Source organism: Pristis pectinata, chromosome 5 (genome assembly GCF_009764475.1).
Source record: "Pristis pectinata isolate sPriPec2 chromosome 5, sPriPec2.1.pri, whole genome shotgun sequence".
NCBI lineage: Eukaryota > Metazoa > Chordata > Chondrichthyes > Rhinopristiformes > Pristidae > Pristis > Pristis pectinata.
In genome coordinates this window covers 27,363,071-27,507,249 of record NC_067409.1, presented here as the reverse complement: position 1 = coordinate 27,507,249, position 144,179 = coordinate 27,363,071, and the positions used below count along the sequence as shown (strand labels likewise).

The 144,179-nt window shown below is 41.6% G+C and overlaps 2 protein-coding genes across 3 annotated transcripts; one reads left to right on the top strand and one right to left on the bottom strand.

Annotated features, from left to right (window-relative positions):
- Positions 1-40,404: 40,404 nt before the first annotated feature.
- Positions 40,405-65,466, bottom strand: map3k8 (mitogen-activated protein kinase kinase kinase 8). 2 transcript variants are annotated; one of them, XM_052015586.1, is made up of 8 exons: positions 65,388-65,465; positions 59,403-60,006; positions 58,252-58,422; positions 56,046-56,307; positions 55,832-55,938; positions 49,403-49,555; positions 45,939-46,185; positions 40,405-42,232 (listed from the first exon to the last, which is right to left on the bottom strand). In XM_052015586.1, exons 1-8 carry the CDS (start codon positions 65,408-65,410, stop codon positions 42,105-42,107), a joined length of 1,695 nt encoding a protein of 564 aa, XP_051871546.1. In that variant the 5' UTR covers positions 65,411-65,465; the 3' UTR covers positions 40,405-42,104. The 2 variants fall into 2 exon arrangements, with proteins under 2 accessions (XP_051871546.1, XP_051871547.1); XM_052015587.1 differs by lacking the exon at positions 49,403-49,555 and having other exon boundaries at positions 65,388-65,466.
- A 22,943-nt stretch (positions 65,467-88,409) lies between these two features.
- Positions 88,410-135,019, top strand: mtpap (mitochondrial poly(A) polymerase). The gene is made up of 9 exons (XM_052015585.1): positions 88,410-88,574; positions 102,180-102,352; positions 104,438-104,671; positions 105,388-105,612; positions 117,233-117,444; positions 119,450-119,676; positions 125,857-125,946; positions 127,684-127,757; positions 130,617-135,019. The coding sequence occupies exons 1-9, from the start codon at positions 88,439-88,441 to the stop codon at positions 130,980-130,982; spliced, it is 1,737 nt and encodes a 578-aa protein (XP_051871545.1). The 5' UTR covers positions 88,410-88,438; the 3' UTR covers positions 130,983-135,019.
- The last annotated feature ends 9,160 nt before the right edge of the window (positions 135,020-144,179 follow it).

Below are 144,179 nucleotides of genomic sequence, written 5' to 3'. Positions count from 1 at the left end.
GACACTATTTTCAAAACCCTCAAAACTCTTATTAGGCTGAATCTGGAGTATTGCATTCAGTTCAGATCTTCTCATTATAGGAAGGATATGAAGGCTTTGGAGACAGTGCAGAAGAAGTTTGCCAGGATGCTGCCTGGATTAGAGGGTATACGCTAAAAGGAGAGGTTGGACAAGCTTGGATTGTTTTCTCTGGAGGTGTGGAGACCGAGGGGAGACCTGATAGCAGTTTATAAGGTTATGAGAGGTATAGATAGACAGCTGGTATCTTTTTCGCTGAGTTGAAATATCTAATACTAGAGGGCATGCATTTAAGGTGAAAGGGAGTAAGTTCAAAGGAGATGTGCTGGGGAAGTTTTTTACACAGAGAGTGGTGGGTGCCTGGAATGTGCTGCCTGGGGTGGTGGTGGAGGCAGATACAATAGGAGAGGGTGCAGAGGAGATTTACCACCATGTTGCCTGGATTGGAGAGCATGTCTTATGAGGATAGGTTGAGTAGGCTAGGCCTTTTCTCTTTGGAGAGAAGGAGGATGAGAGGTGACTTGATAGAGGTGTACAAGATGATAAGGGGCATAGTCTAAACCTGGAGGACATAGGTTTAAGATGAGAGGTGAGAAATTTAAAAGGAATCTGAGGGGCAAGACTTTCACACAGAGGATGGTGGGTATATGGAGTGAGCTGCCAGAAGAGATGGTAGACGAAAGTATAATTTCAATGTTTAAAAAGATAACATTTGGACAGGTACATGGATAGGAAAGGTTTAAAAGGCATATGGTCCCAATGCAGACAAATGGGATTTGCTTAGATAGGCAATTGGTTAACATGGACGAGTTGGGCCGAAGGTCCTGTTTCTGTGCCGAATAACTCCATGAATCTATGAATTTCTATGGTCATTAGTATACCGCTGCTTGTGGAAGCTTAATATATGCAGATTAGCTGCCATGTTCTCTAGATTATAACAGGGTATTTCTGCACACGTACAGTACTGCACCAGGGCAGAGCGTATACTTTTGGACTAATTGACATAAATGGAATTGAATTCCGGATGTCCACACACTACTACAGTCAACATTTGTCACAAGTAACGAAAAGCAAAGTTCTACCCAATTGCTGGCCCAATCTAACTGCTTCATAACCTTGGATACCTTGATCCGTCTATCCTTGTTTTTTTCCTTAAAATAGAGAAGACTCTTAGCTCATTTGGTCTTACCCAATATTACCTGACAACTTTGGGAATCACTCTCTTTGCACTTTCTCATGTGCCTCTGTAACCCCTTTCATCATATGCCAGTCAGAAGTGTTCACTGTCCTAGTGTTGTCTCAGCCTTTTTGAACTGTGTCAAAGCAGTCTGTAAAGGTCAGCTGTGGTGACTCACAGGCAGTGGGATGATGATGCCGTCACTGCCTCATGAGCTGCCTAAGAACGAGGCCAAGCAGTAGGTGGGCGGGAGCACCCAGCTGCAGTCTGTTCAGTCTACCCATCTTCTAAACATTGGTATCTTGGCAGCAGAGTTCATCTGGCTGAGATCGTTTCAATCTGTTTGCATACACTTCAAGTATGATTCATTAGACACTCATTCATCCTATTTTGTGATTCACGCATGCTGAGAGCTTGACATACCAGGTCAGAGGAGGCTACAGGTGGAGCTGACAGCTAACACAGTCACTAAAAGCAGACTCCTAAGGTACCAACGTAGCTGGCGGATCTCCATCAGTACTCTTAGCTGGTGAAAAAGCCCCTTTATACAACGCCCTGAGGAGACCTCTGAGTCTTACTTCATTCGTCAGTGAAACTATTGATAGATCTGAATACAAAACACTGCAGAAGTGAGTAAAAGGTTAGCAGACTTGCCTAAAATAAGAACTCACAGCAGCTGTTTGGTCCCCATGGAAACTTTCAGCTTGAGTGAGCTGATGGAGCTTATTGCTGACCTTTAACCCCATTCAGAAGTATAATAGAAATGTGCACGAGGAGGTTTGATTTTTAGTTCGGCAATATGAAGCCCGACTTTAATGTCCACTTGTAAGTGCCCTTGAGGAGGTGGTGATGAGCTGTCTTCTTGAATCACTGCAGTCCTTCTCGTGAAGGTATTCCCACAATTTAGTTAGTAGGGACTTCCAGGATTTAGACCCGGTGATGATGAAGGGCTGTCAATACGTTTCCAAGGCAGGATAATGTGCAACTTGGAGAGGAAACTGTAGTTGATGGTATTCCCATGTGCCTGATTCCCTTACCCTTCTTGGTAGTCAAGGTCACAAATTTGGGATGTACTGTCAGTACCCTGGATGAGTCTCAACCTGAAACATCGACTGTTTATCTCCCTCCACAGATGCTGCCTGACCTGCTGAGTTCCTCCAGCATTTTGCATGTGTTGCTGGATGAGTAACTGGTGTGCATTTTGTACACTGTGGCCACTGTGTGCTGGTGGTGGAGGCAATCAACATTTGGGGTGGCTGATGGGATGTCAGTCACCCAGGCTGCTTTGTCCTGGAAGGTATTGTACTTGTTGAGAGATTTTGGAGTGGCACTTATCCAGGCATGTAGAAAGAATTCAATGATGGTCCTGATTTATGCCTGGGTGGCATCTTCACTAGGTTTGCGAGTAACTGTAAGCTGAACAAAATGTTGGGCTATGAGTTACTGATTGTGGAGGTGTACATTTGGTATTGGTATTGATTTATTATTGTCAATTGTACCAAGGTACAGTGAAAAACTTGACTTGCATACCGTTCGTACTGTGCAAGATGGCATCGGAGCATGGCAACTCGCTGCAAGCTGCTCTCTGCAGATCTACTCATTACTTTTACTATAATCATTCTACACTTTTAAATTTAAATTTTATGTCATTAACTATTACTAATAATGTTCTTTTAAATCTTCTTACAGGGCTGGCAATCCTCCTGGCCCCAGGTGGAAACAACCAGCGAGGCCTGGGATGGGCCCGTCCATGTGGAAGCCTTAGCAGGGTGAAGAGCCGACCCCACGGAGGCCCCGTCACTGAGACCTGACTCCCGATCCCACTGGAGCTCCCGACGCTGACACCCGAGAACCCAGAGTGAGGACCTGATGCCAAGGCCCGACCTGCGGAGGCTGAGTCCCAAGGCCTGACCCGACACAAGGCCCGACCTGTGGAGGCTATGTCCTGAGGCCTGACCCGACTTAAGGTCCGATTTGTGGAGGCTGAGTCCTGAGGCCCGATGGTCTACAGTGCCTCATGGATGACCAGTTTTGAACTGCCAGGTCTACTCAGAGTGATTTGCATTTAGAACAAATGTAGTGGCACACACATCATGGAAGGTGTCCTTGGAGTGAAGATGACACTTTATCTCCACAATAACATCTGTCATTGCTATCACAGACAGATACATCTGCCACGTGTAGATTGGTGAGAATGAGGTCAAGTATGATTACTCCTTGAAGACACACGAGACTGCAGATGCTGGAATCTGGAGCAAAAAGAAACTGTGGGAGGAACTCAATGGGTCAAGCAGCATCTGTGGAGGGAAAGGAAATGTCGACATTTCGAGTCGAAACCTTGCATCAGAACTGAGAGTGGAGAGGGAAGAAACCCAGCGTAAAAAGGAGAAGGGGAGGGGTGAGACAGAGGCCTGTAGGTGATAGGTGCACCGAGGGGGAGGGGGAGGTGGGAAGGGTGAATGATGATGGGGAGATGGAGCCAGGCAAAGAGAGGAGGAGGGGGAGGGGTGGAGTTAGGAGACGACGGCAGGTGGGTGATAGGTGGAAGCAGACAAGGGAATAAAGGCAGATGGAGCCGGGTGGTGGACAGGGGAGGGTAAAGGGTAAAGCTAGAAGTAGTAAGCAGGGACATAGAGGTTCCAAGTGCTGGAATGTGATAAGGAAGGTGATAATGGGAACCATTAGGGGAAAGATGAAGGGCAGATGGAAACCGATGAGTGGGGGATGAAAAGGGGTGATGGTGTCTGGGTGAAGGGGGGGAATAAAAATGGGAGGGTCAGAGGTGGATCAGAAGAAGAGAAAGAGGGTTCACAGGTGATAAGAGTTACCTGAAATTGAAAAATTCAACGTTCATACCTTTGGGTTGTAGATTACCCAGATGGAATATGAAGTGTTTTTCTTCCACTGTTCCTTGTGTGGATTCACTCACTGCCTGCCAACTAACTTTACTTCCCTTTGTAGACCGCAGGTCTAATTTTCATTCTATTTTCAGACAGGAACTGAGCAGTAGTGTATTAAAATTAGAATGTAGAACTTGGCTCCCCATACCTACCCACTGTCTGTCTTGATTGTTCAGTGCCTCATGAGGTAAATAGGGTGCTGACGCAATTTCCACATATTCTCTCTCCACTGCCAAGATACCTGTCAACACATAATCCATAAGCACCTTGATGACAATATTAAATTGGGTCCCACCCACTAAAATACACAGAGCTCTCTCAAGTGTCATTGGGCAGGTGTCCCATTCACTCTGCCCATCACATACCTGATCAGCACCACTTATCTATCCAGAACTGTGACTATTGTGCACTGCAATTGAATCCAGCTTCTTTTGTGTTCTTAAATGGATTTTACAGCACAGAGGAAGGGCAATTGATCTCCACCAGCAGTTATTGTTCAATTATCAAGTAAATTCCCACTTTCCTTTATTTGACCCTATCTGCCTAGCTAACCCCCCAGAGAAAGGGGCAGACTGATTCAGGCCTGTGAGAGGTTGTTGGGATTGAGATAATTGCGTCATGGAGTCATACAGTGAGGTACAGGCTCTCCAGCCCATTGCGTCGGCACAGATCTTCAGGGACCCATCTACACTAATCCGGTTTTTCCCCTGCTTCCCCATCAACTGTCCCCCCAACCCCACCCTCCCAATTTTCCTGTCACTCAACTATTTTAGGAGTAATTCAGAGTAGCCAATTAACCTACCAACCAGCACGTCTTTGGGATATGGGAGGAGACTGGAGCACTTGGGTAAACCATGCGGTCACAGGGAGAACATACAAGCTCCACACAGGCAGCACTGGAGGTCAGGATGCAATCCAGGTTGCTAGAGCTGTGAGACAGCTGCTTTAACCGATTCACCAATGTATCACCCCCACCAAATGCTCCACCACTGTGCCGCCCAAGGCTTGTATCCAGGGAGATGAGACTTGCTACTTGCCCCATCAGTTTGATAGCACCTGCTTTGCCCAGTTGCTGGCACACACACAGTCATCGTGGGACGAGGCAGATGAGGTTGCATGGCCTTTTGAGAGGAAACCTTTTTCTTATTCTTTCACTGGACGAGTCAAGCCTGTCAAGTCAGCATAATTACCTGTGCATAACTGTCTCTTGAACTGAATGGCTTGCAGGGCCATTTCAGAGACCAGTTTTAGAGTTAACCACGTTCCCCTGGCTTTGGTATCACACTGGGTACAACTCCCTTCTCTGGAGGACATTAGTGAACCAGAAGGGCTTTTACACATTGAAACAGTGTTGGGGAGGGTGGGCTGCAGATTCACATTACCCCACCAATAATCATTAAGAATGTGGGCGTATTGCATATCTGCGTAACATATATCAGTTTAAAGTGGCTACTAAATACATTCTGATTTAAATTCCTGCAATCAGCAAGTTGCTAAATCACCACTGCTAAAACCAGGTTTTTATTGCAGATTTATCATCTGCCGGCAGAGGTTGTGGGGGCAGATACATTAGGGACATTTAAGAGACTCTTGTATAGCCACATGAATGATGGAGAAATGGAGGGCTATGTGGGAGGGAAGGGTTGGATAGGTGCCAGAACAGGATAAAATGTTGGCACAACATCGTGGGCCTGTACTGTGTGTTGTAATGTTCTATGTTCTATGTTCTATCTCTGTTGTTTCATTGCATGCCCATAGTTCCTTTGGCTATCCACTCCATCTGTGGTGTAATAATGTTGTAAGACTCTTGAATGGACCTCTTGTACAATAAAGATGAACTCTTGACCTCACAATCTACCTCATCATGACCGATGCACCTTATGGTCTGCCTCCATTGCACTTTCTCTGTAACTGTAGCTATAACACAATGTTTTGCATTCTGATATTACTTTTCCTTTGTACTACCTCGACGTATTTATGTTTTGATATGATCTGTATGGATGGCTTTCAAAGCTGAGTTTTCACTGTATCTCAGAACATGTGACAATAATAAACCAATTCCAGTTCTAACGCTTGGTTGTAAAGCTCCTTCTCTATCAGCGCATGGAGAAGTGCACACTGGCTGCAGCAAAAAGGGTAGTAACGACAGAGCAGTTCAAATGGATTGTTGAGTAAACTAAGGGGTGGCATTGATAGTTACCATGGAGATCTACACATTCCACTCTTCTGACCATGCACTGGGGGGCCTGGCTAACTCAGGGGCTGCAATAGGAACTGACAGAAGGTGTTGATGGACAGTGGAGCAGGCTCAGAGGGTTGGGTGGCCTACTCCTGCTCCTATTTTTTTATGTTAGATTCAGCAAAACAACACAAAACATCCTCAGTTTATGCCAAATATCATTGCACTTTGTACAGTGGATTGAGCCTCCAGAACAGAGGAATTTCTCCGGTTAATTCTTTAGGACTTTTTAGTTAACTGCCGCACTGACAAGACACAGATGCCTGCCACTCGAAGTTACAGGCAGAAAGCAAAGCAGACGGAGTGTAGCAGTGGTGGTACTAACAGCAGCTAAGTCTCATGTGCCTGGAGCTGTCTCGTAAATGATGTAAATACTAGACAAAATAAACTTTATTAATCAGGAAGAATGATTCTGGTAATTGGAAGTTGGAGATACTGGGGCCTCCTTCAGGTGAGCACTTCAGTTAATAATCAGGAGAATCTAGCACTCTCTGTAAGCCACTAGAGGATTACTGTGGTAACATAATGTGAACTCTAGGTAATTCATATACATCTAGTTTGAGTTTTGTTTTCCCTCTGAGGTGAGGAATTAAGGTGGGGGATTAATTAAAATATATGAAGATTTAATTCCTCACTGAGTTGTGTTAGCTGATCTGTAATAAAGTGCTATATTAGACTTCACCATGAAAAGGGAGTTTCCCATTATTCTGGATATCCTTCACTGAATCACAGAAATTTATGGCACAAAGGAGGGAGTTTGGCCGATTGAGGTAATGGTAATTAAAAATAGACTATTTAGGTTAATCACACTTCCCAGTTCTTGCAATTTGCTGCAGTTCAAGTGGTCATCCATGTATTTCCTTAAATGTGATTAAACTTTCCGCCTTCATTAACCACACACTCAGCCAGTGAGTTCCAGGCACCTACCATTCATTGGATAAAAATATTTCTTGCAGGAAATGAATTCAGGAAATTCACTTGACTTATTCATTTTAAAATAATTTTTAAATAATTATGTAAAAAAATAGGACAGGTCAAGTTAAGGTCCTAAAATGGTTAAGGCTAATACTGATGGCATTAGACAGGAACTTGCAAAGAATGGAACAAACAGTCTGCTGGAGGAACTCAGCAGGTCAGCTAACATCTGTAGAGGGGGAATGGCACTGTCAATGTTTCAGGTTGAAACTCTGCACCAGGACAATTCCTTCCCACCCCCCCCCCCCCCCCCCCCCCCCCCCCCCCCATAGATGCTGCCTGATCCATTGAGTTCCTCCAGCAGATTGATTGTTCCTCCAGATTCCAGCATTTGCAGTCTCTTGTGTCTCTGCATGCAAAGATAGATTGGGAAAGGCTGTTGGCAGGTCGAGGGACATCTGACAAGTGGGAAGTTTTTAGAAGTGAGAAAGGGAGAGTTCACTGCCGACATAAGAATAAAGGACAAGATTGGCAGGATTAGGAAACCCTGGATGATGAGGGATATTGAGGGTCTGGTCAGGAAAAAGGAGGCTTATGTCAGGTATAAGCAACTGGGATCAAGCAAATTCCTTAAGGAGTATAAGGAATGTAGGAATACACTTAAGAAGAAATCTGGAGGGCTAAAAGGGGACCTGAGATATCCTTGGAAGAAAAAGCAAAGCAGAATCCTAAATGATTCTATAAGTGTATTCACAGCAACAGGGTAACTAGGGAGAGAATAGGTCCCATTGAGGATCAGTTTGGCCGCCAATATGTGGAGCCATAGGAGATGCGTGGGTCTTGAATGAATACTACTCATCTGTATTTACCAGGGCGAAGGTCAAGGAAGCTAATGAGTTCAGGGAAGAGAACAGTGATGTCCTGGAACATAACAACAAAACAAAAGAGGTGTTGGCAGGGCCTGACCAAGTATATTCTAGGACAATCTAGGAAGCAAGGAGAAAAGGTGCTGGGGCTCCAGCAGAGATTTTTGTATTTTCATTAGCCATAGATAAGGTACCAAAAGATTAGAGAGTGGCTAATGTTGTGCCTTAATTTAAGAAGGTCTGCGAGAACAAGTCAGGGAACTACAAGCCGGTGAACCTAACATCAGTGGTGGGAAAGTTACTGGAGGGGATTCTGAATGACAGGATCTGTCTGCATTTGGAAAGGCAGAGACTGATCAGGGATAGTCGGCATGGCTTTGTGTGTGGGAAATCATTTTTCGCTAATTTGTTCAAGTTTTTTGAAGAGGTGACCAAGACGGTTGATGAGGATAGTTTGGTAGACCTTGTCTGCATGGACTTTAACAAGGCCTTTGACAAGGTCCCACATGGTAGGCTGCTCTGGAAGGTTAGATCACATGGGATCCAGGGCCGACCCCTGTGACACACCACCGATCACATGGGATCTACGGTGAGCTAACCAATTGGTTTCAAAATTGGCTTTGTGTAAGGAAGCAGAGGTGGTAGTGGAGGGTTGTTTTTCAGATTGGAGTCCTGTGACCAGCGGTGTGCTGCAGGGATCGGTGCTGGGTCCTCTGTTGTTTGTCATATATATTCATGATTTGGATGACAATGGAGGTGGCATGCTTAGTAAGTTTGGAGATGACACCAAAATCGGTGGGAGAATGGACAGTGAAGAAGGTTGTCTAAGGTTACAACAGGATCTGGATCAACTGGGAAAGTGGACAAAGGAATGGCAGATGGAATTTAACTCAGACAAATGTGAAGTGATGCATTTTGGGAAGTTAAACAGGGCAGGACATACCCAGTGAATGACAGGGCCCTGCAGAGTGTTGTAGAACAGAGAGACCTAGGGGTACAAGTAGATTTGCTTGCGGAAATGGTAGAGACAGGTAAAATTATATTTGGACAGGTGCATGGATAGGAAAGATTTAGAGGGATATGGCCCAAATGCAGGCAAATGGGACTAGCTCAGGAAGACGCCCTTGGTTGGCAAGGACAAGTTGGGCTGAACGCCCTTTTCCCATGCTAAATAACTTTATGATTCCATGACAATTCTCTGAAAGTGGCAACATGGTTAGACAAGGTGGTGAAGAAGGCCTAAAGCACATTTGCAGTCATCGGTTGGTGTGTTGAGTACAAGAGTTGGGACATAATGTTACAGCTGTACAAGACGTTGGTTGGACCAAGGTGCTGGAGTATTGTGTACAGTTCAGAATCAGAATCAGAATTAGAATCAGATTTATTAGCACTGACATATGACGATAAATTTGTTGTTTTGCGGCAGCAGTACAGTGCAAGACATAAAAGTACCATAAATTACAAAAATAAATAAATAGTGCAAGAAAGAATGAATAACAAGGTAGTGTTCATAGGTTCTGCTCCCCATACTATGTGATTAAGCTAGAGGGGGTGCAGAAAAGATTCACAAGGATGTTGCTGGGACTGGAAGGCTTGAGTTATGAGGAGAGACTGGATAGGTTGGGACCGTTTTCCCTGGAGTGAAGGACGCTGAGGGGTGATTTTATAGAGGTTTATAAAATCATGAGGGACAAACATAAGGTGGATGGTCACAGTTTTGTTCCCAGGGTCGGAGAGTCTAAAACTAGAGGGCATAGGTTTAAAGTGAAAGGGGAAATATCTAAAGGTGACCTGAGAGACAAATTTTTCCATACAGAGGGCAGTGGGTATATGGAATGAGCTGTCAGAAGAAGTGATAGAAGCAGGTGCAATTACAGTGTTTAAAAGACATCGGAGAAGTAGATGGATAGGAAAGTTTGAGAGGGATATGAGTTGCTCAGTTAGACACCTTGGTCAGCATGGATAAGTTGAACTGAAGTGCCTGTTTCCACACTGTATGAATCGATGGTGCTTTGGCACTATGATGTTTTTGTGATTCTTTTCATCAACAGAACACTTCCTCTGTAGTATCCTGTGCTGTGTTATTGGGACCATCTCAAATGCAAGTTATCAAAAAATTACCTCCATGAGCAGATGCCCTCTGCTGGATGTCTGTAAATACAAAATATTGGCTTAAAGTTTACAGGAGTAATTTCATGAGATTTCACTATCAACTCACAGCTTCAATTAATGAGTGCGGAGATATGGGTTAGAAATTCGACTTGGTTGTAGTGCAAAAGGGAGACTCTCACATCATCCATCAGTTTTCATCCACTCAGCATTTAGTTCCATTCCCTTCAGACTGAGGTCCACTCCAGGAATTTGAATTTATTGTACAGGCTGACAATTCAGCATTGCCTTGAAAGAATACTGCAGTGTTGGACTTGTCTTTCAGGTGAGATGTTAAACCAAGGTCCCATTTAATCTTTCAAGTGGATATAAAGATCCCATGACATTATTTGGAGAACAGAGGAGCTCTTTTTGGTATTCCAGGCAATATTCATCCCTCAACCAACAACTAAAAGCAAATAATTTGATCAGTATCATCTTGTCATCAGCGAAAGTTTCTGTATAAACTTGCCATCGAGTTTCCCTGCATTGCAAGAGTAACAATATTACAAAAGTATTTCATTGGTTATATAGGACGATGACATTTCCAGTCTGTAACAGGAGTTTTATGTGTGCAAGTTCATTTCATTCCAGACAAAGTTTCAGAATAGCTGGAGAGGCCACAGGTTAGCACCACTGACCATGTAACACTCCCACAGTACTATGCTGAAAGTGTACTCAGGTCCTGGAGTGAAGCATGAATCCACATCTTCCTGTCTCAGAATCAATCTTCTACCTTAGATTAGTGAACATCTTTTTCACCACTAAATGCAGGTGTGCTGCCAGAATACAGTAAGACAATTCGAAGAGTAATTTTGTCATCAAACCAAAATATTGGAGAAGAAAGGGGTAGATGCATCAGGATTTCAACCAATCAGCAATAAGAATTACTGGCATTAGATAGAGTAGGGCAGGATGCAGGAGTAATGATGGAAATGGCAAGCTTTAAACGTTTTTAATGGTTTTAAATAGAACACTTGTCCTGATGTGTTTGGGACTGGAGCACTGCTCAGAGATTGTAGTTTTAATAAAAGGAGAAATCCTCACTCATCCGGGACACGCCATTTTCATCCAACCACCATCGAGCAGGAGGTACAGCAGCTGTCACGTTCAAGAACAGCAACTTCCCTTCAACCATTTGGTTCTTGAACCAACCTGCACAACCCTAATCATTACCTCAGTATAGCAAGACTATGATCACTTTGACCACTTTGCATTATAATGGACTTTTTTTTGTTCTAATTGTGTTCTTTCTTGTGGAATTTTTGTGTTCTTTATCTATAATTTATGTTTTTCTTTTGAATGTTGTGTTTCTAGTGCTCCGTGCCTGTGCTGCTGCAAGTAAGACTTTCATTGCACCAGTGCATACATGTACTTGTACATGTGACATTAAACTGGACTTGACTTATTTTCAGCTCCCAAATGAATGTTGTGAACAAGTTGTGTAAAGTCTTTCAAAACCACTCCCACCAGTTGGCTATAGTACAATGTGCTTAGGATGTGTTATGTGTTTTCTTTCTCTCCGTTTTTGATTAAGTTTTGAATGTGTGTTCTTGCACAGCCATTTTCAAAGAGTCATAGAGAGATACAGCATAGAAACAGGCCCTTCGGCCCATTAAGAGCATACTGACCAGCAACCAGCCATTTTACACTAATTCTATATTAATCCTTTTTTTTAATCTCCCCACGTTCCCCTCAACTCTATCCAGACACTACCACTCACTTACATATTAGAGGTAATTTACAATGGACAATTAACCTACCAACCCACATGTCTTTGGGATGTGAGATGAAACTGAAGCACGTGGAGGAAACCCGGTGGTCACAGGCAGCTAGTCATTCATCTAATTCTTTGCCTGCTCACCTTTTCTCTGGTGTGAATTACCTGCCTGGCTTTCTTTTTGTGGAAGGCATATAATGGCCACTTACGCCATGTGTAAGTGGGACCCCTGTTGAATCACATCCTAGTGAAAGTCAGCATTCTTGGGAGGGAAAAAACAGAGAGAGCTGAAGAGTATTGTTGTGCTTTTTAATGGCACAGAGTCACAGAGTCATACGACATGGAAACAGGCCATTCGGCCCACCACATCCATGCTGACCAGTGAGTGCCCATCCATATTAATCCCATCTTCCAGCACTTGACCTGTCGCCTTCAATGCCTGGGCGATTCAAGAGCTCAAGTAATGTGGAGAATTTTTATCAACCAGTCAGACTGGGCAATACCAACTATAAGAGGAGAGCAGCAAACATCTTTAATGGCTCCCAGAAGGAATTCCCTCAATAACAATAGGCCTTGTAATGCATATGCCCTATGGTTCTTAAACTAGACTGAAATAAAATGCAGTGTGTGCAGACAACATAAGAGAAGATAAGAATTCTTTATTAGTCACATGTACATTGAAACACACAGTGAAATGCATCTTTTATGTAGAGTATTCTGGGGACAGCTCACAAGTGTCGCCACGCTTCCGCGCCAACATAACATGCCCGCAACTTCCTAACCCGTACGCCTTTGGAACGTGGGAGGAAACCGGAGCACCTGGAGGAAACCCACGCAGACACGGGGAGAATGTACAAACTCCTTACAGACAGCGACAGGAATTGAGCCCGGGTCACTGGTGCTGTGATAGCGTTATGCTAACCGCAGAGATATTGTCAATTCATGATTCTTCTCAGACAGTGCACATGCACACAATGATGCAAGATCAAATATGCCATTAGTGGTTTCACACTTATCTATGCATAACACACCGCTATTCCCTTTTAAAAGAAAAGAAAGAGTGAAACATTTGCATATTTACAAGATGAACTGAGAAAATACGTTTCAAATTCCCTCCAAGATCCTTAGCCATGCCAGTGCTGCTTCAGTTGATCCTGAAGCTCCTGGTGCTGCAGCATCCATTTCTAGACATCAGTACTTCTCACCTCCCTTCACTCAATCTTTCTTCAACACCTGGGGCGGTGGTGGAGGCAGGTTCATTGGTCAAGTTCAAGAGATTACTAGATAGGCATATGGAGGAATTTAAAATAGAGGGATATGTGGGAGGAAGGGGTTAGATAGTCTTAGGCGAGGTTTAAAGGTCGGCACAACATGTTGGGCTGAATTGTGCTGTACTGTTCTATGTTCTATGTTCTATGATAGTACGACTCACTTCAGGAGTATATTCAAGCTCACAGTCTTCGTCACTATTGACTTAGGCATGTGGTGGTGAGACCAAGTGGTCCACGTAAACTTTTCTGAATCTCTCACTTGTATTTCCGAGAATCATCTTGTAAGAGTATATCTCCACCATCGCTCCAATATCCCATCTCCGAATTATTTGTTGGTGTCAGCGCATGAACCTTATCAAGTAATCTGAATTTCTTCCTTTGTAGTTTGTGTATGATAGTTGCTATGTTTTAACTACCTTGCACCTTCCCTTCCAGACTTAGAGCACTACAGACCCTCTGAGAGAATAAAATTTATATCATCTGTCTTTGATTATTCAACAAGATGAAACATCCTCTCCACATCCACCCTGTCATTTAAAAGACTTAGATAAGCACATGAAAGTAAGAAAAATGGAGGGTTATGGGCTGTGTAGGAGGGAAGGGTTAGTTTGATCAGGGAGTAGGTGTTTATATAGGTCGGCAGAACATCGTGGGCCGAAGGGCCCACACTGTGCTGTACTGTTCTATGTTCTATGATCCATATCCCGTTGTATCCTTTGGCAATATTCTACACCCTCCACAACGCCACCAATATTTGTGTCATCTGCAAACTTACAAACCCACCAATCTAACAGTCAGCTGCGAAATTGATTTTCATTTTGATTTTCAGTGTCAGCTTTCACTTTAATTTTAAAATTGCTGCATTTTCCATAGTTAACACAGGTGGGATATACATTGTCCATATTTCACTTTTCATACAGCACATCAGCTTTAGTATTGTACACACGCTCCTTGGTGGCTTTCTGTTAAGATGTCGTCTTACATGGAAACACAGAAACTCAGAGCAGGAGTAGGCTATTCAGCCCTTCAGTCCTGCTCCACCATTCAACGTGATCATGGCTGATCATCCTGTTCCTGCCTTCTCTCCATGTCCTTTGATCTCTTCAAGATTAGGAAATACAGCTTGAATATATTTGGCCTCCACTATCCTCTGTGAAGAGACAGTGCTGAGACAGTAATCCATGGTTCTGAATTTTCCAGTCATCGGGAACATCCTCCCTGTATCTCGTCTGCCTAGTGTTGTTAGAACTTTATAGGATTCCATGAGGTCCTCTCTTATTCTTCTAAATTCCTGTGAACATTCATAACTTACTTGCCTAAGTGTAGTGGTTAGTGTAACGTTATCACAGTGCCAGCGACCCGGGTTCAATTCCCACCGCTGTCTGTAAGGAGTTTGTACGTTCTCCCGGTGTCTGCATGGGTTTCCTCCGGGTGCACCGGTTTCCTCCCACATTCCAAAGACGTACGGGTTAGGAAGTTGTGGGCATGCTATGTTGGCACAGGAAGTATGGCGACACTTGCAGGCTGCCCCCAGAACACTCTACGCAAAAGATGCATTTCACTGTGTGCTTCAATGAACATGTGACTAATAAAGATATATCTAAATAGACTCTATCTCCTTCTTGTGGATGAAGCAGTTCACTGCCATAAACTTTAAAGTGATTCTGCAATCTCTCTATCACTTTGTCGAATGAAAAATCTATTGTTTGTGTGAGGCTGGGAGGTCTGCTAATGTGACATATACATCTGAGCCAATCTCCTTAGCAAGATTGCTTTCTTACATTCTAGCATGGCTTAGTTTGAACTGACATACCTTCGCCTTAGTGCACAATATTGTTTGGCCTGATGAACAACTTTAAAGAATGCTAAGACTCCTGACATAGCCGAATTAGGTCTGTGCTGTGATATTTCACCATTCCCACGCTACAAGGCTTGTACCTGATGATCCACACATATTCACTGTGCATGAGTCTGAATTCAAGTCTCTCTGCTTCATGTCTGCGCCTTGAAGTCACTGTGATTAATTAGTTTTCAGACCACACCCTACCACTATAAATATACAGGCACTAGATGTATTTAATGACCTAGTTACTTTTGGCAGTTTCAATTTTTTTTCCATCCCTTCCTCATTCTTAGTGTAATATGTTCCTTTGGGTTTCCAGTCAATGATGAAGTAATATGCAGGACTGCAGAACAATGCTCAGGCAATCCTTGAGAGCTCTAAGTGATATGTCTGATTTTACTTAAAGTGCTTCTAAGACTGCATGCATGTACACATCAAAGTAACGCAATCAAATACATCATTAGTACGTTATATACAGGTATATCACCCTTGGTTATATATTATCCAGATCTCTTGGAATTTTATTGCATAGCCTCTTAGATCAAACAACAGACTTTTGTTCCAAGGAGTCACTTCCTCTTCAATTCTGCCAGAATACATTGTGTGCCGAAACAAAAGACATCCTCCTCCATTTTTGAATTCACATTACTAAAAGTGATTGGATGAGAAGTACCGGCCTTGCATTGGGTGTAGAATTGAATTGCAAGTACAATGAAAGACTGCGGAAGTTTTGCGTTCTCCTTACAAAACGTAATGGAAATATTCAACAACTGTCTTCAATATGTCGAGATACTTTGAGAATAGATGGAATAGATTCCACTGGCAGATTGTTGACCAAATGACAGTAATGAGTGATGATAATTAACAAAATTGACAAAAGGGGGCTAAAGTGCATTTACTTAAATGCAAGAAGCATCAGGAATAAGGGAGATGAACTGAGAGCTTCGATAAGTACATGGGACTACGATATTGTGGCTATTACAGAGACATGGCTGACATCAGGACAGGAATAGATATTGAATATTCCTGGTTTTCAGTGTTTTAAAAGGGATGGGGGGGGAGAAGAGGAGGAGGGGTAGTGATACTGGTCTGGGACACCGTTATAGCTGCAGAAAGGGTAGATAATGTAGAAGGATCCTCTCTAGAGTCAATATGGGTGGAAGTTAGGAACAAGAAAGGAGCAGTTACTCTACTGGGAGTATTCTATAGGCCCCCCAGTAGCAGTAAGGATACTGAGGAACAGATTGGGAGGCAGATTTTGGAAAGATGCAAAAATAACAGGGTATTATAGTGGGAGAATTCAGCTTCCCAAATATTGATTGGCACCTGCTTAGTGCCAAAGGTTTAGATGGGGCGGAGTTTGTTAAGTGTGTCCAGGGCGGATTCCTGTCACAGTATGTTGACAGGCTGACCAGAGGGAATGCCATATTAGATCTAGTTTTAGGTAATGAACCGGGTCAGGTGTCAGACCTATCGGTGGGTGAGCATTTGGGGGACAGTGACCATTGCTCCATAACCTTTAGAATTGTCATGGACGGGGATAGGGGCAAAGAGGACGGAAAGATATTTAATTGGGGAAAGGCGAATTATGAGGCTATAAGGCGAGAACTTGGAAGTGTAAATTGGGATGACGTTTTTGTAGGGAAATGTACTATGGAGATGTGGTCGATGTTCAGGGATCTCTTGCAGGATGTTAGGGATAAATTTGTCCTGGTGAGGCAGAGAAGAAATGACAGGGTGAAGGAACCATGGGTGACAAGAGAGATGGAACAAATAGTTAGGAAGAAGAAGGCAGCATGCATAAGGTGTAAGCAGCAAGGATCAGACGGGGCTCGTGAGGAATATAGAGTAGCAAGGAAGGAACTTAAGAAGGGGCTGAGGAGAGCAAGAAGGGGACATGAAAAGGCTTTGGTGAGTAGAGTTAAGGAGAATCCCAAGGCTTTTTTCTCGTACGTGAAGAGCAGAAGGATGGCTAGAGTAAAGGTAGGCCCAATTAAAGACAAAGGTGGGAGGATGTGCCTGGAAGCTGTGGAAGTGGGTGAGGTTCTCAATGAATACTTCTCTTCAGTATTCATCAAGGAGAGGGGTCTTGATGACGCTGACGACAGTGTTGGTAAGGGTAATGTTCTAGAGTATGTAGATATCAAGAGAGAGGCTGTGTTGGAGCTGTTAGAAAATATTAGGACAGTTAAGTCCCCGGGGCCTGACGGAATATCCCCCAGGCTGCTTTGGGAGGTGAGGAAAGAGATTGCTGAACTGTTGGTTAGGATCTTTGAGTCCTAGTTGTCCACAGGGTCGGTACCAGAGGATTGGAGAGTGGCGAATGTTGTCCCTTTATTCAAAAAAGGTAGTAGGGATAGTCCAGGGAATTACAGACCAGTGACCCTTACATCTGTGGTGGGTAAGCTGTTAAAAAGGATTCTAAGAGATAGGATATATGAGCATTTAGAGAATCATGGATTGATTAGGGACAGCCAGCATGGCTTTGTGAAGGGAAGATCTCGCCTTACAAGCCTGATAGGGTTCTTTGAGGAGGTGACCAGGAAGATTGATGAGGGTAGTGCAGTAGATGTGGTCTACATGGATTTTAGTAAGGCGTTTGACAAGGTTCCGCATTGTAGGCTTCTTCAGAAGATCAGAGGCCAAGGGATCCAGGGAGGCTTGGCCGTGTGGATTCAGAATTGGCTTGCCTGTAGAAAGCAGAGGGTTGTGGTGGAGGTAGTGCATTCAGATTGGAGGGCTGTGACTAGTGGTGTCCCACAGGGATCGGTTCTGGAACCTCTACTTTTTGTGATACTTATTAATGACTTAGATAAGGGGGTGGAAGGCCGGGTTAGAAAGTTTGCAGATGACACAAAGATCGGTGGTGTTGTGGATAGTGTGGAGGGCTGTCGAAGCTTACAGAGGGATAGTGATAGGATGCAGAGCTGGGCTGACAAGTGGCAGATGGAGTTCAATCTGGAGAAGTGTGAGGTGGTACACTTTGGAAGGCCAAACTCCAAGGTGGAGTACAAGGTAAATGGCAGGATTCTGGGCAGTGTAGAGGAGCGGAGGGATCTGGGGGTTCATATCCACAGATCACTGAAAGTTGCCTCACAGGTTGATAGGGTAGTTAAGAAAGCTTATGGGATGTTAGCTTTCATAAGTCATGGGATCGAGTTTAAGAGCTGTGAAGTAATGATGCAGCTTTAAACTCTGGTTAGACCACACTTAGGGACTGTGTCCAGTTCTAGGCGCCTCATTATAGGAAGGATGTGGAGGCGTTGGAAAGGGTGCAGAGGAGATTTACCAGGATGCTGCCTGGATTAGAGAGTATGCATTATGAAGAGAGACTAAAGGAGCTAGGGCTTTACTCATTGGAGAGAAGGAGGATGAGGGGAGACATGATAGAGGTATACAAAATATTAAGAGGAATAGATAGAGTGGACAGCCAGCGCCTCTTCCCAGGGCACCAATGCTCAATACAAGAGGGCATGGCTTTAACGTGATGGGTGGGAAGTTCAAGGGAGATGTCAGAGGGAGGTTTTTCACCCAGAGAGTGGTTGGTGCATGGAATGCGTTGCCTGGGGTGGTGGTGGAGGCTGATACGTTGGTGAAGTTCAAGAGATTGTTAGATAAGCATATGGAGGAATTTAAGATAGAGGGATATGTGGGAGGAAGGCGTTAGATAGTCTCAGGTGTGGTTTGAAGGGCGGCACAACATGGTGGGCCGAGGGGCCTGTATTTTGCTGTATTGTTCTAAAAGAATCAAAGGAAGGTGAGGAGAATCTTTTTTTATGCAGTAACCTGTTATATTCTGCAAAGCATTGAGTGAGTGAGTGATACATGCAGGGGTCAATAGTAGCTTTCACACAGTAATAGAATAACTAAGAATAACTAATTACTAAGGACCCTCACCATCTGGGACATGCCCTCTTCTCGTTACTAACATCAGGGAGGAGGTACAGGAGCCTTAAGACCCACACTCAATTCTTCACCCACACCCAACAGCTTCTTCCCCTCCGCCATCAGATTTCTGAACGGTCCATGAACCCATAAACACTACCTCATTATTCCTTTTTTGCACTATTTATTTATTTTGTAATTTATGGTAACTTTATGTCATTGCACTGTACTGCTGCCGCAAAACAACAAATTTCACGTCATAAGGCAGTGATAATAAATCTGATTCTGATTCTGATTCTAAGTAGTTGAAGGGAAAAGACCAGGTGGATGGGATCATTTAGGTCGACCTCTCATTAAATTACCATGCACGCGACAAAACTTTGTTTTTTGTGACATATGCTGTAAAGTGTGACCCGTGACTGTCAACATCTAGACAAGGTGATAAGCCAAGTATAAAGGTAAACAAAGTTCTGTGATCTAAATCTACACCATGCTTGGAATCTGGGACACAGTACAGGCATTATGGCAGCAGGACTATTGCTCATTGGCACTGCACACGTTGTGGTGCGCAGGTAACATTTTGCCCTAATGCTGAGTTAGCTAGCTAATGGTAAGATAAAATAAGATATCTTTATTAGTCACATGTATTGCAGCTTTACAAGGATTATACAATGCCTGGGAGTGCAAGCATCAGGAATTGGCCATAGGAGGCGTTACAATCTTCCCTTAAAACTGTGCTCCTGCTAAAGGTGATTTACGGCTGGGAGAAATAGATAAGATGTAGCTAGAAGCACAGGAGCTGTACTTCCTGGGAGTATTGGGCAGATGGGTGGTAGTGAGGGAGTTCCTTTGTGAAGGATATTTATGACAAGGAATAGTAAAAAGAGTCAATCCTTTTTACCCTAAAGGTAGGTGTACAAATAATTTACAGGCCTCCTGAAGGTTATCAAGATGCCATTCATTACACTTGACAAATTTACACAATGATACTTAATAGAGAGCATCACTGTTGGTCTGGGAGAAAGTGAGGAAGGGACACTTTTTCTCAAATGCACAACAGTGCCAATATTTTTACTGCTCTCTCTCTCTCTCTCTCTCTCTCTCTCTCTCTCTCTCTCTCTCTCCCTCTCTCTCTCTCTCTCTCTCTCTCTCTCTCTCTCTCTCTCTCTCTCTCTCTCCCTCTGTATTATCTCCCTCCACCTGGTGCACAGGCTACTGTGTGTACCATCTACAAAATGCACTGTAGTTATTCACCTAAGCTTACTTCAGCAGCATCCTTCAAATCTCCGCCATCAAAGAGAAGGGTTTCAGATGTGTGGGTTTTCCTCCACGTTGCGCACCATTCTGATCTGGAAATATATAATCAGTCCTTCATCAATGCTGGATCTAAGCCTTGGAATTCCCTTCCAAACAACACAGTGGAAGTACCTTCACCAGAGGAACTGCAATGATTCAAGAAAGGAGTTCACCTTTACCCTCTCAAGGGCAATTAAGAATGGTAATGGATGGTGGCATTAGTAGTGAAACCTAGATCTGATAAAAATGAATATGAAAAAGAACTGCCAAGACAATGTACATGCCCTGGATAGCGAAATGTGGATCGGTACAGAAAATGAACATAAAGACAGAGCAAACCACCTGCATACTGAATGTGCAGAGACTCAGAGAAACTAGATTTCATACAAGTGACACACAGGTACTCTCAACTTCCACATTCCATCTGCACTGCATATAATAGGTAACATTAAGTGAAAATGAGAGAGCTGCAGTAAGCATAAGATCCTTGACCCCTTCCCCACCCCACCAATAGCGCCCCTTGGTAAACCATTGCAGCTTTGGATTCATGGGGAAATGAAGGAGTAACAGAGGTCTTTTCTCCCCCACTTTGGGGTGAGAACCATGCTATGTTTTTTTGGCCTGGACTTTCCCCAGTGGAGCTTACTTTCTTATTGCCCACACTTGGCATTAAGAAGGTAAACTGGCCTGCATTTATCTTAGGCGTATCTGTAAAGGTGAATGTTTGTTAAAGGCACCCACTTCCTGTTTTGTATCAGAATTTTGCATAACATTGGGTTGCATGGATGTCCAGAGCAAACCTTGCCCACAAAGCAGCTGAAAAAACTTTGAGAGTCTGAAAAGCCCCACTCCCAGCTCTGTTACCAGCCCTCAATGATGTTAAGTTTTTTTTCAGTTCCTGCCATTCAGAAAATTTCAAAAACATTCTAAGTCAAATAAAGTCAAGGATGCCTGCCACCCTAGCCATTCCCTTGTCTCTCTCTTCTACCTTCTGGGAGAAGATACAGGAGCTTGAAAGTCCAGACAACTAGACTCAAGAACAGCTTCTTCCCCACTGCTATTGGACTTCTGAACCAATCACCTCTTTCACATCCCCTTCCCAGTGGTGCTGCCACCTTCTCAGACTCTTAGTTCTAGCTCTCTCAGTTATTCCTTTATTGTCACTTTCTGCACTTCTTCAGATTCTATCATTCTGCTACCTTGCACTCGTCATTGTATTTATTGTTGTATTTATTAGTTCAAGTTTATTGTTGTCATAGGCATACATACACAGGCTATAAATACCACAAAAATTAGCTCTTTTGCAGCAGCAGCATAATATATTACGAGGACAAACATAAGTTAACATAAACTTAAATTAATATGTTACACATTATTACCATGTGTTTACGCTGTGAGTTTCATGCAAGCACAAAATTTAATTGCACCCTGGTGTATGACAATAAACTAATCTGAATCTGAGAAATAATTTTTTTAATTAAAATTTTTGGAAAAATTCTGTCACCTTAAAAACACCTTAAATAATTAAAAGCTTTACAGTGAACACAAAAATGTTTTTAAAAGTAATTTATTCTTCCTATGCAGTGAAAATGTTTCCTCTCAAATGAATAGGCTTGTAGATCCCATGATGGATCTGACCTGCTATAGAATCCACAAGCTGATTTTCTTGGGTATCTCCTGGGGATTGCCAGCAGGTGCCTGCTTGGCCTCTACTCTCCATGCTGCAGAGTGTCGTGACAGATTCATAAGTGAGATTTCCACATTCAGGTACACATGTCCTGAATTTGCTGGCTTTACTGTAAGTAAATGTCAACAGTTCCACTTGGAGCTGCTGATATTTACAACCAAGTTGCAGGCCATTTATCAAAATATGTAGGAGAACATTGCACTCAATACCTCTTTTATAGCAGAATGGTGCAAAGATTGTAGTGCAATCTGAAGTAGTGCATAAAGAAATGCTGAAGTGACAATAAAGGATTAACCGAGAGAGCTGGAATTAAGAGTCTGAGAGTGTGGCAGCACCACTGGGAAGGGGATGTAAAAGAGGTGATTGGTTCAGAAGTCCAATAGCAGTGGGGAAGAAGCTGCTCTTGAGTCTGGTTGTCCGGCCTTCCAAGCTCCCGTATCTCCTCCCAGAAGGTAGAAGAGAGACGAGAGAATGGCCATGGTGGCAGGCATCCTTGTCTTTATTTTATTTTGAATGTTTTTGAAATCTTCTGAATGACAGGAACTGAAAATAACTTGATATCATGCACACAATTAACTGCCAATGTACTTACCCACCCTGAGGAGCATGGTGAAGGAACAATGGTTCTTATCCTGTTCCTCCACCATAAACCTCACCTCCATCCTTTATGGCTGAAGTCTTAAGCTCACCAGTAACTTTAACAGATATTATGACTGAAGGTTATTGGAGGTCACTCGTGGGATAATAGTTTGCTGTTGACAGAGGGCAAAAGGCAAAGGACAAAGGCGTTCAATTTTCTCGTGTGAGGGGTGTAAAATTTCCTCATTTTATTCAAAGAAAAAAAACTTGGGTTTTTTTTTACATTGTCAGGCACAGCTGCACAAGTCAAATTTGCAAAAGCTTGAGGAACTTATCGAAACTTTGCTTTGTGCAGGAGTTTCCAGCCTTGACTGACAGAGGCCCAGCCAACAGAGGATAGGGCATCACTCCATATTTGTGCTCTTTGTACTTTTTCCTACCCAGCCTTAACATAACTGCTGTTTTCTTGTGTTGGTCAATCAGTCTGTGCTGCCACTCTCAAGAATAAGGTTCCTGAACGGCTGCCATATTAAGGAAGCTAAAAGACAAGGACGACATTTTCAGAAAGAAGTGAAGCTTTTCACTGAAGGCTAAATAGGGAAGTTCATTTGAGTAGACCAGCTGAGAAAAGGCTGCTTTATCAAACTCTTGTTGCACTTCTTCAACAATAATATAATCTGATTCCTTTTGTTTGGCTGACTCTGAAACTTCTCCTTTCCTGCATTTTGCTTTTCTACCTGGTAAAGTAATAGTTTGCAAACTTGTAACACCCTGCATATGTGATTCACATTATAGATCTCAAAATGGATGGAATCAAAGAATGCCGTTTCCAACAAAACAGTTGCTTTTTGAAAAGGCCGTAATTTGATTTTTGTGCTGATTTTCATGATTCTCTCTCTCTCTCTCTCTCTCTCTCTCTCTCTCTCTCTCTCTCTCTCTCGCTCTCTCTCTCTCTCTCTCTCTCTCTCTCTCTCTCTCTCTCTCTCTCTCTCTCTCTCTCTCTCTCTCTCTCTCTCATAAACTGCTAATTAACCCTTCTTCCACAAAATAACTTATGCAGGTACAGGGGATTTCCATGGGAAATCTGTTGTTATTAATGAGGGATAAGACACAACTGGCTGTGGGCCAGCCATTAGTGTAAAAGTACCTGAACAACAACAACTGTAAAGCAAGAACTAGAGGTTCCTCAATTGGGTGAAATCCTGAGGCAAGGCTCTTTAAAAGCATTGCTGTCAACACCTCAGTCTCTGGACAGGAGTGGTTTGTGTTTATATATTAACGGAGGCTACAGAAAATGAACACATTTTGCAAAAAGATAAGAATGAGGAAGCGTGATCAAAAGATTAGTCAGGGAGATTGGTTTTGTACATTTTCTTTGAGGAGAGAAAAGGAAAGTTGAGGGGTTTAAGGAAAGATCTCAAGAAAGTATTCAGTAAGTGTTTAAAGTCTTGGATGACATTGGTGGAGTTAAAACTAGAAAGGAGAAATAAAGGTGGGAACTTGAAAGGTGATTGTCAGACTAGAGGAAGTTAGAGAGATAGAGAAAAGTAGGTTCATGGAAAGTTAAGAACCTCCCATCCAAGGTGATGGTGGACCAGGAACTACTGTTGGTCTACGAAGAGTGAGTGATGTGGATGCCACATTTGATGTAGCACAGGTGCCTTCCATGTGCCGAAGCTTCAAAGGGTTTGAGGGTTACAACATCATGACTTAATATAGGATAATTCACGTCTAAGGTTTTCAATAGCAGATGGTCGGATTGGGGCAGAGCTGGATAACATAATGGAAATATTAGCAGGAAGTTTTTGTGATGGAAAGGATAGGGTTACCAATTTTACATGTGTAAATTGCTAAACCAGCAACTTCTAAATAATACCTTTTGCATCTTACTTGAAGGATATTAATAAATCAGTACAACCGGTTGCAAATGGCTGAACTACAAGTGCAACAGCAGCAGAAAATAATGAACCCCAGAATCAAAGAATGTTAGAAATTTACAGGATAGCTGGAGACCAATCAGCCCATCATGTCTATGCCAGCCAGAAATGGACTTTAGGTTAATTCCATTACCCAGCTCCTGTTCCAAGGCCCTGCATTTTCTGCCTCTTCAAATGCTCATTCAGGTACTTTTGAATGTGGTGAGGGTTTCAGCCTTCACCACTTCCTTCAGGCAGTGAATTCCAAACCTCAACCAGTCAGTGAGTGAAATATCTTTTTTTCTCAAATCAACTCTAATCCTTCTACCAATTGACCTAGACCCATACCTCCTGATGACTGATCTCTCTGTGAAAGGAAATACACCTCTGTTTCGACTCCTCATAATTTTATACACTTCAATTAATTCTTCCTTTAGTCGCTTGTTCCAAAGGGGAAAAAAACCTACCTTGACACTCTTCCCTCATGACAATAATTCTCCAGTCCTGGCACAATGCTTGTCAACCTTTCCTGTGCCTTATCTGTAGTTGTCACATTCCTTCTGTGCTGTGCTGAAAAGAATGATACACAGTGCCCTACCTGTAACCTAATATTTCATACAGCTCTAGCCTGACCCATTTGCTCTTGTATTTTTCTCTTCAGCCAATGAAGCTCATATGCCTTCTTGAGAACGTTATCCACCTGACCTGCTCCCATCAGGGATGTGAGGGTGTGCATTCCAAGGTCCCTTTGTTCCTCTACACTTCGTAGTACTTTACCAGTTATTGTTCATTCCCTTGCACAGTTAACCCTTCCCAAGTACGTTGCCTCACATTTCTCTGGACTGTATTCCATTTGCCACTTCAGTGCCCACTCTAACATGTCCATGACTTGCATGGGAAAGCTAAATTGGTAAGGGACCAACATGACAACTCTTTCCCAATGATGTTTCACTCAATTTTTACCAGTTTCTGTGGATGAAAGTGATTGGAAAAGTCTGAACGGCAGAGTTTTGCTGTTCAGGTTATACGTGCAGAAATTAGATATTTCTCTAGGTGTTGTGGCTTGGTGTATTCTGCTTTGAAGAAAATAGGATAAGAATGGTATTATGTCTGATAGTTCACATCAGAATAAAATGATGTCTGTTAATCCTGGGCACCAGGAAGAGTTGTGAAGAACAGTGAGCAGTTCTGGTTTAGAGCAAACTTGGGTTTGCTTATAGAGTCATAGAGAAATACAGCACGGATACAGGCCCTTCAGCCCAACCAGTCCATGCTGACCATGGTACCCACCCAGCTAGTCCCAATTTCCTGTGTTTGGCCCATATCACTCTAAACCCCACCCCTGCATGTACCTATCCAAGTCCTTCTTAAATGACACTATTGTACCTGCCTCAACCACTTCTTCCAGCAGCTCGTTCCATATACTCACCACCCTCTGCATGAAGAAGTTGTCCCTCAGGTTCCCTGTTAAATCTTTCCCCTCTCACTCTAAATCTATGCGCCCTAGTTTTGGACTCCCCTACCCTGGGGAAAAGTCTGTTACCATCCACCCTATCTATGCCCCTCATCATTTTAACCTTTTCTATAAGGTCACCCCTCATTCTCCTACGTTCCAAGGAATAAAGACATAGTCTAGCCAACTTCTCCCTATAACTTCTTTCCTATAACAGGGTGACCAAAACTGTACACAGTACTCCAAGTGCAGCCTCACCAATGACTTATACAACTGCAATATAATGTCCCAAAACCTATATTCAATGCCCTGACTAATGAAGGCCAGTGTGCTAAATGCCTCTATCAGCACCATGTCTACCTGTGATTCCACTTTCAACAAACTATGCATTTGTACTCCTAGGTCCCTCTGTTCCATTACACTCACTAACGCCCAACCATTTATAAGTCCTACTCTGGTTTGACTTTCCAAAATGTATCACCTCACACTTATCTGTATTGAAATCCATTTGCCACTCCTCGGCCCACTTCCCTAACTGATCAAAATCCCCCGTAATCTATGATAACCTTCTTCACTATCAACAACACTTCCTAATTTCGAGTCATTCACACACTTAATGATCAAGCCTTGCACATTCACATCCAAATCATTTATACAAATAACAAATAACAAGGGTCCCAACACTGACCCCTGCAGCACACCACTAGTCACCAGCCTCCATTCCGAGACACAATCTTCAACTACCATCCTCCGCTTCCAACCTCCGAGCCAATTTTGAATACAACTAACTAGCTCTCCCTAGATTCCATTGGACCTAACCTTCAGACCAGCCTGCCATGCAGGACCTTGTTGAAGGCCTTGCTAAAGTCCAAATGGACAACATCCACTGCCCTACCCTCATCTACCCTTTTGGTTACCTCTTCAAAAAACCCTAAAAGATTCGTCAAGCACGACTTCTCACGCACAAAGCCATGCTGAATTCTTCTAATCAGACTCTGTCTATCCAAATGCCGATAGATCCTGTCCCTCAGAATTCCTTCCAGTAACTTCCCCACTACTGATGTCAGGCTGACCAGCCTGTAGTTCCTGGTTTGTCCTTGCAACTATTCTTAAACAATGGAACAATATTAGCCACCTTCCAGTCTTTGGGAACTTCACCAGTGGTTAACAATGAAGCAAATATCTCCACAAGGGCCTTCGTAATTTCTTCTCTAGCCTTCTACAAACTCTGAGGATGTACTCGGTCAGACCCTGGCAAATTATCCATCTTAATATGCTGCAAGCTGCAAATACCTCCTCCCTGGTAATATGAATGCTCTTCAAAACATCCCCACTTGTTTCCCTTATCTTTTGAGCAACCATGAGTTTCTCCTCAGTAAACACTGAGGAGAAATATTCACTAAAAATCCCACCCATCTCCTGCGGCTCGAGACGTAGGTGGCCTTGCTGATCTCTGAGGGGACCTACATTCTCCCTCGCCACCCTTTTACTCTCAATATATCCATAGAACCTCTTGGGATTTTCCTTAACCTTAGCTGCGAGATCCATCTTGTATCCTCCCTTTGCCCTCCTGATTTCCCTCTTATGTGTATTCTTAATCTTTTTATAGTCATGAAGGTATTCACTCGTCCCTGACCTCCTAAACCAATATCTGCTTCCTTCTTTTACTAGACCAGAGCCTCAATATCTCTAGTCAGCCAGGGTTCCCTAAACTTGCCAGGTTTATCCTTCACCTTAACAGAAACATGCTGCCCCAAGACTTTTGATATCACACTCTTAAAAGCCTCCCACTTGCCATTCGTTCCTTTCCCTTCAACCAGTCTCACCCAATCGACCTCTGCTAGATCTTGTCTAATTTCTCCAAAGTTAGGCCTACTCCAGTTTAGGACCCTAACCTGTGGACCTGTCCTATCCTTTTCCATCACTGTCTTAAAACTATTAGAAACATGGTCACTAGAACCAAAGTGTTCCCTGACTGCTACTTCCGTTACCTGCCCTGCCTCATTCCTGAAGAGAAGGTCCAGTATTGCACCCTCCCAAGTAGGGCCCCGTATACATTGACTCAGGAAACTTTCCTGGACACATTTCACAAATTCCACCCCATCCAGGCCCTTAAAACTCTAGGTGACCCAGTCAATACCGGGGAAATTAAAATCTCCCACTAGTACAGCCCTGTTATTCTTACAACTATGAGCAATTTCTCTACACACCTGCCCCTCAAGTTCCCACTGACTATTGCGGGGGGGGGGGGGGGGTGGTGGTGGTGGTCAATAATATAGCTCCACTAGAGTGTCCCTTACCTTCTTGTTTCTAAGTTCTACCCATATGGCGTCACTGGACAATCCCTCAAGAATGTCATCTCTAAGTACTGCTGTTATGTCTTCACTTATCAAAAAGGCAACACTCCCTCTTTGCTTACTTGTACCTCTGTCACGCCCGTAGCAACTGTATCCTGGAATATTGAGCTGCCAGTCCTGCCCTTCTCTCAGCCATGTTTCTTACAGCCATGGCTGTAACATCCCAGTCCTCAGAACCAATCCACGCTCTGAGTTCATCCACCTTACCTGTTAAACCTCATGCATTGAAATAAATGCAGTTTAACTGAGTATTCCTTTCCCTGCCTTTACTGTGCCCCTGGCTATCCTGATTACTAAACTTGCTCTCACTGGCTACTGCTTTATCCCATGACTTTCTCCTGTTCAGAGTCCCACCCCCCTGCCAATCTAGTTTAAACCCTCCCATGTAGCATTACCAAATTTCCTTGCAAGGATATTGCTCCCTCTCTGGTTCGTGCAACCCATCCCTCTTTGTACAGGTCACCTCTACTCCAGAAGAGATCACAGTGGTCCAAAACCTGAATCCCTGTCCCCTGCACAAGCTCCTCAGCCACAAATTCATCTGGCCTGTCCTTCTATTTTTGACCTCGCGAGCATGTGACACCAGAAGTAATGTGGAGATCGCTACCCTCTTCACTTCTTACCTAACTCCCTATATTCATTCTGCAGAGCCTCATCCCTTGTTTTACCTATGTTGTTTGTACCAACATGTACAACGACCTCTGGCTGTTCACCTTCACCCTCGAGAATTTTCTGTAGCCGCTCAGAGACATCCTTGACCCTGGCACCCAGGAGGCAACACACCATCCCGGTGTCTCTTCTGCAGCCACAGAATCTCCTGTCTGTCCCCCTCACTATTGAGTCTCCTATCACTATAGCCATGTCTGACACCGCCCTTTACCTCTGAGCCTCAGAGCCCATCACAGTGCCAAAGACCTGACTGTTGCTGCATCTCCCTCAACAGTATCCAAAGAGGTATACTGTTTCCTCCCACATTCCAAAGACATATGGGTTAGGAAGTTGTGGGCATGCTATGTTGGCGTTGGAAGCATGGCGACACTTGCAGGCTGCCCCCAGAACACTCTAAGCAAAAGGTGCATTTCACTGTGTGTTTTGATGTACATGTGACTAGTAAAGATATCTTATCTTATCTTATTGAGGGGAATGGCCACAAGGCAACCCTTCACTGACTGCCTACTCCCCCTACTTTTCCTGGTGGCCACCCATTTATCTGAAGCCTGTACCTTGGGTGTGACTAGCTCCATAAAAGTCTCATCTATGATGCTCTCAGCCACCCAGATGATCCTGAGTCCATCCAAATCCAGCTCCCGTTCCTTGACCCAGTTTGTCAGGAGCTGCAGCTGGGTGCACTTTGCACAGGTGTAGTCATCAGGGAGACCGTGAGGAGGTTCCCTGATGACCCACATCGTGCAAGGGGAGCATTCCACTGCCCTGACTGCCATCCTTCCTACTCTGAATCAAGTACTAAGGATCAGCAGCAAAATAAAACCTTACCTGTTCTTACCTGTGCATCCTCACTGAAGCCTCTTGAGCCAAAGCCTCAGCTCCCATTCCTACACTGTCCACTCTCAGAATGGGAACTCTCTGTGTGCCATAGACAAAAGCATTGCTAGGAGAAAGCAGCTTGTTTTCTACTTTTTATTGTTAACAATGTTGAGTATGCTTAACGTGTCTCTGCACTGGTGAAGTAAGGATGTGGTCATGGCTGAAATGCATGTCGCCATGAACATACTGTAGTGGCTGAAACAATTGTGGCCGGATGAGTCAGGACTGTCGCTGTAACAAGGTTCACTCTTCATAGAAAGTTATTATTTGTGCAGCACCGAGCCCCCCTTAGTGGATAATTTGGATATAGAACAATACAGCACAATACAGGCCCTACGTCCCACCATATGATTTACAATATGATAAAGATTAATAAAATCTAACAATATCAATCAGATCATTGGGAAGAATTTTCAAACTAAGTAAATGATCTTTAGACCACTCAGTCCACTGACTGAATCCTTAACCCAATTTGCTGGTTCACTCTGCATTCATGTCTTCAGGTAAGCACCAATTCCAGTGAAAGAGGAGATTCATGTAGATCTTCCCTGCAAGTTAAGGCAAAGAGGTTTCATTTCAGGGCACACTAGCGCTTCTCATGAGGATCCAAACATTAGTTGGCCTCCAGTATCAGGTGGATGAGTCACTTAGATCGTTGTATTGCATAGTCTGGGGAAACCTAACACCTACGTGTCCATGGAGGTTCATTACATGTGAGAATAATGTAGAACTAGCTAAGGTGGATTTTGCTCTATGCAGTGCCAAGAAGTAATGTTCTCAAGTATAGTTAAAGATACTGAAATTCAGCAACTGGTATTTGAATCGATGTATGTTGACAATAAAACGCAGGTCTCAGTCAGGAAAGAACCCTTGACATGAAGCTCTTCTTTCATTGGAATCTGATTGCCTGATATCAACCACTAGTATTTCTTATCTACGTGATTTTGGATTGCTCGTTTACGGAAATTCAAGATGCTTCCACATCACAGAGTATGTGTAGGTTATCATTTCAGGAAACAAATGGATGAGTTCTCACCAACAGAAACCACTTCCTGTGTTATTTTGTAGTTCAAGAGTTCCGTGAGATAAAAGTCTTGAATGTTTTCCATCTATGCAAGAGGATCATGTGTATCTTCCTCAAGGCCTCCACTGTGCTTTCTAGAAAATTTTATAGAGCACCCTAAAGTTTCACACCTAATGATTTAATATCTGAATCACAAATTGCAAATTTGCACACAGCAAGCTTCCATTAATAGCATTTTGATTCTAGCCAGATATCCTGCCTTAATGGTGTTAAGTGAGGCATAATTGACCAGGACACTGGTAATAACTTCTCTTCTCTAAGACTGTGCCTTGGGTCCATATATCCAAAAGGGAACAGTCCCTCAAAACTAGACTGAAAGATCAGTCTAGATTTTTGTGGTGTGGTTAAATTACTGGATTAGCAGCCAGGGTTTTGAGCCATTGATCGAGTGGCATGAGTTCACTTCCCACCACAGCAGGCAGAGGCTTTAAATTCAAGTAATTAAATGAATCTCAAATTTAGTAAAATAAAACCTAGTCTCCGTAACGTTAACCAAGAAACTACTGGATTGTCATTAAAGCTTATCTGGTTAACTAAAGCCCATCAAGAAGCAAAATCTGCCATCTGTACCTGATTGGTGTACATGTGATTCCAAATCCATCAACGCAGTTGAGATTTAACTGCCTCCTCAGTTCAGGACAATTTGGGATAGATGATAGATGCTGGAATTTCTAGCAACATCAATATCTTGTGAATAAATAAATAAATACAACTCTCTGAAGCGTAGTGACATTTACAACATGCAAAATAGGTTAACCAATTTTCACACAACAAGGCTTCACAAATATAAGAAAATGAAGCAGATATAAGCCATTCAACTCCTCATGAGTGCAGGCACTACCATTCAATAAGATCATGGCTGATCTTTTACAGCAATTGCAGCTGTCTAAACTAAATCCATACTACTCAATTCCCTGAATCTCTAAAAATCTATTAATCTCTATCTTGAATATACTCAGCGACTGATCCTCTGCAGCCATCTAGAATGGAGAATTGCAAAGGGTTGCAGAAATTTCTTTACATCACAGTCCTTAATGGCCAACCCCTTATTATGAGATTGCAGCCCCTGGTTCTAGACACCTCAGCCAGTAGAAGCATCATCCTTGCATCAACCCTGTAATCATTTAATGTGTTTCAGTGAGACCACCTCTCCTTCCAGGCTCAAGAGATTATAGGTCCAGTCTGTTTAACCTCATCTCAATGACCGTCTGTCCCAGGAATCAATCCGGTGAGCCAGCGCTACACTTTCTCAATCATGAATACGTTCTTCCTTAAATCGGAATATTGACCAAACCTCAGTATTCCAGGGCCATAAGTAAATGTAGGAAAATGTTGTTGCTCTTGTACTCACATCCTCTTGTTAGAAATGCCAGCATTCCATTTGCCTTCATGATTGCTTGCTGCACTTGCATGTTAACCTTCAGTGAATTGTGCATGAAGACACTTGTGTCCATATAAACAATTCCAACATTATTCAATCTCACAATATTTAAAAGTTACTTTGTCACTCTATTTCTCTACCAAAGTGGATGAGCTCATTTTTTTTTGCAATATATTCCATCTCTCACGTCCTTGCCATTCACTTGACCTGTTTATATCACCCTGAAGCCGTTCTGTGTGCTTCCCACCGCCCTTATTGCCAGCCCAGCTTTGTATCATCCGCAAACTTGGATATGTTACACTTGATTCCACTCATCAAAACCATCAGATTGTGAACAGCTGGTGACCCAGCAATTATCCCTGTGGCGCGACACTAGTCCCAGCCTCTCAAATGGATAATGACCCATTTATTTCTGTCTCAGTTTTCTGTCGAATAACCAATCCCCAATCCATGGCAGTATAGAGCCCTGAGTATTGTGCACTCTGATTTTGTTTACTAATCTTTTACATAACAGCTTACTGATGGCTTTCAGAAATTCCAGGTATACCACATCAATTGGTTCACTGATGCCAATTCTCCTGGTTAGCTATTCTGCTAAATCTGACCACAGGCCAGCACAAAATTTATGGTCTGCTTCTGAGACCTGTGGCAGGCACCTCAAGGCCACCAACACCGTCTCTGCAAAATTCTCCCAGTGCATGAGTGTAATAGGTCCATATTAAAAATTCCAAGGGGAGGTGAGTCTGGTTTGCATGATGGACTGGGCTGCGTTCACAATTCTTTACAATTTCTTGCGGTCTTGGGCAGAGCAGTTGTCATACCAAGCCATGATGCATCTGGATAGTATGGTACATCTGTAGAAATTGGTAAGAGTTGTCGGGGACATGCCAAATTTCCTCAGCCTTCTGAGGAAGTAGAGGCGCTGGTGTGCTTTCTTGGCCATTGCGTTTTCCATGCTTCTGACGTCAGTCCAACTGGCACATAGTTCCTTGATTTCATTCTCCCTCCTTTCTAATTTCTTGCTTTCTCAAACAACAATGACATGATCATATAGTCTATTTCAAAAAAAAACAATGGTGTTGTAATATCAATGTTGCCTGGAAAACAAAGTACAATGGTGGAATATTTTATCTCTATTCAATAGAACAGACTAAGGTTTCATTAAATGTTTAAATGTTTAATCTGGAAGATGGCATTTTTAACCATCTCTCCCTCAGTTGCAGTGAAGTTCCAGCCTTGGCATTGAACACGTAGCCTCTGGTGTGGGGCTGAATCCAATCTTCTACCTCAGTGGTGATTGTGTTATTGTGTAAAGTTGACAACGATACTCAAAGGTCTAATGGTAAATTGGTTTTTGATATCCTCTGACAGTCACAAAACAAATACATCTTTGTGGTTAATGGACAGTTGCAGGCTAGAGGTACTTATCATAGGAGCTGGCAGTTCCAATGAAGCAGTACTTTCCAAGTGGTTTACTGAACTAGTTACAGTTCAGGCTACCACAACTTCCTTTTATTGAAGTGTGGAGCCAGATGCCTCTTCCGTTTACACTGACTGATTTGTGAGAAATGAATATCTTTATAACTTTTGTTTTAGCAGCAATCCTCTGAGCAGTCTGAAACTAAGAAAGGAAAGCTTCACAACAATGTGAAATTTTGCAGTAAGTGAAAATCATGAAATGTTTCAGAGTTCAATCGAGCTGAAGATAAGCACATGCTGAAATGTATGTCATAGTAGTAATTGCAGTAATTGTCCACAAAATGTAATAAAAATACCGAAGTATTTATAAAATCCATGTAAAAAGCACCTGCTCCAAAAATGACACCCCCAACAACCTGCACTCAATTCCATATCTGATACCATTGTTTGTGCATTGTCCCATTTTAGTTCCTGCCTTCCAGCCTCACTTAACCCATCATTGTTTCTGAAAGAGACCCAAGAATCTGCAGATGTTGGAATGTGGAGCAACAAACAATCTGCTGGAGGAACTCAGCGGGTCGAGCAGCATCTGTGGGAGGGAAAGTGACTGTCAACGCTTCAGGTCGAAACCCTGCACCAGGACCTTTCTGTCTGTGGTCTCCTACACTGATACAACAATGCATGCTTAAGGAACAACATCTTCTTTCTGCACATGTTGCAGCTTTCCAGACTTATTATTGAATCCTCCAACTTTAGGTATCTTGCTCGTTCTTTCTGTTGCATCAGTACTAGCCATTTCTGCCTGTCATCCTTCTGTGGTTTTGGTTCAGTTTTACTTTTTCCATTAGTATAATCTGACCTGCTGGACACGTCCCACAACCTTGCTGTCAGTAACACGTAATGCAGACAAAGAAACCACATTCACCCACTCAGGGGATCCTTCTACTCAGCCCTCCCCCAACCTTTCTGCAACTTAAATCTAATTAAAGGGTCTCGATCCAAAACATCACCCGTCCATTCCCCTCCATAGATGCTGCCTGACCTGCTAAGCTTCTCTAGCATTTTGTGTGTTGCTCCAGATTTCCAGCATCTTGTATCTCTGTTTAAAGCAAATTTGTTTTTTCCCCTTTCCCACTCTGACAAAGGGTCTCAGACCCGAAATGTTAACTCTGTTTCTTTTCCCACAGATGCTGCCTGACCAGCTGAGTGTTTCCAGCACTTAAAAAAATCCCAGCATGCCGTTCTGTGCTCCCTCAGTTGCTCTCCATCTCAGTCATTTGAAGGACGAGTGCAGGCTGGCTGTGCTGACACAGCAATTTACACTTATATAGCACCTTTTCATAGCTAAAGAGCCCAAAACTCTCCCAAGGAGCATTATCAGACAAAATCTGACACCGAGCTGTATACAGAGATGTTAAGAAAGCTGATTACAAGTTTGATTAATGATACAGATTCTGAAGAGCATCTTAAAAAAGAAAAGTGAGGTACAGAGATAGATAAGTCTAAGGAGGGAATTTCAGAGCTTAGGGCGTTGGAAGTGCAAGAAAGGCTCACCAGATCAATTTCTGTGATGAACGGATTATTTACGAGGGGAAATTGAGCCAGATTGCCCTCACTGCAGCCTTCTAGTCAAGAAAATGTCTGGTGACCATTCCCCTCAGCTTTCTGCCATTGAACTAGTTTTGGTGAGTTAACAGAATAATTTTCAGCTTGATATACAGCCCCTCACCGGTACACATGTATAGATCCCACACCATCTCTATTTTTCATCTTGGCCATAAGCTGAAAGGAATATTTATGAAGACTTTTGTTTTAGGGGCCACATAGCTGTCAATATTTGTTCACACTGAAATAAAACATTTCCCTTTGGCATTAGCGAATGTGAGATGCATCTTTGGGCACTCAGGAGGCTGAAGCTTTGAAGGGGTTTGTTAGTAAGATGACACCATGAGACCATAAGACATAGGAGCAGAATTAGGCCATTTGGCCCATCGAGTCTGCTCTGCCATTCGATCATGGCTGATTTATTTTTCCCTCTCAACCCCATTCTCCCACCTTCTCCCTGTAACCTTTGACACCCTTACTAATCAAGAAGCTATCAACCTCCGCTTTAAATATACCCCGTGACTTGGCCTCCATAGCTGTCTGTGGCAATGAATTACACAGATTCACCACCCTCTGGCTAAAGAAATTCTTCCTCATCTTTGTTCTAAAGGGACATCCTTCTATTCTGAGGCTGTGCCCTCTGGTCCTAGACTCTCCCACTACTGGAAACATCCTCTCCACATCTACTCTATCCAGGCCTTTCAATATTCGGTGGGTTTCAATGAGATCCCCCCTCATCCTTCTAAACTCCAGAGTACAGGCCCAGAGCCATCAAATGCTTTATCCCTTTCATTCCCAGAACCATTCTTGTAAACCTCCTCTGGACCCTCTCCAATGCCAGCACATCCTTCCTTAGAAATGGGGCCAAAGTGTCTAACTTCACAGTCTCAGCCACCTCAGAACCCACAAAACTGGAATGGAAGCAAATGATCCTTGATCCCCATGGACTGCCTGAGAAGAAGATAATAACACAATACCTTTGAGTGTGGCTGTGTCAAGCTGTACAGAAATCCTGGGAATGCAAATACCTGGTGTTACCACATGCTAAGATTCTGTCTGTCCCTGGTGTTTTGAAGGATGGGCCTGGCATTGTTGCTGTGAACATTTCATTCATTTGGACCATGCCATACTAACTGTGCTTGTAGAAATGTTTGTGCAGAAGAACATGTTTGACCAGCAGTCAATCGGGCAATGCTCTGCATGGAATGTCCCTGAGGCACTCCAGGGAATGATGGTGGATTCTTTTAGGTGGTTTCCTGAACTGACTGCTAGAGTCTGTTTGGCGTGCTGCCTGCTCACTGGAACTTTCAAGCAGGAATGAAGACTTTGCTTGGTTGATTGTGGGATAGTGCCTCCCCATTAGATCCTTAACACACAGTCAGAATCTCAGTGCCACTTGTGCAGCCCTTCAGGTGGCTGAGGTGGGAATTAGCCTATCATCCATCTAATTCGGGAATGTCCATTTGCTTAGAAGATCTGGAAAGTGATGCATTGGATGTTGTCAAGGTTACTTCCAATTAGCTGTGTGACACTGGGCCCTGTTCTCTGTAGACAGCTCTTAGGGATATGCACTGGGATAAACATTAGCTGCTGTGTAAAGACTGTCAGCTTAGTGAGAGTTTCACTTTGGTCTGGTTGAAATTTGCTGGTTTGCCAGTGCAAGGAACTGTCCATGATTAAATTGCAGCTGGCACATTACAGGTCCCAGGACTACACTCTGAGGGATGCACTGAAGTTTCCATGGGGAAAGACCTCAGTTTAAGATCTTCCCACCACTGCACACTGAGGGGCTGCTGTGTTTAAAAATCTCTCACAATCTCCTGCTCGTGAACTTATGTGAAAAAAAATTGTCATGATGTTATAATGTAAATCTTGCAAGCAAGTTGGAATGATATGTCTTGTACTGTGAGTGGTAACAAATAAATGTACTATATTACTTATTGGCAAATTTTATTCATGAAGTATATTTTTGGGAAAAAGTGGAGTTTGAGAGTTTGGTGCTGGCATATGGAGCCATCTCTTTCCTTCCACTTGACAAATGTTACTCTTGCTTAGTCTTTCTGGGTCTAACATATATGTTGCTCATTCTTTTTCACTTGAAACCCCAGGTCCAACCTGGAACAATCACTCAGCTTTTCTATTTGACATTGCAACTGCTGAACGCTACACAAATTCAGTATGAGCAATGTTAACCAGTTTGGAAACCCCAGAGCAGAACTATGTTGAACTGTAGCATAAGGATCAGTTACTTCACTGCACCTCTTGATTTAGGAAGTTCTGGGTGTAAGTCTCGCTCCAGATGCTTGAACACAGAAAGTTAGGCTGCACCAACACAGAACAGTACAACACAGGAACAGGCCCTTCAGCCCGCCATGTCTGTGCTGACCATGATGCCAATCTAACTACTGGACCTTTGCGGCTTACGTGTGTACAGCCCATGCATACGAACAAGCATTTGGGAAAACAGCGGTATGGATTTGCCGGCTGCTGTACACATCTTCTGCTGGGTGAGAACTTGGGGTGGACCTGTGATCCCATCTGCCTGTATGTGGTCTATATCCCTCTATTCCATGCCTGTTCATGTGTCTGTCTAAATGCCTTTTAAACATTGCTGCGCAGAAGGAGTGCTGCCTTTTGGATAAGCTGTTAAATAAACCAGTGAATGTAACAGAACATAATTTCAAAGAGGAGCAGGAAAAATCATTCCTCACTCGTCAGCACTAAATCACATGTTCATCATAAACTCTGGGAGCTTGGCTGTGGCCCTATTGGATTCTGTGTAGCCTACTTAACAACAACGCTTCAGAAGGATTTTGTTAGTTGTAGACTCTCGTGAAAGGCACTTCATAAAAGCAAGTCTCCTCCAAATAACTTCCTGCTGAACTTTGAGCTTACTATCAGGGGAAGAATTATTCAAAACAAGAGTCAATTTAAATAATTGTTTATTTGACAGTTATTTTCTGTACATTGTTTCAAAGTCAATCTGATGCCCATGGAACTGTACCCGAGCGAGCAGTCAAAACCTTTAGAAGAAATGGGGAAAGGGCAACAGTCAGGAAGGGAAAGTACATGAAGTTCATGTAAGGTCTTAAATTGTTTCCACAATCTAATCTCAGAAGGTTTACAAACTGGAAATAGCCATCAGTAAGCACTTCCAAGCACTGACTGAACTATGTTGACATTTATTGGAAATATGCCAATGTTCTCCACTAGTGTTAAAGATACAGTGACAGAAGGCTTGGAAACAGATGATGAATTCTGAGAGGTATTTGATGAGCCGTTACTTCCTATTTGACAGCTGTGAATGGCACCATACACATACAGGTATTGATCTGGCTCCATTCAAGCGACCCGAGGATCGATGCAAGTTGCCAGTAATGGTGTTGCGTTGTGGCTGCCATTGAGGACCAGCTGGTGTCCTTGCTCAGTTGTCAGGCATCACCCTTCACCTAGCAAGGGGACTGAGGGGGATAATACTCGGCCCTCATTGTTGCCAGAGTTGAGGGCAGGGAAAGTGATTGGACTGTTTCACTTCCTCTCGTGCCTGGGCTGCAGAAGATGTGGCTCCAACACTCATCGCAATTCAATCCCAAGAAAAGGTCCCAGAGCCTGCTGACTTCTCCTGAGGGATAGGCTGACTCCCCAAAACCTCTGTAAACATGCCCATCATTTTTCCCTCGCTCTGATGGTCATTGACCCCTGAGCAGGGTCTGCACTCACTAATCTCTCCACATACTACACAGTGTCAATACACTATCTTTCTCTTTTTCTTTCCTGGATCAGGAAGCTTAAACAGAGAGCATCAGGGTATGAGAGTGGGAGAGGGTCAGTGTGTGAGAGTCTGGGTGTGAGAGTGGGAGAGAGTCAGTGTGTGAGAGAGTCCGGGTGTGACAGTGGGAGAGGGTCAGTGTGTGAGAATGGGAGAGGGTCAGTGTGCGAGAATGGGAGAGGGTCAGTGTGCAAGAGAGTCCGAGTGTGAGAGGGTCAGTGTGTGTAAGTGTGAGAAGGTCAGTGTGAGAGAGTCCGGGTGTGAGAGTGGGAGAGAGTCCAGGTGTGAGAGTGGTAGAGAGTCCAGGTGTGAGAGTGGTAGAGGGTCAGTGTGTGAGAGGGTCAGTGTGTGAGAGAGTCCGGGTGTGAGAGTGGGAGAGGGTGTGTGAGAGAGTCCAGGTGTGATAAGGGGAGAGAGTCAGCGTGTGAAGGAGGTGCAACATTTGGCACTGATGACCCGCACCAAATATTTATGGTAGAGGATCATCAATTTCCTCAAGGTCACAATTTGGGTTGGAAATTAGGAATAAAACTAAATTTTAGAGCTGGCAGTAGACCAAGTCTACTTCTGGCTCTTTGATGACAGATTAACCATCTGCATTTTAGGTTGTCTTTTGGGGTCAAGGGTGATTTGCTTCCACTCCTGTTCAGTGTGTTCTGAGGTGGATAGTGAGACCAATGTGCAACCCAGACTCTGGCACAGATGAGGCAGGCAAGTGTGGCCTGACAGGGCGGCAAGTGTGTAGTTTGGGAAGTTGTGTGCTCCTTCTGATGTTTACCCTCTTCCAGTGCACAGATGCAAGGTTCCCACTGCCTTCCTGAATGCTCCTTCTCACTTTGAGCAGCCATGGGCCAAGGATTTCCAGAAAATTGGTCAGACTTTTCCAGGAAGGTTTTGAGAACTTAATGGGAATGCACTTTATAACCTTCCTGTTGCTAAACTTCTTTAATAAAATTCTTTTGGTTCTCTTCCCCAGGAATTAGGGATTTCAGGCCTGCACTGTTGTCACCTTTAACATGAGGTAAACAAGAAGAGCAGATTGGAGTGAATCTTCTTTGATCTACCCTCACTCCCCAGGCCAGGCATATTTGTTCACTTCAGGGTTATTTTGATATTGGCCGGTCTGGGGAAGTCCATATATGGCACAGAGGAGCATTCAAGGATGCAGATTTCTCAACTGCACAGTGACTGGATGTTGCATCATCAATATAAAAATATACATCAGAAATATACTGTGGCTCAAAATGATAACAAATATTAATAATGATCATGGTTTTAAAAATATTACTAACTTTAAAAGTAAACTTTCATTACCAAATGAAATTCCGGACTGGAGTCTTAGACATATTTTATTTGACTGTAAAGCAGTGATACAAAGATGTAGAACCAGAAAACTCAAACACAACCTGAATCAATTTATACATTATGGGTGCCTGCAAGATTCAAATCTACATTTTCAGTAAGACATAGTAAACTTAGTCAGACCTAGGCCAACAATTTTGATGCAAAAAGATTATGATGGATGTTTATAAAAGGTGTGTACTTTCAGCTCTTGAATTTATTCTCAGTATGTTGGAATTTCTACTGAGGCCAACATTTATTGCCTGAGAATGTGGTGGGGGTGCTTTTTTAAACCACTTGATTAGAGTGATTTGCTTAACATGGTCACCACTTCAATGTGCCTGGAGTCATGTTCAACATCAACTGGGTCATGATAATTGGCCCAGAAGTTGGATCTATTATTACACATTTTTATGTGCAGAAGTGATTTATATTCAGGATCCCATTATAATCTGTGTGTAACTGCCATTGACCTGCCTTTAAAGGATTTTCATCCAATTTTATTATTCTCTTTGGGTGCTCTAAGTGCACAAAAAGGGAGTGAAACTTGATTTATAGGCATTTGTTCTCTTAAGAACTGGCTGGTTTTTGCAATAGCTCAATAATTTCCAAGACAGTTCAATAACACCTGTTCCTTATCTCCTTTTTAATAGAATTTGATCTCACATGATCTCTTGATTAATCCAAGCCATTAGATAACTGGGCAAATATCATAAACAGTGTACTTATCTGTAGACTCACATTGATTTGAACATTACAGGCATCAGTACAGTACATAATGTTGGCTTAGTTCAGCTGCACACATTCTCAGAGCTTTTCTTTGCACTAAATTAACTTGTATTATTCAGCACACAACATCATTAAAGAAAACCAATAATAACATATTAGAAGTTACGACACACTGATATGTTACATATGTAACAGGGAGAACTATCTTGCTGTTTCACTGATTTTCATTTTAGCAGCTGATGAAATAATATGACAATAATACACAGCATATTGTTAACACATGGAGTGCTTGCACAATTCCTTAATTAGTTGCAGAACAAAGCAGAGGCTAACCCTTCCCATAGGGTATACTAGAACTATCAGCTCACAACATTTACAGAGCTACTGGGTTACTAGGAACCCACAACACACTTTGTGTGCAATTCAGTTGGCTGCATGGCATTCATTATATACATGCTCTTGTTTCCATAGGAACACGTATTTCGACAAGTCTTACTCTCATCATTTTGAGTAACTTTTCATTAGTGAAATACATTAATCAGCGATCATCACTGAAAACAAAGAGAGTGAGCAGGAGCATTGATCCATCATTCAAACCACTAGCTGCAACAGAGGAAAACTGAGTTGTTGCGGAAAATTGAGGAAAATTTGTCTTCCTCATGCTGCACTCTTGCGATACCATTCACACTAAGAACACAGCACAATGGATGTTAACTGGATAAAATACATTTGTGATAAAATATTTTTGTTTAAAAACTTTTTTTCTTAATGCTGCTGTAAGAATGATGAAAAAAAATGTGACCCCACACACCGTCACAACCTCCCCACCCACCCTGTCCACCCTCCAACTTACACCTCTGAATCTACACAACTACAGCTGGTTGCTAATTCCTCTAGCTGTTTACAACATTTTCTAAGCCTGACAGGCTAAGGAGCATCTTGGAGCTTTAAAAGAAAAAAATCAACCATATTCTGAACCCGGAGGGCCCCTGATTATGTTGAAATATCCAGCCAAGGCACCAAAGTCAATATAAAGAGAGCGGTTTCGTTTTCCCACGGTTGATTCTTCTGTGCTGCATATGGAATTATCTGGAATGAAAGTAAAGGAAAGTTAGGATAATCAAGGTGTACAGATCTCTTTTAAGCTTCAAGAAGACAAAATCTGATGTTATAGGCCTGAAAGAAAACAAGAATACATTTATTGTTTCATCATCAGGGTCTCAACTCTCAAACTTCAGCCTGGCAGTTTTTGCAATTTCTCTGGCCAGCAAGTCACAGTTGAAACAATCATCTGCTGGAGGCACTCAGCGGGTTGAGCAATATCAGTAGGAGGAAAGAACTGTCAACATTTCAAATCAAGATCCTGCATCAGGGCCCATCAGGAGGAGTCAAGCAATTGTCGATGTTTCAGGTTGAAACCCTGCATCAGGACTCCTCCTGATGGGCCCTGAAGGCAAATATGAGTTGAACCAAGTGACTCTGAAATTCCAGGGTCTGTGCTCTGCAGGGAGCAGTGTGGCGAACAGGAATCTGTCAGTAACCAGGCAAAGCCCAGGGTCATCCTTTCTGCAGCAAGGACCTATTCCTGCACTGGGATCAGGGAGCTGTAACCTCCAGAGGAATGGCAGAGCAGCATGTCCAAAACAGAGCCCTTGGCAGCTCAACTGGCATGAATAATGTGGATGTAATGAGCAGAACATGCTGGGTAGCCTGGGAAATCCCTAAAAACTCACCTCAGAACGATCCTAGACAATGGAAGCAGGAACCCACTCCTACCACTCCAGCAAAACTTTTCTTTCATGCAGGGTAGAAACCATAGTTGGCCTGATTGCAGCCTCCCAGTTACCAGCAATCTGTTTGCTCCCTGCCCTCTTTGGCCTCAGAATCTTGGTTAATGTTTGACACAACAAACACAGCATGGATTGATGGTATTCACTATGGCTGTGGGCATAGTGCTGTGCAGGCTACTGGTGCAAAACAGGTTTGGTAACATTACTTCTCAGTACAGCCCTCAAGGATAGTGTTGAGATTATATTTACAATATAACAGTGGATAGGATTGTTTACCTAATCTCTTTTCCCAGAAGATGCTATGCAGCGAAAGCTTCCATTTGTTACATTTAAATTCTGTGCTTTCTTTTTGTATACCTTATATTAGTCAAACAACTGCTTTATTCTGCTTTATTAAAGGGATATCCACATCATACCTTTGTTTCTGTAAACACACAGCAGAATGCTGACAAAAGAGCCCAATCAAGTATAAAACTTGCAAACAATGTAACCTGTGCTACTGCAAAACAATGACCAAACTCTTACTCCCAGTTTCTTATGAGAGTTGCCTTAAATCACTAGTACTATCTGTGGAGGATGTTCCTTCTGCTTGCTGTGTATGAGATCTAAATATCTACTCAGTGCATGGAAGCAAACCCAACTTCCATCTGTATATTCAAAAATATTTTTTGAAAAATCAGAGCTGGTTCAATGGTTCATGTAAAGTGCCTTGGATGAGGAAGGAGACATACAAGTTCACGAAAAGAACCAGTGATTTATATACAGATTTGCATGTTTGCTGTACAGTGAACCTATCTTATCGTCTACATAAGCAGAATGTTTAATCCCAAATCACAGCTCCAGTGACTCAGGTTCGCTTCTGACCTCCAGTGCTACCTGTATAGAGTTTACACATTCTCCCTGTGACTGCATGGATTTCCCTTGGGTACTGTGTCTTCTTCCCTCATCTGTGCTGGCTGTTGGCTACTGTAACCTGCTCCTAAATTAAGTGGCTGGTGGGAGAATCAGAGTGGGTATTAAAGGCACGTGTCAGAGAATATAATTCAGGGAAATAAATTGGGGAATGGGACTGATGGGATTGGTATTTGAACTACCAGAGAAAATCAGCTGAATGCCTCTTTGTATATCACATAGAAATTACCTCAGAGACGTATTTTCTCCCTGCAGATTAACAGTTAAATTTGGTTGCCATTATTTTGGACAGGATCAAGTGCAAAAATGAAAAGTAAAATATTTTCAGAGACACAAGAGACTGCAGATGATGAAATCTGGAGCAACAAACAATCTGCCGGAAGAACTCAGCAGGTCGAGCAGCCTCTGTGGAGGGAAAGGAATTGTCAACATTTTGGGTTGAAATGCAGGGTTTCAACTCGAAACATCAACAATTCCTTCCCTCCCACAGATGCTGCTTGACCCACTGAATTCTTCCAGCAGATTGTTTGTTGCTGCGGTTAAATAATATCATCCCAAGCACATAGAACTAATAAAACACCATGGAATGTCACTGCCAGTAGTCTCATCTATCATTCTCAGGGTACAGCATAGTCTGAACAATAGGGATAGGGAAGCAGAAAATCTGAAAGTGAGGATGGAACTGATGGTAAATGCAAAGCTGAGTGTTCAGTTTAAAACGTCTTGCATTTGATCAGTACCTTCAGAAAAAATGAAGCAAAGGAAGATATCCTACCAGCGTAAGGTGACACGTGTGGGCTGCAAATTACACTCAGCCAAGTCTTGTATTGGGACAATAGATTTAGCCACCCAGGTCACAGTGTAAGTACAACTTCCTTTTTTGTTATTTTGAACAAACCAGTTAATGCCTTCAGATGACATGCCTTTGTTTGTTATTTAAACAAGGTCTTTACATTCCCTCTTAACCCAAGCATATTATTTATTAAATATCATAAACAGTGGAAATGTTGTGCCTAAGTGTTGAAGCTAACCGTTGTCATTGAGATATTCTTCCCGTCAATGTGTTTTCTACCTCTGTTTGTATGTCTAATACTCCAATCAATCCAATAAATCATAATTTTATCCTGAAATTGAATGGAGATACTCAAAATTGTGTGTTTGGCTATAGGAATTATTCTCAATTATATCTTTCTGATTATTATCCCATCATATATTGCCTTCTCTCAAGGCCCTGGCATCTATTACTCAGATGGATCCACCCTCTGTAGGTTAGTAAGCATTCCTTATACAAGCACATGATCAAGTGTAGGCCCTTCAGTGAATTACTGAGGAATGCTGCATTGTTGGAGGTGCCAACTTTCGGATGGTACATTAAATCAAAGCCTTGTTAAACTAGTCTGCTCTCAGGTAGATGTCAAAAATCCTGTGACATTACTTGAAGGACATTTGGAAAATTAGTCTCACTCTTCCCCCACTGTCAAGATCATCTGGACTTTGTAATTGCTACTGTGGGAAATCTGAGCAGAATTAGTCACCGTGTTTCGTACTTTACCACAAAGGAGTTCCTCTACTATAAACCACTATGGAGACCCTAGAGAGCTTGAGAAATTCTCCTCAAATGGATTTTTGTATTTGTTGGTTCACAGGAACTCACACAGAGAAGGGATGCAGGTTATTTCACTGTGATAATGGGCAAGGGTTGGAGGGAATCAGAGATAATAGCACTCTCTCCTCAGTCAATGATGGATCAGCAGGATCAGAAGTAGAAGCTCTGGATCACTTTCCACCCTCCCCAACATAAAATTGGTGAGACTAATTACTGCAGTCAGATCCTGTACAAAGGATTCAACAGCTTTTCCTTTTGTCGATGGAGTACGTTAAAGTTAATGGAGCGGTGAGGTGGGGCTACAACTTTATCCTAACTCGCTCATCGTCACACTGATGGGATTGGGTGCAATGGCAGTTTCACTTCCCAGCGTAATAATGAACACTACCCAATCCTTTCGGTTTCACAACTTGTGTGGGGTTAAAATGATGCACTCAACTCATTTCCAAGCTATTTCCCACAGCCCTAAGAAAATGAAAGGACGTACCACAAATTTGCTCAGGCAATTCCAGCTCTTTTCTCCTGAAGGTACGATTTAACTCAAAGAGAGCCGAGTCGAGGCTCTGGCAGCGTGGCTGATCTTCCGGTGGTGGACTCAGTGCTTCATGCTTCAGCAGCTCCCCTGCAGACCAGCGTTCCTTTGGATTTCTCTCTAATGTGGCTTTAATGAATTGCCTCAAGGCCGAGCTGCAATCCTCTGCAATGTCTTCTAATGGTGGAGCCTGTTTGTGGATCTTCAGCAAAAGGAATAGAATTTACCAAAAATAAACTTGTAAATTTTACAAACCAGAAGAGGAAATAAGGAATGTATTTTTATACTTGATACTTTTATATTTGCAACATACATTCTCATTAACTTTCTCTCCTCTCCTCTCCTCTTGATGCTTTGATTTCATTAAAACCAAACAGCTTCCAGTACCTTAGTTGCTTCTGCAGGCTATTGAAAATAAATAAAAGCAGAAAATCCTGGAAGCATTCAGAAGGTTAGGCAGTGGAAAGAGAAATAGGTCGAAGACCCTTCATCAGAACCTTGTAAATGAGGGATCTTTTACCTTTCTTCCTTTTTCTGGTGATGCTGCCGGACCTGCTGAGCGCTTCCAGTATTTTCTGGTTTTATATCAAAAATATTTTTATTTCTAATTGTTACTCTTTGCCCCTCCATTTTGACTTAGAGGAACAAGCCATAAAACAGGAAACTTGCAGGGAATTTTCCTGCCATTTTCATGTCATTCAGGTTGTCAGTAAGTTTTAGTAGATTCGCATAAACATTTATTCCTTTATTACTTCCACTTCTGTTATTTGTTTTCATGCAGGTCCTCCGGAGCTACTGGTCAATGTTTCACTCAGAAAGCTGAGAGACAGTCACTGGACTTCTTTAGATATTTCTCTTCAAGCAACCAAGAGGAATTCTGCTTTGTCTGATGTCCTTCTCTTACCCAGTTTCTGCTCTACTCTTTGAACAATGGTAATTGGTCGTGGTCTGACTCACAGTTGCCAGGAATCAAATTCCTAAACTTGCATACACCTCATTACAAGACACAGCCTAAATGGCCATTGATTCCCCTCCCTTTTCCTGATAACTATTATACTTTGGATCCCCTTTAGGTGGGGGCCTCAGCCAGGAACCTTGTGCTTCCTATCAAAATTGTTATTCTTTGTTATTTGGCATGAATATCTGAATAGGAGTGGGATCATTGCTGGCCTTTACCCCTCTACCACCTGGCAGGGACTGCCAAAGAGGCTCATCTGGTCAAATCTGAGGCTTTCATTGTCCGCATGCTTGGACATTGTTTGCTTTCTAATTGGAGGAAGAGCTAATGTATGGCTTATTGGGAAGAACTATATTGCAGATCAATAAATATGATCTGAACATACTACTGAAAGTTCAGTTTTGAGATTACAAGCACAAATGCCCTTTTAATGGTGTGGTCATTGTTATTTCCTACAAATCAAGTTTTCTGGCACTGAAAATTAGTGACTAAAAGCACAGGGGTTCAGTCCTATATTTACTAATTTTTACTGGACACTTCTTAAATGTTAAATATAATTTATCCCTAATCTTATGTTTTTCTTTCTTTTGCTCTTTCCTTCTCTTTCTATACCTGACCTGAAACTAAGGTCACCAACTTTAATTCACTGTTCTCCTTAATCTTTTTCAATTCTCAATCCTTTAACCTGATTGGTTAGGAAATAATCAGTTTGCTCTGTTCACTCAGATCCCAGTTGTTCCATTTGCCTCAATGTATTGAAAGTATTCTTTCTCATCAAAATTACTTCGATAATGTTTCATTTAAGCTGATGGGAGTAGAGTTTGCCTTTTGATTATTAGTACTAAATTGGCTGATTCTTTAGTGACCATTTAGCCTCCAACTGCAGACAAATTTCTCTCTCATTCTTTATTCCTCACTTGGTAACATTACATTCCCTTTAGCATCAGACGGCAATATCAAAAGAGTGTAAGATTAGAAGTAGGTCATTTGGTCCCTCAAGCCTGCACAGCCATTCAACAAGATCATGGCTGATGTACATCAGCTTCATTTTCTGTGTTGTCCCCATTCATTGATTCATTTAATATCCAGCAAAATATCAATCTCTTGTTTTGAATGCAAACAATGACTGATCATCCACATATTTCTGGGATGAGGAATTCCACTGATTTACCACCCTCTGAGTGAAGAGATTTCTCCTCATTTCAGACCTAAATGGGATACCCCCTGTCTTGAGTCTGTGACCTCTAATTCAAGACTCCTTAGGCAGGGTAGACATCCTTTTTGTATCTATTATGTGCAATTCTGGTCGTCCCATTACAGAAAGGATGTGGAGACTTTGGAAAGGGTGCAGAAGAGGTTTATCAGGATGCTTTCCGGATCAGAGAGTAAGAGCTATAAGGAGGTTGGACAAACTTGGGTTATTTTCTCTGGAGCGTCAGAGGCTGAGGGGATATCTGATAGAAGTATATAAAAGTATGAGAGGCACAGATAGGGTCGACAGTCAGAATCTTTCTCCCAGTGTAAAATGTCAAATACTAGAGGACATGCATTTAAGGTGAGAGGAGAAAAGTTTAAAGGAGATGTGTAGGACAAGTTTTTTTTTACTCAGAGAGTGGTAGATGCCTGGAACGGGCTGCTGGGTTAGTGATGGAAGACTTTTAGATAAGAGGCTTTTAGATAGATATATGAACGTGCAGGGAATGGAGGGATAGGGATCATGTACAGGTAGAAGAGATTTAGTTTAGTTTGGCACCATGTTCAGTGCAGACCCTGGACTGTAGCGCCTGTTCCTGTGCTATACTGTTCCACGTTCTATCTACCTTGTTGAGCCCTCTAAGAATCTTGTACGTTTCCATGAGATACTCTTGCTCTTCTAACCTCTGGTGAATTGTTACATGGTCTACTCAATTTTTCCTGTGATAGACCTTCCATTCCTGGAACCAGCCTATTGACCCCTTCACAATAACTCCCTTCATAGCAAGTACATTTAGTTAAGGAGACCAAGGCTGTAGTCAGGACCCTAGGTGTGATCTCACTAAGGCCCTATATAACTGTGGTAGGACGTCCCTATCTTGTATTCAAGTACTCTTCCAATAAAGGCCAACATACCATTTGCCTTCCGAAATGCCCACTGCATGTTAGCTTTCAGTGGTTTGTGTACAAAGATGCTCAGGCTCTTTGACTGTTAATATTTCCCAGTCTCACCATCTCTTTGATTTACTTCACTTGTTCTGTTATTGGTTTCCTGTAATTTGTGCCTAGGCCACACACCCAATTTAAAATAGGAATCCAAGGTTTTGCTTCAATTATAGGGACCAATTTCAACACTGCAAATCAAACAATTTATTTCTTTGATCCATGTAGATTATCTTGATAAACACTGTGTTTGTTTGATTAAAAAGTTGTTTAACTTTGAAACAATCCCTACTTTTTATTCATATCTGTTGTGGTAGAAACTTACAATGTACAGATAAGATGGGTAGGCTGACCTAGGATATCTCTTCACCCAGGGTGGATTCCCAGTCTGCATGTGGATGATGGTAGAACCAAGACTGTAGATGTCTGATTTTGTTGAATGTCCTCTGCAGGTAATAACTTCTGGACTCATATAAAACTAAAATTAAAAAAATATAAATCTATGGTTAATTTTTGGCTTATAATCACTCTCAAAATGTCTTACCATTTGGCAATTGCAGAACCACTGAGGATACAAATGCTTTTACCTTCCATCCATATAACACACATCTGTGGTAAGAATGTTTAGTGACCATAGAATTAGGCACCTTAAATATGAAATCATTACTACCCAGTCTTACTTCTGGATTATCACATTGAACTGATGGCCAAAAGGCTTTCACATGGAATTCAGATAATATTAATTTATTTTTTGTCTGGCGGATGCAAAATCTTTCTACACAGATCAGATCCTGCAATCTATGTCCAGTTTTCAGCATTTAACATGAGAGTCATACTCTGTGTTTAGACATACAAGGATCTGCTCATCAATACCATTAACAGTGAGTAGAAAATGTTTCACATTCAGAGGAGTTACTCCCATCACGATTTTCCCCTTTAACTGTGAAACAAAACTTCAGAATGAGCTTCTGTTCATCTTTCCCATCTAGATCACCTCCTGTTTACTACAGCACAAAACAGAAAAGTAGAGCAGTTTCTACATACACCATGTAGATTTAATGCCATATTAATCAGTTGAAAAGGAACATAGAGTACAAGGCAGCAGCAGAATATTTATAGTCATAGTGTGCCCACTGAATCCACTGTACCAAATATATCAACAGCCTATATGAAACACTTCTACCTTTCTTCAATATGCTACACAAGTATATGATGTTTAAAAAGTATATTCACTGCAGACCGTGAAGTCAAATTATTTTATAATTATTGCAAATATTTTGTGATCAATGTTCTGTAAATCAGTAAATGGAAGCTAAATAGTATGACATAATCACAGTGTTACTGGGTTAGGAATCCATAAATCTTAAGATCCCACTGGGTCAGTCTGAGAACTTGAATTTAAAAAGACAGGTAAAGGAAGTTGTTGGAATGGCATAAAGATCGATCATAAGCACTACTGCTCAATTTTGTGACCAAATATAATATTTGCGCCTTATATATTATACCTTATTCCATGTTTTATTCTGTTCATAATGCTCACATTCTTTTGCAATCCCACCTGGAGGTTTTAGGCTAGCACATATTTGTTGGAGACACTAGACAGATTTGCCTCAGGTGTGTAATCAAAACTTGGATAAACCCTATACCACAGCTAGGTCACACCTAAATTAATTAGAGATTCGCAGAGTTATATAGCATGGAAACAGGCCCTTCAGCCCAACTTGTCCATGCTGACCAAGATGCCTATCTATGCTAATCCCATTTGCCTGCATTTGGCCCATATCCCATTAAACCCTTCCTATTCATGTACCTGTCCAAACGTTTTTTAAACATTGTAATTGTACCTATTTCTATGACTTCCTCTGACAGCTTGTTTCATATACCCACCACCCTCTGTCTGAAAAACTTGCCCTTCAGAGCCTCTTTCAATCTTTCTGCCCTCACCTTAAACCTATGCCCTCTAGTTTTAGACTCCCTTACCCTATGACTATCTACCCTACCTATGCTCCTCATTTTATAAAGCTCTGTAAACTCTATAAGAATTTTATAAGGCTCAGTATCCTTCGCTCCAGGGAAAACAGTTCCAGCCTATCCAATCGCTCCTTATAAAACTCAAACCGTCCAGTCCGGGCAAGAGTCCTGTTCACCTTTTCTGCACCCTCGGTAGCTTAATCATATCCTGCCTATAGTGTGGCGACCAGAACTGCACCCAATACTCCAAATGCGACTTGTACAATTGTAACATGACATCCCAACTCCTATCCTCAATGCCTTGGCCAATGAAGGTAAGCATAGCATACAACTTCTTCACCATTCTGTCCACCTGTGTCACTACTTTCAGGAAACTATGTACATGTATCCCAAGTTCTTGCTGTTTAATAACACTCAAGAGGGGTCTGCCATTCACTGTGTATGTTCTGCCCTGGTTTAACTTCCCAAAGTGCATCTCTTTGCACTTGTTTGAGATAAATTACATCAGACAATCCCTTGCCCACTTTCCCATTTGACAACTGTCCTGTTGTGATCTCAGTCAACCTTTTTCACTGTCCACCATACCACCAATGTTGGTGTAATCTGCAAACTTATTAATCATGCCACCTACATTATCGTCCAAATCAGGGGACTCAGCATAAATGGAAACACAAGAGACTGCAGATGCTGGAATCTGGAGCAACACATGAGATGCTAGAGGGACTCAGCGGGTCAGGCAGCTCTATGGAGGGAAACAAACAGTTGAAATGTCGATTGTCCATTTGCTCCCATAGATGCTGCCTGACCCGCTGAGTTCTCCAGCAAGTTGTGTGTTGACTCAGAATTAATCCCTGTGGCACACCACTGGTTACAGGTCTCCGATCTAAAAAAAATCCTCCACTACCACCTTCTGCCTCCTATCACCAAGCAAATGTGTATCCTATTTGCTATCTCACCCTGGATTCCATGTATTCTAATCTTCTGGACTAGTATAACATGTGGCACCTTGTCAAAGGCATTACTAAAGTCCATGGAGACAAGGTCTACCCCCTGCCCCCATCAATCCTCTTCAGTCACTTCCCCAAAAATTAAGTTTACTAACAATTAAATTATTATTAAATAACAAATAAAAATTTTAACAAGTTCTGTGATATGTGTTTCAGATAAACAAAATAATAAATCTACAAGAAGTGTTTAGCAACAATACTTCTCCATGATTCCATGCATTTCAACAGAAACTTGGGCGGGAAAGGAGTAGAGGGATATGAGCCTAATGCAGCCAAATGGGATTTGCATAGATCAGCATCATGGTTGGCAAGGACAAGTTGGGCAATAAGGGCCAATTTCTGTGCTGTATATTTCTATGATTCGATGAATACTTTGAGCAAACCTTTATATGCAACCAGTGGGTCACATCGATTTTAAAACTTGTGGACCGTACTTGCTGCCTGGACTTGCTACCCATGGTCTCTGTGCACATGCATTTACTTGCCCCAGATGTGGGGAGCCAATCTCACAGATCTTTCACACCCTTGAGTCAAGTAGCAAGGTCTGAATGACAACCAGGCCATGAGTGCAGAGGTTCCACCCCTGCTGCACCTATGGCAGAATTTAGCAGATTGCAAAGCTAAAGGTGGAGCTTAGATGTCCATCAAAACTGCCATTAAATTTAACAGATTTTTACTTTCTTTGGACAATCTTGCACTGTACTGCTGCCGCAAAACAACAAGTTTCACGACATATGTCAGTGATAATAAACCTGATTCTGATTCAATCCTAGGCATTGAAAACCTATTTAAACTTAAGTAAATAATTTCATAAAAGTCGTTAACATTTAAAATAAAATTACGCACAAATAATCACAAACATTGAAACAAAATTATTAAAAAATAACTTCCTCATTGCCTCCTACCCACAAGTGCAGTATCTCCAGTGAAATCTGTGGGCTTTCAGATAATTCAGCATGTCTGATTGGTGCAGTATCTGGGAGGCAATTCCCCAGGGTAATACTGGAAAATCCTATCAAAGTTGGGCCTTGCCGCTGGACTTCATGAGAAGTCCAGTGATAGAGCGTGTTTTTTCCTCTGCTAGCTACATAGAAATCAACATGTTATGTTTAAGAGACTTTAGAATCCATGTTTGATGGTAAAATCTGTTTTGCTGGACCTGTGTTTATCCCACTTGCACCCAATCAGGCAGCACTCATGAATAAAAACTCATTAATTTGTCAGAAGTGTGACTAAAGGCAGCTAATGAAAACAAAGATCTGTGCTTTTAAACTATTACTGTAACTTACAGGAATAAGATAAAATCTGTTTGGGTAATTCCATCCATTATCTTTTACTTGGAATGAATTCTTTACTGGTGAAAAATGGATCATTTATTCCTCAGTTATCAAAAGGAAAACCTTTTGGAAGGAATCCATCTGGAATCTAAGAAATGAGTTCTTTGCCTTTTATGCTTGGAAACAAGTTTCACTAAGGGGAAAGAGAAACAGAGTTAACAGTTCAGGTCAAGGACCATTTACCAAGACTGGGAAATAGAGAAAGCAAGTTCATTTTAAGTTGCAGAGAGATATCCATTAGTCCTCTCCGCAACTTAAACTATTTTTACTCTCAGTTCTTGCCAGGATATTTGACCTCAAATGTTAACTTTGTCACTCTGTCCATAGATATTTCCTAATTCCTGTTTCCAGCATTTTCTGTTCTTTTTTTGGATTTGCAGATTTTTGATTATCATCATTAACTGGAATTGACTTTATTTTCACCATTCATAAAAAGAAAACTTCCTATGGCTTAATAAAAATCATGGGAAGTTTTTTTTATGAATGGTGAAATACTACTATTAATACTGGTTAAACTCATTTCTATTCATGCAAATAATTTTCTATCAATATTTTTACCTTTAATATAGTTGGCAACATCTCCTTGGGATTTTGGCATTTTGACAAATTCTCGTGCAGTGTCCTTATTTATCCCCAGCTGTGACTGGATAATGACTGTAAGCAAAGAACCTGGCAGATGCTTTAGCCTCCATATCCCAGGAGCACTGAAACTCATCACTTAAACTGCTTCCTGTTCTGAGGTCAGTTAATTCAACAGACCTTGCACATTGCTTGGGCCAATCTGACACTCTGGTTCCGTTCCAGAATGAGTGCAGCCTTAGAGATTGCATCTATATCATCCCTATTTTGTACTTAGTAATCAGCCGAGATAGTTGGAACATGTCTCTGAATCTTTACAATGAGTACCCTTGGCATTCCCCTGCTGAGGGGCCCACATTCTTTTGTACATCTTCCCACGTCACTGCGTAGCTTTCTGCTGGGAAGCCACTGAAACATTCCTAGACTCCCCTCACTCCTCCCTCTGTGCTTGACCAGCCTCATTTCCACCAACACATCATACATTGAGAAATCACAGCAACTCATAAGAACACAAGAAACAAAAGCAGGCACAGACCCCAAACCAGTTCCACTATATAGCATGATCACATTGTTCTGATCTTGGCCTCAACTTCCTCATAATCTTAGAATCCTTAATAGCTCAAAAGTCTGCCTATCTGGTCCTTAACTATAGTCAGTGACCAAGCCCCCATAATTCTCTGAGATAAAGAATTCAAAAGATTCACAACCATATATCTTTGGAATTCAATATCACAAACCCATATCCTTATAAGATATCTTTATTAGTCACATGTATATTGAAACACACAGTGAAATGCACCTTTTGCATAGAGTGTTCTGGCAGCAGCCCGCAAGTGTCGCCGTGCTTCCAGCGCCAACATAGCACGTCCACAACTTCCTAACCCGTATGTCTTTGGAATCTGGGAGGAATCCGGAACACCCGAGGGAAACCCACGCAGACACGGGGAGAACGTACAAACTCCTTACAGACAGCAGCCGGAATTGAACCCAGGTCGCTGGCGCTGTAATAGCGTTGTGCTAACCGCTACACTACCGTGCTGCCCACATCTTGTGTTATATGCAATCATGCCTCCTAGTCAAGATTCTGTTTCTTCAGTTTTCTATAAATCTTTACGCGTTATCTTAGTTATATTGCAATATCCCACTTGAAAAATTTGCACATAAAATAGTTGCTGAGAATTATGTGATAAAATTGTTTGGTGCAAATGTTTGCTGAATAAAAGAATGCTTGGGTTCAAAATTTCATTGTTCTATTCTTCATTCTACCACCTTCTCTACACTTTTACATAAGGCCCCCTCTAAACACTTCCTTTTCTTAGCCATTGCCATCATATACCACAAAATGTGTGTGCTCCTGAAAATGGAACAGATCATTTGAAAAAGAAGTAGTCACCAAAGATGGGGAGGGTCTTCACAAAATATTTAGTGAAAATATACCACTATTATATAAAAAGAACACGTTATCAGAGATGCAGGCAAACCAAATCATTAAAGCAGTGTCACCAAATATATTTATTTTTAAATCAGAAACCCCTAAAAGGAATTGAAACCTCAGTTCTATGTCAAGCAAAATAACAGACCTGTTGATTCTGCTACGGTTTCTGTACAGTTAGCATAATGTATGAGAAAAACTACTGCCACTTTGTAGAGCAGTTTGCAAAGAACTCAAAAAACATAATGCGTATTAAGTTATCTGCATACTTGTCAAAATTGTGGAAGATTTGATATTCCAGAAATATGCAGATAGGACATCAAAACTGAAGCCATCCAATTTGAAACAATCCAAGAGATGTAACATGATAGAAAAAACAATGTTGGCTTACATAACTCAAGTGTTAGTATCAGAATATTCATTCTCACCTCTGTCCCTCGAATATCTCTGGGAATGTAGATTTCTTCAGTCATCTGGACACTGAGTCCAAAATCCACCAGCACTGCCTTGGTTGACATGAGAACTATGTTGCTGGCTGTGAGGAAATGGCCAAATCAGTTATCATTCCAGCATTCCTTTTATGGACCAACATCTTTAACAGATTTGTTGCTATTCACAAATAACAAAAAAATAATAACTTACGTTTAATGTCATGATGTATGACCTTTTTGGAATGCAGAAAGTCAAGTGCTTTGAGAACATGTTTGGTCAACCAGACAATTTCAAATTCCTTCATCGGCCCACAGCTTTCCAGTTTTTCCAATACGGAGCCTCCCTCTCCTGCCTCCATGAAAAGGTGTATGGTCTCATTCCAGAGTAAGGCGCCATACAATTCTGCAATGTTCTCGTGGCAGAACCGTGCTTGGATTTTAATGTCAGCAGGCTTAAAATATTCCACTGGTATCTTAGAATTGAAAAGAAAGTGCACTGTATAATTTAAAATATTAGATTTGCAAACATATTTAAATGATATAGAATACAAAGAAGCACATTTATTTCCCCTCTTTTCCTGTTTCCTTTCCTGGTCATTGATACCAGCTGGAATATTGTGTGTCATATCATTGATGTGAGAACATAGACTGTTGAAGCTGTTTCAGCAGTCAAGGAGTGCTGCACATTCCATATCTGTTGACCTGCAAACTTATGAGCAACATTATAAGATGCTAAACAGGAGACCCTTAGCCAGCCTATTACATCCTTACCCCAAGGATGCTGAAGTCAAGTAGACAAATCTCTGTCAATGCCATCAGCTAACAACACAAAACTGTGCTGAATTGGGTTCCCTTCTTGCCAAAACAGATCAGTAAACTAGCTCACAATCTACGTCATCGCAAGACCTTTCTGGGGAATCCCCTCAACAAAAATGTATTGCAGGAATTTAAGGGTACTTTTACCAAAGATAGGATTTTCTTTAAAATAATGGTTTGTAAATAAAAAACTTTCCTCCTGTTTTGATTTTTTTGGTATTTTTTTTATTTTTCCTTTGAGCTTTCCAACTGAAAGAGGACTTGTATGCCTTTTCATCACTATCGTCAATTATAACATGCAGATATTTGAGGACGGCAGGCATGGTAGTGTAGCGGTTAGCGTAACGTTATTACAGCGCCAGCAACCCGGGTTCAATTCCAGCCACTGTCTGCAAGGAGTTTGTACATTCTCCCTGTGTCTATGTAGGTTTCCTCTGGGTGCTCCGGTTTCCTCCCACATTCCAAAGACGTACAGGTTAGGAAGTTGTGGGCATGCTATTTTGGCGCCGGAAGCATGGCAACACTTGCGGGCTGCCCCCAGAACACTCAGTGCAAAAGATGCATTTCACTGTGTGTTTCGATATACATGTGACCAATAAAGATATCTTATCAATTTATTGTGGACATTTGTAAATGTATTTAATTTTTTTAGACAATACCTACCCTGATGAAAGTAGCAGTACCCTGGTATTTTAGTTGATGTCCTACATACTCATTTATCTACAAAATACTCCCTCATATTAAATAATGAAACAGTTAAATGTGAAAAAAATGTGCATTGCAATTTGACTGTAGTTGTTTCACATTCTACAGACCATTCAGGTAGTTCAGCAACATACACTAAAATTTGATTTTCAAGTAGGTTTCATAAGAATATAAGTACATAAGAATTAGGAGCAGAAGTAGACCATTAGCCCTGAGAGCCTGCTCCAAATTCATCAAGCTCATGGCTGAACTTTTATCAAAATGCTGTTTCCCTGCATTATCCCCATATCCCTTCATTCCCAGAAATCTATAAATGTCTGTTTCGAATGAACTCAATATACTGAGTCGAGAATTCCAGAGATGCACCATCGTCTGCATGAAAATATTGGTTACTGGTTGATTATTTTCACATGTACTAGGATACAGTGAAAAACCTCTGTTTTGCATGCCATCCAGACAGATATGCCGTGCATAAGTACATTGAGGTAGAATAGAATTAGCAAAAAACATATCTGGGCTAATTGTTAACTGTGGTGACAGAGCTAAAATTTAAAGCAGGCAGCAAAGAGTAAAAAGGGAAGTCACTTGGAATTATTTCTACATAAAGAACTATGGTGCAAGTTCCAGGAATGGGGCTCTAAAATGAACAATATACATGAGTTAACAGTCAACTAATTGTTTTTTTTACTAAGAGAGACTATGGGATATGATGATATATTGAACAGAGGATGTTAAGACTTAGCAAACTGGAATTGGCTTATAGTGTCAACACATTTCTATTACAAAAGACACTGGTTTGTGTAAATACTTGGTGTTAAAAAGTTACATTCTTTGAAGTTGAAAGTGTATTTCTATAAAGGAGAATTTTTGATTTAGAAAAATCTCTTGCATCTTACCAATTTGCATGCCATCCGCTTTTTTGTCTTCTGGTCCTGTGCAAGGTGGCATTTTCCAAAGGTACCTCGAGGAATGTAGCCAGGGCCGATATTTCTATGGGCAAATTTCCATGGAAACAAGGAAACATCAGTGTCCACCCGATAACGTCCATTGTTGATAGTTATATCCGTCTGTTAAGCAAAGGAATAGATAATTCAACGTGGCAGAAATAAATTCTCAGATCATTATGGTTTTACTGCTTGTGGGAGCTTGCTGTGTGCAAATTAGCTGCTGTCCTCACTTTGTCACAGTGATAGCACTTTGATTGTAAAACACTTAGGGTTGATGTGAAAAGTGCGATACAAATGCGAGCCTTTGTTTCTTCTGAGAACATCAAAAATTACAATAAGAAAAAGAGTTCAGCCTCATGTCAACAACCCATCACCTTAAATGGATAAAAATGCAATAAACAATTAATAGCACATCAGATAGTTTGAGAAATAAATTTAGTTTATGATGCAATATATTTTCTACTGCCATTTCAGTGCACCATGGAGCAATACTACACTGGTAGAAGTGCCATCTTCTGGATGAGACAAAGCATCTCACAATATTAAATAAGTATCTACACCATCAGATGAATTGCGAAAGCATAGAAGGCTGTGGATCAAGTGCTGGTAAATGAGATCAGTATTGAACTTCAATACTGGACCAATACTTGATAGAGCAAGGATAAGCTGTGCTGTATGGTTCTACCTCTCCGTCAGATGGAGGTGCAGGCCCCCATAGTGCTACCTACATTAGTGCAAGGAACTTGTCTCACTGTCCAGGAGAACATGTATTCCCCAACCCTACGTAATTTAGAAAACAGACCCTTCGAGAACAGACCATCTGGGTCGTTTACAGCACCGCCGTCTGTGGGATCTTGCCGCGATATTACAATAGCGACCACCCTTCAAAAACACATACGTGGCTGTAATGTGCCTAAGCGACATAAACGCAATTTTTCCTTTCACTGTTCAATACATTAAAAATAAAATCTACATCCGCTTCAGTGCAACCTCCAGCGTTATCAGTCCAGAAACAATCACGTAGTAAATACTTAACTGCTTATCATAAATAAATCTATAATGTTTGAATAACAGTGTTGTTGGACTTTGAAATTCCTCACCTTATTCAACATGACTCCTGCCTCGTAGTTTCTCTCCCGTTTGAGGCTGTGGGAAGTGCTTGACACCTGATTTGCGAAGTTGAGTAAATCCTCTACCGTTCCATATCGGACAGTGGCGAGCAAGTTCGGTTGCAGGCTGTTTCCGCCTCCCTGCTCTCGAACCCCCCGCTCCAGTTCATCGGAGCCCTGGGTCAGCCCCAGGAGATTCTGCTGGTACAGCGCCGTGCCCTCCTCCAGCGGGTAAAGCACCTCCAGGGCATCCATCATGTCGTCCATCCGTTCCAGCAGCAGTTCCAAGCTCGCGTTCTCGATGCTCTCGCTCAACATGGAATCCATCGCCTTCCTTCGCTCCCGGCCGTCTGTGCTGAATATCCGTGGGTGGCAGTTACCATCAGCACAGCAGGCTGCTCGGTAACACAGGACTCGCCCTGCCGCTGCTCCCGACGCCTGGAACCATCCTGTGTCTGCTCGCTGGCGAGTCAGATTGAGTGACGCGCTGGGATCCCCGGGCACATCGACAAAACGGGGCGTTGCTGCCTCGCAAGTTTCAGGACGTGGAGCTCGCGGGGGCGGAGTATAGAGCCGGCCAGGGGTTGCCCCAGACCTGAGAGGCACGAAAATATCAACACCATCAATGTCAGCAGAGCCGCCACTGACTAAACCCGCGAATTAATAGTTTATGCTATCATATCAGATAATTATTTTAAAGGAATGGTTTATATTAATCCCATTACTGTTAATTCAATTTAAACAGCCATGGTTTAGGCAAAGTAAGGAGATTGGTGTGGAACACAAACTTGATCAGATTTTGTCGTGTTGCAATACAGAGAGGCACGAGCGACTGCAGATGTTGGCATCTGGAGCAACACGCAAGATGCTGAGACGAAGGGGTCTCAACTGTACATCTCCCTTGTACAGATGCTGCCTGACCCACTGAGTTCCTCCAACTGTTCGCTCAGTATAACATCTTGACCCACGCTTAACAAAAGCGAAGCGTTGTCGCTTAAGTATTTTTAAATGGATCCCGCACACACTGACTGCAGACACTAACAGGGAACCTGTATGACAGGTAGCGAGTCTGCAAAGAATTGAGTGGAAATGATCAAACTAAACGCAGCAAATTGCCCGTTAACGAAGAAACCCCATTCGCGAGGCGCCTTGCCTAAACCAACCCGAAGCGGACACCCAAAAGAAAATGAAAATACAAATAGCTGGCGTCGCCCAGCGCACAGGCCAGTGAGGCAATGAGTATGGAAATTCCTGCACGTCCACCCCCCGCTGGAAGAAGGTCGCTTGGTCCAGCTCTGTGACTATCGTGGCGCTCCAAGCGCCGGAACTGTTGCCGTTCTCACTGACTGGGCCCACTAAAGATCAGTCAAAACAGCTGCGAGCGCGGCTTGGATCGAGCTTACGTCTGGTTCCCTTCGTTGCTACAAATAATTTAATAATATCCCATGTCTTAAATAAATATCACTCTATTCAAATAATTACTAATGTACATTTAAGCAATGCTTGAGGCGAATATCAAGTTGCCTCTGGTAGCCCTTAGTAGTAATACGTGGCTTTTAATTCTTTGGACTGCAGTGTTCACGTAATGAAGCAAAAATATAAAATGCTCGGGGGAGTTGGAGTGTCTGCACAGTAGGTAGCATTGGAGTCGTCTTAGCTACAATATACAAAGGATGATTTTGTTGTCACTTCATCTCCCCGAGAGGACGGGCACCTTAAAACTTTTTCCCACTGCCAGTAAAAATCGCCTGTATGTGTAATGCGCCGCAGCCCAGCACACGTCAACATTACGCAGAGCGTTATCTCCCCTCCCCCTACTATGTAGATCTTCTGTTTTCAAACCTCAGATAACTGGATCTGTATAATGCCGCGTCTGCACGGAATCGAGGCATCGCCGCGCTGTAATGTGACAAGTGTCGTGATATAAACGGGTTTTAATAACTCAACATGTCGGCAGCAGAAGCAGTCACGCTCGCTCTTTGTACTCGAGGATTGTGTTTATCTGGCTTTTCTTTAGCGAGTACACTCACTTTGCACCATTACTCACGTTTGATTCCTGTTTGCAATGCGGACGTGTAGGAAAGAGAGTGGACAAAAAGACGCACTTGTCTCTGTGGAATACCTTCAATGATTGAAAGCACGTCACGGAATTAATTGATATGGTCACAAAATAACTATTATGTAGCTCAGGGAACACAGGGAGATCCCACAGATAGTAAAGAGACAGCGACCTATTATATTTTTGATGTGTTTACAGTACTAGGGTGTTTACAAACCCCTTACCACCACTTCACACCCTCCCCTCCACCGTTTTTTATTACATTGGAATTTTTTAAAGAATTTTCATTAGAATTTTTAATATCTCATGCTAAAGAGCAGCATCTTCGGCAGCTCAGTACTATATTTGCCCTGAATCATGTTGTCCAAATAGTGCAATTAACAAGGTGTGACTGGAACCTCAGGGTTACGTATGTAGACTGAATGAGGAAAAAAATACAATAGCCAGTCTGTATTTGGTCACCCCCCCAAACAGTGCACGCTGAACCAAGGATAAAGCAGAGAAAATAAACTACTGTGTAACCTGGAAGAAATATTTGGCCCCAGCACAGTGGGGAGGTTAAAGGTCTGGTTCTGCTTTTTCAGTGCTTACGTGCCGGGTGCCGTGGAGGGGAAGCAGAGTGGGGGAGAATGGAGCAGAGGGTCGTGGAGGGAATTATCCCTTTGGAATGAATAAAATGGGAGCTAAATGTATTTGGCTCCATGGACTCTGTCTACACTTCTCGCTGCCTCAGTAAAGCAGCCAACATACTTAAAGACACCACCCACCACAGAGATTCTCTCTTCACCCCCTTCCATCGGGCAAAAGATACAAAAGCCTGAAAGCACGTACCACCAGGCTCAAGGACAGTTTCTATCCCGCTGTTATAAGACAATTGAACGGCCCCCTAGTATGATAAGATGGACTCTTGACCTCAAAATTTACCTCATTATGGCCTTGCACCTTACAGTCTGCCTGCACTGCACTTTCTCTGTAACTGCAACACTTTATTCTGCTTTCTCTTATTGTTTTTCCTGATACTACCTCAATGCACTGATGTAATGAAATGATCTGCATGGATGGCATGCAAGTTTCACTGTGCCTCAGTACATGTGATAATATTAAACCAATTCAATTGGAGGTACAGGAAACAGCAGGTATTTAGTCCACTGAATGTGGAAGTTGGTTGACAGAGGTGGACAGGCACCATAGTGTAGCGGTTAGCACAACACTATTACAGCGCCAGCGATCGGGGTTCGATTCCCGTCGCTGTCTGTAAAGAGTTTGTATGTTCTCCCGTGTCTGCGTGGGTTTCCTTCGGGAGCTCCGGTTTCCTCCCACATTCCAAAGACGTACGGGTAGGTTAATTTGGGTTTAAAATGGGCGGCGCGGACTCGTTGGGCCAGACGGGCCTGTTACCACGCTGTAAATAAAATTTTTTTTAAAAATTTAAAAAAAAAGATGAGAGAACGATTGAGCAACACACAAAAAACTGGAGGAACTCCACAGGTCAGGCAGCATCCAAGGAGGGAAGTGGACAGTTGACATTTCGGATGGAGACCCTTCATCTGGACTGAAGGATAGAGGGGAGCAGCCAGGTGGAGGGAAGCAGTGGAGCAAGGGCTGGCAGGCGATAGGTGGATCCAGTTTGGTGGGGGGGGATGTGATAGGCAGATGGGGGAGGTGATACGTGGAAGTGACAAAGTGCCGAAGATGATGGAATCTGGATGGAAAGGGAGGTGGAGTGTGGATTAAAGGGAAGGAGGTGGGGAGGGGAACCAGTTGGAGGAGTGTGTGGGTGATGGGCACATGTCACCTCCCAGCTTCTAACACCACTCCCACTCTCCCCTTCCCCATCTGCCCGTCACCCCTTCACCTGGACCCACCTATCTCCTGCCAGCTCTTGCTCCACCCTCTCCCTCCACCCTTTTATGCTGGCTATCTCCCCTCTTTCAGTCCTGATGAAGGGTCCCGACCCAAAACATCGACTGTACATTTCCCCCCATAGATGCTGCCTGACCCACTGAGTTCCTCCAACTTTTTGTGCGTTGCTGCAGATTTCAGCATCTGCCGTCTCTTGTACCTCTATGAGAACGACTGAGATAAGGGGAAATCATTCCTGCTGGGTCAAAATAAGCTCCTGCTTGTGGATCTTGGGAGGGAGAAGTGGGTGGTGCCCTAATGCCAAGGACTAGCTGAGAAGAAATTTCCTCCAAATAAATATTATCGTCATATTGTAGAAACAGGCCCATCAGCCCATCATGACCATGCCAACTATCAAGCAACTTTATATACTAATTCCATTTACCAGCACTTAGTCCGTAACCTTTCATGCCTTGGTGATTCAAGTGCTCATCCTGATTCAGTGAGAACACCTGCCTCCGCCACCAACTCAGCCTGTGTGTTCCAGATTGCCACTGGCCTCTGGGTGAAAATATTCTTCCTCAGATGCCCTCTAAACCTCTTACCCCTTGCTCTAAAATCTATGTTCCCTAGTTATAGACACCTCTGCTACGGGGAAGAGTTTCCTGCTGCCTATGCTCCTCATAATTTTGTATACCTCTGTCAAATTCTCCCTCAGCCTCCTCAGCTCCAAGGAAAACAAACCCACAAACCCAGCCTCTCCACATCACTGAAATGCTCCAACCCAGGCAAAATCTGTACACTCTCCAGTACAATCACATCCCCCCTATAGAGTGGTGACCAGAACTGCACATAATAGTTCAGCTGTGGCCTAACTAAAGTTTTATGAAGTTGTACCATAACCTCCCTGTTCTTACATTCTATGCCCAGATAATGAAGGCCAGTATCCAGTATGCCTTCTTCACCACTGTGCTGCCCCCTCCAGGAATCTGTGGACTGGTACATGAAGGTCTGTCTGTTCCTCATTACTCCCTCGGGCCCTACCATTCATATTGCATGTCCTACTCTTATTAGACCTCCAAAAACACATCACTTCACACTTACCAAAATCAAATTCCATCTCCCATAGCTCTATCCAACTGATCAATATTGTTCTGTAGCCTAAACTATCCTTTTCAACAATATCAATTTTCATGTCATCTGCAAACATACTAATCATACAGCCAAGTCTTTAATGTATACAAGAAACAGTAAGGCATTGATCTCTGGTCATAGGCTTTCAATCGCATAAGCAATCCTCCACCAATGCCCTCTATTACCAAGCCAGCTTTGGATCTATATTGGAAAGAAATATTAGGAAGACCAAAACCATCAGTTTTGATTCTTGTCACAAACTTATTCCATTTCTCTCCCTATCAATTTTCTGAAACTGAAACTCAGTGCCATACTAGACCTTGAGATGAGTTTTGGACTTCACATTCAAGTCAACTCTTTAACTGTGCATTTCCACCTCTACAACACAGCTATATTCGGGCCTTGCTTCAATTTGTCTGCTGCTGAAACTTACATCATTTCATCTTTACTGCAACACTTGACTGTTATAGTGCTCTCCGGGCTGGCCTCCTTCGATCTTCTCTCCATTGTTCTAAAGTCACCCGAAACTCTGCTTCCTAAGTCCTAACTCACATCATCTCCTTCAACCATGCTTGCTGTCCGAATTCCTGCATGGTCTCACTGCTCCCTATCTCTGTTCAAGGCTCCAGCCCTATAACCCTCCAAGACATCTGTGGTTCTCCAATTGTCCAACATTGGCATTCATGTCTTCAGCTACTGCGACCCTAAGCACAGGAAATCCACCCAAAACTTTCTGCCCTTCTAGTTCCATTTCCCCCTTTAAGGCACTCCTTAAAACCTACCTGTTGAACCATGCTTTTAGTCGTATGTCCCAATATCTCCTTATATGGTTCAATGTCAATTTTCTTTGTTTGATAATACTTCAGCAAAGCACTTCTGGACATTTTTGTTACATTAAAGCAGCTACATAATTGGAAGTTGTCAATCATGGGTAATCTTACCTTCTGCTGATGTCAGCCTTCATGTGCACAACACAACCCTCCAGCAACACAGGCTCATGGCAAGATCTTGGAAGGTGTGTAAATTGCTCTCCATATCTTGGGAAGCCATATCTTAGAAAAGGCAGACATTGATGATGATGAAATTCACCGTTGTCTTCAGTGCATCAGCACAGACTCTGGACGATTAAGGAAATGGGGGTTTGAAGATCAAGACCTCAAACCCAGAACAGCACTCGTCCGACGAGCAGTGGTGATCCATGCCCCCTTTTATGCTTCTGAGGCCTTGACTGCCTACACTACGTACCACAATGCACAGTTGATGTTTCACCATTACTCTCTCTACAAAGTCTTCCAAGTTCATTGGAAGGTTAAGTGAACCAATATCTGCATCCTCTCCCAGGCCAACATGCCCAGTGAGGCCTGAATTATACTCTTCTCCAATGGATGGACCATGTCATTCATATGATTGACACTGTACTCCCAAAACTTTGTTCCAAACTCTGTCACAGGGAGCGATCATCCCGCCACGTAGGCAGAGGAAAAGATTCAAGGATGTGCTCAAAGTCTTCTTGAACAATTGCACCATTCTTACTGAGTCTTCAGAACTCATTTGCCTATTACCACGAGGTCACATGGCGAAGGGTGAGATTGGAAGGAAGGTCTATCTCAGTCTTGAATGCTCCACTCCACAAACCCATAGTCATAAGGGGCCCAGAATACCAGACTTCTGCTTATAAACAGTTCAGGAAGCATCTGCGGAAATGGGAAGAGAGTTAATGTTTCAAGTCGAGGACTCTTGGTAAGAACTAGGAAAGAGGGAAAATGAGTTAAGTTTATGTTGTAGAGAACATAGAATATGGAACATAAAACATTACAGCACAGTACAGACCCTTCGGTTCACGATGTTGTGCCGACATTTTATCCTGCTCTAAGATCTATCTAACCCTTCCCTCCCACATAGCCCTCCATTTTTCTATCATTCATGTGTCTATCTAAGAGTCTCTTAAATGTCCCTAATGTATCTGCCCCCACAACCTCTGCCAGCAGTGTGTTCCATGCACCCACCACTCTCTGTGTAAAAAACTTACCCCTGAAATCCCCCTTATATCTTCCTCCAATCACTTTAAAATTATGCCCCCTCATGTTAGCCATTTTCGCCCTGGGAAAAAGTCTCTGACCGTCCACTCGATATATGTCTCTTATCATCTTGTACACCTCTATCAAGTCACCTCTCATCTTCCTTCTCTCCAAAGAGAAAAGCCCTAGCTCACTTAACCTATCCTCATAAGATATGCTCTCTAATCCAGGCAGCATCCTGGTAAATCTCCTTTGCACCTTCTCTAAAGCTTCCACATCCTTCCTATAACGAGGCGACCGGAACTGAACACAATAGTCCAAGTGTGGTCTAACCAGAGTTCTATAGAGCTGCAGCATTACCTCACGGCTCTTGAACTCAATACCCTGACTAATGAAGGCCAACACACCATATACCTTCTTAACAACCCTATCAACCTGCGCGGCAACCGTGAGGGATCTATGGACGTGGACCCCAAGATCCCTCTGTTCCTTCACACTGCTTAGAGTCCTGTCATTAACCTTGTATTCTGCCTTCAAATTCAATCTTCCAAAGTATATCACTTCACACTTTTCTGGGTTGAACTCCATCTGCCACTCCTCAGCCCAGCTCTGCATCTTATCAATGTCATGTTGTAATCTACAGCAACCTTCTACACTATCCACAATACCACCAACCTTCGTGTCATCAGCAAACTTACTAGCCCACCCTTCCACATCAGAAGGTGGGGAAAGGATGGATAGGATGAATGGAATATCCCTGATAGGGAGAGGGCATGGGTGCAGTGGGGATAAGCTGTAGAGGTCATCAGGGGATGGATTAATGAGGTCGGTCAGAGAGAAAAATGAAACAAGAGCCATATGAGTAGTTAGAGAGTGAGAGTATCAATAAAGGAACTTGAATGGATGTGAATTGCAAGGCTGTAGGACATGTACAGTAGGCCAGACTCTGCTAACATTTTCAGTTTTTATTTCAGATTTTTCTGCAGCTTTTTGATTTCCAGATTTCTGTTCCCCTTTGTGTGAAAAAGGCTCTTCTGATTTGTCTCCGTGATGGTCCAGCTCTGAGTCCAACATTATACCCATTCCTAATTTCGCCATTGGGAAAAGAGTGCCTCCGTGGAGTGGCATTCGGATCCTGGTAACTGGGACAGTACATCCTCAGCTGCTTCAAAAATAGATGGTGGAAGTGATTTCTGTTTAGCTGTTTATGAACTGTTTATGAATCAACTTTTCATGCAATCAGCCCGTTGTTCCTATTATTTTATCCATTAATTAAAGCCTGTACGCCATGTTTTACGTGATATGTCAGTTTAAGTTACAATAACCCATAACCCTGCAGTCTTGTCAGCAGCCACATACCCCACATCTGGCTGACATAATTTTTGCATTAGATTATAATCATGCGCCAATGTGATTCAATTTCCATAATGCCAAGAACTGCTGAGATTCCCTGGAAGAGGGAAAGTCTGCATTGCTCAGTGGATCACGAGGCTCATTCCTAAAGGTCAAACAATATACAGACATAAGCATTAGCTCATACATTTGAACGCTCTCTCTCTCTCATACATGACTTTTTTTTCTCTTTCTCGCAAGATGGTGTAAATGCCTGGTTCGCCCTGACTGTGCAGGGAAAGTGTTTGGTGAATCAGTCCTAAATCTGATAGGTGGATGCTTTCGAAACCAAGGCCCAGACAAGTAAATCGAAACTCATTAAAAATGTCTTTCTTTCGCTGCTGGCTTCGCCATGTAAAGCTGGTTAGCAAAATTTATATTTTGTTATCACTATTGTTTATAATCCCGAACGAATCCACGCAGCGAGCGTTAGTGTAACCCGGGATTAATTGACAAAACCGTATAGTTGTCTCCCTGGCTGGCTCTGAGTTCCAAAGTACGGGGAATATATTAAACCAGTTATTCCACCTAAAGAAGAGAAACATATGTGAGAATGAAATGGTCAGAGTTTTCTCGTGTACTTCCCCTGCATCGCAGAGAAACGGGAAGTCCCTGGTTCACTTCTGCCGAACCTGTTGCCCTTTGAACCAATTCCGAGTGGCTTTCAATAAAACATTCAAAAATGAATCATTGCTTCTGTTTCCTGTGCTTCTGAAGGATCAGTAAAGATTGCATCTGTGGGGAGGCTTTTGACGTACAGAATTCCAAAGATTTACCGCCCTCTAAGTGTTCTTTTCCTCCTCACTTCAATTCTAAATGGCCACCGGATGTAGGGAGATTAAAATTAAGCAGGGAGGGGAATCAGCAGAGGGTAGTGAGGCAGGGGTGGCTGTGTAAGTGGGCACAGACAAGATGCCGTGTCCATGTCCCTGTGTGCTTAGGGTATCTGTGTATGTGTGTCCACATATGTGCAAAGTCTGTGCATTGGACCTTGCCATTGGACGCAATCTTCTCTTAAACCCAAGTGATAGTTGTTGTGCAACAGCCATCCCATGTTAAAACAGTTCAGGCAAAGGCAACTTTTGTTCCTCAGAGCTGGAGTAGAAGCAGGAATGTAGAAGTAGAAATAACCCACTGCATTGTCCTTTCTAAAACAAAGCCCTGCCAAGGACATCACCTGTCATGTTGTATGCAAGTACAATTGTGCTGGATGGGATAGACTTAGAACAGATTCAAAACTGGGTATCCATGGGACTCTGTGGATCACCATCAGCAGCAGAAATGTATAACAACAGTCTGTAACCTCATGGCCCGGGTTATCCCTCACTGTACAGCACAGGAACAGGCACTTCGGTCCACTATGTCTGTACTGAACATGATGCCAAATAAACGGTAGAGTGGGGTCCTATGAACCGTTCAGAATCAGAATGAGGTTTATTATCACTGACATATGTCATGAAATTTGTTGTTTTGCGGCATCAGTACATACTATCAAGCGAGGGGATAAACCCTAATTTCATGATGAGGGCAGATTGGCAAACTGTGAGCAGCACCAGGTGTACCTGAAGATGAGATGCCAATTTGGTGAAGCTGCAACACAGGACTATGTGTGTGTGAAACAGCAAAAACAGCAAGCGATAGTCAGAGCTTAGGAATCGCACGACCAGCAGGTCAGATCAAAGCTCTGCACATCTACACATGAATGTGATCGGTGGCGTTTAGGGCTGGCGACCCAGAGTCATATAAGAAGACCAGCTACAACCTCCGGAAGGCCATTGCGAGTGCAAAGAGGCAATTTCGGACTAAACTGGAATCACAGATGGACACTTGACAGCTGTGGCAGGGCTTGAACAACATAACTTCCTACAAGCCGAGATCGGGTAGCATAAGTGGTAGCAACCCATCACTCCTGGATGAGCTCAATGCCTTTTATGCACACTTTGCTAGGGAGAACTATGACACACCCATACGAGTCCCCACATCTCCGGATGATGACCCTGTAGTTTCAGTCTCTGAGGTCGATGTCCGGGCATCCTTCAAGAGGGTGAATCCACAACGTACCTGGCCGAGTTCTAAAGATGTGTGTGGACAACTGGCTGGGGTATTTATAGACATATTCAACTTCTTGCTTCTGCGGTCTGAGGTTCCCACCTGCTTCAAAAAGGCATCTATTGTACCTGTGCCCAAGAAGAGCGTGGTGACCTGCCTCAATGATTACTGTCGGTAGTGCTTACATCAACCGTAATGAAGTGCTTCGACAGGTTGGTTATAGCGCGAATCAATTCCTGCCTCAGAGATGACCTGGATTCACTCCAATTTGCCTACCTCCACAACTGGTCAATAGCAGATGCGATTTCTCTGGCCCTTCACTCTGCTCTGGAGCACCTGGACAACAGGAACTCATATGTCAGGCTGCTGTTCATCGGCTACAGCTTGGCGTTCAACACGATTATCCCATTCAAACATCATCAAGATTCAAGACCTGGGCCTCTGTACCTCCCTCTGCAACTGGATCCTCGACTTCCTCATCAGCAGACCTCAGTCAGTGAGGATTGGTAACAACATCTCCTCCTCGCTGATCATCAACACAGGTGCACCTCAAGGCTGCGTGCTTAGCACCCTGCTCTGCTCTCCATACATATATGATTGTGTGGCCAAGCACAGTTCCAATGCCATCTTCAAGTTCACCGACAACACTGCTGTTGTTGGATGAACCACAGGTGGTGATGAGTCAGCTTACTGGAGTGAAATAGGACACCTGGTTGAGTGGTGCCATAACAACCTCTTGCTCAATGTCAGTAAACAATAAAGAACTGATTGTTGACTTCAGGAAGGGGAAGGAGGGCGAACATGCGCCAGTTTACATTGGGGGATCGGCAGTGGAGAGAATCAGCAGCTTTAAATTCCTGGGCGTTAACATATTGGATGACCTGTCCTGGGCCCAGCACATAGATGCAATCATAAGGAAAGCACATCAGCATCTTTACTTTCTTAGGAGGTTAAGGAGGTTCAGCTTGTCACCAAGCATTCTGACAAACTTCTACAGATGTAATGTTAAAAGTATCCTGATTGGTTGCATCATGGTCTGGCACGGCAATTTGAATGCACAGGAACGTAAGAAGCTGCAGAGATTAGTGGACTCTGCCCAATACATCACGGGCACATCCCTCCTCACCATCAGTAGTATCTCCAGAAGACGCTGCCTCAAAAAGGTAAAATATATCATCAAAGATCCCCACCAACTGGGCTATGTCATCTTTTCACAGCTACCGTCGGGCAGGAGGTACAGAAGCCTGAAGTCCCACACCACCATGTTCAAGAACAGCCACTTCCCTTCAACCATTCGGTTCTACTGGCAAAACCCTAATCACTACAGTTTTGCCACACTTTGATCACTTTGCACTTCTTTTTGTTCCAATTGTGTCCTTTCTTGTAAAAATTGTGTATAATTTATGTTTAATTTATGTTTTTCTTATGAATGCTGCTTATATGATGCTATGTGCCTGTGATACTGCTGCAAGTAAGTTTTTCATTGCACCTGTACATACATTTAAAGCCAGCCTTGGATAACTAATGAAATAAAAGAAGGCATCAAGCTAAAAGCTCATGCATACAAAGTCGCCAAGAGTAGTGGGAAACTGGAGGATTGGGAAAACTTTAACAAGCAACAAAGAACCACTAAGCAAGCAATAAGGAAAGGGAAGATAGATTATGAAAGTAAACTAGCACAAAATATAAAGATAGTAAAAGTTTTTATAATTATATAAAGCAGAAAAGGGTGGCTAAAGTGAATGTAGGACCCTTGGAAGATGAGAAGGGGGAATTAATATTGGGTAATGTAGGCAAAAGGCAGGTAACTATAGGCCAGTTAGCTTAACGTCTGTAGTCGGGAAAATGCTTGAAGAAATAGCGAGACATCTGGATAGAAGTGATTCCATCAGGCAGACAGAGCATGGATTCAGGAAGGGCAGGTCCTGTTTGACAAACTTACTGGAGTTCTTTGAGGATATAATAAGCGCAGAGGATAGAGGGGAACAGGTGGATGTTGTATACTTGGATTTCCAGAAGGCATTCAATAAGGTGCCGCATAAAAGACTTATCCATAAGATATGAATGCATGGAGTTGGGGGTAACGTATTAGCATGGATAGGGGATTGGTTAACCAACAGAAGGCAGAGAGTTGGGATAAATGGGTGTTTCTCTGGTTGGCAATCAGAGAAAGTGGTGAACGGGGTGCTGCAGTGGTTGGTGCTGGGCCCGCAACTGTTCACGATATACATTAACGATTTGGAAGAGGGGACTGAGTGTAGCGTATCTAAGTTTGCTGATGACACTAAATTGAGTGGAAAAGCAAATTGTGCAGAGAGCAAATGCGGAGAGTCTGCAGAGAGATATAGATAGGTAAGTGAGTGGGCAAGGCTCTGGCAGATGGAGTACAATGTCGTCAAATGTGAGGTCATCCACTTTGGAAGGGAAAATAGAAGATCAGATTATTATTTAAATGGTGAAAGATTGCAGCATGCTGTTGCGCACAGGGACTTGGGAGTGTTTGTGCATGAATCGCAGAAGGTTGGTTTGCAGGTGCAACAGGTTATCAAGAAGGCAAAAGGAATGTTGGCCTTCATTGCAAGAGGGATCTAATTTAAAAGCAGGGTTACGCTGCAACTGTGCAGGGTACTGGTGAGGCCGCACCTGGAGTACTGTGTGCAGTTCTGGTCTCCTTACTTGAGGAAAGATATACTGGCTTTGGAAGTGGTGCAGAGGAGGTTCACCAGGTTGATTCTGGAGACGAGGGGGTTAGCCTATGAGGAGAGATTGAGTCTCCTGGGACTATGCTTGCTGGAATTCAGAAGAATGAGAGGGGATCTTATGGAAACATATAAAATTATGAAGGGGATAGATAAGATAGAGGCAGGAAGGTTGTTTCCACTGGTAGGTGAGACTAGAACTCAGGGACATAACCTCAAGATTCAGGGAAATAGATTTAGGATGGAGATAAGGAGAAACTGCTTTTTCCAGAGAGTAGTGAATCTGTGGAATTCTCTGCCCAGGGAAGCAGTAGAGGCTACCTCATTAAATATATTTAAGACACAGTTAGATTTTTGCATATCAGATGAATTAAGGGCTATGGGGAAAAGGCAGGTAGGTGGATCTAAGTCTTCAGCCAATTCTATTCACTCCTAGTGATATCAACGAATAGCTGAGGGCAATGGATACAACAATGGGACAAGACAACATCCCAAATGCAAAACTGTTATCTATGTTGGTTGAGTGTTGGAGAATTATGGCCTTGTGGGGTGGGTTGGCGAGGGGGAAGGTGGGGGGGAGGGGGGACTTGGTGTAGTGGAGGGGATACTGAGTTTCAGTTGAAATGCTAAATCAAAATTCAGTCTGTTCAAATGCACCCATAGCAGTATTTGAAGGAGAGCAGGTTATCTAGCCAGTTATCTTCTTTTTGTTTAAGGGACTTAGCTGTGCAAATTAATTGTCATCTTAACTATAAACTAAATCCAACAGATGCAGGAATTTGAATGTTTAACCAGCACAAAGTTAACTAAGCAATGTTCAGAGTATGGTTAACTCCAGCCAGTTCCCATTCATGAAAGCAGCAAGCTCCCTTGATAACTTAATAGCCAAATATACTATAGTATCGTCCAAATCTGATGAGCTGAATGGCCTCCTACTGTGTCATAACTAATCTACACTACATACTATGAAAGATCATTAAATGATTTCAGCCAAAGATCTTTCCAAGGAAAAAAGAGCTTTTTACATGGATATATTTAGTTAACAAGCTCCTTTACCAAGTAGTTAGAAGTACAGATGGAGTTTAATCCATTTTGGGAGATCAAATGTAAGAGGAAAGTATACAGTAAATACAGGACCCTTAAGAGCAGTGATGTACAGAGGGATCTTGGGGTGCAAGTCCATAGCCTCCTGAAAGTGGTAACACAACTGCAAAGGGTGGTAAAGAAGGTGTATGGCATGCTTGCCTTCTTCAGTCAGGGCATTGAGTATAAAAGTTGCGAAGCCATGTTGCAGCTGTATAAAACTTTGGTTAGGCCACATTTGGAATATTGTGTGCCGTTCTGATCGCCACACTATAGGAATGATGTGGAGGTTTTGGAGAGGTGCAGAAGACGTTTACCTGGATTGGATTCTATTAGCTATATGGAGAGGTTGAATAAACTTGGATTGTTTTCTCTGGAGTGTTGGAGGCTGAGGGGGGACTGAGAGAAAAGAAATTTGGCATGTCCCCTTTGACACTCACCAAATTTTATCAATGTACCATAGAAATCATCCTATCTGGATGCATCACGGTATGGCAACTGCTCTGCCCAGGACCATAGGAAACTGCAGAGAGTTGTGGACACAGCCCAGAGCATCACAAAACCAGCCTCCCCTCCATGGACTTAGTCTATACCTCTCGCTGCCTTGGTGAAGTAGCCAGCATAATCAAAGACCCCACCCACCCGGGTCATTCTCTTCTCTCCTCTCCCATCAGGCAGAAGATACAGGAGCCTGAGGGTACATACCACCAGGCTCAGGGATGGCTTTATATCCCATGGTGATAAGACTATTGAGTGGTTTCATTATACGATGAGATGGACTTGTTTGACCTTGCACCTCATTGTCTACCTGCAATGCACTTCCCTGTAGCTATGGCACTTTACTCTGTATTCTGTTATTGTTTTTGCCCTGTACTACCTCAATGCACTGTGTAATGAATTGATCTTTGCGAACGGTATGCAAGACAAGTTTTTCAATGTACCTCGGTATAAGTGGCAATAATAAACCAAGACCAATACCAATAAATTATGAAAAACATGGATAGGGTCGGTAGCCAGGGACTTTTCCCCAAAATGGAAGTGTCAAATACAAGAGGTATAAGCTAAGAGGGGGAAAAATTAAAGGAGATTTGCAAGGCAAGTATTTTTACTCAGGGAGTGGGAGGTGCCTGGAATGCACTGCCAGGGGAGATGGTAGAAGCAGATATGACAGCAGCATTTAAGAGATATTTAGACAGACACATGAACACACAGAGGATCGAGGGATAGAGACCATGTGCAGGCAGGTGGGATTAGTTTAACTTGGCATCATGGTGGGCCGAATGGCCTCTTCTGTACTCTACTATGTTCTATAACCATAAAAGGATCAGAGAAAACCATGGGTTAGAAATATATTTCTTCAATTCCTGTGCAAGAAAGATTGAAATAAGGACCATTCAAATTGGGGTGAGGTGATGTCACACCTAACATATGGAAAGGCAGGTTGCCCAGATGGTCTGATCTAATGCTAACTGTTCAGATCGATGAAGTCAGAACCTCCATTACAATCACTTCACAATTAGAACCTTCTTTTGGGTTCGATTTTAGGAACGGACTAAACCCAGCTTCAGGGTTTATAATTATTAGATTCAACAGGATGGCTGATGTCAAAAATGTTATTCCTGTGCAGTTGAGGCCACTTATTGGACAAGGGAGAGGATAGTTCAATCCATAGTTAACTAAGAGCTGAAATCCTAGCTAAGATTTTCCACTTCTGAGGTTTCATTTTGACTCTGTGCTCTTGCATATTACAACCAATAGTTAAGCCATGGCCTGTCTTACATCACATCTGTTTTATTTTCCCACTCACCTAAGGTCAGAAACTCTTGCTTGCATATTTATTTTACCACATACTATAGAGCAGGAAGATTCCAGTTTGAATTTCTCATATTTCTCTTATGACATAGAAGACCATTCAATTCATCAAGTTCACTTGAAAAACTTCAGGAAAGCACTGCTTTGCCTCATGTTTTGACAGAAGGAGGATATACTGACAGCAACACAAGAGACTGCAGATGCTGGAATCTGGAGCAAGAGACAATCTGCTGGAGGAACTCAGTGGGTTGAGCAGCATTTGTGGGAGAAAAGGAATTGTCATCTCTTCTGTTTCTCGTACTTCTGCTCTCACCCCACTCCCACCAGATAGAACAGAGATAGAGTTCCCCTCGTCCTCACCTTTCCCCCTACCAGCACATCATAATCAAAGACCCCACCCACCCAGGACATTCTCTCTTCTCTCCTCTTCCATCGGGTAGAAGATACAGGAGCCTGAGGGCACGTATCACCAGACTTAAGGACAGCTTCTACCCCACTCTGATAAGACTATTGAACGGTTCCTTTATACAATGAGATGGACTCGGACCTCACGATCTACCTTGTTGTGACCTTGCACCTTATTGCACTGCACTTTCTCTGTAGCTGTGACACCTTACTCTGTACTGTTATTGTTTTTACGTCAATGCACTCTGTACTAACTCAATGTAACTGCACTGTGTAATGAATTGACCTGTACGATCAGTTTGTAAGACAAGCTTTTCACTGTACCTCGGTACAAGTGACAATAATAAACCAATACCAATACCAATACCAATCATCCTTCGTTATTTCAGTCAGCTGCAACGGGATCCCACCACCAGCCACATCTTCTCCTCCCTTTCCGCCTTCTGCAGGGACCACTCCCTCCGTGCCTCCCTGGTCCACTCATCTCTCCTCACTCCCCTCTCCCAGTCACAGGAGGTGTAATATTTGTACTTACACCTCCTTCCTCACCACGATCCAGGGACCTAAACAGCACCTCCAGGTGAGGCAAAGATTCATGTGCATCTCCCCCAACCTTGTCTGCTGCATTCAGTGCTCCTAATGTGGCCTCCTCCACACACTGGATGACTATTTTGTAGAACACCCACACTTGGTCCATAATGATATGCTCCCAGTTGCATGCCATTTCAATTCCCCTTCCCGTTCCCATACTGACCTGTCCATCCTTGGCCTTCTCCACTGTCAAGGTGAGGCCCAACTCCCCAAAAACACCTCATATTCTGCCTCGGTGGTCTGCAACCCCATGTCATGAACAGTGAGTTTTCCAGTTGTAGGTAACTTCCTCCCCTCTCCTTCTGACCCTCCTCTGCTCCTCCCATTTTTGTACCCTTTCCCTCAAACCACACCCCCTTCCCCTCCTATTTCCATCCACCCACTATGCACAGAGTTCACCCACAAGTTCCCCCACCATCTGGCTCTGGTTCCAACTGCCATTCACCTCTCCCCTAATGGGTCCATTATTGATAGCACTGGTGGCCCTTTGTGTTCCAGCTTATCTCCCTCCAGCAGCTGTCTCCAACCTTCACACTCCTCTCCTCCCACCTTGCTCCATCTGTACTCATTTTTTTTCTCTCTTTGACTGCCTCCATCTATCATTCACCTGCTACTGTCTCCCAATTCCACCCCTCCCCTACCTGGTGCTACTTGTCAGTTATCTTACACCTCTCCTCAGTCCACCAATCACCTCGGGCTCCTGTCTCACCACTTCCCATATCCTCTCTATACTGGCCATCTCACCTCTCCACTCTCAATCCTGATGCAGAGTTTCGACCCAAAACGTCAACAATTCCTTTCCTCCCACAGACGCTGCTTGATATTGAGGTCCTCCAGCTGATTGTTTGTTATACCAATGGCTAAACAGCTTGCCTTTACAATACAGGCTAACACATAAAGAATTCTACTTTGATGAGTAAGTGCTGATAGATTCAATTGAACAATCAGCATAAACCAACTAAACAGATAAAGAAGGAGAGGACAAAAGTGAAGAGTGAACTGATTATGCAAAAAAACTGGCATTCCTTTGGAAAGTGGTTGTATTGTGCTTTCACACATTTAAAATAAATTTACACAGGCACTATTGTGATGTTTATATTTATAGATGAAGCCACAGTACTACAATACTTGTAAATGCTAAATTACTTCTGAAATCATAAATAATGGGCCAGATTTTTGCTGAGATACCAGTAAGTCCAGGACCACAGTGCACTTATCATTAAATGCACATCTTAGATTTACTGACAAGTAGTAGTTGGTGTGTGTTTGAAAATGCCCGGCTGCTGCACCCCCGTGGAATCCAACGGTAGAGGGCCGTCTTGCTGAGAATCCCTAGTGTTCACTCTGGGGAATCGGGTCTTGGATACTGAGCAGTTTAATCTAGCACAGGTTGCTGGAAAACAAGTAGGGGAATGGGAGAGAGCAGAGACTTTATGGAACAAATGGCTCCCTTCTCTATCAGGATAATAATGATTCTAATAATTATAATTAAAATAACAGTAATAATGATCTCTAACTCATGGGGATTTCATGGGGACTTTAGGATTGGGGGGTAGACAAATTCCATTTTAAAGTGTTTTAGCCGATTATTAAAAAATAAATAATTCTTAATTTTTGTAGCATTCTTTAGTTCATTTTTATTAGCACTGCAGTGATTCTGAATGTCCACTGTACAGTATTAAAGTGGATTAAAAAAGCCTTAATATGTCGTGAGATACACTTTGATAAGAGTTTATAGCTGAAATGGGAAAGTGATCCATTTCTCAGTACTTGATATCACTGCCAAAACCACCCATTCCAGCCCCACACATTGACATGAAGAATCTCTGAATTTTTTGATTTTTTTTCAGAAATATAGGGAAGTTACTTCAGTTGTTCCTCATTGATTCGGGCCTGGGTTGATGGTTTTATTTTCTTAAAATTCATGCTCATTCCTAGCAAAGTTGAGGACAGGATTTTGTTAAATGTCAAAGCTGTTGGGGGAGTTTTGGGACTCGACTACCCCACTGCATCATACGAGGCCCTGCTGCCATTGAGGTCCTGTTGCTGGAGTACAGATTGCTTTGGGTCTGGATCAGTTACAATGGCCACCAATTGTAGCCAGCGGGCTTATGGCCTCAAGAATTTCTCCAGTTGGTATTTTTTTTGCCTGTGAATCTGCATCCACTGGCAATTAAATTTAAGACTGCATAAATACTCTTAGAAGTTAATTCTTGGGGAGTGGTCCTTACTGGAGAGGCTAGAATTTGTTGTCCATTCCCAACCGCCTTTGAGAAGGAGTTTACTGCTAGGAGAACAAAGATTCGTAGCCTAAGAGGTGATGGTGTTCCCACACAAATACTCTTCTATTTCTATGTGTGGGGAAAGGTTATGAGTTTGGGAGGTGATACCATGTAAGTTTTGGCAAAAGCACCATTTACACCCATCTCCTCTTCCTGTACATCCTGAATTGTGCCATTTTATTGATATGATCCCACTTTATTCTCTTTGTATCACTTTCACTTCTGTGTATTTTATTTCATATGTCACTGTTTACCAGACTTGCAATTTTTGTCATCTGTAAATTTGAAATTTTTATCCTGCAGGCCCAGGATCAAGCCATTTATGTCAACAAAGCAGAGGTCTCAGCACTCACCCCTGGGGAACACCACTGGCTATCATCTTCCATAGCTGAAAAATAATTGTTTGCCATTGCACTCTGCCTCACGCCTCTAAGCCAACGTCTATTCATCCTTTCTACGAGTCTTAATTTTGCAAACCAATCTTTTACGTGAGACTTCATCAAACTTGTTCTGAAAATCCACACAGACAACATGAACTGCATTCCTTTCATTAACAGCTGGTAACTCTTCATGCTCTTGATTTATGCCTTGTAAATAGTGGAGAGACTTTGAAGAATCAGCAGGTGAGTTACTAAATGTAGAAAGATCAGCTTCTAGCCTACTTTAGTGGCCAGAGCTTTCAGGTGTTTGGTTTCAGTTCAGTTTCTGGCAAATAATGTCTGCCGGGAGTTTGATGGTGAGGTACTTGACATTGAATTTCGAGGTGAAGTCATTTCATTTTTATAATTTACTCACTGCTATACCTGGCATCACTCAGCTTACTATGCTGGCAATCATGATACTTCCATTTATTTCCATGCAATCGGGTTTTATAACACCCTTGTAAATATATAATTATTCTAAGAACAATATAAATAGGGGATTAAAGTTATGTATTTAACTGAAGTTATTAATCAAAACATACACACTGAAAATAAATATGTATACAAAAATTACATTTGATATAGTTCTCTTTAAGTAGGTATGTACCTATGCACAATGTCGAAATTTACCTGATTTCAATGTTGAAGTGCTTCAGAATACACTTTATTTCTTTCTTTTGAATCTGGTATAAAAATGTATACGTTACTTTTATCTCTAGCTCTGGAGCAACCAACATGAGCAAAGCATTGAGTTTTGAGATTAAGGCCAACAGCTTTTCATGAGTAATGCCATGAGTGTCTTGTTAATGCTCATAGCAAAGCTAAACTGAACAGGGAACTGAAGCTGCTTGAATTGAAAGGGTAGATCAGCTGGGATAATTGGTATTAGAGGGATGACATTTTCCACAGCAGAATTACCAAGCATTATTGTAGCCTCAATTAGATGCAGTAGTAATTTTTGAACTGATAATCTTGTGCAGTTGCATAGTATTGGTGGATCCAAATTCCTGAGTAACATAATTGGACCTCCTTATTTTGTTCAAGATTATGTGATGGCACACCAGGTGGTAACAGAGAGTTTAAAAATTCAACAGGAAAATGTCCAGCTTTATCAATATCTGTCACACTGTCTAAAGATTTATATTGTACAGGTTATCCAGAAAGATTCAAAAGAGAGTCTTTATTCATGGCCTGCAATACATCATTTGTTGATATTAAAATTGCTCTTGCATCGGATCATAAGGTGATGTAAAAATTCGACCCAAGTTTTTCATCGAAATCATTCCTGTTGATACCTTGTGTTTAATTTCCCCATTTCCTAATTTGAATAAATTAGAAGCAAACTCTCTCGCAGATGGATCGCCACCTACAGCGGATGCCATCTCCCTGGCCCTACACTCAGCTCTGGAGCATCTGGACAGTAAAGACACATACATTAGACTATTGTTTATTGACTACAGCTCTGCCTTCAATACAATAATCCCAAGTAAGCTTGTCACCAAACTCCGAGACCTAGGACTCAACACCTCCCTCTGTAACTGGATCCTTGACTTTCTAACAAACAGACCGCAATCAGTGAGGATAGCCAGCAATACCTCCAGCATGATTATTCTCAACACTGGTGCCCCACAAGGCTGAATCCTCAGCCCTCTACTCTACTCCCTATACATTCATGACTGTGTGGCCAGATTCTGCTCTAACTCCATCTACAAGTTTGCAGATGATACCACCGTTGTAGGCCGTATCTCAAACAGCAATGAGTCAGAGTACAGGAAGGAGACAGAGAGCTTAGTGGAATGGTGTCATGACAACAACCTTGCCCTCAATGTCAACAAAACAAAAGAGCTGGTCATTGACTTCAGAAAAGGGGGCGGTGTACATGTACCTGTCTACATCAACGGTGCTGAGGTCAAGAGGGTTAACAGGTTCAAGTTCCTGGGAATGAACATCACCAACAGCCTGTCCTGGTCAAATCACATAGAAGTCATGGCCAAGAAAGCTCACCAGCACCTATACTTCCTCAGGAGGCTAAAGAAATTTGGTTTGTCCCCTTTAACTCTCACCAACTTTTACCGATGCACCATAGAAAGCATCCTATCTGGATGTATCACAGCTTGGTACGGCAACTGCTCTGCCCAGGACTGCAAGAAGCTGCAGAGAGTTGTGGGCACAGACCAGTGCATTATGGACACCAGCCTCCCCTCCTTGGACTCTGTCTTTACCTCTCGCTGTCTTGGTGAAGCAGCCAGCATAATCAAAAACCCCATCCACCCAGGACATTCTCTCTTCTCTCCTCTTCCATCAGGTAGAAGATACAGGAGCCTGAAGGCACGTACCACCAGACTTAAGGACAGCTTCTACCCCACTGTGATAAGACTATTGAACAGTTCCCTTATACAATGAAATGGACCTCACGATCTACTTTGTTGTGACCTCACCCCTTATTGCACTGCACTTTCTCTGTAGCTGTGACACTTTACTCTGTACTGTTATTGTTTTTACCTGTACTACATCAATGCACTCGGTACTAACTCAATGTAACTGCACTTTGTAATGAATTGACCTGTACGATCAGTTTGTAAGACAAGCTTTTCACTGTACCTCGGAACAAGTGACAATAATAAACCAATACCAATACCAAATGCATTTGCATTTTGGTTTTCAAGTGTAATCATTTCCCAAATGTATGATGCTTTAATACAGGCTTTTAATTCATCTGCTATAGCACCCTGTGGAATTACTGACAGTGTTTGCTGAAAATCTCCAGCTAACACTGAAGTAACACCTCCCATTAATCTTGCCACGTTTGATCTATTGCTTCAGTGGCTGCTTTGTGAGCCTTAGTACATTCATCCCGGAAGTTTACAATCTTCTGGAATTTTTCCTTTGCAGCTCCCTGACCAATGTTACCACAGTTGTCAAATTTGAAGGGAGTTCAAAATCTGAACGTGCAGTGCTCCTTCCTGAGAAAAGTGTTGAAGCAATGCCTGATATGCCACAACCATATTTTGTCTTTGAACTTTAGCCAAAAGTAGATTACTATGGAAAGTTTTTCCTGATCCATCAGAAGCATCCAATAAAAAGTGCTTGTAAACTTTTGTAATAGTATCTAAGGCATTTCTTTCTCTCGAATATATTTGTCCAACTAGTTTAACTCGTAACTGGTCTCCCACAGAAACTCGGTGCACAAATTCTCAGTTTCTCCTTGTGGTTCAAGTAAACCAAAGGTACTTAGGTCAGGTATACCCAAAATAGATCTGAAAAAAATCTCATAAATTTTCAATGGGGAAAATTAAAATTAGGCCCTCTTTAGGCTATGGAGGGCCTCCTATGGGTTCTTTTGAAAAAAAACAAGAGTTTAGTGCACAGCCTTATGTTAAATCTAACTTACATGCAACATTTCAGATTTCTAGGTTGTTTTTAATTACTGAGCTATGCATGGGACATATACATCGTTCTTATGATGCTCTTCAATATCAAATTCTTTTCTGGCAAGGCAATGATGGATATAATTTTAAATTGAGACAAATAAACTCGATTTTAAAACAACCGATTGAAAAGATCTCAGCAATTTACCTCAAAAAATCTGAAAAAAATTCTCTTTAATTTTCAAAGGGGAAAATTAAATTAAAATAACCCCCCCTTGGGGCTTTGGAGGACTTCCTATGGGGGTTGGAGAAACTAAGAATGTAGTGCATATCCTTGCTAAAACTAACTTGCATGCAAATTTTCAAATTTCCAGGTTGTTTTTTTCACTGAGTTATGTGCAGGACCCATGGACATTCCATTTTATTATATTCCTTTAGATGCCACACATACAGAGCCCAATAAGAGAGAATACTTTTATTTTATCAATTTGATTTGACTCTTGAGAAATTCACTTTCACTTTCTTCTGTCCTCATAAACTGCATACAGTATTTAACAAGATCTTGACTGATCTTCTACTTCTACACAATTTTCTTGCACTATCCCCATATTCCTTAATTCTTCTAACGCCCAAGAATCTGCAGCTGTAAAACAGCAGTAACTCTCCAAGGTAATTTCTCTTCCCTGTGTCCTTTACTACTGAGAAAGGAGAGGGGAACCCCCTATTTTCTTCCTTCCAATCCAAAAAAAATCATTAGTGAATAAATACATTCAAGTAGTTCCTATCACAACATCAACATGAGCCAAAATATTGCCCAGCCAACTGGATCCATGGTTAGTATAAAGTCCCACAATTAACAAAGTGATAAATACTGGATAATCTGTTTCTTTCATGTTGGTTGAAAGGTAAATTGCATGATTTCAGGAGAATGTTGCAGTTCTTCCTCAGAATTTTACATGGGATTTTTTTAAAAACAAAAATCTAAGACATTGGATGAGTCTCAGATGAACAATTCTTATGAGAGGTCCCATTGCTCTCCATGAAAACTTTCACAAGTGCTGTGCTGGAGTGTCACTCTAAACTATTAACCACCATTTTCTGTTTGTTCCCAATTCAACTTTCTATCCATTCTGCCATACTCCTTTAATACCAATGGTAGTACTGATTCCTTTGTGATCTCTTAACTCTATCTTTTGAAAATGCATCCACCAATCTCCTCTATTGGCTTCATTGTAATCCATTATTTCCACACATAACAGTGTTATATTTTACATAAGGTAATTATTTTTATAAACATTGACTTCTTAAGTGAATATTCATTTCATTGGTTATTATGTCTTCTGGAAACTTTTTCACTACTTACACAATTCTACTGTTATATGGTTCATTACTTTTTTAATGAACAGCTATGGTATACTGTCAATTATCCTGTTTTCAGATAAAAGTTTAACAGAAAAGAATTATTGACATATTATGGCTTGAACATCTATTGCTTCTTGGTTAGAAGCTTAGAGAAGAAGGCAATTTGACAAATTGTGACTTTATAAGTATCATAATTACTATAACAATTCAACACCAATCTGCTCAATCTGTAACAATCAATCAAAAAAAAGCAATCCCACCAACCTGCTCAGTTAACTGAGCTTTTGAGGTGAACCATGCCAAAGGGAGGTGGCACTTATCCTATTTTGAATCTCACTAAATGTTTCAGTATTGTTTCCCTATCCTTAACTATTCCATTTAATTGCACCACCCCATATACTTCTACCCCAATGGTCCCATTTTTATGAAATCAAAGCTAGCTTTTAATTTATTAACAATGCTATTCCTTCCTCTTCCAAAAGAAAAATAAATCCTTTACACATCAGAATTGGCTCTCAAGATTCTTTAACATTATCATGTTAACCTTTTTATGTTTCTCCTCCATATTTTGCATGATAGTTGAGGTTGATGGGGATCAATTATCCCACCCTCAGGACATCATTGCAGGAGTCCCTCAAGGCAATATCCTAGACCAAGCCATCTTCAGCTGCTTCATCACTGACCTTTCTTCTATCATAAGGTCAGAAGTGGGGATGTTCATTGGTGATTGCAAAATGTTCAATTCCATTCACAACTCCTCAGCAAATAAAGCAGCGCATGCCTGCATACAGCAAGACCTAGACAACATGCAGGCATGGGCTAAAGACTGTCAATTAATGTTCATGCCATAGAAGTACCAGAAATAACCATCATCAACAAGGGAGAATTTAACCACCTACCCCTGACATTCAATTGCATTACCATTGTCAGGTCCACTGCCATCAAAATCCTGGAGGTCATCATTGACCAGAAACTCAATTAGACCAGTCACATAGATACCTAGATGAGCAGCAAGTGATTCACCTCCTGACACCCTAAAGCCTTTTCACCATCTACAAGTATGATGTAATTTTTTCCATTTGTCTGGACGAGTTCTGCATCAACAGTTCTCAAGCAGCTCATCTCCATCCAGGACTTAGCAGTCCACATGATTGGCACCCATCAATCTCCCTCTAAGCACATCAAACATAGTCATAGGCATACTTGTTATACTTTGAGTATCTGGGGTTTTGTGCTCAGAAACTTTTAGACCATCCATGTGAACTACTTTGTCCCAACAATGGCATCTGAATATTCAGAGCTGGGTCTTGTCAGTTAAGATGTGCTCCTCTTGTAAATATATAATACTCTGGAACCATTTGTCCACACCCAAAATAATGAAGTAAATTATGCAACTGTAACTACTGAAATTGCATTCAATCACCTGCTGTTATTTTTGTATGTAAAGTGTATAAAAACTCAATGTGGTCTGAGTTTAGAGAGTTTCTACCAAGAGGTCTTTTCATCAGTTCTCTCCCTACATTTCTGCTTGTTGTGCAGAGTTGTGCCAATATTGTGCATCAACAACTCCAGTGTCCATGTGGCTCACTGGTCACAGCACTCACCAACAACTTCTCAAGGTCAATCAGGGATAGGTAATGGATGCTAGCCTTGCCAACGATGCCCAGCTCCCAAAAAGAAATGAATCAATATAACAGATTATCTCCATACTGATCACATGGCTTTTCCTAAATTCCATTTTAACTATATTTTCTCTGTTTAGCATAACTCTTTTAATGCAGTTTCTTTACTTTTTACTGATCAGCATACTAGGTTTTTACCCTGATCTGAAAGCTTCCCAGTTTTTTCCGTTATCTTATGTTCACCCTTGCCCACAACAATGTTTTGTGCTAGTTTGAATTTGGCCAGCACTGTGACCTATTTATACCTATCATCTCAACCTCTGAAAAGATTGTCTTTGACCACTTCTTATTTCCCTTACCAAACTTCCTATTTATCTGCAATCCTACAATATTCACTCTTTCCATGAAAACTTGCAGTCTCTGCTGCTGGCAAACTGCATTGTCACATCTGATATCCCCCAAAGGCATAACGTCATTCTTCTTCTCTTCATAAGCAATGACAGGTGTGAACTTGGTTGCCAGTTGTAGATCTGCAGGCTGTGCTTCTGCCCCTACTTTTAGAAAACCAAGTAAGTATCTTTGTCTCCTTTCATAAACTCTACTCCACCAATTCCATCCTGCTCCTTGACCACCTTCTCATGCTGCACTACACTGTTCCCCATTAGGTAGCACATATTCCTCTGATTTTGAAGGTCTTATGTCCATTCTGGAGACTTAAGCACAAGAATCTAGCTGATACACACTATACAAGGTGCTGATTTTTGGAATGATGATAGCATTTAAGTTTATGCTTGGGCATAGAAGGCTAGGGGCCAAGTGCTGGAAGATGGAATTAAAACAAATGGGTGCCCAGATTGGCACGGATGTGATGGGCGGAATGGCCTGTTTTCCTGCTGTATGACTCTTTGATTTTGTCAAAACAAAGCCTGTCTGTCCTCTCAGTTGGACATAAAAAGATCCCATGGTGCTATTCTAAACAAGGCTAGGAGATTTATCCCTGGCTTTCTGGCCAATGTTTATCCATCAATCACTGAATCTGAAACAGATTATCTGCTCACCATTACTGCTGGTCTTTGTTATGTGCTAACTGACTACTATTTCCCACATTACAATAGTGACTAGATTGTTTGCTCAGCTCCTTAGAATGTTCTGAAATCGTGAAGGGACTAAATAAATGTGTATCCTGTCTTTCACATTGTTATGTAATGAATTTAATAGGGCCTCTTTCATTTCCAATTCATAACCTTAGCCAGCCCTCTCTCTTGTTCAACCAATAACACAGCGTCAATCCTTCATTCAAGCTCTTTCCTCTACAATGGAGCCTTTAACTGTCTGAGTCCCACTTCATCTCTCCCTCATTCCTTTGAAAATCCTCATAAATACTTGGGCTACCCTTCATAATTTCATTGTTCTACATTTACTTATCATATGACTATCCCTGAAGCACTTTGATTTTTTTTGCATTGTAGAATCATAAAAAATTTATGATAGAGTACTTTGGCCAAACACGTCTATCCTGGCTGAAAGAGAGCTAACTCCATCTAACTGCACCTTCCAATGGTAGATATGTAGCCCAACAGGTCACAGTTCATCAAGTACTTATCCAGACACTTTTTAAACATGATGAAGATTTTTGCTTCTACTACTGTTTAAGACTTTCATCTCGAGGTCCCTCTAATCTACTGGGTGATTTTCTTCCTCTCATATCACCCAATCCTTCCACTAACTACCTCAAATCCATGGCCCATCATTCTTGATCCTTCTGATAATTCCATGCAATCACACATTTCCTGTATTGTGATGACTAGAAATATATGCAGTATTCAATCTGTAGTGTAACATGCACTATAGACAGTTCTGGCATAATCATCCTGGTCCTTTATGTTATGCCTTAGCTTATTGGTGATAGGACTCCATACTGGCTTCTTTAAGGATCTGTGAATATAACACTCAAAGGTCTCTTTGTTCCTCCACACCACATCATGACCTGCCTGTTTAAAGGTCATCAACCTTAAATGTTAACTGTTTCTCTCTAACAGGTGCTGCTTGACCTAGTGAGTAGTTCCAGCATCTGTGGGGATTTTTTTTTACATTTTCATGACTAAAAAATTCTTTGCCACTTTTCTTGAAGGAATGCCTACCTTGAAGAAGTTCTGTTCTTTGATGAGATTTCCATTTATCTGTGTTACCTTGTTCAGCCTCATTTGTTTTCTGTTTCCTTCTTGTTTTTGCTAAACTCATTTCCACAGCCACATCTCTTTCCTTAGTTGATGTCTCTGGCTTAGATTTACACCACATGGATTCAGTTGAAATTCCACTCTTCACGATTACAGGTAATATTCAACGTATTCAGCATTTCTCAAAGCGGTCTTATTGCATTCTAACATCCACCTCAATGCCATGTGTCAGCACGTATAGGCCCTTGATCGTTCTCTCCAACAGTGTTTTACTCTTTCCTGGCTCACTCACACTCACTCTTTTATTAAGCTGTCCTGGCGCACATTTCCATTTCATCCTTCACCGTATTTCTTAATAAGTTAAAAGATTAAAATGTTACCAGGGTAAAGGGGTGGGGTAAGAGGAAGATGAAGATGCAGTTACAATCAGATCAGGTAAAGGAGGCTCAAGTGGCTCAGGGGCCCGCTCCTAATACATATGTTTGTACTGGGTGCTTCAATAAAATAATTTTTCCACCCTTTTAGATGTTAATCGTCGTTTCTGCTGAACGACCATCAACGTGAAACGTTAACCGTTTCTCTTTCCGTGGACGCTGCCTGATCTGCTGAGCACTTGCAGGATTCTCTGGAGTTACTGCAGACGCGCTCTGTATTTCGGATCCTGCAGCGGTCCGTACCGGATGTGCGCAGGCGCAGTGGGCCTGGCGAAGATGGCGACCTCCGTGTGGCTGCGCAGGCTGAAGGTGGCGGAGCGGCTGCTGCGGCCCGGCGGCTCCTACCGGAGGAGGAGCGGCGGCGGCGGCTCGGTCGAGGCAGCGTCCGTCGTGGATGGCAGCGAGGAGCCAGGTGACCGTTAAATCCGGGGCAGGACGTACACGGGCAGCGGTTCGCTTGGGGCCTGGATCGACCAGGAGCCGGTTTTTAGGGACCGGTCGGGGGTGGTGTCAGCGGGTCCGGGGGGGGGCGGGGGAGAGAGGTCGGGGGTGGGGTCAGCAGGTCTGGGGGGGGGTCTGGGGGTGGAGGGGTCAGTGGGTCGGGGGGAGGGGGACGTTGAGCGATCAGCAGGTCCGGGTAGGGGGTGGAGGAGTCAGCGGGTCTATGGGGGGAGAGAGGTGGGGGGATGTGGAGCCACCAGCAGGTCGGGGGGGGGGGTGTGTGGAGGGGTCTGGGGGGGAAGAGGTGGGGGGGTTGGAGGGGGGAAGGAGGGAGTGCGGGTCTGGGGGTGGCCTCGATGGTGGGGAGGGTTGTGCCCGTGATGGAGCCGGCTGAGTCTACAACCCTCGGCAATCTCTTGCGATCTTTATTTACACAGCACGGTAATAGGCCCTTCCAGCCCAACAAGCCCGCGCCGCCCAATTACACCCATGTTAACCTCCTAACCTGTATGTCTTTTGGAATGTGGGAGGAAACCGGAGCACCCGGAGGAAACCCACGCAGTCACGGGGAGAATGTACAAACTCCTTACAGACAGTGGCGGGAATTGAACCGTGTTTGCTGGCGCTGTAGTGATCCTGTGCATTGGAGCCACCATACCAGCTTGTGATGCAACCAGTCAAAATGTTGTCCACCATACATCTTTAGAAATTTGCAAGAGTCTTTGGTGACATACCAAATCTCTTCAAACTCCTTACAAAGTAGAGCTGCTGACATACCTTCTTTGTGATTGCATAAATGTGTTGGGCCCAGGATAAATCCAGGATCCTCTGGGATGTTTTCACTCAGGAACTTGAAACTGCTTACACTTTCCACCCCTCAGTGCGGACTGGTGTGTGTTCTCCCGACTTTCCCTTCCTGAAGTCCACGATCAATTCCTTAGTCTTGCTGATGTTGAGTACGAGGTTGTTGTTGTGACACCACTCAAACAGCTGGAGAGGGTACTGAAGAGGTTTATCAGGAAGCTGCCTAGATTAGAGGGTATATCCTATAAGGAGAGGTTGGACAAACTAGGGTGTCTCTGGAGCGTCAGAGGCTGAGGGGAGACCTGACAGAAGTTTATAAGATTATGAGAGGCATAGAGTAGACAGTGGGTATCTTTTCCCAGGGTTGAATAATACTAGAGGGCATGCATTTAAGGTGAGAGGGGGAAAGTTCAAAGGAAACGTGTGGCCATGAGAGACTGCAGATGCTGGAAATCAGGAGCAACAAACACAAAATGCTGGAGGAACTCAGCAGGTCAGGCAGCATCTATGGAGGGAATTGATGGTTCATTTCCCTCCATAGATGCTGCCTGATCTTCTGAGTTTCTCCAGCATTTTGTTTGTTGAAGGAGATGTGCGGGGCAAGTTTTATTTTACACTAAGTGGTGCTTGCCTGGAATGACCTGCCAGGGGTGGTGGTGGAGGCAGATAAGATAGAGGTATTTAAGAGGCTCTTAGGCTCATGAATATGCAAAGAATGGAGGGATATGGACCATGGGTAGACAAAAGGGATTAGGTGTCATTAGCTTAATTAGTTCAGCACAACATTGTGGGCCAGGAGGACTGTTCCTGTGATGTACTGTTCTATGTTCTGAGGAGTAGGCCACATGGTATCTTGAGCCCAGCTCAAGCTTGGTTATTTGGGCTGATGTTCTACCTCCTTTTTGCCCAAACACCAAATCTGTTGATTCCCTTAATGCCTCTAGAATCTATCGATGTCGGCCTTGACAGCTAACCACCACAGCGCACTGGGGTAGGGAATTCCTGTGAGTGAAGAAATTAATACTTGCAGTGTACATTTACAGTCCATCCATCTCGACTCACTTAACTGGTCTCTGTCCTTTCGTCAGCTCATTGTATCTTCATTATTTTCCCGACTAGCTTTGTATCAGTCTTAGGATCTTATGCATGAGCAATATATTGCAGGAAACCATCTGCTGGATGAACTCAGCAGGTCAAGCAGCATTTGTTGGGGGAAAGAAATTGTCAACGTTTCTAATCAAAACCCTGCATCAGTACTGAGCATGGAGAGGGGGAGTGGTGGAGCAGGAGCCAGAAGTGATTGGTGGACTTAAGAGGGGTGAAGGATGACTGGCAGATCGAGCCAGGTAGGGCAGGAGTGGAGTTGGGAGACAGGCAGGTGGCTGATAGATGGAGGCGGACAGTAAGTCTATTGTGGATGTCAGAATAATGCTCAGCAGGCTAGCTATCGGTAGCAGGAGAAACAAATTGCATATCAGGTTGATAACATTTGTCAGACTGAGTAAAGCTGGAGAAAAACAACTTTTTTAAGATGGAGAGAATAGGAAGGGAAAAAGAGAAATAAGGGGAAGTCTGTGATAGGGTGGTAGGCAGGAGAGATTGAATGGCATTACATCATTTTTATTAAATCACGTTTTACCAGCTCTAATATAGATATAGAATGCAATGGAGCTGATGATCTGGCAGAGATCCTTACTGTATCTGCTCTGTATTTCATAACTCCTACATTCTTTTGTCTATGCTCTCACTCTAACTGCTCCCATTCACTCATTGACCAGGGTTACCCAGGCTTTATCCTATCAGAGACATCTCCCCTCCTCCCTGTTGCCTTCCCAGTTCTGATGAGGGATCTCTGATCTGAAACGCTAACTCCTTCTCTTCCTGTAGAGATGGAAGGCTGTTATTCTGGTGGAGAGCTGTGACCAGTGGTGTTCTGCAAGGAACATCAGTGCTGGGACCTCTGTGATATGTATCAATGATTTGGATGAAAATGTAGATTGGTGGATTAGCAAATTTGCAGATGACACCAAGATTGGAGTTATGGACAGTGTAATGGGCTACAAAGAATACACTGGGATATAGATCAGTTACAGATATGGGCAGAGAAGTGGCAGATGGAGTTTAATCCAGGCAAGTGTGAGGTATTGCACTTTGGGAGGTCAAATGAAAGGAGAAAGTATACAGTTAATGATAGACTTAATAGCACTGAAGTACAGAGGGATCTTGTGGTCCAGGTCCATAATTCACTGAAAGTGGCTACACAAGTGGATAAGGTGGTAAGGAAGCTGTATGGCATGCTTGCCTTCATTGGCAGGGGTGTTGAGTCTAAGAGTAAGGAAGTCATGCTGCAGCTATGTAAAACTTTAGTCAGACTGCACTTGGAGTATTGTGTGCAGTTCTGGTTGCCCCTTATGGGAAGGATGTGGAAAGGGTGCAGAAGAGGTTTACCAGGATGCTACCTGGATTAGAGGATATGAGTTTATATGGAAAGGTTGGCCAAACTTGGGTTGTTCTCCCTAGAGCATTGGAGACTGAGGGGAGACCTGGTAGAGGTTTTTTAAATTATGAGAAGCATAGATAAGGTAGTCAGTCAGAATCTTTTCTCTAGGGTAGAAATATCAAACGCCAGAGGATGTGCTTTTAAGATTTTTGGGGGGGGGCAGGGTGGAGTTTAAAGGTGACAAAAGGCAAGTTTTTTGTGCAGAGAGTGGTAGGTGCCTGGAATGGGTTACCAGGGTAGTGGTGGAAGCAGGCAGTTTGCTGGAGTTTAAGAGGCTTTTAGATAGACACATGAATATGAAGGGAATGGAGGGATATGGATGATATACTTGAAGAGGACACTTAGTACAAATTGCCATCAAGATTGGCACAACATCGTGGGCCAAACGCCCTATCCAGTGCTGTACTATTCTATGTAGATGCAGCCTGACCCGTTGAGTGTTTCCAGCATTTTCTTGCTCTATTTAACCAGTTACAGCCTATCATTCTGTAAATGATACATGTACTGGTTTTGGTTAACCAAACCTCAATCCAGAAAGAGGCAGTATACTTTCACTCCCTACCACCTTTAGCATTTATTCCCTCTCCTGCTGGTGCACCACGGTTGCAGTGATTGTCGTCCTACAAGGTGCTCCGCAGCAATTCGCCAGAAATTTGACAACAACTTCCAAATCAATCTCCAGCCAGAGAACAAGGGTAGCGATCATATGCGCATGTCAACTGCAAGTTCCCTGCCAAGTCATGCAACTTCCTTGGAAATATATTTGCAATTATTCATTGAAGTTGTGAAAATATTGGAATTCCCTATGTAACACTACTGACAATATCTTCTAAAGCAGTCCCGCAGCATTATGGATGACTTGTTTCCACTTTTTTGTGGGTTCTGAATAGGACTACTTGACTGTAAAATTAAAAAAAACAACCTGAATATGAGAAGATCCAACCTGATCGGAACTCGCATGTATGTGATTTTGTTTCTATACTCAGCTTGATCCAATTCAACTGCTGAAGTTATTATAATAATCTCAAACATACTTTTAAATCACAATACTAAGCAAATTAGCTCAACCTGGATAAAGTACTGAGCCAACGTAGTTCAGAATTAAGCAGTGCAAACACAACTGCCCACCAGCTTAAGCAATCATTCCTTCTGCCACTGTTGTGCCACGGCTGCATTGTGTGTCATCCCACAAAATGCACTACAGTACAGAACAGGCCCTTTGGCCCACAATGTTATGCCGACATAGCTAATCCCTCCATTTTCCTCTCATTCATGTGCCCATCCAAGCTCCTGTCACGAACCAGCAACAAAAGAACCACACTGAGCATGATTCAGTGTTAAAAACTATTTTATTAATCACTACTTATGATAATACGTAAAATAAGAGTAAAAATGTTAGTATGTTAGAATTCAAAAATGTTAAACCTTGAACGTTAACCCCAAAAACTAAACTCTTCGTGTGTGTGTGTGTGTGTGTGTGTGTGTGTGTCAAAGTCCCAAACTCCAAGTTCCGGAATGGTTCTTAAAGTTCAGTTCCGCAAGCCATAAGGTGAAACATGAGCAAGGGCTTCTTCAACAACCACCGTTGTCTGAAGATAAGACATAGATGTAGAAAAACAGAGAGAGAGTACATACAAAATCCAAATGTTCCACGATGGAACCCAAATGACACTTCAGTGTTTACTCAGTAGTGACTTCCTCACCCCGAAAAGCATCCGAATCGTGGTCGTCCACACACAAATACCTGTTTCCTTCTACAGGTCAGCAACAAAGTGAACTCCACCGGATTACTTCCAGCTTCCATACATGGATTTCAGTGGCAGACACAGTTATAGTTTCTCATCCATCGATAGAGAAAACTAGCAGGCTGGTGTCTCTCTCCCTTCTCTCTCTCTCTCTCTCTCTCTCTTCTTCTGACTTCAGCAACGTCATTACGTCCTTTATCTTCTATTGACGTAAGCACGCCCCACACACACATACACACACACTCTCTATCTTAAAGGGACTTTCACTGAGTCCGTAACACCTCCCACCTAAAAAAAATTTTCCCCAAGAAAAATTTAACCGCGCATACTTCTTCGCATACACGAAGAGTAATGTTAATAATTATCATTCTACACAACTACAGACTATCAGATTAGTACAGATACATGTTTCCCATTTAACATCGGGAAAGACAATCAGCAATCACATTATCTTTGCCTTTAATGTGAGTTATCATGAGATCAAACTCTTGCAAAATTAAACTCCAGTTTAACAGCCTTCTGTTCTTGTTTTTGACTCGGCTCAGAAACATCAATGGTTTCTGAGCGGTGCAAACATATACACTGAAATGTTGTAAGGCTAAAACAAGTGACAGTAATTCTTTCTCTATGGTGGAATCATTCTTTTGATGCTCATTAAATTTCTTTGAAAAGTAAGCTACAGGATGGTCAATATCATCAAGGTCACCCTTCTGCAACAACACAGCTCCTGCAGCTTCATCACTGGCATCTACTGCTAATGAAAATGGTCTTTCAAAGTCAGGTGTTTTGAGCACAGGATGGTAGCATAAAATGGCTTTCAGCTTCTCAAATGCTTCTTGACAAGAATCTGTCCAAACAAACTTTACTCCCTTCTTCAGAAGATTAGTTAGGGGAAGAGCAATATCAGCAAAATTTTTACAAAATTTTCGATAATATCCAACCATTCCCAAAAATCTTCTAACAGTCCTCGTACCTGTGGGAATAGGGAACTCAGATATTGCTTGAACTTTTGCCTGAACAGGAGCTTGCTTGCCTTGACCTACAACATAACCAAGATACGTCACAGTGGCATGGCCAAATTTACTTTTAGCCAAGTTAACTGTAAGGTTAGCCTTGGAAAGTCTTTCAAACAACCTTTCTAACGCAGAGATGTGATCTTCCCAAGTATCATTCCCAGTCACTAAGTCATCAATGTAGGCATCTGTATGTTTTAACCCATGAATCACTGAATTAATCATTCTTTGAAATATTGCCGGAGCATTTTTCATTCCAAATGGCAAAACATTGTATTCATACAATCCAGAAGGGGTTACAAAGGCTGAAATCTCCCTTCCTCTATCTGTTAATGGAACACACCAGTACCCTTTTAATAGGTCAATCTTTGTAAGAAATTTTGCCTTTCCCACTCTATCTATGCAATCATCCACCCTAGGAATAGGGTAAGCATCTGACTTTGTTACAGCATTCACTTTCCTGTAATCTGTGCAAAATCTAACAGTTCCATCAGGTTTAGGTACAATAACACAGGGCGAACTCCAATTTGAAGTAGAATGTCTAATAATATCATTTTCCAACATGTATTTTATTTCCTGATCAACAAGTTTACTTTTTTTCCACATTCATTCGATATGGGTGTTGTTTGATTGGTTTTGCATCCCCAACATCAACATCATGGGTAATTATCAATGTTCTGTTTGGAACATCTGGGAACAGATTTTTAAATTTTAAAATTAATTCTCTCATCTGTTGTTTTTGTGAAACTTGTAAATGGTCCAATTTCGTTTCAAGGTTCTCCATGATATTTTGGTTTTTTAGTTTTGATGGAACAATATTTGGTCTAAATGGGCCTTCCTCAACATCAACATCAGGCATTCTAGAAACAACCTTTACATCATCCACCAAGGCCACAACTGAATCCCTCTCATAATAAGGTTTTAGCATGTTTACATGACAGAGTTGTGTTTTCTTGCGTCTATCTGGTGTTTTGATTATATATGTTAAATCAGTCACTCGAGATTCAATAACATAGGGTCCAGAAAAACGAGATTGCAAGGGATTATTTTGGCTAGGGAAAAATACCAACACCTTTTGCCCCACTGCAAATGTCCTAGGCCAAGCACGTCTATCAAAATATGTCTTCATTCTTATCTGGCTGGTTTTCAAATTCTCTCTCGCTAGCTGGCAGACTCTCTCCAACCGAGTTTTAAATTTTTGGACATAGTCCAACAGACTCAAGTGCACTTTCTCATTAACCCATTGCTCTCTTAACAACTCCAAAGGTCCTCTCACCCTATGTCCAAATACAAGCTCAAAAGGACTAAATCCTATTGACTCCTGGATTGATTCTCTAACGGCAAACAAAAGTAAATGAATACCTTCGTCCCAATCCTTTGTGTTTTCAAAGCAATACGTCTTCGGCATATTTTTGAGAGTAGAATGAAATCTCTCCAGAGCTCCTTGAGATTCTGGGTGATATGCAGATGATACAGTTTGCTTTGCTCCCAGCTCATAGACTATTTGTTGAAAAATTTTTGACATAAAATTACTACCTTGATCAGATTGGCTTTCTTTTGGCAAACCAAACAAGGTAAAAAATTTTAAAAGAGCCTTTGACACCGTCTTGGCCTTAATATTTCTAAGGGGTATTGCCTCTGGAAATCTAGAAGTGGCACACATGATGGTTAACAAATACTGATTTCCAGTCTTAGACTTTGGTAATGGGCCAACACAGTCCACAATCACCTTCGAAAAGGGTTCACCAAAAGCAGGAATTGGCTTCAACGGAGCCACAGGGGGTTTTTGATTTGGTTTACCTACCATCTGACGTGTGACAGGTTCGACAAAACATCACCACATCTTTTCTCAAACCAGGCCAATAGAATTGTTTCAAGATCTTCCCTACAGTTTTATTCACACCAAAATGACCACCCAAAGGCATACTATGGGCCAGGTTTAAAATCTCATCCCTGTAAACTTTTGGAACAACAACCTGATGAATAACTTCCCATTCCTCAGTAACAGGAACATGAGGAGGTCTCCATTTCCTCATTAACACTCCATTTTTGACATAGTATCCAGTTGGCACTTTTTCAATCTCCTCACATGAGAGTGCTTTTTCTTTCAATTCTGTCAACTCAGGGTCCTTTGTCTGTTCCACCATAAAATCCTTCCTCGACAAAGACAAATCTTTAAATTCAGGCTCACTATAAGGATGTTGATCCTCCAGTGAAGACAGAAAAGTTTCATATAAGGCATCATAATTTTCTTCCTGTTTAGGACTGTCACAAGGAACCACATCAGACTGCACCGGACTGTCTGTCTTGGCTAATTCTTTAGCTCTAGCTCGAGTCACCGCACATGATGGGTAAACATCTGGATCATTCTCAGACTCATCAATCCTTGGTTTGGTTGTTAACCGTACCACAGGAACAATTTCTCCATCTGCAAGGTCATTTCCCAATAACAAAGAAACTCCTTCCACTGGCAACCTAGGTCTTATCCTTACCTCGACTGGTCCTTCTACGAACTTTGACTTTAAAATCACCCTGTGTAAAGGGACAGACATGGTGTCATCTGTAACGCCTTGCACTAGATTTACCTCACCAGTGTCAGTTTCTTCACCAAAATTTAAAACACTGTCCAGCAAGAGAGATTGACTAGCCCCAGTATCTCTAAGAATTTTCACTGGCACCTGGGGTGACTCTTCATTCAGTGAAACAAAACCCTCTGATACATAAGAACGGAATTCCTTTCTCACCTCCTCCAACTTTTCCACTTTTACCTCTTGCAAGGATTGATCTTTAACAGCATCTCCTAAACCTTTTTGATTTTTAATTGCCTGAAAGCAAGCATTGGGCACAGCTTCCTTCCTTTTCTTCAAAAGGGCACAATTAGATATCACGTGGCCAGGTTTCCTACAGTAATAACAAGTACGCTCAACAGGTTTCTCCAGCCCTGGCTTCTTTTTATCTTTTCCTTTTTGATTACCTCCCAATTTAATCTCTGGTTTACCTGGATTGTCCTTGTAACTCTTTTGAAAGGTTTTAGGTTGTCCCCATTTGGATTTATGGGTTAAAGCATAATCATCTGCCAACCTAGCAGTTTCTTGTAAAGTTTCCACTGCCTTTTCATTTAAATATGTTGTTAATTCAGCTGGAACACATCTTTTAAAGTCCTCCACTAATATCAATTCTTTCAATTTATCAAAATCCCCATCTACATTTTTAGCCGTGTACCATCGTTCAAAACATATTCTCTTTCCATTGGCAAATTCCATATAAGTCTGATCTGCAGATTTCCTCAAGTCTCTAAATTTTTGTCTATAAGCTTCAGGTACCAATTCATAGGCCTTCAATATAGCTTGTTTTACCTTGGTATAATCAGCTGCATCCTCAGCAGACAAAGCAGAATAAGCTTTTTGAGCTTTCCCTTTAATCACACTCTGTACCATAAGAGCCCATCCTTTCCTTGGCCAGTTTGAACTCTCAGCAACCTTTTCAAAATGTTGGAAATACTGATTCCTCAAAAGGAGGGACTAATCGAACCTCCCTGCTGGCTGAAAAACCATCATCAGAATCAGATTCCAAACTCTTTCGCTTCATTTGTAACTCATGCTGCCTCTGTTTCTCCTTCTCCTCACTATCCAGCTCCATCCTCTTCAATTCCATCTGCTTCATTGCTAGATCAGCCTCTATCTTCATCCGAGTTATCTCTCGTTCAGCCTCTAATCTCTTTTGCTCGGCCTCTATCGTTTTTTGTCCCAACTCCACTGGTTGAAAAGTCACATCAGAAATCACTGGTTTACTCTCAGGAAACCCAACTACCTCACTCAACTCAAACACTTCCTTCTCCAAATAATAGTCAACTATCATTCTATGAATAACTGCTTTTCTCATAGACTGCTTTACTTCTGTAAGGTTTAGCTTTGTAGCAATCTTTATCAAATCATCCTTTTTCGCCACCTCCAATCCCTGTAGGGTTGGTGACTCCAAAAATGCCTTAATATCCATTGCTGCTGGTTTCCACACACACAAGCCAATTAAAAAGAATTTATCAAACCTCCCTCAAAAATCTTTGGATTGAATCCCGAACAAATCTCGTCAATCTGGGGAACGATCCCAGACGACACTCGTTAATCTTTGGATTGGATCCTGGACGAATCTCGTCAATCTCGGGAACTATCCCGGACGAACCCCCAATTTTGTCACGAACCAGCAACAAAAGAACCACACTGAGCATGATTCAGTGTTAAAGACTATTTTATTAATCACTACTTATGATAATACGTAAAATAAGAGTAAAAATGTTAGTATGTTAGAATTCAAAAATGTTAAACCTCGAACGTTAACCCCAAAAACTAAACTCTTCGTGTGTGTGTCAAAGTCCCAAACTCCAAGTTCCGGAACGGTTCTTAAAGTTCAGTTCCGCAAGCCATAAGGTGAAACATGAGCAAGGGCTTCTTCAACAACCACCGTTGTCTGAAGATCAGACGTAGATGTAGAAAAACAGAGAGAGAGTACATACGAAATCCAAATGTTCCACGATGGAACCCAAACGACATTTCAGTGTTTACTCGGTAGTGACTTCCTCACCCCGAAAAGCATCCGAATCGTGGTCGTCCACACACAAATACCTGTTTCCTTCTACAGGTCAGCAACAAAGTGAACTCCACTGGATTACTTCCAACTTCCATACATGGATTTCAGTGGCAGACACAGTTATAGTTTCTCATCCATCGATAGAGAAAACTAGCAGGCTGGTGTCTCTCTCCCTTCTCCCTCTCTCTCTTCTGACTTCTTCAACAACGTCATTACGTCCTTTATCTTCTATTGACGTAAGCACGCCCCACACACACACACACACACACACACACACACACACTCTCTATCTTAAAGGGACTTACACTGAGTCCGTAACGCTCCTCTTAAATGCCCCCAATGAATTTGCCTCCACCACCCTATCAGGCAACACATTCCAGGCATATACCACTCTCTGAGTAAAAAACATATCCCTCACGTCTGTTCTGAACCTACCTCCTCTCACCTTAAATGCATGCCCTCTGGTATTGGATTGCTCAATAATGGGAAAACGATATTGCTTGTCCACCCTATCTATGCCCCTCATAATTTTATACAGTTCCAACAGATCACCCCTCAGCCTCCGCCGCTCTAGAGAAAAGAGCCCAAGTTTCTCCAACCTCTCCTAAAAGCACATGCCCTCTAACCCAGGCAGCATCCTGGTAAACCTCCTCTGCACCCTCTCTAAAGCCCTGACATCCTTCCTATAGTGAGTTGACCAGAACTGCACGCAATGCTCAAAATGTGGCCTAACCAGAGTTCTAAAGAGATGCATCATAACTTCTTGACTCCTATACTCAATACCCTGATTAATAAATTCAAGCATTCCATAAGCCGCCTTAACCACCATATCTACCTGTGTAGCAACTTTCAATGAGTTATGGACTTGCATCTTGGTAAAGCTTTGTTTACTACATCTCCCAACTCTTTAATTGCTATGGATGTGACCGAAACCTGAATGTCTTATCAAAATGTACACTGCCTACACCATATTTCACATATGTCACATATTCTCAGGTATATTTGTGTTGGGTAGCCAGGCTCTAGATTCTGGCTGAAGGATTTTATGGAGGGTCTGCAGACTCTGGCGTAGATAAAGCATGTGGATTTTGATGTGGTGAGTGTGTAGTTTGGATATTGTGCACTCCTACTGCTGTTGTGCATGGTCACGAAGCTTGAGGCCTCCACAACCTTTCTGGCTGCTGTTGTTCCTCCATTTTGGGAGGTCAGGAATCAGATATGATTTGGTAAAGATATTACACTTTTATAGGGAAGTTTTGAGAACATCCTTAAAGTGTTTTCTCTATCCTTCTGGAGTTCCCTTATCAAGACTGAGCATAGATTACTTATTTCAAAAGTTTGCTGTCTCCCAAAGGTCTATATTTAGACCCTACCTATTTCTCAGCTCAGCTTTTTTGCATCATTTTTCCACACTGCCTCCAACTGTTTTGGTTAGCTTGCAGAAAATCCTGTGAGGAATAATCAGAATTTTCTAATATTGAGAACACTGAAACCATTGACTTAACTCGCTGCTGCAAAACATCATTTCCCAGCCGCTGATTTCATCTCTATCTCATAGCTTGATAATGTCACGGTTGACGACTAGATAAGTTTTGGATACATTGGTACCATTACTGAAACCTTTTTCTTTTATCCCTGGAACATCACCTGATCCTGCCCCTTCTCAGCCACTTGTTCTTGTTACTTCAAGACCTCATTATTCTGTCCTCCTATGTTTTGCCTTTGTTCACTTAGCTGATCTGAAATTCTCTTGTTATTGTCTTTACTCACCAAGTATCGTTTGTTGGGGACTTCTCAAAGTCAAAGTTGAGTTTATTGTTATATGCACAAGTACATGTATGCACTGGTGCAATGAAAAACTTATTTACAGCAGCATTGCAGGCACATAACATTAGATACACAACATTCACAAGAAAAACATAAATTATGCAAGAAAGAAACCAGACCCCTGTGTTCACTGAGCCACATAGGTTAAACAACATCTTTTTTAAATTCTCAGCTTAATTTCAACCCCCCTACTCCCACCTGACTGCCATGATCTTGCCCCTCCTTACCTTTAAAATATCCTCTAGCCTTACAAACTTACAAGGTAAAAGCACACTTTCAATTCTAGCCTCTTAGTGATCCCTAATTTTAATTGCTCCACCATCAGCATTCAAAATCTTCTGCTCTGGATACTCCTTTCTAAATCTTGCTGTTCCTCTACTATCATTTTACTCCTTCATTGTATTGCTTAAAACTTATCATTCAGACAGGTATTTAGTCATCTGCCTCCATTTGTGGTTGGGTGGGGGGAAAAACTTGTTTGAAAATGCTTCTGTGAAGTGTCTTAGAAAATTGCAGTAAACTAAGTTGCTGTTGCATTAACAATTAACTAGTTTTAAATTTGAAGAAGAGTGAACTTCTTAAAGACCTGAATAAGCAAACCAACTAGTTGCAGTGATTCATTTTGTGTACTTGTTTTAAGCTTTGTAAATGTTTGTTACTGATCATTGCTTATATGTACTGTGGCATGAGCAAACATGTTTCCATCTTATTTCTCTCACTGTTATTTTAACAAAATCATTGACCTGTTCAAAATAACACTGCAAAACACAAGAAGATAGGAGCAGCAGTAGGCCACCTGGCCCCTTAAGCCTGCTCTGCCATTCAATATTATTAGACCTCAACTCTTCTGTGCCAATTCAAGGCAGTTGGTCCTCAAGTCCCTGATCTTTCAAAAATGTATCAACCTCCAGTGATCTAACCTCCATAACTCTCTATGATAGAGATGGGAACGCACCAAACTGACAAAGGAATTTCGTAATAATGCATTTATATGTTGGTATTGCATTGTGCGATTTACCCCATATGTTTGCCACTTTGCTTAATACAATTGTTAATTGTATGCTTCATTTCATTTTGAGTACTTCTCAACTTTTCATTTTCAGATTTACCTGAAAAAACTATGGCAAAGAGTTTCTCAGCATTGCAAGCAGCAAGGCATGAACAAGCAGAACGCACAATTTTGGTTAGCTGTCCTCCCAATGTCACGGAAAAGAAATTCTACCAATACCTAGCAAGCTATGGAACAATCAATAAATATTTCTTCTATGAAACTTTTGTAAGTGCTATAAACCAGAACTTAAATATTGAGTTACATACTGTTATGAATGTAAGTAAAATTGCCTCCTTGACCCTGCAGTTAGAATTGGGGTTACTACAGAAAAGGGGTTCTGAGGTAAAAGACAGCCATGATTTTATTGAATGACAAAGCACCACAAGGGGTATATTGGCTTATTCCTGCACTTAGTTCTTATGCAGTTATGGTCTCGATTGTTGTTCTACAGAGAGAAAAAAGTTGTATAACATAATTCAATATTCATCTATACCCTAATTTTGTAAAGAAGAAGCTTAAATATTTTGTCCTTGAAATCATATACTTTGTCTACTCTACATTCAATTAATTATAGAATGTAGCATTTTTAAGATTTTTATATTATCAGTGATTTAGCTGCATTCAGAACCTGTTCATGTCATGCTAAAATTACTAATTTTAGTGAATGCGACATTACCCAGGTTTGGTCACATCTTTGAAACAGTTTTTGTGAGCTTGAATATTAAACCATTCTGGAAATAATGGCAGATCTGTTGCATTTCTGAAAAGACAGGGTAATACTTAGGGGACTAAGAGAGTCCCAGGCTTGTTCATTGGTCATAGGAAATCAACAGTACTGCATTTTGTGTCCATTAATTGTATTGCTTTATTATTGTCACTTGTACCGAGGTACAGTGAAAAACTTGCATACCGTTCGTACAGATCCATTCATTACACAGTGCAGTGTATGTTGGTCAAACAAGGTTTATTTAGCAGGCTGAGAACATTTCACTTTGTGGATGTAACTACTGAATAAATTAGGTTATTAATGTAATTTCTTCCATCTGTAAACTTAAATATTAAAATCTGGACAGTCCAAGTTAGTAAAGTGCAAGTACCTTAGAATAATGTTTGATTTTAATATTGTGATGAAAGTGGATCATTTTGAAATACAAAATTAGATTCATACTTGCCATGACATTTGTTCACTCAATCGAGCAGAAGGAAAGCAAAGATCACAGAAATTGAAGCAAAGAGGAAGAAAGTCATTGCATCCATGGTGGCAACGAAAGAGCCATTCCATTCCCATTCCCAGGAGCAGAAAAATCTAGGCATTGGAGATGCTGACTTTCAGACTGGACATTTAAAACAAAGTCAGTTATCCCAGACAAAGGGGAGAGGTCCTATGTTTCTATTTCAATGACTTAATCCACTATAAATATACTAAATCCAGACCTTTGAGCTCATTTGCACTCAGGAGTCTGTATAGTTAGGGTGTTAATAGAACATAGCACAGTACAGACATTTTATCCTGCTCTAAGATCTATCTAACCCTTCCCTCCCACATAGCCTTCCATTTTTCTATCATTCATGTGGCTATCTAAGAGTCTCTAAAATGTCCCTAATGTATCTGCCCCCACAACCTCTGCCAGCAGTGCGTTCCACGCACCCACCACTCTCTGTGTTTAAAAAAAACTTACCTCTGACATCTCCCTTCTACCTTCCTCCGATCACCTTAAAGTTATGCCCCCTCGTGTTAGCCATTTTCACCTTGGGAAAAAGTCTCTGACTGTTCGCTTGATATATGCCTCTTATCATTTTGTACACCTCTATCAAGTCACCTCTCATCCTCCTTCTCTCCAAAGAGAAAAGCCCTAGCTTGCTCAATCTATCCTCATAAGACATGCTCTCCAATCTGGGCAGCATTCTGGTAAATCTCCTCTGCACCCTCTCTAAAGTTTCCACATCCTTCCAATAATGAGGTGACCAGAACTGAACACAATACTCCCAAGTGTGGTCTATCCAGAATTCTATAGAGCTGCAATATTACCTCATGGCTCTTGAACTCAATACCCCAACTAACAAAGGCCAACACACCATGCACCTTCTTAGCGACCCTATCAACCAGCGTGGCAACCTTGAGGGATCTCAAGACAAAATCGGTGCACCAAAGTACCTTTGTAACATGCTTAGTGCAAACGCTTTGAAATGTTACACAGTTTGTCTTTAGCAGGATAAGTTTTGCATGACTGTTTTAATCATGATAGTTTACAAATGTGTATGATAAAACAATCACAGTTTATTTCTTAATTTTTTCTTAATGTTCCACAGGGTATTTATGCACTGGTGGAGTTCTCTGATAAAGAAAGTATAGAAGCAGTCCAAAACTCTTCCACTATCCCAAGCCTCCAGCATGAATGTGCTGTTCCGTTCAAATCCAGGTTTTTTAATTTGAGGAATAAACATGTTGGATCGCTGACTTCTACACATCCTTCTGTGCCACAGCTTAAACAATCTGTCATCCCTCCTAATGAACTCTTACTGAAACTTTCTGGAGCCAAGAGTGTAAGTTATTAAATTGATTTATTATTGTCATGTGTATCGAGATAGAATGAAAAACTTTTGTTTTGCATGCCATCCATGCAGATCATTTCATTACACAGTGCATTGAGATAGTACAAGGGAAAAGCAATAACAGAACTCTAAAATGTTACAGTTGCAGAGAAAGTGCATTGCAGGCAGACAATAAGGTGCAAGGCCATAATGAAATAGATTGTGAGGTTAAGAGTCCATCTTATCTTACTAGGGGACTGTTCAATAGTCTTATAACAGTGTGAAGTTTGTGTTGTTTATGTTGCAATGGCAGTGAAACTTATTTACTTTCAGAAAAGTAAATTCACATGTTCAATAATATGATGGAATTGGATATTGTGGTTGTTTGCTTTGATGTGAGTGATGAATTCTGAACTTATTTAGAAACCCTGAATAATGTTCTTTAATTTGTTTTACTTATAAAGCTCAATTAGGTCAGTATGGCTTGGATTAGTGATGATCGAAGTGTGAAGTTGATTTGGTACTATGAGCCATGTATTGTAAGAAAACAACCTGTGACAGGTTTTGCCTTTCCAAACCTAGGTTGAGGTGCACGTTTTGAATTTGTACACTTCAGTTACAGGAAAAAAAACAAGATTTTATGAGCCATCTATGTCTGTTAATTGGACATCTAATAGGTGTTCTACCTGAGGGCTGTAGATTAACTGTTACTGTCTTTTCTCTCTCAGATAGATGAACAATTATTCACTGTCCTCAAAGAGAGCCAGCTGACTGAAGAGAATACACGTCTTCGTTTCCTTGTGTGCTCCCTACTAAAGGAAATTGCGGCAGCTTACTTTCCAGAATGTTCAATTAAACCATTTGGGTCATCTGTAAATAATTTTGGCAAGATGGGCTGTGACCTAGACATGTTTCTGGATCTGGACAGCATTTGTGGAAGAAACAACACTAAGGTAAAAAGTACTGTAATTCAGCAGAGGAAATTGAGTTTTCGTGCTTGTCAATCAAAATCATATTGCATAAAATTATTCTATTTACTTATCAGCTTTTAATTATTGTATGATATATTTAAGAAGCATTGGATGGTATATTGCAATGTAGCATGCAGGATTAATTTTGTTGTGAATTTAAATTATAGAAGCAATAAACCTGCAGCCAAAGAATGCAAAATGATCATACAATTACAGAATCTGAAGCCAGGAATTGATCTCAACTTGTGGATAACTAGTAGCAGTTCATGAACAGACACTGGTTGCTCTCTTTATTTTTATGTAATTATTAGATAGATATCTGTAATAAACATTGACCTTTCAGATGTCATTTAGAATGAGATCAAATATAATCATTTGCTGTTTTCCCAGACTCTGTCAGAACTGTGACATATTGTGTAGTTAATGAAATAAATGTAACAATTTTTTTTTCCATGATTTGCTGGACAATAATATCTCAATGAATGCATTGCTATTGGATCAATGAAATGGTTAAATATCAGAAGGTTCTTTTTGCATCTGAGTTTTCTGACAAATCAGTTCTGATATAACTATTTGAAATTTCTTGGATTTGAGCTTCATGTTTAGATTAATAATGCAGGTTGATGCTGCAATATAAATCTGTATAGGTACTGCATTTTGAGATGTGCTGCCTTTCAGCTGAACTACTAAATTAGGTTCTGGTGTACTCATTTGGATGTACATACAACATTCATAATACTGTTCAAAGTATACCAGGATGGTCTTTCAGTGACTGGCCAACAATCATTTATTTATCAATACTGTCAAAAGAAATTATGTAGACACTCACTGCTGCTTGCAAGACATTGAAGTGGATAAGCTTTCAATGAAGGAAAACTCTCGAGTTTGTTCTGTAATTATGAAGGGAAAGAGAATTAGGCATCCAAAGCAGTAGCCCAAGTGTGGAGATAGAAGACGTAAAGGTCTCGATGAATACTTTGTATTCCTCTTCACAAAAGAGCGAGATCAAATAAGCACTTGCATTAAGGAGAAAGAATGTGAAGTATTGGAAACGATAAATGTAGAGAACATAACAAGTGATGTGGTATTTCTAAAAGTAGATAAATTGACAGGGCCAAATAAAATATACCTCAGACACAAAAGAAGGAAAAAGTACAGGGTTTAATGATCATTCATTAATATTTGATGACAGACTTAATACTGGAGGACTGGAAAGTTACTGATCTGGTATAAAGTGTAATTCGGGTATGTTGGGGTGTAGGTGTGGGGGAGCTTGCTGACATTGATTTGCTTATCCTGCCAGTGGATTTGGAGGACTTTACAGAGACAGTGATGATGGTTCTGCAGCTCATTTGACAGGAGGGCTTATAAGTAGAAGGAGATGAATGAGATCAGGTGAGGAATTGTTTTTAAAGTTTTACAGAAGGCTGAGTTCACAAATGGCCTAATCGCTCTGCGGTGATAACTAGGGAGACTGATGAAGTGAGTGGAAAGGTATGTATTTTCTGGCAGGAACCAAATGATTTGATCTTTGCAATGTTGAGGAAAGGTCATGATTCATAGATCATAGAACAGGCCCTTAGGCCCATAATGTCTGATATATCTGAAATAATGTTAAGCTTAACATTGGGCGGCACAGTAGCATAGCGGTTGGCGCAACGCTATTACAGCGCCAGTGATTGGGGTTCAATTCCTGTCGCTGTCTGTAAGGAGTTTGTACGTTCTCCCATGTCTGCGTGGGTTTCCTCCGGGTGCTCCGGTTTCCTCCCACATTCTAAAGACGTACGGGTAGGTTAATTTGGGTTTAAAATGGGCGGTGCGGACTCGTTGGGCTGGAAGGGCCTGTTACCACACTGTAAATAAAATTTTAAAAAAGTTTTTAAAAAATTCTCTTGTACCAGGTAGTCAAGGGATTGAGATGTAGTGGAGAGTGTGTGGTCTGATTTCTTGCCTTTGAATGGCTATCTGAATGTAGTTGCTTATATGGGGAAGGAGGGAAATATTCAGATTATTGCATCTATTTGGAACTGATGTTCACTTTTCATAGTAAGTCATCAAATGGTTAAATGAAAAGAATGTTGGAGCTTTATCCAGAGGTACATTGTCTTATCTATCATTTGTCAAGTCCTGTTAATTTGAGATTGAACACTTACTGTATCTCCTTGTCCTTGATAATTCATGCTATCAACTGGAACATCTAGATCAATATTATTTTGATTGCATATTAATAACTGAATTTTATATAATTTAACTTTAGACTGAACTAAGCAGCATTTTTTCCAGAGCACTTGGGCAAGAAATTGAACAAGCTGCTGGAGTAACTCAGCAGGTCAGGTAGCATCTGTAGAGGGAAGTAGGCAGTCAACATTTAGTGTCAAGACCTCTACTTTTAACCCAGATAAAGAGGAGATGGCCAGTGTAAAGGTGTGAGGGGTGGGGTTAAGAGCTGGCAAGCGAAAGGTGGATCCAGTTGAGAAGGGGTGATGAGCTGTTGGAGTCAGGTGGGGGAGGGAAAGGTGGAAGAAGCAACAGGCTGGGAGATAATGGGTGGAGGCAGCAAAGGGTTGCAGATGAAGGAATCTGATAGGAAAAGAAGGTGGAGCATTGAACCAAATAAGAAAGATAGGGTAGGCAGATGGGAATAGGGGACGGGACACAGTGGGAGGAGTGTGTGGGTGATAGGCAGATTGAGTAGGTGGGGGAGGAACAAGAAATGGTGAAAAGGGGCTGGGGGAGGACAGGGTTGGGAAAAAAGATGTGTGTGAGAGGACCTGGGTAGATCAGAAGGAGAGAGAAAGGAACTGAGGAGGAGCAGGTTACCTGAAACTGGAGAATTCAACATTCATGCTGTCAGATTGTAGTCTACCGGGGTGAGGCCAAAAGCAAACTAGAGGAATGGCACCTCGTATTCTTCTTGGGTAGTCTCCAGTCCAGATGAAGAGCCCTCGACCCGAAATATTGATCGCCCATTTCCCTCCATAGATGCTGCCTAACCCTCGAAGTTCCTCCAGCAAATTGTTTTTTGCTCCAGATTCTAGAATCTGCAGTCTCTTGTGTCTGCAAGGTGTTGGTAAAAGTAGGTTGTAATAATCTTAAAGTATAATTGTTCTGATATTTAGAATGAGAATACTAGCAAAGCTCTGTGCTCACTTTTACAATGGTAGTGCTAAATTGCTGAAGCACATATTTAGGCAATGAAATGTGGAAGTCCATGGGCTGCTGTCGTTGATTGCCTGCTCTTCCACAGACTACTCCTGTTTCTATGTTCATATTAGTATGCAGCTACAGCAAGAAATTGGGAAAGGGTAACAGAATGTGTTCATTTATTTGAAAAGGAATTGAATTCAAAAGTAAGTTTTATAGGGGATTTATGAGACCACATAGAACCCTTCAGCCCACAATGTCTGATTCATTTGAAATGATGGTAAGCTTCCCTTGCACCAGGTAGGCACGGAAACAGGCCCTTTGGTCCAATGCTGACCAAATTGCCCACCTGAGCAGTCCCATTTGCCTGCGTTTGGCCCATATCCCTCGAAACCTTTCCTATCCATGTACCTGTTTAAATGTCTTTTAAATGTTGTAATTGTACCTACATCTACCACTTCATCTGGCAGCTTGCTCCATATACCCACCACCCTCTGTGTGGAAAAAGTTTCCCCTCAGTCCCCTTTAATTCTCACCCTTCTTGCCTTAAACCTATGTCCTCTAGTTTTAGACTCCCCAAACCCGGGAAAAAGACTGTGACCTCATCTACGCCCCTCATGATTTTATAAACCTCTATCAGGTCATCCCTGAGCCTCCTATGCTCCAGGAAAAAAAATTGCCCAGTCTCTCCTTAAATTCAAGCCCTCCAGTCCCAGTAACATCCTTGTGAATCTTTTCTACACCTTTTCATGTTTTCTATAGCTAGATGACCAGAACTACACACAACAATCATGAATACATCTGTATCACAAATCTGGAATATTGTGCATAATTTTGATCTTCTTATTTAAGGAATGATATTAATGTGTTAGAAGCAGTTTGGAGTTGGTCAGTCAAGTTTATTGTGCATACATGTACTTGTGCATATGACAGGTGCCATGAAAAATTTACTTGCAGCAGCATCACAGGCACATAGCATCATATAAACAGCATTCACAAGAAAAACATAAATGGTACACAATTTTTACAAGAAAGAACACAATTGGAACAAAATAAAGCAGAGTCCATTTTAGTGCAAAGTGATCAAAGTGGTCATACTGTTGCTAAACTGTAGTGATTAAGGTTGTGCCAGTTGGTTCAAGAACTGAATGGCTGAAGGGAAGTAGATGTTCTTGAACCTGGTGGTGTGGGACTTTAGGCTTCTGTACCTTCTGCCCGATGGTAGCTGCGAGAAGATGGCGTGGTGGGGATCTTTGCTGATGGATGTTGCCGCCTTGAGGCACCGCCTCCAGTAGATACAACTGTTGGTGGGGAGGGATGTATCCATGATGTATTTGGCAGAGTCCGCTACTCTCTGCAGCTTCTTGCGTTCCTGCGCCTTCAAATTGCTGTACCAGACCATGATGTAACCAGTCAGGATTCTTTCAACAGTACATCTGTAGAAGTTTGTTAGACTGTTCAGTGACAAACTGAACCTCAACCTCCTAAGAAAGCTGGCACACTTTAGTTATGAGGAAAGATTAGAAATTAGGCTTGGGTTTGCTAGTTCAGAAGAACGAAAGGGACTTGTCTGAAACGTACAAGATCCTGAGGATTAGATGGGGTTGATGTCAAAGTAGAGATTATTGTCACATGCACGAGTACATATATGCACAGGTGCAATGAAAAACTTACTTGTAGCAGCATTACATAAGCAGCATTCATAAGAAAAACATAAATTATACATAATTTTTACAAAGAAAATTAAAAACAAAAAAAAGTCTGTTTTAGTGCAAAGTGATCAAAGTGTAAGGGATTTTACTCTTATGAGAGAATTTAGAACACCAGGGAGCAGCTGGCATAAGAAAAGATAAAAACTTTGCATCTTTGGAGGCAGATCTTTGGAGGCTGATTTCTTTGATGTCATAGGCAAGTGCTCAACTTTACTGCTGCCTGTAAAGATCAGGACCAGTTGTTTGTTGGAGTAATGGTAGAAAAGTTAGGATCACATGTCCAGTGGTGTAGGAGCTCTTAGTTACCGTGTGTTGGTGCACAATTTATTAAAGCAATATTGATTGTTAAACCTGAGGAATAAAAATGTAACCACGTTTTTAGGAGAGCAAATTAACTGAGATTCTTCAATAGTGTAATAATAAGATTAATTCTTGCTGTATTGTATGCAGGATGACAAGGAAGGTGTGTTTTTAGGATACAAGACATTTTTCATGTAGGTGGATAAAGTATAAAGACAATATCCTTAAGTATCAGTTCAGAGTTTGAAAACAGTATTCATGTGCTATTTCATGAGTAAGGTTAATTTTGTCTCCAAACAGCTGTTTTCGTAGAAAATAGAGTCACTGCTATATTTATATTAATTGTAGCTACTGAAGTGCAGAGGTGGGGAAGACAGCTGTTCACAAAATGTTAGGTAACCTACTGTCAGAAAACATTTGTTGCTGCAAGTTCTCCTTAATGACTCATCAGAACCTAATAGGTGACTTTTAGGAATTCCCCTTGTTACAGTCTCTTTGTGCTCTGGTTATATAGATTAACATTCTCAGCAGTAAATGAAGTTTGCTTCAGAAATAGCTTGTGATTAAAAACATAGAAAATTTACCTTTCCTTAATCTGGACATTGTTAATGCAACCTGTAGAGAGCCTCACTGAGGAGAATTATATTAGAAGAGTAATAGAGTGGTACACCAGGGAACAGGCCCTTTGGCCCACTGTGTCCATGCTAGTACCTATGTAAACTAATCCCATTTTCCAATACACAGTGTTTGAAGTGCTCCTGTAAATATTCAAATACTCTGGGATTACCTGCCTCCACCACCACCACCTTGGGCAGTGCGTTACAGAGTTCAGCCACCCTCAGGGTGAAAAGATTCTTCCTCAAATCCCCTCTAAATGTCCTACCCTCTATCTAATGCACTATGGTTATAGATGACTATTCTAAGGGGGAAAGTATCTCACTATCTACTGTATCTTTGCCCCTCATAATTTTCTGTAGCTCAATCAGATCTCCCATTGTCCTCCAACACAGAAAAACAAACCCAGCCTATCCAATCGTTCTTGACTGCTGATACATCCATCCCAGGAAATGACCACACAGAGACGGGGTTGAGGAGATTCCTCAGCCCCCTCTCTAGCATAGTCATATCCTTCCTATAGGGTGGCAACCAAAACTGCACTCTTTCTGGGTGACACAGCTAATAGAGCTGCTGCCACAACAGTACTAGAGAACTAGGTTCAATCCTAACTTTGGGTGCTGTTTGTATGAAGCTTGCATGATCACCCTGTGACCATGTGGATTTCCCCTGGGTGCTCTGGTTTCCCTTCTCATCCCAAAGACAAGCAATTGATATATTAATTGGCCACTGTAAATTGCCTCTAGTGTGTAGGTGAGTGGTGGAATCTAGGTGAGTTCATGAGACTGTGGGGAGAATAAAAAAATGAGATTAATGTAGGATCAGTGTAAATGGGTTGTTGATGGTTGGCATGGAGTCGGTGGGCCAAAGAGCCTCTTTCCATGCCAACCATCAACAACCCATCTCTTTATGACTCTATGCACATAGTACTTGAGCTGTAAACTAACTGTTGTTTGGTATAGTTGTACCATAACCTCCCTGCTCTTGTATTCTATGCCTGGATATTAAAGGAAGTATCCAATATTCATTCCTAACCACTTTATCTACGTGGTGCTGCCTTTTGGGATCCTTGGACATGTACACCAAAGCCCCTCTGTATTTCTTGGGGCCCTACCATTTATTGTATAGATCCTTATCTTATATGTCCTCCAAAATGTTCCATCTGCCATTGCTCTCTTCAAATTAAGGTGGTGCAACAGTTAGTTCTTGATATGACTGTGGATTTCCCCCGGGTGCTCCAGTTTTGCACACATCCCAAAGACATGCTAGTAGGTTGACTGGCTACTGTAAACTTCCCTAGTGTTAGGAGGCAATTGATGGGGAGGTGAGAGAACAGATTACCATGAAATAAGTGGTGGTGGGGGGAGGATGGGAATGGGATAATGGGATTGCTCTGAGAGACGGCATAGACCTAGATGGAGGAATGGCGTCCTCTTGTGTCATGAGAAATGTAGTCAAAAACTACCCTCCTTATTATGAACAATGCCACCAATTTTCATGTTGTTTCTTTACATAGTAATCATATTTCTTACATTCACATTCAAATGATTAATATATAGAATAAACAGCAAAAGTACTAGCACTTGAGCTCTGTGGTACACTACAGGTCACAAGCTTCCAATCACAAAAAAAACCCTGAACATTGTCCTCTGCTCCTATCACCAAGCTATTTTCAGATCTAATTTGCCAAATTGGCCTGGATCCCATAGGATTTTACCTTTTGGACCAATTTCCCATGTGCAATCTTGTCAAAGGTTTTACATCAGTCCATGGAGACCACATCAACTACAATGCCCTTATTGACCCACTCAGTAACCTCAAAGTCCAATAAAATTAGTCAGATGATATCAACTCTTAACAAATCAATGCTGTTTGTCCTTAATTAGTCCCTGCCTCTGCAAGTGTGGATTAATCATGAATTTTCCAATAACTTGCTGACGTAGCATAGATATGTAATTTACCTGGCTTATCCCTCCAGCCCTTCTTGAATAAAGGTGCAAATTTGCTGTCCTTCAGTCATCTGCAGCCCTCTTATGTGGCTCAAAAAGATTTAAAAATTTCTCTCAGAGCCCCAGCAATATCCTCTCTTACCTCCCTTGGCGGCCTGGGATAAATCTCATTATGCCGGGGAAATTTTATCCACCTTTCAAACTGCTAAGACAGCTAACGTCTCCTCTGTTTCAGTGCTACTTTGTTCTTGAATTTCACTGTCCACCTCACTGAATTCTCCAACTACAGTATCAACTAAATACTAAAGGGCATAGCTTTTAAGGTGAGAGAGGGAGAGTTTAAAGGAGATTTTCAAGGCAAGTTTTTTGTTCACAAAGTGGTGGGTGTCTGAAGCCCACTGCCAGGGAAAGCAGTGGAACATGATAGCAATGTTTAATAGGTATCCAGACAGGCACAAGAACAGATAGGGAATAGATGGATATAGAGAGATAAAGGGATATAGAGAGATAAAGGGATGTAGAGGGACATGAACAGGCAGATGAGATTAGTTTAAATTAGTATCATTGTTGGCACAGACATCGTGGGCTGAATTGCCTGTTCATGTGCTGTACTGTTCTATGTATGTAATGTACCTCGCCTTACTGAATGCAGATGGGAAGAAGACCTGTGTCCTTTGGCTCCACACATACAGTATGTTATCACTTTTGTCCTTAATGAGTCCTGCTCTTTCTCTGGTTACCCGCAATGTCCATACGAATCACTTTGGAATTTTCCTCTATCTTGACTACCGGTGCTATTACATTCCCCCTCCTTGCCCTCCTTAATTATTTAACTACCCCTCTACATTTACCATTCTCCTGTAGGATTTCTGCTCTTTTCAGTTCTGTCCATCTCCCATAAGCCATTTGATTTACTTCTCTATCCAACCCTGTAATTTGGAAGCAGGTTGCTTATTTTTAAGTTGTAAGAAAAGCTTTCTGGCAGATTTATTCAGAAAGTTGATGCAAAATTAAAGTTTTTTTGAAAGTTACTCATAAGAATATGGAAAGCAATCACTTTGGAAAAATCTTTTAATAAGCTGGGTATTTGTTACACCTTAGTGTTGCTTATGGAGTCTACCATATAGCATTCCTCACCTGCCTTGTGTTTGTAAATAACATTCCAAATGTATATACATGATTAAAGCCCCTGTACCATCTGTGTTCTCTGATATTGTATGAGAAGAGAATGACAAAACCAGTTGAAAGGGTAACCCTGCCAATTAGGATGTGTTGATGTAAAATAGCCCTATCAGTATCAGGGGTTAAGCTTTACAAATATATTAGTAAAAGAAGAACATTCTTGGTCTCTCAGAAATCCCTGAACAGACTTCAAGTACCTTAAATGAGTTTGAAAACCCCTTTTCTTGGGTTTTCCTCTGAATCTCCCTGTTCATGTATTTTAAGGAGTTAAGTGCCAAGGCACGAGTACACAGTTACATCATCCATTGTATCAGATTTTAGTTATTTAGCATGCTGGAATTCTGCTTGGAATACTGCAGAGTATTGTTCCACTGAAAGAAATGGTTACGTAATGGAAAACAAAGCCTAATATGGGGCTGAAGTTGGTTTGACTTGGGTGAAGTTACGAATTTTTGTAATTTCATGACTTGGTCTATAAATTTCATTCCTTCCACAACTGTCACACATTGCCTTAAATGTGTGCCACCAACAAAATGCAGTATAGTTATCCGCCTAAGCTATTTCCAATTGCACCTTCCAAACCCATGATCTCTGCCATCAGTAAGGCCAAGGGCTACAGAGACGTGGGCACACCACCATGTTAGGTCTGCTCGATGACTCAAACCATCCTGACTTGGAAATGTATGTCGCTGGGTCTAAATCTTGGAACTAACTCCCCAATGAAATTGTGCGAATACCTTCACAAGAAAGACTGTGGCAGATCGAGAAGGCAGTTAACCTTCATCTTTGAAGTCGATAGCAAATAACTACTGGCCTTCCTACAATGTTGCCCTCTTTTAAAAATTGGATACATTTTTTAAAACGGTATAAACTGTTGAACAAGTATAACACTTGGCTCTTTCCTGTAATTAACAGGTTTTATTTTTTAAAAAAAGTTTGTTGGTGCAGTTCTGTTGCTCATTTTAAAAATTATCGCTCTTCCTGGTTATCCATTCCTTTATGAGCTTTGTGTAATCTTATCTCCATGGACATCATATACAATTACAGGCAACCCCTGCGTTAGTGCAGTTTGGGCAACAGAAGTTCGCCCTTACAGAATTCTCAAATCATCATCCAAACATTTGACATGGAATAAAATTCGCTCTTTCAGGATTTATGTAAATAAATAATTTTTTTTCTCAACTTGTACACGCATCAAGGAACAGTTTTGTGAACAGAAAATCGCAATATGGACTGTTTGCTAGAAGTGTACCTCCTCTTCCACTCCCACACCCCCATAACGTTGAGTTGCCTGTATAATGAAAGAAACAGTGTTAATGTTTCAGATCAATGGCTTTTCGTGAGAAGTAGGAAAGGTTAGAAATTAAACATGTTTCAAGTTGCAGAGAAGGAGGGACAGTGAAGGGAACTTAAGGAATGAATGTATGTGATGCAGTGGAGACCAAGAGGGATTGTGATGTAAGTGGTCGCAGTCTCTCTTGATATCCAAGAGGGCGCAGTGTTTTTTATCTCTCAATTGCAATACTTTTTTTTGTCTGTCCACCTTCATCTGCTATTTATATCTCTTTCGGCTAGATCACTTGCATTTAACAAGCCTTCACCTCTTTCAGCCAGCACCACCACCATTTACATAACCATCTTCCCCTATCGCACTATTCCTCTATTCCTGCAACTTGTTTGATTTCTAATGTTTTCTTTTTAGTTTTGATGAAAAGTCACAGACTTCCACATATGTTGACACAAAAGACTGCAGATGCTGGAAATCTGGAGCAACACAGAAACAGCTGGAGGAACTCAGGGTGTTGTTCCATATGTGTTGCCTGACCCACTGAGTATTTCCAGCATTTTCTGTTAAACCTATTAATGTCTGTAACATAGCAAGTTCAGTGAGATAGGTTGGTGGTTCATCAACTTTAACCATCATTTGGGAATTTGTGATCTGCTTTGAAGGAATTTCACCCCCAGTTTAAGCTTTAGCATTGTTTTCCCTGCATTTTAAATTCCAGGGCTTTTATGAAAATCCTGATGGAAAATTGCAGATGCTGGAATCTGAAACAAGAACAAAAATGCAGGAAGATCTCAGCCAATTAAGCAGCATCTGTGGAAAGAGAAACCAGTTAACATTCCACGTCTAAGGACTCATTTTGTGATTAAAATCCTGACTTTGATTTAGACATGAATGACATTAAATACAGTAAATGCTGGAAATATACATCTGGTCTATTAGGATGAAAGGACACCAATTTTATGATTCATCAATAAAATGATAGTGTAGCATTTCCATTTCTTGGCAAAAGAAGCCCCTTACTTTATTTAGTCCTACTTTATCTCCATTCATGAATATCTGTATGGCAACATCAGCATATATATGAAATTCCATCTAACAATTGCTTCCAATAAATGTTAAGGGGTAGAAATATTACATCATGCATCGCACGATGTTTTATCCCCTTGTTAAGTTGGTGTTTTGTGACATTTAAGGATATCTAGGTTGAATCAGAATTTGCAAATGCGAACGTGTTTGTAATTTAAGATTAAGTTAATGCTTGCATTTGTCTCTATAGTAAATATCAGTTACACCTACAATAGGATGAGATCTGGTGTGCAATCGAAGGAGTCAAAAGGTCTTGCACATCATTAGAAGTTTCAAGTATGATAACAAGCAGGTGCCATTTGCCAACTAGTTTCCTTCTTGTTTAGACAGGAGGTGCCTTCTCCATGGAGTACCAAACTAAAAGGGTGGCATCAGAGCGGGTGGCAACACAAAGCATCCTTTCCGTGATAGGGGAATGCATTGATCAGTTTGCCCCAGGATGTACAGGAATGCAAAAGATACTCAATGCTCGATGCCCATTGGTGCGATTTTCTCATCAGCCTTCAGGACTTCAATGTGACCTCACTGCCAATAATAGGTGAGACGTGCCAAAGTCAAGGCATCTGCAGTTTTGTTTTTGCTTCAATTATCAGTATTACCATTTGACTTTTTTCGAAGTAACTCTACTCATGACAGGCATTGGGAAATGGTATTGCACGAGAGCTAATTGTTGCACCACAGTGGTTATTGTGATCATTACAGGTATCCTTTCTGAAGGCTATATCTGAAGTTCAGAAGTGAACTTGATTGATTTATCAATGTAGCACATGGGTTCTAAGTGAGAGTGTAACAACTTAACTATAATGTTGACCTTGGCTTAGTGATGGCATTCGCAGGGTTATATGTTCAAGCCACAATTTCGTCAGAAGCTCTGTCTGCTCTCTCAGGTGGTTGTAAAAATTGCCTTGAAAAGAAATTGCAGAGTTTTCTTGGTGCCTAAGCTAATGCATATCCATCAATGAACATAAACTGTTTTTGGAACCATGTGCAATTATATTATGGCATTTCCCCCACTTTCAGATGTACTTAATTTTTCATGGAGAGCACTGTATGATTGCAAGTTCATTTTTTTTTTGAATTATGGGAATTTGAAATCATGGTAAAAATAACTGGAATTTGCTTTTGCACTTTCTTTGGTGCTACTTTTTGTTTACAGTTGTGCATTTCTTAACCATGCTTATGAAGAGGGAAGGTAAAGAGATTAGAAGTTGAAATGGCTTTCTTTGTGAAAAAGAAATCTTCCCATGCATTCAAAGTCAAAGCTGAGGCTATTGCAGTACCTTGCATGTTGCAAGATTATTTGCACATTAAGTGATTTTCATCAGACAGGAGCAGATATCTCAAGGCTGCTATCCATTGACACACTTAAATCATGAACGTTAACATTTACACCTCTTATTATTTGTTCAGCCTCCTTGCAATCATGTGCATGAGCATTTCAATACAAACTGTTAATTCATCTCAGGCTGTATTAGAACAGAGCATTTCAAGTATAAACCTCTCCAGTTTAATGTTTTGATGTATATTAAAAAAATGTTAGTGCTTTTGACCTGAGCTGTTGAATTATTTGGAGCTCCATTTACTTTTAGAAAAATCAATACCTATTCAGGAAATGCAATGGCATATATCAATCATTAAGTGATTGCATTATCCACAACTTTAAGAAGAAAAGCAAAAGAACTGCAATTGTTGCAAATGATGGAGCTGCTCAGCAGCATTTATGGAGAAAGAAATAGTTAATATTTCAGGTCAATAACCTTACATCAGAACTTAAATAGAAGGTTAAAGAGTGCGACAAAATCATGATAAAGAGGAGTTCACTTCTGGGTATTAAAGTAAATTCAATTATGCAACCTTTTATCCAATGTTATTAAACTTTTCAGAACATCTGTTCACTTGTTACAGGCTAGTATATAAAGAAATTCACTGAAAATTAAGCATGAAGTTTTGGGTTTTGAAGGCTGTGAAAGGATACAACAGGATATGGATCAGTTGGAATTTTGGACAAAAAAATGACCGATGGAGTTTAAAGTGTGAGATTTTACATTTTGGGAGGTTAATGCAAGAAGAAAGTATACAGTAAATGGCAGGACCCTTAAGAGCATTGATCTACAGGGGGATCTTGGGGTGCAAGTCCATAGCTCCCTGAAAGTGCAACTCAAGTAGATAGGATGATAAATAAGGCATAAGGCATGCCTACCTTCATTGTTTGAGGCATTGAGTATAAAAGTTGGGAAGTTGTGTTGCAGTTGCATAAAACTTTGGTTAGGCTGCATTTGGAGTATTGTGTGCATTTCTGGTCACCACACTCTAGGAAAGAGTGGACGCTTTGGAGAGAGTCCAAAAGAGGTTCATCAGGACGTTGTCTGGACTGGAGTATAATAGCTATAAGGAGAGGTATACAAACTTGGATTATTTTCTTGGAGGCTGAAGGGTGGCCTATTAAAAGTACTGTATATAAAATTATGAGAAGCAGTGATGCGGAATTGACACATTCATCACATTACTAATATGCTCAATGAGCCTTTTTATTTTTGTCACAGAATTGCTATGAGAAGCACAGAACTCCTTTATGTTTATTCTAATATTGACCCTCGGGTACGGGCCCTGGTGTTTGGCATTCGATGTTGGGCTCGTGTTCAGGGTATCACCAGTAGTATTCCTGGCGCTTGGATCACTAATTTCTCCTTGACCATGATGGTTCTTTTCCTGCTGCAGAAGAGAAATCCACCAATTATACCGACACTAGACCAACTAAAAGACCAAGCAGGTAATACAGACAGAGATTTAAATATTCTTTAACAACGGTTTCATGCTGTATGTTGTGGCCTCCTTTGGTGCTGCCATGTGCCCGAGTGTGCTTCTGATAGAGCTGCCCATTCTATCCTGTATCCCTGTTCTTATGTGCACTTAAAATGTTCTAGTATTTAAATGCTTTTTTAAAATCTACTACAAATTCTAGTTAATTTACCATTTTTGTAAAGGCATTCCATGTCCTAACTAGCCTGCACGCATAAAAAGTTTTAATCTCTTTATCCCTTTAATTATTGCCTCACTGAGCAATAGAAATATTTTCTTATCAAATCTCACCCTTTAGAAGAATCTCAATGAGGTCAAATGAAATGAGATCTGGTTTCTTTCATTTTAGTTCTCACAACTAATTTATTTCATTTTTTAAAGAAAATTTCATTTTTTAAAGAAAAGTTCATTCTGCAGAAGTGGGTGTTGCCGTCAAACCAAATTACTCGAAGCTCATTGGTTGTGTGAAGTTAGCCTGTGACTGCTTTGAATTGCTTCACTTCTTTTATTGTTCCTACACCCAGATGGGGGCTTCTGTGTCTTTGATATAGCATTGATGATCAGAAGTAGCTTCAGGTCAGAGTAGTGTGACTTGAAGAGCACTTGGAAGTGAATTTTTCATCTTTTTCTAGGTTATTTCCTAATACCATTTCTGAACATCTGTTTATCCAAAATACCAGCCTTGTAGTTCCTCTACCTATTTCTGCTAAAATCCTGATATCTCTCTTCCTGGCCTCCATGTTAGTTGATATCATTAACTATTTTGATAAAGATTTAGCAATCTGAAATATTTACTCTGGTTCTTTTTCCAAAGTTGCTGCTTGACTTGTTTTATTTTAAATTTCCAGCATTGGCAGTGTTTTGCTTCTGAACCATTATTTCCCTTTGGGTTTTGTCCACTTCTCTTCCATGTTTGTAGTCATCAACCCTCTGCTCCAAACACCAACCCTTAACCCCATGGCCCCAGAAACTACCATCCCATTCTCCATCCTGAACTTTTCTCTCAAGTGTTCTAATGTGATGTAGCCTCCCAAACTCATGCTAATGATTCCCAACACTTCCTGTTTGAATTCTTCCAGTCTGGTTTACACTCCTACCATAGGCCGAAAACCAATTAAGAGTCATAGTCACATAGCACAGAAACAGGCCCTTTGGCCCAACTTGTCCATGCCAACCAGGATGCCCATCTAAACTAGTCCCATTTTCCTGCATTTGACCGCTATCCCTCTAAACCTTTCCTATGCAGGTACCTGTCTAAATGTGTTCTAAATGCTGATATTGTACCTGCCTCAACCACTTCTTCTGGTAGCTTATTCCAGAGTGAGATTGATGACAAAGATAATCTATCCCTCTATTTCACTCAAATCTGCTGCAGCCTTTGACATAGTTGACAGCAGCATCCTGCTCTAACACCTCTGCCACTGGCCACCTAGGTTAGGACCGCACCATTCTTCTCTTATCTAGATGCAACTCAGCTCCAGAACTCCACACAACTTTGACCCAAACATGGATCAAAGATGAATTCCAGAGCTGAGATGATTTCCCTTGATATCAAGGCAGTATTTGACTGAGTGTAGCACCAAGGAGCCCTGGTAAAACTGAAGTCAATGGACATAGGGGAGAAAACACTCTAAGAGCTGGAGTCACAATTTGCACATTGGAAGATAGTTGTAGTTGTTGGAGGCTAATCATCCCAGTCCTAGAACATTGCTACTGAATTTCCTCAGTGTGTATCTGTCATCCAACCACCTTCATCGACGACCTTCCTTCCTTTGTAAGATCAGACATAAGGATGTCTGCTGATGATTGCAACTGTTCAATTCCATTCATAACTGATCAGCAAATAAAGCAATCCATGCCCACGTACAGTGACACCTAGATAATATTCAGGCATGGGTTGAAAAGTGGCAAATAACATTTGTATCACAGAAGTGCTAAGTGATAGCCATCTCAAACAAGAGAGTCTAACCACTTACCCTTGACATTCAAGGACATTACCTTTGCTGGGTTCCCCAACGTCAACATTGTTGATTTCATCATTAACTGGAAACACAAATGCACCAGTCACATAAACACTGTGGCTGCCAGAGCAGATCAGAGATAAGGGTATCCTGTGATGAGTGACTCATCTTCTGTCGTCCTCGAGTCTTTCTACCATCTACAAGGCACAAATTGGGAAGTTGAATGAATGCTCTGTGCTTATCCGATTAATGCTGCTCCAACAAAACTCAAAGCTTGACACCATTGGCCTTGCCAGTGATGCTGACATCCCAAAAAATGAATAAAAGAATAAATTCTTATGTTCTATGTCTTGGCTAATAAAGGGAAGTTTTCCACACATCTTTATCTTTCTCTCCTGCAGCTATTGGGGCTCTTTAGACCATGCACTGAAATCTCTGTTCCTCTAGACAAATTAGCCTGCTTGACTGGCACCCCATTCACCTCCCTAATCAATCATTCCCTCCACCACAGGTGCACAGCAGCAAATGCACTGTTTTTACTTGCCTCGGGCATTCTGACAGCATCTTCCAAACCCGAAGGCTCTATAAACAAGAAGAATAAGAGCAGCAGCTCCCCATCCAACTTGTGCACTGTCCTGACTTTGAAATACGTCTCATTTATCCCTGAAGGGTCTAAGTCCTGGGACCCCCACCCCTGCAACCAACTGCATTTGATCATGCCTTCAGCAATGGGACTTAAGTGGTTGAAGATAGTGGGTCACCACCACCACCTCCAGTGCCTTTAGATTTGGGCAAGTAATGTCGGCCTTGCCAGCAATGCCACATCATAAAATTGAATTAAAGAATAAACTCTTGTGTTCTGTGCCTCGGCTCATAAAGTTTCTCCATACATCGTTATCTTTCTGTCCTGCTGCCATTGGGGATCTTTAGCCAACACTCCAAAGTCCCTCTGTTCCTCTAGACTTCTCAGTAACCCAGTGTTCAGGATATGGTAATCCACCATATTGCTGCCTTATTTGCCTTTCTCAAATCTTGCATTTCTCCAGATTGAGTTTCATTTGCCACTTTTGCCCACCTGGCCACTTCATTAATACCTCCTGCAGTGTATAGTTTCCTTCCTCACTATCAATCAGTTGGTTATCTGTCCAACAAACTTTTTAATCATGCACCATACATTTTATCAGTGATTTTAAAATTAAAATATACTACAAAAAGCCAAAAAATCTGGTACAGAGTCCTCCTGACCCCTGCAACAAGCAGTTTTCCAGACGCGAACAAACACATTGACTATTTTGCTGCTTCCTGCTGTAAATTAGATTAAATTGGCTGCCTTCTTGGAGTCAATGGATTTTTGCTAGTCCAGTAACATAAATGCTATGCTGTTCTAGCCATCCAGATAATTGATCTGTCCCTTTGTTTCCTTATTATATCACAAAGGGACTATTCAGCCCATCAGATCCATGCTGGTTCCCAGCAAATCAGACCTATTCCTCTTCTCTCTTGTAGCCCTTCAACTTGTACGATCATCAGCTCCCCTTTGGTTCTTTTGTAACTTACCTAATGTAGGGTAGTTTACAGCTGCCAATTAACCTACCAGCACATATTTGGGATATGGAAGGAAACAAGTGCACCCAGCGGAAGCCCACACTGACAAGGGGAAAACATACAAACTCCATGCAGACAGCTCCCAAGGTCAGGATTGAACCTAGGTACTTGGACCTAACTACTTAGCCACAATGCAGTTTATTCTCTTTATTGAAGCAGCAATACAACATGAGGAACCCTTCAATCCTCTGACCTTGCAACTTCATCCAGAGAGGATTAGGAAATGATGATTACTGCTTCCAGTCTTCTCTCAAAAGCCTGGGATATATTTCATCTGGGTCTGATGGTTTATCTACTTTTAAAGATACAAAACTTGTAATATTTCCTTCCTATCCCATTTAATATTTCACAGTCTTCATTGCTCCCTTTTATGAAAGCAGGCACAATGCATTCATTTAGAACTATACCACAGTTTTCTCTCAATGCACAGGTAACCACTTTCATCTCTAATGGGTCCTATTTTTATTTTTTTTCTTTGAGAGTTCCTTGATCTTTAAATATCCATTTAAGTAAATCAATATACTTATAGTGACGTAGGAGGCCATTCAAACTTGAATACTGTCGGATCTGGTTATTTTCGAATCCACAGGTTCTTTCAGGAGTCCAGGAATGAGTTGAAAACAACTTGCTTGGTGCTTCACAAAGTTTTATTGGAGAAGTTTAAAACAAAGAAACAGTCACAGAGCACATGGCACTAGCTTTGACGAGCTGAGACAAAGGGAACAAAAGATGAGCTCAGGCCAGGGGAGGCGAGCAAGAGAGAGATTAACAAAAAGTGACACCTTTTATATCTGAGATAAGAAATACTCTTTAGCTAACAATAGTCCAATCAGGAAAACTATTGGATACTTGTGGCCAAATCAACCAATGAAAAAAACCACATATTCACCTGATGGATGAACCAATAAGCTAGTAAGCGGCCATTCCTTGTGCTGCCACTTGAGGTGTATTAAACATTATACATGTTTAAAAAATAATTAAAACAGTCGAATCCAACAATACAGACTTAAAACTCTTTGATTATACAGAGCCAGACAAAGTAGATACTTTTTGTTTTGAGGTATTACTTTCTATGTCTACAAAATTCACTAAATCGTTTAATAATATGAATCATTACTGCCTGAAAGCAAGATGTTTTAATGCTGATCCAATTCTGTTTTAAATTGTATGTATCACATGACAGAAGTGAGTTAATCTTTTTATGGCTGCATTCAGCATGTGCTCTCTTCCAACAATGGAGGCGATTATACATGTCCCAAATATAGACCAAAAAGCATAATTGCTTGTATAATTGCAGAAATTAAGTCCAAATAACATAGCTGGAAAGCTATCTGTATTCCCAGGCATGCCAGTTACAGGTTGTGCCACAATAAATAACACATGGCCATTGCAGCTCTAAATATTATCCTGTGAAAATCCATCATGAATGGAAAGGTTAAATCCAATGCAAAAATTTAGTTGCAAATTAACTTCACTCCAGAGAAGGTGGCTTATGGATTTTTCCAAGAAATCAGACAGAAATGACAGGTAATGCAAGACTCTCTGGAGAAGGTTAATACCTTTTTCACATGAAATACTGCCTAATTATAGTGCCACAGGATATCTTTTTGCCCTCCAGTGGTACAAATTTTGCAGAGATGGCTAGTTGTGGAACTAAGGTTCTTGAACTACTTCATTCTAAAGGTGGATGCACAGTTTAGCAATGCTGCTCCACTTTCACCAGCCCAGTAGATAAAGTGGATTGTATGGTATGTTTAAGGCCATCCCAAATTTGACTTCAGGGCTGTGATAAATGTGCCAAGGTCATCTGAGGTTCCCGAGGGAACTCTACAAATCAGTTCAGGATCCCCACACCGAAAAAAATTAAACAATTGCTTATCGCTCCTTGAAGAACGTTGTTGGAAATGAAGTTGCACAAATTTTGCATGAGGACTCGCTGAGACTTCATTTAAATGTGCCTCCTTGACCACTTCTATCACCTGAACAACTTAAGGCCTGTCATAACTCATAGCCACTTAGGTGAAATCCAGGTGGCTTCAATCATATGATTCACTAAACATGATCCACATGCTTCTTGAAGAAGGCTTGGTGAAGGTAATTAAACACAGAAAGCTTGAGCAGGAGGGAAGCCATTCAGTCCTTGAGCATGTTCTACCATTTAATACAATCAGGCTGAAGCTGTATCTCAATATCCTAACCTTAACTCTTAACCCCAGCCAGAGGAAACGTCCTCCCTTCATCCAATCTGTCTAGCCCTATCAGAATTTGTATGTTTCAATGAAAATCTCTCTCATTCTTCTAAACTCCAGTAAATATAGGCATGCGCAAACCAGTCTCTCCACATATTGACAATCCTGCCATCCCAGGAATCTCCCTGGTCAGCCTCCTGCACTTCCAGTACAGCAAATATATTCTTCCTTAGATGCACGCAAAACAACAAATTTCACAACATACAAGTCAGTGATAATAAACCTGATTCTGACACTATTAGAACTTTAACTGGAGCTTCTGATTGTAATCAGGTTTCCCTGTATTCTTTGATAATTGTAACATTGATAATGACACTGATTTGTTCTTTTTTTTAGAAGAGAAAGATAAGCATATTATTGAAAGTCACGACTGCACATTTGTTTCTGATATCAAAATGAAGCCTTCCCAAAACACAGAGACACTGGGTAAGTAAGATAATCGTAGAGTTATATAGCATGGAAACAGGCCTTTCGGTCCATCTCGTCCACACCGACCAATATGCCTCCTGAGCTAGTCACATTTGCCTGCATTTGGCCCATATACCTCTAAACCTTTCTGCTCCAAATGTCTTAAATGCTGTAATTGTACCTGCCTCTACCACTTCCTCTGGCAGCTCAGTCCATATTCCCACCACCTTCTGTGTAGAAAAAATTGTCCCTCAAGTCCACTTCGTAGCTTTCCCCTCTCACCTTAAAGCTATGCCCTCTCTAGTTTTAGACATCCCTACTCTGGCTGGAAAAAGATGGTGACCATCCACTTTATTACACCCCTCACGATTTTATATACCTCTATGTGATCACTCCTTAGCTGCCCCCACTCTAGAGAAAACAGTGCCAGCCTGTCTAGTCTCTCCTTGTAACTCAAGCCCTCCAGTCCCAGCAACGTTCTTGTGAATCTTTCCTGCACCTTCTCTAGGTTAATCACATCCTTCCTATAGTATGCCAACCAGAACTGTACACAATATTCCAGGTGCAATCTCACCAATGTCCTATACCCTGTAACATTATGTCACAACTCTATGCCCCATCCGATTAAGGCAAGCATGCCATACGCCTTCTTCACCACTTTGCCTACCTGTGTTACCACTTTCTGGAGACTATGTACTTGTACCCCTGGGTCTCTCTGTTCTGCAGTACTCCCCAGAGCACTGTGGTTCACTATGTTTGTCCTGCCCTGGTTTAACTTCCCAAAAGGCATCACTCTACACTTGTCTGAGTTAAATTCTATCTGCCATTCTTCTGCGCACTTTCCTAGTTGATCTAGGTCCCGTTGTAACCTTAGACAATCTTCTTCTTCATCCACCACACCACAAATTTTGGTGTCATCTGCAAACTTGCTAAGCATGCCACCTACATTATCATCCAAATCATTAACATATATGACAAACAACAGAGGACCCAGCACAGAGGCCTTCAATCTGAAAAACAACCGTCCACCACCGCCCTCTGACTCCATCCACTGTCAATTTTGTATCCAATTGGCCTGCTCACCCTGGATCCCATGTGATCTAACCCTCCAGCCCAGCCTACCATGTGGGACCTTGGCAAAACTCTTGCTAAAGTCCATGTGGACAATGTTTATTGCCCTGCCCTCGTCAATCCTTTTGGTCACCTCTTCAATAAAAAAACTCAGTTAAGCTTGTGAGACATGATTTCCCATACACAAAGCCATGTTGGCTATCCCTAATCAGTCCTTGCCTTTCCAAATGAAGATGGATCCTGTCTCTCAGATTCGCCTCCAATAACTTACCCACCACTGAGGTTCAGCTCACCAGTCTGTAGTTCCCTATCTTGACCTTGCAGCCCTCCTTCAATAAAAATACAACATTAACCATCCTCCATTCTATGGTACCTCACCTGTGGATGAGGAAGGTACAAACATTTCTGGAAGGGCCCCAGCAATTTCTTCCCTTGCTTCCCACAATGTCCCAGGATACACTTGATCAGGCCCTGGGAATTTATCCACCTTGATGTGCCTCAAGACCACCGCCACCACCTCTTTCATATTATCTATATGTTTCAGGACATCATTGTTCTCTTGCCTGAATTCTCTAGCTTCCATGACCTTCTTCACAGTGAATACAGATGAAGTGGAATTGAGGTGAAATACAGTGTAATTCTAGTTTGTAAATCAAATAACTTCCAAATTGAATTTCTTTGCAGAGGAACTCTTACAAGGATTCTTTGAATTTTATGGCTCCTTTGCTTTTAGTAAAATGTCCATCAATATCAGAAAGGTTAGTAACTTGACAACTTTATAACTGTTACTTTTTTATGATTTGTGCATTATAGAGATTCTTGTGAGCTAGTTTTGTTAAAATGATAATTCAACATTGTTTTAGTGGAACTTTTAACAAGAATGCAAAACATTAAAATCTCTGCTGGAGTCTGTATGAATCATGAGGAAAACATTGAGCTAGACAAGTCATAACTAGATCAGCCCAAAGATAACCTTTAGTGGGAACATCTTTTAAAGCAGTAGCACTGAACACTTGATCATTATGCAGATAACTAGTTTGGAAAAGGAACCTTGATTTTTTTTTGTATCATTTGTATTTTTAATCAGGCTCCCTCCATACAGGTCTAAATCAGTAGCATATAAAACTAAGGAACTGACTACTGAGCCTTGTGGAATCTATCACAAACAATTACCCTTTGCTCCCTTTGGATCCAATTGACCACTTTCTCATGGCTCCCATGGGCTTTTACTACTTTGACCAGTCTACCGTGTGAACCTTTTATTAGGAGCCTTGCTGAAATCCATGTCAGCTGCACCATTACCTCCTTTTTAAAAAAAAATCACTTAAAGTTAGACACAATCTTTTAACAAACCCACACTGGCTTTTCTTGACTAATCTATAATCAGAATCAGATTTATTATTACTGGCTTGCATGATGTGAAATTTGTTGTTTTGTGACAGCAGTACAGTGCAAAGGCATAAAATTACTATAAATTACAAAAATAAATAAGTAGTGCAAAAAAAAGGAATAACAAGGTAGCATTCATGGGTTCATACACCATTCAGATGGCAGAGGGGGAGAAAGCTGTTTCTGAATCATTGAGTGTGGGTCTTCAGGCTCCTTTACCTCCTCCCCGATGGTAGTAACAAGAAGAGGTATGTCCCAGATGGTGAGGGTCTTTAGTGATGGATGCCACCTTCTGAGGCACCACCTCTTGAAGATGTCCTCGATGGTGGGGAGGGCTGTTCCCATGAGGAACTGGCTGAGTCTACAACCCTCTGCAGCCCTCTTGTGATCCTGTACATTGGAGCCTCCGTACCAGGCTGTGATGGAACCTCCACCGCTCTTCACCGTACATCTATAGAAATTTGCACAAGTCTTTGGGTGACATACCAAATCTCCTCAAACTCCTAACAAAGTAAAGCTGCCTCCTTTGTGATTGCATCAGTGGATTGGCCCCAGGATAGATCCAGGATCCTCTGAGATGTTTTCATCAAGGAACTTAAAGCTGCTCCCCCTTTCCACTGCTGACCCCACATAAGGACTGGTGTGTGTTCTCCTATCTTCCCCTTCCTGAAGCCTTCTGAATTGTCTGTCTTTTCTGTCTTCTGTCTGAATTCTGAGAGAATTCTGTCTTCACAGAAATTTCTGTGAAATTTGTCTTTCTGAATCGATTCTAGTAATTTTCCCAATACTGAAGTTAAAGTAATTGGCCATTTATCCCCTTTTCTTTTTTAAGTGATGATATAATGCCAGCACTGCTCCAGTCCTCTGGCACTGTTCCTGTAGCTGGGGAAGTGTGAAAGATTTTAAGCAAGATAAAAACTATCCCCTTCTGCATAAATCTCCCACTTTTCCTTGTTACATCATCATGCTGGCATATGTAAGGCTGGAGTTGAAAGAGCAAACATGAGATTGTCAATTTCAAATTTACTTAAAATGAATCAGTGATAATAAAAAATTAAATATTAGACATTTTGAAATGAATTGGTTGTTGTGGGGAAAATATGTCCTTTACTTCATGAATAATGGAAACAGCAGTGAGTAGACTGACAATCCTTCCAGGTTATTGGGTGGACTTGCTTTTAAGGCATTAGGACAAAAGCTTATTATTTATCAAAAGGGATTAGTAACCTCCACCATCAGAGAAGATGGAGGACATTTAAATTAATTTTTCAATTTAAGGGCAGAAGAACTTAGAATATTGTCAACCTACCAGTGGAGTTGATTATATTTTAGGGCAAGACAAGTATTTTCTTTTCTCCAATAAAGTGTTCATAATAATTTGCCTATCAGATTTCATGCATTATTAAAAGAATAAAATAGGAGTGGATACAGCTTCTAGCAAAACATGTTTTGATAAAGCGAGCAACTCTCCATTTTTCAAATACTTGAAATGTGTAACTGCAAATGATTCGGCAAAATAAAATTGTGGTGTGATGGAGCCTTCATCTGATGCTTGATTTTTGATGCAGTCACTGCTGTTCATGCAGAGAAGCTGTATGTGGGTTTGTACAAGGAATGCTGTGACAAAGCAATTTGAAGGCTTTTATTTCCATGAACTATTTGGAGTGAACTGTGGGTTCATTGGATGTTATATAGAGTTTCAATTTACCAAAGGCCTACACTTTAATACAAACACACTTAGGATTCCAAAAACCTATCAGTTCATCTTGGGCAACAGTCCAATTGATTTATAAAATACTACTTTGGATTTTTACTTGAAGTTAAGCAGACTTTTCTGTTTTAAAATCTTTGCAAAGAAACATGTAGATTAAAAGGTGTCTTACTGCAGATGAGCAAGAATGTTAAAGCAGAATATAAATAAGTATATCACTTATTAATACAAGTTTATTATTAACATATTTATATTAATAAGTATAACAAGTTCAGTACTTAAGAATTTGTTAATTCTGGAAGTTCTGGAATTTTGGAAGTTCTTGATGCAGCTTGGTCTTTGCTCCCTTCTACACTCAACTGTTCCAGTACACAAAGGAGAAATAAACTGGAGAATACATAAGCGCCAGACAATATACTAAACTCCTTGAGTTGATGTGTTTTGCCTTTTGGACAGTATTAAAAATAGTAGATGCTATAAATTCATTTTCTTTTTTTTTCTCCTGCAACCATTCCAGGGAAAGGAACAAAATAAACCTGAAGCATCACCACTGCACATCCAGAATCCATTTGAACAGGCACAAAATGTTAGCAAGAATGTCAATCAAACCCAACTGGATAGGTTTGTGACAGCAGCTAGAGAGAGTGCCTGGATCTTACAGCAGGAAGGTCTAAAATATCCAAAGGCCAACCCTTGGGGATTAGCTGCCCTGCTTCTACCTAACTCTCAGTCCTCGATGGGAAAGAGCAAAAAGAGGAGGAAACAGCCAGCTAGCGAGAGGATTAAAAGTTTGTTGGATTCACTAAAGACAAACAAGCAAACCACTGACCATTTAAACAGGCCAAATGGTGTTCGAAAGTTTTTTTCCACTGTTGCACGGTAGCAACCCTTTGTATAAATAAATGGAGTTTGTGTCAGCGGAAACATTATTCACTCAAGTGATGTCAAATGTGTGAAGACTCTTAAATTCATGGATTTGTACAAGGTGCTTCAGGAATCATTGAATGAAACATTCAGTTGCCAGTAAGGTTTTAAGTTTCTAAACTATTGGTCTGAATTTGTTTTAATGAACAATAGTGAATGATTTGGATTTCATTCTAACTAATAATTTGAAGGCACAGTCTTCAAGTGAAGACACAAGAGACTGCAGATGCTGGAATCTGGAGCAACAAACAATCTGCTGGAGGAACTCAGCGAAACGTTGACAATTCCTTTCCTCCCACAGATGCTGCTCGACCCGCTGAGTTCCTCCAGCAGATTATTTGTAACTTTTCAACAGTATTGGCTTGGAATTCAAAAGATGACCTAAAGAGACCATTCCTGCATATTTTTATGTGTCCAAGTGAAGTTCACTGCATATGCCCAGATATTTTAGAAAGCTGCTGAATCTGCAAGTGTCTTGCATTGTAATTTTAAATTACCTGTGGTGTATTTTAAAAGATCACTAACAGTTTACAACCTTTTTAATCATGTGTCTTTTGCATTTGTTCCATTCCTGTTAGCATCTGCATTCATAATCTGCACCCAACTGGATTTCATAATCTTCTGATATATTACTTCAGTCCATTATAAATGGCTGACTAGCTCTTCGTAGTTGGAATCCATTTCACTCCACTGTGGCAGTACTAAAGCTAATTTTCCCAGTTTTGCACAAATCAACTCAATTCTTTAAGTCCAAGGTAAGCATTCCATTATAAAATAAATAATTGATTTTTTAAAATGTTGAGATGAATATTGAAATAAATATCAGGCAGCTTCCATATATACCAACAACTGCCTTGTACGTGATCAAATACAGTAATCACAGACTGAACAATATGATTCATACCAAGGAAAGTACTTCGCAATGCAGATTAAGAAGAAAATGACTTGCATTTATATAAATATTTTTGTGATCTTAGGATGTCCCAGTGTTTCTTAGCTAATGAAACTGAAGTGTAATCATTGTAGAGATGCAGGAGATTAGGATCGCAGCTTGTATGAAGGAAAGAGCATATATTATTAGAACCTTTTAAAGAAGTTGTTCCAAGTGTTTTGCAGGAGTGTTATCAGCCAAAAGTCCCTTAAGGTGTTCAGGTAGCAGACCAAAATCTTGACCAAAGATATAATTTTTAAGGAAAATCAAGAGAATGGCAGATGTTGGAAATCTGAAATAAAACAAAATGCTGGGGGGGAAATAAATCAGGTGCAGCAGCATCTGTGGAAAGAGAAATGGTTAGAACCTGAAACATTGACAATTTCTCTTTCCACAGATGCTTCCTGAACTGATTTTCTTCCCCCCAGCATTTTCTGTTGTTAGTTTCTTAGAGGAGCAGCTTCGAGGAAGAAAAAAGAGATTTTAAATTTGTGTGCTTGCTTTCATGGTCTAACCATTCCCAAGTGTTTTACAGCCAATGAAATGTTTTGAAATGTACTAACTGTGATAATGTGAGAGACAGCAGTCACTGTGTGCACAACAAACTCCTATACACAACTTGTTAATATTAACCAGATAATCTTTTGTGAGTTGGGTAGAAGCATTAGTAAGACTAAGATAATTACTCTGCTCTTTGTCATAGTGCCATGGGATCTACCAGTGAGGGCAGTTTGGTTTAATATCTCATTCAAATGACTGCACCTCCAGTGATCCACTGCTCCGGTGGTACTCAACTGAATTATCTGCTCAGAATTTTGTGTTCAAGGCTCTTGAATGGAATTTCAATCCACATTCCTCTGCGAGAAAAGCTATCTGAGCCATGATCAGCATGCGATAATATTACCTGAAAGATCACAGCTGATAATGTTCCAGTCACATAAAGAACAGGACGTTAGCAAAAAATAGCATAGATTAAAAGCACCATGTTTACAGATACTGACTTCACTGATTAAAGCAGAAAATTTACCTAATTGAAAGAAAATTGGATGTCACAGATCTTAATATCTTTATGGTAATGACTTTCTGATTGACATCTCAAATATATCTCCAATTTACTAAAACAAAACTTGTAGGATAGATAAGCAAGGTGAGAGAGAGGAGGTTTAAAGGTTATTTGAGGGGCAAATTTTACACACAAAGTATAGTTGGTATCTGGAATGAGCTGCCAGAGGAGTTGGTGGAGGCAGGAACAGTATTGGTTTATTATTGTCACTTGTACCGAGGTACAGTGAAAAGCTTGTCTTACAAACCGATCGTACAGGTCAATTCATTACACAGTGCAGTTACATTGAGTTAGTACAGAGTGCATTGATGTAGTACAGGTAAAAATAACAGTACAAAGTGTCACAGCTATAGAGAAAGTGCAGTGCAATAAGGTGCAAGGTCACAACAAGGTAGATCGTGAGGTCATAGTCCATCTCACTGTATAAGGGAACCGTTCAATAGTCTTATCACAGTGGGGTAGAAGCTGTTCTTAAGTCTGGTGGTACGTGCCCTCAGGATCCTGTATCTTCTACCTGATGGAAGAGGAGAGAAGAGAGAATGTCCTGGGTGGGTGGGGTCTTTGATTATGCTGGCTGCTTCACCAAGACAACGAGAGGTAAAGACAGAGTCCAAGGAGAGGAGGGCTGGTGTCCATGTTGCGCTGGGCTGTGTCCACAACTCTCTGCAGCTTCTTGCAGTCTGGAGCAGAGCAGTTGTCGTACCAAGCCGTGATACATCCAGATAGGATGCTTTCTATGGTGCATCAGTAAAAGTCAGTGAGAGTCAAAGGGGACAAACCAAATTTCTTTAGCCTCCTGAGGAAGTAGAAGCACTGGTGAGCTTTCTTGGCCGTGGCATCTACGTGATTTGACCAGGACAGGCTGTTGGTGATGTTCACTCCCAGGAACACCGCCCCCTTTCCTGAAGTCAATGACCAGCTCTTTAGTTTTGTTGACATTGAGGGCAAGGTTGTTGTCATGGCACCATTCCACTAAGCTTTCTATCTCCTTCCTGTACTCCAATTCATCGCTGTTTGAGATACGGCCTACAACGGTGGTATCATCTGCAAACTTGTAGATGGAGCTAGAGCAGAATCTGGCCACATAGTCGTGAGTGTATAGGGAGTAGAGTAGAGGACTGAGGACGCAGCCTTGTGGGGCCCCAGTGTTGAGAATAATCGTGTCAGAGGTATTGCGGCCTATCCTCACTGATTGCAGTCTGTTTGTTAGAAAGTCAAGGATCCAGTTACAGAGGGAGGTGTTGAGTCCTAGGTCTCGGAGTTTGGTGACAAGCTTGCTTGGAATTATTATATTGAAGGCAGAGCTGTAGTCAATAAACAATAGTCTAACGTATGTGTCTTTACTGTCCAGTTGCTCCAGAGCTGAGTGTAGGGCCAGGGAGATGGCATCCGCTGTAGACCTGTTTCACCGATAAGCGAATTGCAATGGGTCCAGGCTGGAGTTGATGCGTGCCATGACCAGCCTCTCAAAGCACTTCATGATGGTGGATGTCAGAGCCACTGGTCGGTAGTCATTGAGGCATGTTACCTTGCTTTTCTTTGGTACTGGGATGATGGTGGTCTTCTTAAAACAAGAGGGAACCTGAGACTGAAGCAGGGAGAGGTTGAATATGTCCGCAGATACAAATATGTCCGCAGTAACAAGTTTTAAGAGGCATCTGGACAGGTACTTGAATGATCAAGGCATAGAGAGATATGGATTTGGGCAGGCACAGTAGTGTAGTGGTTAGCGTAACGCTATTACAGCACCAGCAACACTGGTTCAATTCCGGCCACTGTAAGGAGTTTGTATGTTCTCCTCATGTCTGCGTGGGTTTCCTCTGGGTGATCCGGTTTCCTTCCACATTCCAAAAGACCTGCGGGTTAGGAGCTGTGGGCATGCTACGTTGGCACCAGAAGAGTAGCAACACTTGCGGGCTGCCCCCAGAACACTCTGTGCAAAAGATGCATTTCACTGTGTGTTTCGATGTACATGTGACTAATAAAGATGTCTTATAATGCAGGCATGTATTAAATAGGATTTTTGCTTCAGATTCCAGCATTTGCGATCTCTCTTGCATCTCTTATTTAGTTTTGGTAGGCATAGAAGCACTTGGGCAAAAGGCCTATTTCTATGCTGTACAACTCTGTGACTATAATAATGCTGGCTGTTACAATATAGTTATTATGACAGGCTATAATTGCACAACATCTACAAATTAATTTTTACCCTGTATAGGGAAAGTAAAGCTTGCAACTGGTCAAGTCAATGCTGGGGATATTCCAAGATTCATCAGCATCGACTGTGGAACTTTTCTAATCCAACTGGGGATGAATCTGGGGTTTCACCAGATGGGCACATTCTGAACTATTGCCTGCACATTGGTGCTGGACATTGCAAAGTTGATGAAAATGAAAATTCACCACCACCACCAATTCCTTGCAACAAGCAGATGCAATAATACTGCTGTTCACACTGCAGTCGCATACAAAGGCAGATGTACTGACCCTATTTAGAATCAAAGTATTTAATTGTAAAAATGAAGCCCTCCAGTTATAATTGAAACTTTTTTGTTGCAAGCAGTCAAATTTGCCTCCAAGTACTCTGGAAAAGTACTCAATTTTTTAAATTTGTATCCCATTGTAGATTTTGATATTGTGCTGTAGAAGTGGGGAAGCTGCATCTAAACAGTTTTCACTTAGTCAGCTATGACTGTTGCTTTAGGATTTCTTTCACTTATAACTAGTAGTTTATGGATGGTGTTATAGCTTAGAATTGTTCTTTCCCCACTGCTGGGTACAGCAGCTGACGACTGCTTGTCACTTTTCCATTCATGGCCCAATATACAGCTCTGTTGTCACTGCTTTCAACTCTTTTGGTGTTTTACCCACCCTCATCATGGAACCCTACAATTTTCTCACGTAATATTCTTTTTAAATAACAACAGAAACTGCTGGAATTACTCAACAGACCATTCAGCAAATGTGGAGAAAGAAACATTTATTTGAATAGATGACCTTTTTTTGGAACAGGGAAAGGTTAAGAATAAAACAAGGGAAAGAGGAAGAGATGTGATAGAGTGACAACTAGGAGAGAGTTAACAACTGAAGTGCTGGTGTTGGCTGAAAAGGGTATATCTAGGGGAGATGAAAAATTTGAAATGGTTGAATTCACTGCTGAGTGCTGAAAACTGTAATGTGACCAGACAGAAGCTCCCACCCCTTCCATTTGTTAAAATTGTTTGCAGAATGTGGTAGTATTGAGGCTTCAGAAAGGAAACAAAGTGGAATGGGACTGGGTTAAGTGGTTGGTGGCAACATCTATGTGATATGAATGGGTAAATAACCAAGATACCTTGTACTGAGTATTTTTTTGTTAGGTTAGTTAAGTTGGGGCTGCGTAATACTGAGAAGAATGGAGAATAGATTGAGCTGACAAGAAGTACATAATATACCCTTTTAGGGTATTTGCCAGGTTAAACATACAAGATGTCTTTCCTCTTCCAGCTCTCTCCCACAGTAATCACCATTTCACTTCCCCCAAGGTTGCTGTATTTCTCTTTCCAGCTCTTGCTTTCTCCCCCCCATCTCTTGCTGTCCCTCCCCACCACCCCAGCTCCAGTTGCTCCTCCCTACCCCAGTTCATGCCATCGCTCCACACTCCATCCAACTCTCTTTCCCCACCTCCAGCTCTCGCTGACTCTCTCGCACCCGAGCTCCCTCTGTCCTTCTCCACCCCACTATCCTGCTTTTGCCATCTTTCCCAGCTCTTGCTGTCTTCCTCCAACTCTTGCTGTGTGCCTCTCTTCCCTGCAGCTGTTGTCAACCCCAGAGCCCAGCTCTTGTCATCTCCTTCTCTCACTCCCCCAGTTCTTAACTGCTTTCAATCCAGATCTTGACTTCACTCTTCACACCTCTTACTCGCTGTTTTTTGCCCAGCTTTCATTGTACCCCTCTACCCTCCCATCCCCAGCCATTTCTTGGCCTTGCCAACCCAACATACTCCACTCTCCCTTTTCCCCCCTCCCCTCTACACACTGCCCTCCTCATTTCCTGTGCTGAAACATAGAAAACAGAAGAAGGAATAGGCAATTCGGCCATTTAAGCCTCTGCCATTCAATAAAATCGTGCCTAAATCTCTGTCTCCACATTCCCACTCTCTCATCATACCTTTGATGCAACTTGTGTCTCAAAATTCATCCACTTCTTTAAATATGTTCAGTGACTTGGCCTTGGCAGATGTCTGTGATGATGAATGCTATATGAAGAAACTTAGCTCATTTCTAAATCTTTTTGGTCCTGTAACCTCCGATGGTGACGCTTTGTTCTGGACACCCCAGCTAAGGTAATTATGCACCCCACATCCAGTCTGTCTAGCCCTGTGAGAATTTTATAAATGTTAATTAGATCCATAAGAACATAAGTAGGAACAGGTCATTCAGCCCCTGAAGCCTGCTTTGCCATTCAGTAGGATCATGGCTGATCTGATATTCCTTGTCCATTTTCCTGGCCTTGCCTCATCACTCTCAATTCGTTTACTGATTAGAAATCTACCTCGGCTTGAAAGTCTACCACTACTACTGTCAGGAAAGGAGTTCCAAAGATGTACAATCTTCTAAGAGAAGATATTCTTCCTCATCTCAGTCTTCATTTTATTCCGAAACCATGCTCTCTGGTTCTGGGTTCGCTCACGAAAAGGAGCATCTTTTCAGCACTTACCTTCTCATTCTATTAAACTCCAGTGAATACAAATCAAATTGACCAAATCTCTCCTCATGCAGCAGTTCTACCATCCCAGGAATCAGTTTGATGAACTTTTGTTACACTCCCTAAATGGCATGTAAATTATTTCTTTGATAAGGAGATGAAAGCTGCACATAATACTCTAGGTATGGTCACACCAAGGCCCTGTAAAGTTGTAACAAGGCATGGTTGCTTCTGTGTTCAAGTTATTTGCCGCCTTAACTGCTTGTTGCACCTGTTTGCTTATGGTGACTGATATTCAAAAATATCTAAGTCACTTAGCACAAAAACACTTCCCAATCTAATACCATTTAAATAAAAGGCCTCTTTTCTGTTATTCCTACGAAAAGTGGATACATTTACCATGCACTTACTCACTTGCTCAAACTGTCTAAGGTGTCTTTAAGCTTCTTTGCATCCTTTTCACAATCCCACCTAATTTAGTGTCATCAGCAAGTTTTTAAAATATATTTGGTTCCCTCATCCAAATCATTGATATACAGTATATTATGCATAGCTGGAGGCCAAACACTGATCCCTACAGTACCACACTAGCTATTGCCTGCCATCCCAGAAAAGCCCCATATGTTCCTTTTTCTGTTTTGAAAGAACTACTTTTTTGTGTTAACCAATTTTCAGTCCATGGTAAGAGGAAATACACAAATATCATGCACTTTAATTTTACACATTAACCTTTTATTTGTGAATTTACCAAAGACTTTCCAAAAATCCACTGCTTTTCCCTTATCTTTTCTAGTAGTAATAGAAAAATTCCTAAACAAGTGAAAATAAAAAAAAAACTGCAGACGCTGGAAATCTAATATAAAAGCAGTAAATGCTGGAAACACTCAGCAGATCAGGCTGTATCTGTAGGAAGAGAAACAGAGTGAACATTTAAGGTCAAAAACCCTTTGTCAGAACTGGGAACTGGGAAAAAAAAACTCCCAATAGGTTTTTCAAACACAATACCCTTCCAGAAATACATATCGGCTCTGTCCCTATTGATATTTTCCAAGTATCCTGTAATCTCATCCTTTATTTTCCCCACTACTGGTGTTAGGTTAAAGTTCTGTAGTTTCCTTTATTCTCCCTGACTCCAGTTTTAAACCAAGTTGACCAAATCTCTCCTCATACAATCTGTGGGAACTGTTCCATAATCTATAGAATTCTGCAAAATGATAACTAATGTTTCCATACTTCTATGCCTATCTTCTTTAGTACTCTAGATGTAGATTATTAGGCCCTGGCTTTCAGTGCCATTAATTTCTTCAGCACAGTTACTTACTAATTTACTTTTGTTCCTCACTTATTCTTGGTTCCTTAATATTTCTGCAAATTTACTCAGTGAAGACAGAATTAAACTATTTATTTATTTCCTCTGTTCCCCATTATGAAATCCCCCATTGCTGACTGTATGGGACCCATAATTTGCCTTCTCTGATCATTTTAAACTCTAGTGCTGCATTATGGCAGAAATTCATAAATTGAATTTTTAGAAATTGAAGAATATCTGTATTAGACCAAACCAAAGTTAGCTGTAGTTCTATTCACAGGGAATAGCAAATGTCTAGAAAATGCTGATGGCTCAAACGAGAAGTTAACCCATCAAGTGAGAGCTGCAGCTTTTTCTAGCTGGGGCAGACGAAGAAGGTAAGATTGAAAATTGATGAGGGCAGGTTGGTAGGTGTGATCTACATGGATGTTATCAAGGCCTTTGATAAGATCCTGCATGGTAGGCTGCTCCAGAAGTTTAGAACACATGGGATCTATGGCAAATTCGCGAATTAAATTCAAAATTTGCCCAGTGATAAAAGGCAAGAGAGTGCTGGTAGAGGGCTGCTTTTCTGTCTGGAAGTCTGTGACCATTGGTGTACTGCAAGGACCAGTGCTGAGACCTTTGATGTTTATGATATAAACAATTTGGATGTGAATTAAGGAGAAATTAGCAAATTTGCAGATAACACAAAAATCATGGTGTCATGGATAGCAAACAAGGTTGTCCAAGGCTACATCAGAATATAGATCGGCCAGAGAGTTGGGTTGAGCAATGACCAATGGGATTTAATCCCAGCAAGTGTGAGGTGATGCATTTTGGGTTAAATAGGGGTTGGACATATATGCAGTACATAGTAAGGCCCTAAGGAGTATTGATGAACAGAGAGATCTTGAGGTACATTTCCATAGTTCCCTGAAAGTGGCAACATTGGTCAATAAGGTGGTGAAGAAGGCATGTGGCATGCTTGTCTTCATTGATAACATATCCAGTTCACCAGCAACCTCACCTGGTCCCTTCAAACTGATGTGATGATAAAGAAAGTACATCAGTGTATGTCCTTTCATAGGTGTCTGAGAAGAACTGGCTTGTCCACAAAGATTCTCTCAAACTTCTACATAGATACTATAGAAAGTATTCTGACGGGTTGCATCTCAGCCTGATATGGCAACTGCTCTGTTGTCGACTGACTGAGCCTGCAGAGAGTGGTAAACACAGCCCAGTCCATCACAGGCTTGTCACTTCCTTCCATCCAGTCCATCTTCACGGTGCATTGCTTCAGGAAGGCCAATAGTATTGTCAAAGATGCCTGCCACCCTGGCCATTCCCTTTTCTCTCTTCTACCCTCTGGGAGAAGATACAGGAACTTGGACGACCAGCCATTCAGACATCAGAACAACTTCTTTTCCACTGCTATCAGACTCCTGAACCAATCACCTCTTTCACACCCCCTTCCCAGTGGTGCTGCCACGTTCTTGGACTCTTAACTCTAACTCCCTCGGTTATTCTGCTATTGTTGCTTTTGTTTTTGCACTACTTCAGATTGCACTGCAATCTCTGCACCATTCTGCTGTTTTATGCTTGTTGTATTTATTGTATTTATCATTACCATGTATACTGTTTACATTGTGAGCTTCATGTGAACAAGGAATTTCATTGCACTCTGGTGTATATGATAAACTCATCTGATCTGATCTAATCTAATTGAGTGGGGCATAGAATATAAGAGTTGGAACGTTATGTTGCATCTTCACAAAACACTGGTTAAACTGCACATTGTGTGCAGTTCTGCTCGCCATACTATAGGAAGGTTATGATAATGTTGGAGGAGGAGATTCACCAGGATATTGAAGGGCTTTAGTTATAAAGAGAGATTGGATAGGCTGGTTTGTTTACCATGGAGCGAAGGAGGCTCAGGGGTGACCTGAGCAAGCTATATAATATTATGCGAAGCATAGGCAGGGTAGATAGTAAGAATCTTTTTTATGGTAGAGATGTCTTAAGCAAGAGGGTATGGGTTTAAGGCGAGAAGGAGGAGGTTTACTGATCAAACCTTGTGCATTTGCATCCAACTCATTTATATAAATAACGAATAACAAGGGTCCCAATACTGACCCCTGTGGCACACTACTAGTCACCGGCCTCCATTCTGACCTGTGGCACACCACTAGTCACCGGCCTCCATGGTTAGGTAAGTTTGCAGATGTCACTAAGTAGGTGGTGGTGTCGACAGTGAAGATGGTTATCAGGATTTACAGAGGGGTCTTGATCAGCTGGGTAAGTGGGCCAAGGAATGGCAAATGGAGTTTAATTCAGATAAGGCTGAGCTGTTGCATTTTGGGAAGATAAGTGAGGGTGGGACTTTCACAGTGAACTATAGGACCCTGGGGAGTGTTATAGAACAGAGGGACCTAGGAATACAAGTACATGATTCCCCGAAAGTAGCATCACAGGTAGCCAGGGTGGTGAAGGAGGCTTTTGGCATGCTGGCCTTCATCAGTCAGGGCACTGAGCATAGAAGTTGGGATGTTCTGTTGCAGTTGTACAAGATTTTGTTGAGGCCACATTTGGAATATTGCATTCAGTTTTGGTCACCCTACTATAGGAATGATGCCATTAAGATGGAACAAGTGCAGAGGAGATTTACAAGAATGTTGCTGGTATCCAAGGGACTGAGCTATGGAGAGAGGTTGAGCAGGTTGGGACTTTTTTTATTAGAGTGTAGGAGAATGAAGGGTGTTCTTATAGAGGTGTATAAAATTATGAGGGGTATAGTTAGGGTGAATGCACATAGTCTTTTTCCAAGTGTTAGGGAATCAAGAACTAGAGAGCATAGGTTTAAGACGAGAGGGGAGAGATTTAATAGGAACCTGAGAGGCAACTTCTTCACCCAAAGAGAGGTCAGTATATGTAATGAGCTGCCAGAGAAAGTGGTTGAGACAGGTACATTAACAACATTTAAAAGGTACTTGGACAGATACATGGATAAGAAAGGTTTAGGGGGATATGGGTAAAACTTAAGCAAATGAGACGAGCTTAGATGGGAACTTAAATTGGGCTGATTCTTCACCCAAAGAGAGGTCAGTATATGTAATGAGCTGCCAGAGAAAGTGGTTGAGACAGGTACATTAACAACATTTAAAAGGTACTTGGACAGATACATGGATAAGAAAGGTTTAGGGGGATATGGGTAAAACTTAAGCAAATGAGACGAGCTTAGATGGGAACTTAAATTGGGCTGAAGGGCCTGTTTCTGTGCCCTATGGCTCTAAGAATCTAAATGAGATTTGTATCAATAGAGACAACAGTTGGCATGGATATGATGGGCCAAAAGCCTGCTTCTGTGCTGTTTTGTGAGTTATGAGAGGTCTCACCTCAATGGCAGGTACTACAGAGAACTCAGTTGTTTTTTTTATCTGGACTTCACTTCTCCCAGGAGATCATGTAGTTTTGTGTGGCATGGAGAAAATGTTGAGTCATTCAGCATAGAAACAGGCCCTTCCTTCCCCCCCATGTCTATACCTACCATTATACCTATCTATTCTAATCCCACTTGCCTGCATTAATTCCATACCCCTCTGTTCCTTGCTCATTCAAGTACCTGTCCAGATGCCTCTGAAAAGTTGTTACTGTTCCTGCCTCCACCAACTTCTCCAGCAGCTCATTCCAGTTACCAACTACTCTTCCTGTGAAAAATTTATCCCTCAGATCTCCTTTAAATCTCCTTCCTCTCACCTCACGTATCTATCATACAAGTTTTGTTTTAGTTATGCTTTAGATTTGGATTGGTTGAATAGATAAGAGAGGCTTAGCCTGTCCTTCACATGAAAAATGACACGGAGTAATTTTACAGAAATATTGTACCAGAAGTCTCAGGGTGCATGGAGTCATGTCTTGTACAGTGAAACGTCTGGGCTTGCTGCCTTTCAGAGATTTACTGCCACCAAGAGTTGGATAGACACATAGCAACCATACCATGAGATCATGTGTATGTATGATCACTCTATGTGAAAAGGCAAGTGGAAAGATTACCCACAGTAAATTTGTTACATTTTTGAAAGAGTTACAGCAAAAGATTTTCAAAGTTGCTTGAGAAAAAGAATGGTGGAGAATCTGGTAAGTTTTAGTTATTGCATATAATAAACCAACTCAAAGAGTTTGCATTTATATACAATTTTCATAAACCCTGGATGTACCAAAGAACTACAACCAATTATACATTTCTGAACTGTAGTCATTGCTGTAGGGAGGTATTACATCTTGCATATCCTCATGTAGTTCCTTGCATCATTGTGGTCTCTATCATTCCTCTTCTTTACAAGTAGGAACACTCTCTGTATCCACTTTATCAACATGTTCCATGATTTTAAACACCTCTATTGGGCCACGCATACACCTTTTCTTTACGAGAGGCAAGAGAGCCGGCATTGCAGCCTTTAGTGACTTGTGTACTTATGTTCATGAATCCTTCTGATCCTCGACACTATTTAAGTTTTAAGATTCCATGAAATAAGTAACTTTATTTTTCTTACTCATACCCTACACATCCTGCAATTAGTTAGCAACTAATGCCCATTCTGCAAGGTTATTTACGTAGTTTTGTTGGTGGGTTTGGACTGTTTTACAATGGATGAGGTGAATGGGTTTGGACTGGGTTGTGCTGGAAAAGGTGGATGGGTTTAACCTGTGTTGTATGGGATGGGGTAGGTGAGCTTGGACTGTGATGTATGGGATGGGGTGGGTGAGTTTGGGCTGTGATGTATGGGATGGCGTGGGTGAGCTTGGGCTGTTATATTGGATGGTGTAGATGAGTCTGAACTTTGGTATATTGTGTGGGCTCCTTAGATTTGGACTGTGTTACTTTGTATGAGGTAGATAGGTTTATGTAGTGTTACATGGAGCTCCCAGAGCACGCTGTTCCTGTGCGTACTATAGAACTGTGTCACTGTCTCTCCTTTCTTCCAAAATGCAAGACCTCATGGTTTTCTGTATTAAATCCCATCTGCCACTTGTCTGCCCGTTCTGTTTGTCTATCTATCTTCTGGTGCAGTTGTTTGGTGTCATCCTTTGTTTGGCATGATTTGAGGTCTGGTATTATGGGAAATCTTGAAAAATTGTTTCCCAAAAATCCATGTCATTCCTTGCACTGGCCTTTCCCTCGCCCATC

Excerpts from the sequence above, each read along its gene's own strand:
- map3k8 (XM_052015586.1), bottom strand. The coding sequence starts at position 65,410 with ATGAAGGCTGACATCAGCAGAAG. Across the intron at positions 46,186-49,402 it reads ACCCATCTTATCTGTACATT|ATCCACAAACAGGCTCCACC; the intron begins GTAAGTTTCTAC and ends CTTTTGCTGAAG. Across the intron at positions 42,233-45,938 it reads ATTGCCTGAGCAAATTTGTG|ATAATTCCATATGCAGCACA; the intron begins GTACGTCCTTTC and ends CTTTCATTCCAG.
- mtpap (XM_052015585.1), top strand. The coding sequence starts at position 88,439 with ATGGCGACCTCCGTGTGGCTGCGCAGGCTGAAGGTGGCGGAGCGGCTG. Across the intron at positions 102,353-104,437 it reads ATTTCTTCTATGAAACTTTT|GGTATTTATGCACTGGTGGA; the intron begins GTAAGTGCTATA and ends AATGTTCCACAG. Across the intron at positions 117,445-119,449 it reads GACCTCACTGCCAATAATAG|AATTGCTATGAGAAGCACAG; the intron begins GTGAGACGTGCC and ends TTTTTGTCACAG.